Below are 136,685 nucleotides of genomic sequence, written 5' to 3'. Positions count from 1 at the left end.
GGTCAGAGAAAACAGAAAAGTTTAACTAACAAACAATATCTATGTTTCATTTAAATATTTTGGGGGAAATATTTAAAATTTCGAGTATTTTTTATCAATTTGATTTAAAATAGCTTACAGGACTCAAATCAAAGTATCACAAAAAATTTTATAACCCCAGCATTGTTAGTAACAATGATCCCTTCAACAACTCGGGAGCATAGAGGTTAACTTGCAAAGGTTGTAAGATGTTTTATATAGGATGGACTGGTCAGCGTTTTCAAGAACGCTTTAAACTAATATACACAAATATTGTGCTTTTTCAAACATATTTATAGCAATAAGCACAACTTTCATGGCATGGAAAAAGGTATGGAATTATTTACAGATGGTATTGTTTAGAATTAAACATTAATGAGAACATCGAAGTATACTTAGGACCCAGATAAAATGAAAAATGAAACGACGTAATGTTTCAAACTTGAGGCGAGGGAACGTCACATCTTACTCACTGGCTAGTGCAGTAACAGCCCAGATGGCATATTCCTGTCCTCAGAAGGATGCAAGCTCTAAACAAGTTGTGGAGATGCTGAAGATTTCAACAAAATTACATAAATAGTTATCAACAGTAATAATGACGATGGAGTTCTACAGGCAATTGAGCAAGTTAGAAACAAGTAGACTAAACTTTATTGAGAACTTACAGCAAAAATGTCAAAAAGTAGAACATCTCAATATTCCACTCCCGGTGTTGGCGGTAAGTGTGAGGTGGTTGGAAAATTTACAAACAGGAAGGATTTACTTCTGACTGGATTACAAATGACAAGGTTCTTGATCAACTTAAAACCAGTTAAGGACGCGCGTGTTAGTGGAGCTAGGACATTTACATTTCAGGATGCAAAATCTTTAAGAAATTTTATGTATGAGAAATATACAGGTTTATTATTTGAAACCAAGGCAATTGACGAGAACTGCTGTTTATGACCAATCCGTGAACTTCTTTGTGGATAATAAACAGTGGCGTATGCTGGGATTGAAACGCGGGCTTAGTGAACGTCAACCCCTATGCGTTTCGAGCTGCAGCCAATAGCCAACCGAGAAGCCTGCCGTGGCCTCCGCCACAGCCAATACTCAACACCTGATCAGTCGAGGTGGTAGCCTAAGGTTTAGCAAATTGAAGTTGGCTTTGTGGCTAAATGGATAGAATGCTTGCCTTTAGTCCGATGGCCCCGGTTCAATTTTCAGAATCAACACCCTCACATTGTTAATTCCCCTGAATTGGGGACTGGGTATTTGTGATGTCTTCGCCATTCATTTTATCCTAATTAGATCACCACAAAGCCTATACAGATACTATGTATTATTATTATTATTATTATTATTATTATTATTATTATTATTATTATTATTATTATTATTAAATAAAAATGTTGAATTTTACAGTGGTCGTACCCATCGTTCACTGGTTAATTAGCTTCCTCGGAAGATCAGTGGTGGTGCCCGACCCATGATCACGAGTTCGATATCAACCAACAAAAGAGAACACTAAACCAGAAAGATTGCATTTCACTTAAGCAGATCTTCCTACAAGGATGTAGAAGTAAACGGGAGTAAAATACCAGCACTCTGTTATCTATATAATTAAGTCAGAAGTATGAGGTAAGGAAGGATATACGATGGGTAACGCATGGTGGATAGTGGTGGTCGTCTGACGGACCGAAGCCTAGCACACCTATCCCCGCGGTCTCCGCGCCTATCAGTCATACAGCAGCTAGCCGCGCGAGGTGGGTGGAGGAGAGAGGGAAGAGATTCTTGGCTGCAATATCAATCTCCGAAGCCTTGCTCCTAGAAATACGTGCGACGGTTTTCTCATTGCTTTCGAGGTTTGTAATAGAACAATGTGTCAGATCATTACATTATAATGTGCTTTGGATTTCCGTCGTTCGCATTTGAGGTTTGGGCTTCACTGATAGCCTTGGTAGCCCTCAGTATACGCCACTGACATTACAGGCGCATTCTTCCACAGTTCTTTGGTTACGATTGAGGGTGTCAAGTGTTTATCTCCGTGTTTGCAGGATCCTAGAAATGTTTCTTTCTCCCCACAGCAGCGCCGGCCGACTGCAATGAGTCTCTGGAATTGTCAGAGACACTACAAGGAAATAGAGTCCAAGCTCGATATCTCGAATTTTCAATATATCGAAGCAATTTAAATTTCCCTGCCGTTTCTCCTCTTTTTCGTGTGTATTTATTTCTCTGTTGCTCAAAATTCGGTTACACGAATTTCTGGAAGCAAACATTTCCTCCCTTGAAGCAAAAATACTCTGTAACTCGAATTTTGTGCAATACAGCATTTGTGTTTTGTGAGGAACAGCGATGCTGGGAGCTAATATGACGGGAACCTCGCTCTTTCTTTGGGTGTGAATTAATTACCGGTCACGTACAAAAGCAACCCCCGACGTCGCGGATGTCAAGCTCGGCTGCGTGATATTGACGAGAAGTTCCAACGTAAAGGGGGGAAAATTAGTCGTAACAAAGAGAAGAGACTAAGGGAGATATGTGTCGTTGTTTATTGTTTCCCGCTGAAATCTGACTGATCGCCATATTGGATGGTCATCTGTTTTCTTCGCTTTCGTAATACGTCATCGGCTCAGCTGCTTGTCACGCTCAATCTCGCCGCCTATACCTCTAATAACTAAAGATGAGTTCTGAAAGATAGGGCCAGAGGGAGGAGCATTGCACCATGTTGCCACATTCCTTTCTCTTACCCCTCGCTGTTCCCTCGCTCATTCTGACCGCTGGGATCTGCTGTAGACTACCTACCCAGACGGTGTCGTCCCATTTGCAATCAGTCTTATCAGTGACTTACGAATAGTCAGGTTGCTGTGAAGGAATTCCTTACTGAAAGACATCCCTCAAGTAACTGGCGAAACAACATACCGGTACTAGAATCTTACGAATCGTATGTTGAAACTCATTAAATTGCGTGTATTTACCATTTGAGATTGATGCGTTAATACCGGGACTGACAGGGAATAAACAGGATCCGAATAAACAAGAAGGTTGTGGGTGTAAAGGCGGTTAAATGAGTTTTAAGAAGGAGGACAAAAGATGGGGAATTTTACACTTTCCGACTTCAAAACAAAGTATTTTGCTGTAACACCTTGCTTCTTCGACAGTGCTACCCTTTTTGAAGCAATTGTAGCTCATCTCAAACTTAACAGTTAACTTACACTTTCTTATACAATAGGACAAAATATTAAATTAATGCTTATATAATGCTCAAGGTACAATTAGCCTACCTTCTTCTGTCTGTATGTACGTCTACCTTTCAGTCTCGTTTCTTGATAGCGGGTCGGGATGAGATGAGATGTTACTACGGCCGGATGCCCTTCCTGGCACCTTGAGGAGCTAATGGAGATGAAAGCTCTAGAACTGTCCCGGCACTTGCCTGCAGGTGAAAATATTAAACCACAGAAACTATTCTGACAACAGCCGACAGTGAGTTTCGAACCCACGCGTTTTCCGAATGCAGAGCTTGGCTCCATAGCCGTAGCGCGGCCACTCAGCCTACTTTCACCTATATAAATAAAATTTTAAGTTTTGTCTGTACGCTCGGATTAGACGTACAAGATTCCAGAACTTAAGAAAATGTTTAGATTAAAATAAGTTGAAAAAATGAAAATTCTGTAATGATAGCGCGAAAAGATGATATTGCATTCGGAAAATAATGGGTTCGAATCCTATTGTCGGTAGCCCTGAAGATGGTTTTCCATGGTTTCCTATTTTCACAACAATTAAGGTCACGGCCGCGTCCTTCTCACTCCAAGCCCTTTCCTGTCCCATTGTCGCCATGAGACCTATCTGTGTCGGTGCGACGTAAATCCAGCGGTAAAAAAACCATGTCACCAAACATTCCTGACTTTTCCGTAAATTCCTGTAAGAGTATCCATTATATAAAGCATAAGGCTTGTCTTTCTTCGCCTCAATGACCTGCATGTCGTAAGTAAGCACGCAGATAGCATAACAACAAAAGCTACATCAACGATGGATGTCTAGAGCTGAAATAATTACAGTATGTTGAAAAATATAGACCTAATATTACCTGAAAAAACGTTCAAGAGAGAGGGGACGGGTTGGGAGAATACTTATCACACAGTTGTGTAGAGTACGCCCTAATTATAGCAGTCCCCTTGCTGCATTGACGTTGGAAAACTGACAGGCTCCTGATAATGTTACAGTGATCGCAAATGGTACACGAACTGGTCTTCCTTCACATTCTTGTTTTCCACTGTAATGCGAGTGATCGCAAACTTACTAACGGCCACTCACACTGAACTGCTTGCGACAAGATCTAACTTAGATGTGAGAGGCTGATCTCCATGGCAACAGCAGTCGCCCCAGCCTCATTTCCACTGCAACCATACCCCCACCGCCCCGGACCTCCCTCTAAGAAATGTCAGGATTCAACTTTAGATATTAGGGCTATATATATATATCCTCGCCGCCCTGCTTATTTTAGCGGGTGGAATCGAGACTGGAATGAGCACAGGACCTCCTCACGACACAAGAATTTTCACTGCCCCATCACTTTGCTGCTGTACCTTGAGATGAGAGACATGGAGACCATTCTATCTAAATTTTAATTCAACTATTCTTTTCTACGGGCACCTAGGCTTGATTTGGGGGGTCTGCGCGTTGTGGACAGTCAGAAACCTTCGCTGAAAATTAGCATTATCTATGTCAAATTACAATAATGGAAATGAATGACCGTCCACCATCACCTCTCTGTCTGTATGTCTGACTTAAATCTCGCGTCATGTACTCCTGGATCCTATTTCTCCCAAGCTTTGTATTTCAGTGTAAATTTTCTCTCTTCATGTTTCACATTTCTACACACACTCGTGTTATTAAGGAACTTGTTACGATCACTATTGGATCTAAGTATGTATTCTCATCCCTTGGAATAAGTTTACTGTCAATTTAAGATTATCAAAATTTCATTAGTCAACCTATTTAATACAAATGATATTTGCAAAGTTAGGACTTACATCCTATTAAACTAAGGTCTAAAGGGACATGTTTCGCCCTTTAAAAGGGCATCATCAGCCTTTTCACACTCATGCTAAAGGTAGAAATCCTGATTGTCGATATAAGAAAAAGTATATAAAATGAGAATAAAAATTAGAATGAATATTATACAATATGTGCAATCATGAGTTCTTAAATGACAACTGACAATTATAAATCATTTAAAATGTTTGCGAAGAAATAAGAGTTGGTATGGTAATTACATCAGCAATCTTAAAATGATCTTATAAAACTGTACAAACTAGGCCTTGACCAAATAAATAATAAGAAAGTCTATGGCTAAAGTTGCCGTATCAAGGTTCGTGAAATTCGGCTGGAAGCAACCTGATTTTAAATGGAGAGCAAATTAGAATCCAATGGCCACTCAAGACAAGATAAAACCTCTCTCGTTGAAAAGTCGTAATGAAACTGTAGTATGGCGCATGCAGATTATAAAGTTGTGTCCAATCAATCCATTAATTTCATATTTTACGAAGTGGGATCGTGGTATCAGTATTTTTGTTGAAGGAGTTGTGAGAAGTTAACTAATAAGTGCCGCTGTACAGATTTTGTCAGCTCGTATACCGATGGTTAAATGGGAACATTCTTACGTGTTGGCTGTAGTTTTGAATGTGGATTGACTATTGAAGAAATATGGTGCAGAATCTATCATGAAAAGGAGAATAAAAAGGTAAGAAGTTTAGAGGAAAAACGGTTAAATTAGGAGAATTGATATAAATTCAATTACTTACGTTCTCGGTTTTTGCGGTATGTACTTGTTGCTTGTATGGTCTCGGAACGAGTGAGGTTTGAATGGCGTGTGTAGTATCTGTGTAGAACTGACTTCCGACTTCAATCATACAAACGTAATAAAAAGTTTAAAAACGAAGATCAACGACAACAATATCATAGTAACTAAAGCGGACAAAGGAGGGACTACCGTATTATTAGAAAAGAATGAATACATTACAAAAACAGAAAATTTTTTGCAGATGGGACTTTTTAAATACTTAATAAAGATCCTACCACCAGAATCCAGCAAAATTTAAAAACATTGATAAAGAATTCAACTTTTTTACTTAATGAACAAGAACAACAAAAACTATTCACCATGAATCCTAATATTCCCACGGCCAGAGCATTACCCAAACTACACAAAAAAAAATACACCTATACGTCCCATAATTAATTGCAGAAAAAGCCCAACTTACAAGACCTCAAAATACATCCACCATTTCCTTAAAAGACACTACACTTTCAACAACAAATCCCCTCTGAAAAACTCGGTTGATTTTTGCGATCTTTTAAAGAAATTCAACGTACTCCCTAACCACACCATATGCTCCTACGATATCACGAACATGTATTCTAACGTGCCAACAAAACAAACTGTAAACATTATCAAGGACAACCTATCCAAACACAGCAATCTCAGCATCCCCGAAATAGACGAATTTATCAATACTTTAAACTTCGTACTAAAAAACAACTATTTCACTTTCAATGGCAAAATCTACCACCAAGACGGCCTGGCAATGGGAGATCCCTTATCAGGCATCTTGGCAGACATATACATGGACTCGTTGGAACATCATAAAATAACTTCAAAAATAAAAGGACTCAGCCTGTGGCTCAGATACGTTGACGACACATTTGCAATAATTGACAGTAATCTCAACAACAGCAACGATATTTTGGATTTTTTTAAACACCCTTGATCAAAATATCAAGTTCACTAAGGAGGACGAGGTCAACAGATCCATTAACTTTTTAGACTTAACTATAACACGCGAAAAAAACACATTTGACTTCGAAATTTACAGAAAACCCACCCACACTCCAATAACAATCAAAAATTCATCTATACACCCCAACTCCCACAAACAAGCTACTTTCTATACTTTAATTTACAGAACTTTAAAAATCCCATTATCACCCAAGAATCTAAAAACAGAAATTCATTATATTAAAAACTTAGCAAAATTCAATGGCTTCAAAATAGAAATAATCAACCGAATAATTAATAAAATTAAATATAAACTAGCAACAAACCTCGTTCCTGAAAAAACCTAAAAAATCTAAATTCGCCACCTTCACATACAATAATCCAGGCATTTACCAAGCAATAAACCCTCTGAAAAAACAAAACATTAACATTGCCTTCAAGACGACAAACACCAATCACAGCCTATTTTTCAACCACAATACACTCAACATGAACAATAGTATTTACTAAAACTCAGGCATATACAGGCTCAAATGCACGCAGTGTGATGAATCGTACATAGGGCAAACAGGCCGGAGCTTCCTTACTAGATACCAGGAACACTATAATGCCAATAGACATAATAAATTTTCAGCCATGAGTTCACATATGAAAGATACAGGTCATCATTTCACAACTATCGAACAGGACCTAACAATCATTAAAATAGTAGATAAAGGAAAATTAATGAACGAATTAGAAAACATTTACATATATCTGGATCAACATTACAACAAAGACCTAAATCTCAATGATCCCGTTAGTGTTTGTTCCACCACTTTTCTCTTAATATTCAGACAACACACTGAGCCTCCGTGTCTCAGACGGCAGCGCGTCGGCCACTCACCGCTGGATACCGTGGTTCAAATCCCGGTCACTTCATGAGGGACTTGTGCTGGACAAAGCGGAGACGGGACAGGTTTTTCTCTGTCATCTTTCATTCCAGCAACACTCTCCATTCTCATTTCATAGCATCTGTCAGTCATTAATAAATCACTTTGGGAGTGGCGACCCCATCGTACTAATAGCTTATATATGCTTCATTCATTGCACCCTTGACCCAGTCAATGACTGGAAAACAGGTTGTAGGTTTTTATTCAGACAACACTCTGCACTTCCAACCACCGCAGAAACATCCAATAGTGATTACTAGACTTCGGATCTTTAGGTGTTAAAAGGTTATTTTAGCTGCCTAAAAGACTCTCAAGTAGGTTCTAAAATACTTTTAGGCAACTTCAATTGTACATATTTTAATAGGCTTCAATTAAAAAACCATACTTATTTCGCTAAACTGATAATAACTCGTTACGGGAAAGTAAACAACTTTACTCACCTCTTTGCTGCAAACTTCAGAGGAACAACTCCTGTAACCACTTTTTAATTAAAGACGAGTTGGAACCTGACACTTCCGGCATAATTCACACACTGAATGAACGGGAACACCGAAATATTCTCACAGAATGATTTTTTTCCCAACAGGTCAATGGATACTGTATCATCTCCTGCCTCGTGACAAACTATGGGAGTGAGGTTTACAGCTTCCCGATACTGAACACGAGTCAGCAAATGTTTTATTTCCTCGGAATATACTGAAAGGCATTTTTAACTGATTTAGGGATTAAAAAACGAATTATATAGGTTTTAACGTCAATTCAGACATTTTAAGCACAATAGGACCACAGTTTCTAACTGTATAAATACATGAAACGTGTAAATACAACTTCATTTTAAGTCATTTCTTCAAGAACAAAATAGGTCTTTCCCTAAAATCCGAGGGCTGGTGATTACATCCCTCCATATAGGGTTGGCATCAAGAAGGGCACCTGGCTATAAATTAGGGCCAAATCCACGTGCGAGACAGGTCACACCCCCGACTCCACATGTATGTGAAAAGCAGTAGGAGGAGGATAAGAAGAAGAAGAAGAATATTTTTTGTTTTATGTATTTTATTTTAAATTTATCATCAAATAATATATTAACACAAAATTCTTAATATTCACAAACAGGACAATAATAATAACTAATCAGTAGCCAACAAACAATTTTACCACCTAAAACAAAAAATCAAGGACAACTTACATAAAGGCAATACTACTGTACAGTAATTGTAGATAAAACTGAAGACAGAGCATTTTTCAGAGATAATAAATTCAATATTGTCAAGAAAGACCCCACTAATACCATCCAAAAGAAGCTCAAATAAATACTCAAAAATTCTCAGTTTTTGTTAAATGAACAGCAGACATTGAAAATGATTAACATGTACCCCAAACTACCAACTGCAAGAGCACTCCCTAAAATACACAAAATAAACATATCGGTACCTATCAGGCCCATTATCAATTTTAGGAACAGCCCCACTTACAGAATTTATATTTATTCAAAAATTTCTAAACATCATTTTGCAGTTACAATGTTACAACCTCATTTTTCCATTTATTACCACAATATCACCAAAATGCATTTCAACATACGGACAGCTGAAACTTTCCAACCCATTGAAAGAAATCCCAGTAATTATAGCAAATTGAGTAAAATCGAAATAATTATTTGATGACTCTCCTTAAATTTGCTATTGACAAGAAGTACTTTTCATCTAAGAATACCATTTATAAACAGGACGGTCTTCGCATGAGATCCCGTGTTTTCCAGCATTTTAGCCGATATTTATCTTGATAAAAAAATTTCTTGCAGGTTGCTTTACGCTGCACCGACACAGATAGGTCTAATTTAAAGATAAAAATTTCAATGTTCCGTATTGAAAAATATCACAGTTAAATTGAAATAATAAATATGGTAGTTCAACCTATTCAATACAAGTAAATAAGAGATGTAGAGATTACATTCTTAGTTAATTAAAAATGGAAATGGTACCGGTTTCGACCCTAGGCTGGGTCATCATCAGCCGATTATAACTCGAAAAACAATGCATAAGTAAGAAAGAAGTTAAAGGTCAAGTCCACACAATATCCGTTGAAGAGGCGATATAAAAATGACGGGGGTAGGCACTGTAAAATTCAGACGAAGTGGAATGTAAGTCACTTAAAAGAAGTAATGCGTAATCTTCCGAGCATCAGCACGGCACACGCAATGTTTGGCACTGTCGCACAATGTTCACGAAAAGCAGAGAACAATTAAATGAGCCAGACTGCATACACCGTCAGGCACAAAGTCACAACACAATCCAAATATGAAGATCTAAAGTCATGAAGAAGCCGAAGACAAGCAGCTCAACCGAAGTAACTTGCAAGCTCCTGAAGATCGGCGCGGTGTTTACAACGTCAAGTGCTGTAGTTTCATACGCTGACGGAGATTGAAGGATAGATTAATGATCAAGTATTTGCTTAGTTCACGAATATGTACCTATATATATATATATATATATACACTTATAATACGATTCAATATAACTGAATACGTAATTATGATCTTGAAGATTTTTAGAACAGTTGACGTGAAAAAACAATAGTGAATAGAAAATGGTAAAAAGCGCAATACCGGAAACAAATGAAAACGTGTATGCACAGTGCGCTATTTCTTGAATATGCAACATAGTTTCTGTTAGGCACGTAAATGAGCGAATGATGTGGGTAGATTTGTCAGTTGGAGGAATTAGGACGAGAATTGGCTCAGTGTATTCACCATGTGAGAGTGCAGATGAGGATGAAATTGACAAGCTTTAAGAAGCATTGAGTGACATCGTAGTCAGGGTGAACAGCAAGGATACAATAGTGATAATGGGCAATTTCAAGGTGAGAGTTGGAAACAGAACTGAAGGATACAAAAGGGTGACTGATAAATGTGGGGAAGATATGGAAGCTAATGGGAACGGGAAGCGTTTGCTGGAATTCTGTGCTAGTATGGGTTTAGCAGTTATGAATACATTCTTCAAGCATAAGGCTATTCTCCGCTACACATGGGAGGCTAGGGGTACCAGATCCATAACAGACTATTTTGGGGATTTTACGATGATCCACAGACCACTATCTGAACTGTAGTGAACTAAGTATCTCTAGGCCTAGGGTAGAGAAAGTGAAATCTGTCTGCAAACGAATAAGGGTAGAAAATCTCCCGGACGAGGAAATTAGAAGTACATGGATATGATTAGTGAGAAGATTTGAACAGTAGACAGCAAGCAGGTTCGGGATATAGAAAGAGAATGGGTGGCATACAGGGATGCTGTAGTAGAAACAGCAAGGGATTGCCTAGGTACGACTGTGTGTAAAGATGGGAAAAGGCGAACATCTTGGTGGAATGATGAAGTGAGAGCAGCTTGTAAGCGTAAAAAGAAGGCTTAACAGAAAGGGCTCCAAACAAGGGCCGATGCAGATAGGGAATTGTACGTAGATGAAAGAATCAGAGCGAAACAAATAGTTGTTGAATCCAAAAAGAAGTCATGGGAAGATTTTGGTAATAACCTGGAAAGGCTAAGTCAAGCAGCAGGGAAACCTTTCTGAACAGTAATAAAGAATCTTAGGAAGGGAGGGAAAAAGGAAATGAACAGCAATTTGATTAATTCAGGTGAACTCATAACAGATCGCAGGGAATCAATGGACAGGTGGAGGGAATATTTTGAAAATCATCTCAACGTAAAAGGAAGTCTTCATGGTGATGTCGCGAACAACCAAGCTCATGAGGAGGAAGAAAATGATGTTGGTGAAATTACGCTTGAGGAAATGAAAAGGATGGTAAATAAACTCCATTGTGATAAAGCAGCAGGAATAGATGAACTTAGACCTGAAATGGTGAAGTATAGCGGGAAGGCAGGGTTGAAATGGCTTCACAGAGTAGTAAGATTAGCATGGAGTGTTGGTAAGGTACCTTCAGGTTGGACAAAAGCAGTAATTTCACCTATAGATAAACAAGGGAACAGGAAGGATTGCAACAATTATCGAAGTATCTCATTGATTAGTATTCCAGGCAAAGTATGGACTGGCATCTTGGAAGGGAGATTACTATTGGCTTTACGTCGCACCGACACAGATAGGTTTTATGGCGATGATGGAATAGGAAAGGCCTAGAAGTTGGAAGGAAGTGGCCGTGGCCCTTATTAAGGTACACCCCCAGCATTTGCCTGGTCTGAAAATGGGAAACCATGGAAAATCATCTTCAGGGCTCTGACAGTGGGATTCGAACCCACTGTCTCCCGGATGCAAGCTCACAGCCACGTGCCTCTAACCGCACGGCCAACTCGCCCAGTTTTAAAAGGGAGGGTGCGATCAGTAGTTAGTTGAGAGGAAGTTGGATGAAAACCAGTGTGGTTTCAGACCACAGAGGAGATGTCAGGATCAGGTTTTCAGTATGCGCAGGTAATTTCAAAAAGTTAGGAGAGGAATAGACAGTTGTGTTTATGTTTCGTAGATCTAAGAGAAAGCATATGACACTTGTGTGTAGGGAATGTCGAGGTGCAGCCATAATCGGCCATGCTTGGGACTGCTCGAGGAATCTTGGCGTTTAGTACCTCCTACGTAGTGATTTCGTGCTACGTGTGGAGCAAGAAGAAGAAGCAGCTTTGTTTTGTTTTGTGAAAGATAACATTAGAAGCAACGAGCTAGAATAACATAGAGAGGCGGAAGCGCTGCCTGGGTAAACCTAATAGAACGAACGTCCGCCATGTTTCCTGTTGTCACACAAGCAAGGGGGCATGGCCTTTAAATGACGAAAAGTGTAGAAAATGCGCATTTTAGAATCGCTGGGGGAGAATTAAAGTTCGTTGCCGAAAGCTTGAAGCATGAAAGCGAATACCGCCACTTCATCATATTGCGGCACGAGGCCAACATCACAATCAGTTGATTGTAGGGTAGTTCGAAATCATCGCACAGTGACATACGAATAGGCCTCGAAATCGGAACAAGAGCGTTACCCTGCTTGACTGTTGTGGTTAAGCGTAAATTAGAATAAAAACGATGGACATAAATATTTATGACAGGAAACCTTAAAATCATAGGGACCTATAATAGGTTACAACCTCATTCTGTTAATATTTTTAAAATTATTGCATCCTCATGAGTACTGTGTTGCTTTCTTAATCTGTTTACCCTCCCGGGTTGGTTTTTCCCACGGACTCAGGGACGGATCCCACCTCTACCACCTCAAGGACAGTGTTCTGGAGCGTGAGACATTGGGTCGGGGGATACAACTGTGAGGGAGGGCTGCACCTGCTATTCTGAACAGGGGTTTTGTGGGGGGTAGAAGGAAGCGGCCGTGGCCTTAAGTTAGGTACCATCCCGGCATTTGCCTGGAGGAGAAGTGGGAAACCACGGAAAATCACTTCGAGGATGGCTGAGGTGGGAGTCGAACCCACTTCTACTCAGTTGACCTCCCCAGGCTGATAGAATCCCGTTACAGCCCTCGTGCCCCTTTTCAAATTTCGTGGCGGAGCTGGGAATCGAATCCGGGCTTGCAGGGGTGGCAGCTGCTCACGCACCCATTACCATATCATACTGGGATTACTAGCTTGAAAGTTGTCCATTATGAAGTGTGGCATAGTTTTAAAAACCAAGGCAACAGACATCTACAATAAAGGCTGTATGCATTTCAAAAATAGCAGTAAAATGCTGTATTTATCATACTTGGTGTACGTTTGAACGAAATAAGTGATTTTTTGTGGTTACGTTTTCTTGGTGATGGGCGTTCCATTTCCTTTATTTGTAAATGTGAATGAAAATTAAATAGGGCTGGAAATGTACAGAGCATAAGCAACTGAATTGAGTGGGATGCCATTTATCTCTTTTCGCCCTCACAACGCATTGTTCAGTTAATTCCTTGTTCTTTAAACGAAATCTGAAACAAAATTCGACAAATAATTACCGTAGCTATCCGTACTTTCGCTAAGTAAACAATAAAATGGATTTAATTACAAACAGAAATTACAAAAAGGAATCTCGGCTATAATTCAGTAATACTTACCTAAAGTACGATATATCCTTGGTTTTATTACTCCGATTAGTACAACCATACGCTGAGCTTACGGCTGGCATTCTTGAAAGCGAGAATCTATCTTTTCACTTCTTAAAACTTAGGGAATTAAATTGGCAAGCACGATCTCCCTGTCACCTCAACATATGCTCTCGCGCCAATTCGCTTTGTTTTGACAACCGTTAACATGGCTGCCCCTTATCAACTTGCTTCAAGCAGGGAGCGCTGATGTCAGGTATACAGCCCCTCTATGTTATTCTAGCTCGTTGATTAGAAGCCTATCTCAGTATTCCTTGTTTTGTGATAGTTAACTTTACAAGACTTTACATCGAGTGTGCCGTATAATATCACAGGTAATGAGTCCTTTTTTAAATCGTGGTTAGTTTGCCATTTAATTTCATGGGTAATGAGATTTATTTTAAATTGTGGTGCTGTGAAGTACAGACAGTATTTATAGACTTGTAGAGTGTTTTGGGAGTCTACTTAATGAAATAGTGAATTAGTTATGTGCATTAAGTGCTTTATTGCGCATTGAAATGAACTTTTTGTGCTTGCACGAAGGACAATTTTGTATGTAGTGAGTGTAATAAATTCTTCAACTACAGGAAAAATTTAAATCATCACGTAAAAACATAGCACAATAACAAAAATCCTAAATTTTCGTGCGACTTGTGTACTTTTACCTCTCACACAAAATACAGTTTAGAACGGCATAAAAATTCACAACATAAGACTACGAAGTGTGAACAACATCAAGTGAAATGTCCGCTTTGTGTAGAAGAATGTCCTACAAAATCTGATATGGTGGCACATTTGATCAATTCTCATGAGATTTGCATCACGAACGAAAGTTTAAAATCTGCAAATGGAGAGGATTTCATAAAGTGGAAAAAGAAAATGAGCAAGTGTGTGAATTTGTTGTATTCGCTCCAAGTATAAATGTAAAGATTGTTCATCTAACATGAAATACAGATGTCACAGGGATGGAACCTTTAAGTCAAGGGGTAAGCAGGAGCGTCACCAGGAAGTACTTGGAAGCAACAAGATAAGTGGTCATTGTCCAGCGAAAATGGATGTTACTTTTCAGTCTGGATAAATGTATGTTTCATTTTGTGCAACACACATGAGAGTTAGGTCGCATGAGATGTCGGAAAGAAATGACTTAGTGAGGAAGATTGCGATGAAAATTCCTTTCGATACAATCCTTGATGAGGTTAGAAATTCTACTGGTGAAACTGACATTGAGCGCATTCATCTTCTGACAAGAAAGGATCTATTTAACATTGAGCAAGAGTACAATTTAAAATCGAAAGTTGTGCAGCATGAGAATGATGTACGAGTGTAGAATCATGGATTCATTAAATGGACGAACATGGAGGAATAGTACGCTTTTACAAGGGCCAAAACATGTCTTCTATGATGTACCCTCAATTAAAACCAAAGGACTTCGTTCTAATTATAATGAATGAGGCGCAGCAAGAAACGTTACGACGATATGGCGACAAGTTCATTTGCATTGACAGCACACATAGTTTAATATGTGCAAACATACACACCTAGTGACTAAATATATTGGTGGTGCTAACGACTTTAGTATTAAAAACTTCATTTTTTGCCCGTACTGACTCAAGATTTTACAATGCTTGGTAAAGCTAAAGTTCCACCTATTCAATACATTATCATAATGGTCTGTTTAGAACATCACATATTTATTTAACTTATTGTAAAATACATCTTTGGGACCAGTTTCGGCAATCCACTATGCTATCGTCAGCCATTGAAAGTTTGATAGCAAGGAACATTCAAAAATGTAAAAATATGCTATAGAATCAGTATAGAATGTATGCTTGGTATACTTTTAACAGCAAGTCCCATTCTACATGAAAAAGATTAAAAATAGCTAGATAATATTGACCCATTGTACTATACAAATAACATGTCTTTTTTGAAAAATACAGTATTATTTGGTGCGTCTAAAATTATTTTGTATATAACTGAAAAAGTCTATGATTTGGTGTAGCTTATGTACAAGAAATTCATATGAAATTGATAAGTGATTCTACAAAGAATTTACCATTTTAAACCACAGTTTTTCAACAGCAAGTCCTATTTTACATGAAAAACATTAAAAATGGCTAGATAACATTGACCCATTGTATTATACAAGTAACATGTGTTTTTAAAAAATACAGTATTATTTCGTGCATCTAAAATTGTTTTTAGGTGATTGAAAAAGTCATAATTTGGTGTAGTTGATGTACAGGAAATTCATATAAAATTGATAAATGATTCTACAAAACATCTGCCATTATTAAAGCACAGTTTTTTGGTTCCTCATGATATGCGACTTATACTGTTTGATAATATATACAGGTTATTCTTTCTTAAAAATTATTGACAAGACAGTCTATGTTTGACTAATATAAGGAGTAGCAGATTTCTGATGTGTTTAATCTTATTTTAGTATTTGAAACTTGCTTCGTAGTGTTTTTTCAAGATAAATAACTGTATGGCTGAGGCCGAAACTATGGTTGAGATCTTAAATATTATTTTATATGCCAGCTGGAAGTGGGCAGTAATTAGTATTAATCTCGAACCAGCACTGACCTAAAAAGGAAATTGTAAATTGAGTATGAGTTATTGAGAATGAAACGCGGTACTATAGGAAAGATTTGAAGATATGAAACTCACCTCAGGTTGAATGTAACAGCGTGTAGAGAGAGTGAGGTTACAAATGCTGAATGTCAATCGACAGCCGGCTGGCTCAGCTGTGAGGGGATAGGGAAGTAGGAGAGGTTGTGGTCGCGTGTATCTGTGTGTCAGGGGGGTATGGGCTTTGTCGGGGATAGTAACCTAGCGCGCTACGTAATATTTTATGTACTGGTTGATTTTTAGGAATTTTTAAACTATTAATCAATGAAATAAGCATGTCAAATAAAATTGTAGGTTTTTCCGAAATATCATTTAGATTGTAATTGGTGTTGTAATGTTGATCTAGAGTAATATAACATTGCTCTGTTAGATCTAAGAGTGGACCTTTATTTATTGTTTCGATGATGTCCAAATCCTTGTTGACACCGTAAAAATTTTGTTTGTATTCCTGTATGTGCTGGCCTATTGCCGAAAATTTTCTATATTTTATGGCATTGACATGTTCATTGTATCTGATATTAAATGATCTCCCAGTCTGTCCAAGGTAAACACTTGTACAGTCATTGCAATGAAACCTATATACACCTGATCTATCAAATGGGTTTTGTACATTAACCGATTTGGAATTGTAGAAAATATCTAGATTTCTATTGTTAGTTTTGAAGGCAATATTGACATTTCTTTTTTGAAAATATTGGTTAATCGGAAGATATCAGAGTTAAAGGTGAACGTAGCATATGTTTTTGTTTTGGGTGTTTCTTTTTGTAATTTAGTCTTGGGTTGGTGTTTAAATTTATAAATTATGCGTTCTATAAAACATTTGTTGCAGCCATTATAAGATGTGATATTGCGTATACTGTTGAGTTCTTTTTGACGTTCTGTATTGGACATGGGTACATTAAATGCTCTCTGTATTAAATTATTATATGTAGCTCTTTTATGACTAGGAGGATGTTCAGAGTCGTGTTTGATGGTCGTGGCTGTGTGTGTCAGTTTTCTGTAGAATTTTAGACGCACGAAATAATACTGTATTTTTAAAAAACACATGTTACTTGTATAATACAATGGGTCAATGTTATCTAGCCATTTTTAATGTTTTTCATGTAAAATAAGACTGCTGTTAAAAAACTGTGGTTTAAAATGACAAATGCTTTGTAGAATCACTTATCAATTTCATATGAATTTCTTGTACATAAGCTACACCAAATCATAGACTTTTTCAATCATATACAAAATAATTTTAGACGCACCAAATAATACTGTATTTTTTTCAAAAAAGACATGTTATTTGTATAGTACAATGGGTCAATATTATCTAGCTATTTTTAATCTTTTTCATGTAGAATGGGACTTGCTGTTAAAAGTATACCAAGCATACATTCTATGCATATTTTTACTTTTTTGAATGTTCCTTGCTATTAAACTTTCAATGGCTGATGATGGCATAGTGGATTGCTGAAACTGGTCCCAAAGATGTATTTTACAATAAGTTAAATAAATATGTGATGTTCTAAACAGACCATTATGATAATGTATTGAATAGGTGGAACCTTTAGCTTTACAAAGCATTATTAAAAAAAGGTGCTAACGAACACAATTTAGAATCAGGCACAAATTTAGTCATTCAGGAAGCATCTTCAAACGAAGGACATTATTCTGAAGGAACTGCGTAATCCCCTCAAAAGAAGGCTAAGTGAGGACATAAAAGAGCACAAAGCCAAGCTCCGAGAAAAATTTGAAAGCATTCTCGCAACTGTAGAATCACCACAACATGTAGATATAACTGAGAAACACCTCCAACCAATAATCCCAACTATACAAGCCCACAGCACTAAAGCAATGATCAGCACAGCACCTTCAACTTCAAAGGGGATAAAGTTTGAAATACAGCGACAATTATTTTCCACAAAAAAGCCCCGTAAGGAAACTTCTTCCTCCTTGTCAAGGCCTACCGAGCGAAAGACAGGCAATTAGTAAGATTCTATTAGAATAAATTTATTGTAAGCACCTACTCAATTGCGAATTGATTACAGGCTATAAGCCACGCTGTCGGTATCGCCAGTGTTCGTGGATTCTACCTCTCCACGCACACTGCCTGCTATGTGATATTGCGGCGTTCCAATAGGTGGCTACAATAAATTTTATTCTAATAGAATCTTACTTGTTGTTATCTTCAATACGGAACAAACATGAGATTAGTTACTTGTTACTTGCAACAGGCAATTGCTGCAAATTTGTTACTCCTCTAAGAAAAATGTGCTATAGGCCCTACTTCAGTACAATAAACTGTTTTATAGAAGCAATCCTAAAGACAACAGTTACGGTAGCAACTACTGTATGGGTGAATTGTGTAAATATTTTCTGAACTGTGCAAATATTTTGTGAACGGTATAAATATTTTGTGAGGTGTGGTGGCAAAAGTACAGTATTCGTGAAAAGAACTTCGAAACTGATGAGCTAACGATGATAAACAGCAAGCATGGTTCAGCTGAAGGGGCCCACTCTTCTATTTGGTCTACAGTATATTATGTGCATATATAATATGATTTCCTAATTAAGTTAATAACAACAGCGCTTTTCAAATATCCAAGAGACCCCATGACGTAGATTGTCAAGTGAAATAGTATGTACTATCTCACTTGTGTCTAGGGAATGACGAGACCATCATAGGAATAACTGAGATATACTTATATAAATGACATTATCAAAAGAGAATACGTGACTATTAAAATGATTACCTAATTTTAAAAGGTAACAACAGTTTGCGTCCGCCTCTGTGGTGTAGTGGTTAGTGTGATTAGCTGCCACCCCCAGAGGCCCGGGTTCGATTCCCGGCTCTGCCATGAAATTTGAAAAGTGGTACAAAGGCTGGAACAGGGTCCACTCAGCCTCGGGAGGTCAACTGAGTAGAAGGGGGTTCGATTCCCTCCTCAGCCATCCTCGAAGTGGTTTTCCGTGGTTTCCCACTTCTCCTCAAGGCAAATGCTGGGATGGTACCTAACTTAAGGCCACAGCCGCTTCCTTCCCTCTTCCTTGTCTATCCCTTCCAAACTTCCCATCCCCCACAAGGCCCCTGTTCAGCATAGCAGGTGAGGCCGCCTGGGCGAGGTACTGGTCATCCTCCCCAGTTTTATCCCCAGACCCAGAGTCTGAAGCTCCAGGACACTGCTCTTGAGGTGGTAGAGGTGGGATTCCTCGCTTAGTCCGACGGAAAAACCGACCCTGGCGGGTATACAGATTACGAACGAACAACAGTTTGCACTCGTGCTACTGGCCATTGAATAAGTGCTGCTGGCTTCACGTGTCTTGGGAGCACAGTGTGGAGCTGCCTGGAACATCTACCATGACAACTGACGTGCGCAGTGTATAATTCGTGGAAGCGAAGAGAGCGAAGACGTTCTGAGTGGTTCCACACGCTGCGCTCCCGAAACACAAGTGAACTGATATGCTTTAGAAGAACAATAACACATTGCAAGAGCAACAGTTTTATCGCTGTCAGTGAATCGCCTTCCTGTGCTCTTATGAACAAAGTTCTTCACTTGACCCTTAAAAAAATCCTTTGAGTATGAGCTGGAATGACCAAAGTACTTTATTAAGTCAGACTTTGTTTCCACTTTACTTTTCTCTAACCTGCACACCTCACCCTTCAATTTGGTGATAAGTGCATTCTTTCTGCAGACAGTTTTTGGAGCCTTACACAACCTTTTCCTAATTATATTAAATTTAACTTCCTTATTAACACTTTTACGACACCTTGCATTAGGAAGTCTGTCTGTTGGCTGCACCTGAGCAGTTGAGCAGTACTGGTGGAGATGTTCCATTATGTTCCACTTCTTCTCTCTCCCTCCCTCTTGAGTGGACTCCCTCTTTTTCTTGATCCCAAAACACCCTTCACGCTGCTGCTGGGAAGATTTTGTGTTGACACAGAATTGGGTTTCAGCCTAAAAACAGAGTTCATTGAAACAAAGTTAATATTCATATTAATTACACACATTGCTTTTTGAATAAGCCCATGCTATAGTACTATGAAATGCAAAACTGATAGGCTATAATAATACAGCATATAAATTACAAGAATATGATGAACTGTTGTGAAATACCATTCAATTTTATAGTAGTTGTGTAATAGCCCAACATGTATTATTACATTATTAATTTTTGTGGTTCATGGTGTGGGTTACTGGAGTCACCTCCTAGTTCAAGAACCACGGGCAACGACTGAGTGGCCTATAACATGGTCCTGAGGCTCGAGATACCCTAACATTTTCAGAGTCACATGGCCTGCTTTGTGCTCAGGTGGCTGGGACCCGTCAGGGGAGAGGTCCTCACTAGGACTATAAGTAAGGTAGCATCCTGCTTCACAGAATCGACCGAGCAAGCCTCGGACCTATGGAAGTAACGGAGTCCAGGATACAGGCGTACGATACAGAAAGAGAATGGGTGACATACAGTGACGCGGCAGTAAAAGCAGGATTGGAATGCCTAGGAACAACCCTCTGTAAAGGTAGTAAAAAGCAAAATCTTGTCAGAATGACAAAGTGAGACCAGTTTTCAGCATTCAGTCACCACAGGCCAAGTCCTCAGTGTATCTGCGCTCCATGCGGTAGGTATCACACTCTTATCTGTCCTCGGAGAAAAGAATCGCTGACATGTTTCTGCTGCAACTAATATTTAGTCGCCATTGTGAGTAGTGAAATGTTGTTTGGTGGATTTATTATATATAATAATAATGAATTGAAAGATACTATGCTGTAATATGCAAAATATTCATGTTCAAATTATGCTCATGTTATTCTAGTGTAACTTAAAGGATTTATGAAATGTAATTTAATCTTATGACCATTTACTGCAATAAAATACTAAGTAATTTATATCATTATTATTATTATTATTTAACTCACAGAGGCATGCAGACTGAATGCTGAAGGGCATAACCGTCTGTAGCTATGTATGTATGCATGTAATATTCATTTTCTCTATTTCAAGCAGTAAAGTTAAAAGTTTTATACACAAGAACTATTTAACTTCACAAAGCATAAAGCTGAAAATTACGGGCCAGTCAGTTTGACATGCATTGCATGTAAGCTTTGGGAAAGCATTCTTTCTGGTTATATTAGACATGTTTGCAAAATTAAGAACTAGTTTGATAGAAGGCAGTTTGGGTTTAGGAAAGGTTATTCCACTGAAGCTCAACTTGTAGAATTCCAACAAGATATAGCAGATATCCTGGATTCTGGACGTCATATGGACTGTATCACAATTGACCTATGTAAGGCATTTGATAGGGTAGATCATGGGGACTACTGGAAAAAATAAGTGCAATTGGACTAGAAAAAAGAGTGACTGAATGGGTGGTTAAATTTCTAGAAAATAGGACTCAGAGAATTAGAGTAGGCAAAGCTTTATCTGACCCTGTAATAATTAAGAGGGGAATACCTTAAGGCAGTATTACTGGACCTATATATTTTCTATTTAGAGTAGGCGAAGCTTTATCTGACCCTGTAGTAATTAAGAGGCAGTATTACTGGACCTTTATATTTTCTTATATATATCAATGATATGGGTAAAGAAGTGGAATCAGAGATAAGGCTTTTTGCAGATGATGTTATTCTGTACAGAGTAACAAATAACTTACAAGATTGTGAGCAACTGCAACGTGACCTTGATCGTGTTGTGAGATGGACAGCAGGCAATGGTATGATAATAAACAGGGTTAGAAGTCAGGTTGTGAGTTTCATAATTAGGAAAAGTCCTCTCACTTTTAATTACTGCATTGATGGGGTGAAAGTTCCTTTGGGGGATCATTGTAAGTACCTAGGTGTTAATATAAGGAAAGAACTTCATTGGGGTAATACATAAATATGATTGTAAATAAAGGGTACAGATCTCTGCACATAGATATGAGGGTATTTAGGGGTTGAAGTAAGGACGTAAAGGAGAGAGCATATATGTCTCTGGTAAGACCCAAACTAGAGTATGGATCCAGTGTATGGGACCCTCACCAGGATTACTTGATTCAAGAACTGGAAAAAATCCAAAGAAAAGCAGCTCGATTTGTTCTGGGTGATTTCCGACAAGAGTAGTGTTACAAAAATGTTGCAATGTTTTGGCTGGGAAGACTTGGGAGACTAAGTAGTATGTTACAAGTGATTAAAATCATGTTGGGACCATACTGAATCTCAGTTATGTTCTGAACTGTCAGTGGAGAGATGGTGTGGAATGACATTAGTACACAAATAAGTTTGAGTGGTGTCTTTAAAAGTAGGAAAGATCACAATATGAAGATAAAGCTGAAATTCAAGAGGACAAATTGGGGCAAATATTCATTCAGAGGAAGGGGATTTAGGGATTGGAATAACTTACCAAGGGAGATGTTCAATAAATTCCCAATTTCTTTGCAATTTAATTTAAGAAATTGCCAGGAAAATAACGAATAGGGAATCTTGCACTTGGGCAACTAACTGCCCTAACTGCAGATCGGTAGGGACTGACTGACTGATTCATAACTTACCCCTGACTAAAGAGCTGAGGATTCCTAAAATCTGTGGACTGGAAGTGATCTCAACATATCTTGTATGAGCTATTTAAGTAGGTAGGTCCTTCTTTCTTGTGAATGTCATCCAAATCACTTCTCCTACATTTGATAACCCACTGATCACACCTACAACAAAAGAAAACAACAAATTAAAATATAACCTATGAGTGCCATCGTCTACTTCCGATTTATGTAATTAATTCAAGATAAAAGTACTTGTTGATACGTAAATGTTAAACCTAATGTGATGTGTACACTAATATTTTACCATATTGGAATTTACTTACACTGTTTCACAGCATTTTGCTGCTCCAGGGCATTGTAGTTGTTGGTTTACTGCAAGTTGTTGTTGATCTGTAGTGGATGCCTCGTGGATTATTAAATTACTGTCTGCACTGGAAGACTCTCTATTATCTGCGCACTTTTTAGTGATAGATTTACACCCTAGTGGTGAAGTGGTCGACTTCGGTTATCTTCGAGATTCGTATTGGCAACCTTTGAAACACAAACTAAGAATTGCTTATCATCGCTGTGCGACATCTGGCGTACACTTTAAGTACTCGTACTGTTGTTGTTTACACAGCAAAGCCAAACTATAGAATTCATGCTAGGAACACGTTTCGCAACGGGAAATGTTATATAGTATTATATATTGTGTGTGTGACACAGTTGTTTGCTGAAAATTATAAAGGTTTATAAAATTCATATCGATCGATCATATTATCGATTCCATTCAGATTTCATTTCCATTCAGTTGGCAGTATTAACGGAACCCTTCTTACTTCTCCAACGAGTACAAAAATCTATCACTAAAAAGTGCGCAGATAATACTTGCTATGTTGCATATCAAATGGATGTGTTTACACGAGCTTGATTGCTGAATATCGACTGCTGGACAGCTGCAAGTGAATGTGTGGAGCCCAGTTCGTGAATTATACGGCAAACTCGGCGTAAAGACTTGTTAAGTTAACTATCACAAAACAAGCAATACTGAGATAGATTTGTAAAGTTATCTTTCACAAAACAAAACAAAACAAAGCTGCTTCTTCTTCTTCTTCTTGCTACACACGTGGCGCGAAATCGGTAGGCAGGCGGTACTAAACGCCGAGATTGTTCGAGTAGTCCCGAGCATAGCCGATTATTGGCTGTGCCTCGACATTTCCTAGACACAAGTTCAATTATTTGCTATACAAACGGTATCCTCTATATCTTAAAATTTCGATAACTCGATATAAAATTCACTCCCGAGGTGATTTGAGATATCGAGGTTACAATATGGAACAGTTCAATCACATCTTTCAGAATACGGCACAGTTAAGGGAAAGGCTCATTAATGACAACGTGGGATCACAGAGAAGGAAAACAGAACGTGAGAAGGCAAACAACTAGATAGACAGAGAGATGGGGAGGAACAGCAAAGATAAGGCAAGAGTGGAAAGACTTAGGAATAATTGTGTGCAGCTCTGTGATAAGCTAGGTCCGTTCAGACACAAATAGAAATTGTGCAACAGTGCGCTTCCACGAGGAGGGAAGTCACCTTTCTGATCACTCCGGGATAAAACAGTAAAAGTGCCAAGAATACAAAAACAGGTTTTTATGAAGCGGTGAGCATAAAATATCATCCTCGCATACACTGCGGAAAGAAGTCGCGCAGATGTAAAGTATTTTGAAGTACGTTCTCAGGACAGGGGCGAAGTATACCAGTTATTTATTAGATACAGGCTATGGAGGCCATTTTACTACTACTACTACTACTACTACTACTACTAGTAATAATAATAATAATAATAATGATAATGTTTATATAATTATAAAGATTACAAAGGTATAAACAACAATATTAAGTATCAACAATAACAATGATACAACAATGGCAACGATAACTGGCAAGGAAAAAGAAAGGTCGGGGCTTGGATGGACGCAAGAAAATGGAAACCTGAAGAGCACTTGAAAGGAATCTTTTAATTTTTTGTTTGAAGGATGCGAAAGGTGTGAATATGTCGATATCGGGTAGTGAGTTTCCAAGAGACGGTGGTTGTGGCGCGGACGGGACTCATGACGAGTATGTGCAGGGCGGGGAGGAAGTACGCCGGAAGAGTGTAGCCATTGATTATTTTGTGAAGGTAACACAGATCGGCTTTTCAGGTCAAGTGTACCCGGATAGTTCAAAAATGTCACATTTAGTTTTGATCTTAAAAATAGGATTGCGTGTCTTAACAATGAAAGTGAAAAAGTCAAAAATAAATATTTAGTTCAGATATGTTCGTGTTAGCAGATGAGGACCAAATAGGGGAACAAAGGTCAATAACGGGGAGAACATACGAGACAAAGTATAATTTTAAGGCGTTAATATAATTAATTTCAGTGAACCTGTAAAAAATGCCTAGGGTACGCATAGCACGGGATTTTATAGACTGAATATGAGCAGAGAAGTTTAGTTCGCAGTCTATTATAACACGTAGGTCTCTTACCTGAGAACCCGATTGCAATGTATTTCCCTGGATGGTGTACGCAGATTGGAAGAAAGACAGTGGCGGCCCGTGGCGGGGCACAAGTCAAGTAGAAACTTAAGGTATCGGTTGCAAAATATAACACTAATGCGCATGTGAATAAATACGCTAACAACTGACTTGTAGATCAGCTTATCCCGTTTACAGTTGGTGCCAGTTAGATATCAACACCAAGGAAAAAGACAGTGAAAGGTCGGGTCAAAGGAACCGGGACACAAACCCGTGACCTGTCCATTTGCTGTCAAGTGTTATTTCACTGAGCTAAATGGCCAGGGATAAGCTGATCCATATTTTGAAGTCCATTCTTCGATCCTTGGCCTGAGCAAATACTTCGATAACTCGCTGGTTGAAGTCGGGAATCGAACGTACCATTTTACTTTCAATTGAAAGCATCGCCATCGTATTCCTCAAGAAGGTCTTTATTCGATTTAGAGTAGAGAAACACCTTTCACTTTCCACTGTCGACATAGGGATTGTAACAATGATGCTCAGTAACCTAACGCATTCATTGAACGTGTCTTGCATATTGTTGCGCAGGAAAAGTTGCAAAAGCGCTGCAGCACCATCTGCCGCACGCACGTCTACCCTGGAATATAACACTTCAAGTTCGGTCCTGAGCCTGGCTTTGTTCACTTTCGGGTACGTGTTTACGGTTGACGCGAAATCATTTTCCGTAAAGCGAGTACAAAATTATCCAAAAATTGATACCCGAAAAAGGTTGGCAGCTGCTAAATGGCCTGTGAAACGAAATCTTTCTTCTGCAAGTAGTAAAATAGTATCACATGTTTCCAAAGCAGCGATTCGTTTTCGTTGCTGGAAAGTTCGCTGCTGCTTAGAAGGAACTGGAGCTTCGTAGTAATCAGTTTCCTCTAAATCAGAGCGAATGCTTCTGATGTTACGAACAAAGTTCGCTAGGAATTCAGATACCAAGACAGGGTCAACATTACGCATCTGAATTTGGGAGAACAGTATATCAACATGAGGCATCACTCTATGGAAGAAATTCAGCCAATATATGAAGTCAGCGTCGTTCAGTAATCTGATAAATCCAGAAGCTTGTCCTACAGTGTTTTGATCTGTCTCTATTTCGCATATTGTTTGAAAGCGTTCAATCGGGACATCTCTGTTTTCAAACACTGTATTGACAATGCGGGTCTGAAAGTTCCAACGCGTTGGAGCTGCTTTCGGCAAACGGCGCATTACAACTGTATCTAGTAGTTCGCTGCGTTTACTAGAGCGACTGAAAAAGGAGGAAATTCCCTGAATATCACTGAAAAATATCTTCACTTCTATTATATCGGACGTGGCTTTCTGCATAATCAAATTTCCTACATGAGCATAACAATGAACAAAATTAGCTTCATTATATACTTCCTTTATGCGTGCTTGTACACCAGTCTGCGAACCGCTCATTACACTGACCCCGTCAAATGTTTGACAAATTAGTTTTTCAGGGCTTTTGTCAATACCCAACTTACTTAGTTCACTAAAAATCACAGAGATTATACCTTCAGCTGTATGAGTGGATGCCAAAAAGAAACCCCAAAATCGCTCATGTATTTCGCCACTTACAGGATAGCGAAATATAAGCACCACCTGCCTTTTCGTTGCATTGTCGCTTGTTTCATCTGCTTGAACGGCTAAGTAATTAGCAGAACTAATTTCTTTCATAATAAAAGTATGACATACTTCGAGCATAGCATCTAGTATATCGTTCTGTATCGTCTTCGACGTACCCTTAAAAACGGTTGCAGATTCTAAATATTCTTTCATTGCGATATCCAAGAAGACAACCAAACCGCGAAATATTCCAGGATTGTGTGAATCGGTTGATTCATCATGGCCGCGGAGCGCAATTTCAAACACACCGCAGAATTTCACACAATCAATCAGACGAGATAAAATATATCTATTTTTGTCGACTTGTTCATGCTGTTTACGAAGTGAAAGTCTGTACCCACTATCAAGTTGCATCCTTATGTCCAGCTCACCTAAAAGTGCGAGATCCATTTCGTTGTTTAAATGCTTTTTCGATTCGCTGTGTTTTTTTCAGTTTTTCGTTCAAATACTTTAAAACTTTGACACCTGTTGTGCTCCACGCATCGTCACCACACACATACCGAGCTCGATAGCTGTAGTCGCTTAAGTGCGGCCAGTATCCAGAATTCGGGAGACAGTAGGTTCGAACCCCACTGTAGACAGCCCTGAAGATGGTTTTCCGTGGTTTCCCATTTTCAACCAGGCAAATGCTGGGGCTGTACCTTAATTAAGGCCACGGCCGTTTCCTTCCCACTCCTAGCCCATTCCTGTCCCATCGTCACCATAAGACCTATCTGTGTCGGTGCGACGTAAAGTAACTAGCAAAAAAAGGAGCATCGTCACCACCGAATAGAATGCAAGGAAAACAAAAAAATGAATTTCTCTCTTCGCATCCACATGACCATTTCGCTTTAGCATACATACCACTATTGAATTTTCTGTTGAAATTCCTGTTTTTCCTTCCGTCTGCTGCGCAATAATCATATCAGGTCGTACTGGTCCTAAACTCTTGGCACGAACTCTGGTCTCAAAATGTAATTGCTTTTCAATTAACTCACTCACTTTATTCACTTTGCAATAAACAAGCACACAAATACACAAAATATAACACTGAAAAGAATTCACGTCACACCCAGTGTTATTGTAACTGACTTATCAGTAGCACCTCGAGCAAGAGAGAACGCGTGTAAGTGCCGGAACAAAATGTTACTGTTGCTAATTATTGGCCACTTTTTATGATAACTTATTTTAATAATTCAAACATCTGAAAACAACTAAATCCCTGCAGGAGTGATATGAATGCATTTTTTAAATAAACAAGACTAAAATATTATTAGATTTACTTTAGTTACAGAATTGGTGAATTGGCTACACTGATGTTTGTAAAGCGTGGATATTTCTCGTGATCTGTTATTTGCTCTATGCGCATGCGCTGCAGAAGTCCTCAAGGATCTGTGTGCCCAACCTGAAGCACCCCCCGTCGCCCGCTCACGCTCACAAGACCACAGCTGTCATGGACGTTCACCATCTTCAAATACTGTGTTCTAATGCGCAGGCGCATCGTTTGGGCACGAGACGGTCTAGTGCCCAGAGCTGCACAGTCCGCCTGGCACTCGCCTCGCAAGGCTCCTGCAGTCATTGTCGCGCTGACAGCAACAGCCTGTCTCTTTAAATACAAAAGGTATCCTCTCTTCGTGCTTAAAGACATGGTGGGTTTAAATACCTACCAGAATCCGTGATCCAGTTAAGAATATAACATTTTGTCGTGATAATATTTGTAGAAATAATTCTGTTGTTCGGCTGTATCCCAACTACATTATAAATTCTTTTCTGAAATTCTGAGTGCAAAAACTTGACAGGGCACGTGCCCCTGTGCCCCTAAGGGCCCACCGCCACTGGAGAAAGATGCCATTTCTTAAACCAGTCACCACACGAAATGAGAATATTCTGTACTTCATCACAATCATCAGTCGTAGGATTTGGGTGCAGAGAATTATGTCATCGATATAGAGAACAAATAGTAGGGGTCCCAGGATACTGCCCTGAGATACAACTGATAGCACAGATAACCATGATGAGGCAGATTCAGGGAGTGCCACTGTTTGTTTTCGGCCGTAGAGGAAACTTGTTATCAATGACAAGTGCGTGGCCATGGATATTAAATCTGGTAGCGAGCTTATGAAGAAGAAGTGCTTTGGCCAGATATATATAGATTATATTTAACTGAGATTCATTTTCTATTGCTGAAATGATGTGATGATTTGGAACTGTGAGGTTAATGAGGCATGATTTTCCGGGAGTGAATCCGTGTTTTCTTCAGAGAGGTACGGCTCTGTAAAAAAGAGGAGTCGGCGGTGGATTATTATTTCAAGGACAGAGGAGAGATATTGGGCGGTACGATGAGATATCATGTGTGTTACCAGAATTGAAAATAGGTGTGATATCAGCCATGCCGTCGGGGAATGTGCAAGTAACCATACACAGGTTTATAATTGTGGATAACGGTGCACAGAGAGATGCAGAGTTATTTTGAGGAATATAGGGTGGAGCGGTTGGGAGACTATTGAGAATATTTTGAACTTCGTTAGGGGTCGTTCATATTTGTGACAGTGAGCAATTGCAGACACTCTTGATGTGCGGTAGTTCTGTGATAGGTGCAGAGGGGGGGGGGGGGTAAAGGTGGAGTGAAAGTACTCATTGAATTTTTGAGATCTAAATTCAATTGGGACATCATCACCATGTATTTTAAGATCCAGTGGTGTCAGGGGTGACGTGATGAAAAGAGGGTCCAAAATTTTTCAGGGTTATTTTTAAGGTTTTCAGTTATAGAAGTGATGTGCCGGTTGTAGTCATTCTTAAGATGCGATTCTGAAATTTTCCTGAGGTGTTTAAAACTATTATACGTGTGTGAATTGGGGATAGACTTCCCGAGTGACCACGCACGGGTTTTGGTCATTAGTAGCAATTTAGTTTCGGCACTCAGCCAGGGGGGATATTTGTCTGTTCTGGGTTTGGAGAAAGGTACGTGCTGTTTAATAGTGGAAAATATTAAATCCTCAAACAGGGAAACCGCACTGTTGACGTCACACTCAGCTGATTACCAACACCAAGGGAGGGACGACAAGTCCTGATTGACAACCAGCCAGTCTACTTCATAGAGCAGCGGGTGGGAAATCTTCATGTCGACAAGCAGGTAGGCTGAGGATAGTTTCGATTGAGTCATGGTCAACGCTAAGAATGTTTCTGCCAACAGATGCACTAACACTGCTTACTGTGGAGAAGAGGAGGTCCAATGTTGCCAGATTTCTGGTGGGTTTTAAGCAGAACTGATGTAGATGAAAACAACATACAGTAGTAGGCCTCCACGAAGAGGACACCGTGATGGTTATCTTCTGATCACTCGGGAAAGTAGCACTGTGTCATACATTAAGACGTTTGCATGAAGTAGTGATCTTATAACTCATCACGGGATACATAGTGAAACGAAGACTTGCACATGTATAGTATGTCATAGATAATTTCCATTGGAGGATAGGCTAAAGAACTTAAAAGAAAGGTCTACGGCATTCGGAGGAGAACGTAGGGAGAACGAAGCGTGCAAGGGAACGCTTTCATCAAGAAGGAATCTCAACCTTCCATGGGGAAGAAGTGTCAAGTGTCAATAATGTAACAGTGGTTTTCATGAATTGTTGGTCTCGAAAGACACAATTGTATTGTATCCACTCAGAGATGAGACTATATGCAGCGATCCGTTCTCACAAAACAAACTAACAAATATAGTAATGCCCTTCAGGATCTGCTCGCCTGACGAATTAAACTGAGCACTGTCCCTGCATTGCAGGATGCCATAGCCCTTAAGGGATTCAGGAGGCTATTTATTTAAATTACTAGCAAATGTACCCGTACTTCACTACGGTATTCTACATTGTATACGGATATCGAAGTAAATTACTGTACATGAAGAGAATAAGAATTTTTAAATTGCATGTCTCTTGGCGTTAATACGAAATAAAGCATAGGGAGGCCCGCAGACGTTGTTTCCAATGTAAAGTGCGAGTTGCGGAGTTGTGATGATAACGACAGGTCCACTTGTCTATCGCAATTCACTATGCGTAACGTCAGTCACATTTTGATGGGTAAATTTATTTATAATCGGGGGCACCCTTGCAAGGGGGCACCTATACCTAATGATAAAGAGAATCAGGTATAAGAGTTTTGAAAAAATGCACGCTCCCTTGCCTTCCGCTAGTCAAATCGAGAAGGGAATTATTCATTACAATGGCATACAGGCGTTGGTGGAGGACCCCACTCGTACTGCCAGTTAATGTTGGTGTGGGGAGTACTGATTACAACAGCAGACAGTCACTATTGATTTGTAAAGTATTAATTACAATGTCAGACACACCCCTTCTAGATCACTATAAATCGACTTAAATGAATAAATGTAGATCGACATACGGAAGTATATGCATGTTCAGGTTCATAACTGCTGCTAAACGGTGCATCATATCAAAAAAGCGGATTGTACGAAAAGATGCCTCTGGCCTATGATATTTCCTCGTATCTCATCTATTTAAAGGTAAAATTATTTTAGAAACGTTGAATAGGGTGACATTTGTGTAAGGTTTTCACAGAGTGAATTACCTTTCAGATACTTACGCGACAGCTTCAAACATAGAATTTGGCTCACATATGGCTATTCGGTGGGCCAATATTCGTGTAGAATTTGATGACACCATATTTCCTATAAGTGAATCAAACCATCAATTATACGTGTACAAAGTGCAACATTTACCTAATTCCAGAAATAGAGTCAAATTTAATGTATGAGGGATAGAGATAGACAAAAAGTCATAGGACCAAAGTTGTGATACGACTTACCGTTTAGCCACCAAATACCTCGAAAGGAAGGTCTGTACCGTCATTAAAATTCCCTCCATATTTCGATATTTTCGGGGGTAAACATAAAAAATTTTAACATCTCGTAAATTTTCCGTCGGTTACAGGCAAAAAGTTATAATTTTTCCAAATTTCTATTTTCTAACTCGTCTGGGAGTTTGTGCTGCCTTCTTGATATGGGGGAGGGGGTTAATAATTAGGACTTTCAGGGAACTTTGAAACCCATAAAACCTATAGGTTATCGTTTTGAATAAATATCACCGACCGTGTTCTTATGCAGATTTGAAACTCCCAGCGCGTCCCCCTCTGTGAATTTCCAGAATTTTAGATTTTTCTAGGGATCCTGAAGTCATCAGCTTGTCTGGTACCAAGTTTTAAGATTCTAAGATGCCTAGAATGGTCTCATGAACTCACGTCTCTTTTCATTTTTATGCCTTAATTTATACATATATATAGTACGGTATATGTACACTGACTGAGCAAATGTCATGTGATAGCGGAGCACTGATGCGCACCACACGCCCCCTGTGCCAGCGGCAGTTGTATAGGAGACCTTGTGAGCAGTGGCTGTGCATGTGACAGGTGTAACATGGAACGTCGTCGTGAGCTGACACCGTTCGAATGGGGTATGGTGGTCGGTGCCCGACGGATGGGAAGTGCGATTTCGGAAGTGGTGCGGGAATTCGGCTTCACATGATCAACCGTGTCCAGGGTGTATCGTGAATGGTTGAATGCGTGTGTCACCGTCCACAACAGACGAACGGCCAGTCGTCTAGCCACCCTCGATGACCGTGACCGGCTACATCTGAGACTGATTGTCAATAGTGACAAGCGGGCAACCGTGCAACAAATCACGGCTCAATACAACCACAGGCCGTACAAGACACGTCTCCCAGTGGACAATCCGTAGGAACATGGGTTCTATGGGGGTATGGGAGCCGGCGCCGCACACGGGTGCCACTGTTAACCCAACGTCATAGGGCACAACGACGCGCATTTGTCGCCAGTCACCAGGGATGGACAATGGAACAATGGCGTAACGTGATATGGTCGGACGAATCACAATTTCAACTGCACCATGCCGATGGGAGGCACCGTGTATGGCGCAGACCACATGAAGCGATGGATCCCGCCTGCCTCGAAAGTGTGGTCCAGGGCGCTGGTGTCTCTGTTATGGTCTGGGGTGCATTTTCCTGGTATGGAATGGGCCCCCTAGTTGTTCTAGAGGAGACTTTGAATGGTACGCGGTATGCTGAGCTATTCGGAGACCATCTCCACCCATTTTTGGTCTTCCAGCGCCCAGACGGTTCTGCAGTGTTTCAAGATGATAACGCGCCGTCGCATCGCTCCCACGTCACACGGGAATGGTTCCAGGAACATGCAGCGGAGGTCCAACGACTGCCATGGCCACCCAGGAGCCCCGATATGAACCCTATCGAGCCTATCTGGGTTGTCCTGGAACGCAGGCTCCGTGCCATTGATCCTGCACCCACGAACAGACCAGCATTGGCGGCCGCTCTGCAAACGATTTGGTGTCAGCTGCGTCCAGAGGACTACCAAGGACTTGTCGACTCACTTCCACGGCGTCTCACTGCAGTTCGCAGTGCCAGCGGAGCCCCCACACACTATTAGGTGACTATCGCATGACATTTGCTAAGTCAGTGTAGACCGCACCAAACTGACTACAATTTATTAATATGGATCATATTTCACTCAAGGCCCCACACCGCTGGCTGCGCAGAAGCGTGTGACTGGGGAAGATATGTCCATGCGCATACCGCCATCTTGCGGGCATTCCACAGCTCGCCGAGGAGATCGTAGTATGGAATTCATGCATTAATTTACATTTCGCACATATGAACACACCTGCCCTGGTAAATTAATGCCAGCCTACACAGACTACCATGTACACAGGCAGTAAATATACATAATATCAAGATCTTGGTAAAATTAAAAATACTTGTGTATAAAAACTGAACACATTTTGCATTGTACTGAACAATCTACACAACTCCTTTGGATAGCGTATAGGTGGGGCATATAAAATAAAATTTAAAAATAAGAAAACCTTTAGCAGACTGAATAAGAAGACTGAAAAATACACTACTAACAAAAATATACATACGTCCTATTTGAAATTCAGTCCCCGAAAACGGAAAAAACAGTATATAGGCCTAGCGGTACTTAAGCGTAATCATGTCGCTCATTTTAATATAAGGGTCATGTTTGTAACTGATATGTTTGAACATTCGGAACAGATACATGTAATTGAAACCTAGGCTATACACTTTAGCTTTATTGAAAATACGAATAAATGTTCAAATGACAGCGATCTACAACTTAAGTACCTACGATTACATATCGCGAGAGAAAAATTGCCCGTCTCTCAGCAGACTGGAGAACACATTAGTTAAATATTTACAAACTCCTGTACCGATAACAATAATCTTCAGTATCAACAAAAAGGAAACCTGTGAAATAAAATATTTCTGTGAACGGTACATAGCCTATCATTCCTCTCTTATAAGCCATTACGGCAAATTTTACTCAAGTCTCTGAACAGTTTGTTTAAAAAGCACATAACTGCGAAAATCTTTCTACAATATGAGATACATTTATCATTTTCTGAATATGAAATACCGGCTCCGCGGTGTAGGGTTAGCGTGCCTACCACTTACCCGAAGGCCCCGGGTTCAGTCCCCGCCCAGGGAATTTTACCTGGATCTTAGGGCTAGTTCGAGGTCCACTCAGCCTACGTGATTACAATTGTGGAGCTATCTTCGGGTGAGATAGCGGCCCCGGTCTAGAAAGCCAAGAATAACGGCCGAGAGGATTCGTCGTGCTGACCACATGACACCTCGTAATCTGCAGGCCTTCAGGCTGAGTAGCTCTCGCTTGGTAGGCCATGGCCTTTCGGTTTGGTTTATATATGACATAACGTAATGGTATGAGTAGAACTTAAATGATCATTTCTGTGTGATTTGGATTTCGGAGAACTTAGAGGTAAGTTACGATACCAATAAATCATTTTTCAGATACCGGTAACTGATAATAATTTGAAGCAATACCTTACCCTAATATTAAAAGGGTTTCATCAAGCTGTATCAGTCATATCTTACGGATTCTAGGCCCAAGTTTATCAAATTTGTAATACCGGTACACAGTCTGTACGAAAAATATGTATGCTTTTTCAGAACAGCTGTTTAGTTCTAAAAACTTATCCCCGATTAATTGGAAAGAGGCAAAGAGGGAAAAGAAGAAGCCTAAAAATTCTAAATTTAATGCCCATACATTGTCTGAATCAACCACTTGTAATCGTTTTCGATCATGGTCATTGAAAGTCATTTTTTAACAGTTCAATTTTACTCACATGTGAAAAGAAATACCAGATCCCATCTGATAGCGATCTGTGCAAATGAAGGTTGCACATGAATTCACCCTGGTGAATGCGGTACCTTTCCATTCCACACGTAAGGCCTAACTCACTTCCCTTTAATATTGCCGAAAAATTTAACTAGCGTATCGTACAAGCTCTCACATTCCTGAAGATAGTTTCACTCCGTCACATATAATACCACAACGGATCCACTAACAGACAACATGCAAGGGACTGTAAACGTTACCACGTGCTAACCATGCATTCAAAGCTGAAGCGCCCGCACAATGGCGATGCGCGAAAGTGTTCAATATTCCGCATAGCATCAGCGCGCTCTGTGAGTCTAGATAAGTAATATTAAAGTCTTTGATTTCACCCGCTTTCCTAGTGGTTCTAGGGGCGTCTCACTCCCACAGTATGCTTTCCAGGTTGTAAGTCATACTTGAAAGTCATACTGGAACTTACACACGTCCATTACCTCGGTCTTTTTTGACAATTTATTTTTCACCCTTTCTCACACCCTATGTCAAAGGGGGTTGAAGTTGGACTTTACAAATCCGGAATGTTACTATTCATCTCAGCGACCCGGAAAACGACGGATTCGGCAGTATATTCGGTTATTAGTATATCTCACTGCCCTCTCCCCCTCACTAAAGGTGGCTAAACTTTGAGTTTAAAAAATCGTGATTATTACTATTCATCTCAGCGACCCCGAAAACTATGGATTCGACACTATTTTCGAGTATTTTTATATCTCAATCCCCCTCGCCCCCCCCCCAAAAGGGGGATGAACTTGGACTTATAAAATATCCGGAGTCTCACTATTCATCTCAGCGACCCCGACAACTATGGATCCAACACTCTTTTCGATTATTTTTGTATCACTCTCTCATTGCCCCCCACCACGAAGGGGGCTGAACTTTAAAAATATCCGGAGTGTCACTATTCATCTCAGCGACCCCGAAAAGAATGGATTCGACACTACTTTCGGTGATTTCTATATCTCAGCCCCTCGCCCCTAAGGATTCCTGGGGTGTCCTACCCCCACGTGGTATTTTCGTTTAATTTTATATATCAATTTCCCCCACCCCACCCCAAATGGGCCTGAACTTGGACTTTTAAAAAATCCGGAGTGTCACTACTCATCTCAGCGACTGGGAAATATATGGATTCGACACTATTTTCGTTAATTTGTATATCTGACCCCCTCGTCCCCACCCCTAAGGGTTCCTATGCTGTCTTACCCCCACGTGGCTTGCCTCCTGATACTGAAAATCCGGAGTGTACAATTCACTTCGGCGACTCCGAAAACTATGTATTCGACACTATTTTCCTTTAGTTTTATATATCACTCTCCCCTCACCCCCCACCCAAATGACAGCAGAAATTTGACTTTTAAAAATCGGGAGTGTCACTATTCATCTCAGCGACCCCAAAAACTATGGATTTTACCTGACCCCCCTAACCCCCCACACCTAAGGGGGCTAGAGGTGGCTTACCCCCAATGTGCTCGTCTCCAGATAGCAAATAATAAGTATTCAAAATTTGATTGAAATTGCTCCAGTGGTTTAGGAGGAGATGTGTCATTTACAAACATACAAACATTCATTTATATATATATATAGAGTATAGATATATATTTATTTAATGATCACGTTAGGGAACAAATTGTAAAACCTTGCCCCTGATTAACACCTCGACGCTGACTTCCATACGTCGTACAGACCTCCTCTTCACACGCTGCCAACCTCCGTGCGTGGTATAGACCCCATGTAGGCCTAACTTCATTTTGTTTTAGCTTTTGAAGTTTTAAGGTCGTCGGGACGGAAATCGTACATCTTTTTTTTCTTTTCAAAATGGCGCCCGGTAATGACGACGTAGTGTTTTATTCTCCGAGTAAATTAACCGTAAAATGTGACGAAAAGTGCGGAAAATGTCGAAAATTAGTGAAAAATGGAATGTTGTGTGATTCATGTGATCGATGGTGGCATTATAAGTGCGGAAATTGCCCTAGAGACGTAAAAACTAATGAAAATGTTGACTGGATTTGTGAGCAGTGTGTTCGGAATGTTGTTGTTGGGGACGGCGTTGACGAAGCACCGAAAACAGTCGATGAGGAATATAAAAGTGCATTAAAAATTATAAACATTCTAAAAAAGGACAATGAGACTCTTAAAGTTGAAAATCAAGAATTAAAAGAAAGACTGCGATCGCTAGAATTTGGGACTGACCATTCTTCGAGTGATATACCGGTACAAGTAACAAACTCGAGCACGTGGTGTCAAGTAGTTCGTGGATGGCCGGCTAAGAAGAAATCTACAACTGAATTTCCGGAAATACACATTAGAAATAGGTTTTCTGCCCTAAATAATCTAATCCTGGAAGAAAGTGATCGCGCGCGTGAAACCAAATCATCGCGATCCGTTGCCGTGCAGAGTTTAAAATTTAGGCCTAGAATTCAGATTCAAGACCCGGTTAGGCCTAAATCAGCGAAGGAAGCTGTGTTTGGTGATAGCCAAGGAAGGGGAATTGCGGGAGTTATTAACGACGAGAATATAGCAGCAACCGGAGAAATATATCCAGGAGCTTCTATCAGTAGTGTTGTGGAAAACGTAGAAGCAGCAACTAGGAACTTCGGGAGCGGCGATGCAGTGCTTACCATCGGTGGGACGAACGACGTAGCTCGCGACGACGCCAAGAATGTAAGATCACAACTTAAACATACACTAGGGAAGCTGACCCACACTAACGTTTTTGTAGTGAACGTGCCCCACAGGCATGATTTGAGTAGAGACTCGTGTGTGAACATTGAAGTGGACAAGGTCAATACAGATATTGTTAAAATTTGTAAACATTTTCGGAATACTCAGGTTATTGAATGCAACAGTTTTGAGAGATACTGTTATACAAAACATGGCCTCCATCTAAACAATTCAGGTAAACGAAAGATAGCAAATATTGTTCTAGATTTTATAAATCTTAAGATATGTACTGTAAAACAGTCAACTCCCTTGAGTTATAATACTGACCAGGAAAACTAGTAGAAAGAGCCAGCTGTACTTCAAGCTGGCTCAGTCAACTAGAAAAAGAAACTCAGGATAGTAAGGAATTTCAAGTTACCCAATTGCAACAGTCAAGTTTTAGGGAGGAAGGGGGTCTGAGATTGCTCTTGGTAAACTGTCAAAGTGTAGTAAATAAACAATTAAAATTCGGTACATTGATGGAATCTTATGAGACTGATGTGGTGATAGGAGTGGAATCGTGGTTGAAAGAAGGGGTGGGTAATAGAAAAGTATTTCCAGAAGGGTACACAGTCTATCGTAGAAACCGAGGAGATAAAAAGGGAGGGGGGGTGTTTATTCTGGTGAAGGAAACTTACTGTTCACATGAATGGTTTACCGATGAAAGGGATGAAATATTAGGGATAAAATTAGTTTGTGATAATATGAAGGAGGTGGGAATTATAGGAACATACAGGCCTGGAAGAGAGGAAAGAGACATGGAAATCTTTGAAAAAATAATAGATTATACTCATAAAAACAATAATAATGATATGGTAATAATTGGGGGAGATCTAAATTTGCCTGAAGTTGAATGGAAAGGAGCTGCAAGTGAAGCCCATGAACAGAAACTGGCAAATAAGTTAATTTGGGAGGGAGGATTTACACAAGTAGTACAAGAACCGACTCGTCTCAATAACTTACTAGATGTATTCTTGGTTAAACCATGGGAAATTGTTGATAAAACTGAGGTAATTGAAGGAATAGGAGACCATAAGGCTGTAATAATGGATGTAGGACTCGTACCAAAAAGGCTTAATAAGAGGGTTACACAAGACAAGAAATTGTACAGAAATACTAAAGTTGATGAATTTGGGACTTACCTTAAATCACAATTCAGTTGTTGGATAAGTGAAGGGAGTAACGTGGATACACTTTGGGCTAAATTTAAAGGAATTATTTGGGAAGGAGAGAAGAGATTTGTACCTGTTAAGAAGGGTAAAATGACCTCAGACCCTGTTTATTATACAAGGGAAATAAGAAAATTAAAAAGAAAATGTAGAATAGTAAACAGGAAAATCAAAGAGGGTAGGGAAAGTAGAGAAACTAGAAAACAGCTAATGAGGGAACTGAATAGAGTGAAAAAGGAAGCAAAAGAGAATTATATGAATGGCATGCTTCAAGAGGGTAATGACCACAAAGGGAAATGGAAAAAGCTGTATTCATATATCAGGAATCAAAAAGGAAAAGGAGTCCAAATTCCTACAATGGTGGGAGAAGGGGGTGAACACTATTTAACAGATACTGAGAAAGCAAACCTATTTAGTAGGGAATTTAGAGATTCAGTAGATGATTGTCAAGAGTTGGAAACCGAAACAGAAGATAGAGAGGGAGAGAGACAGAGGGAAACAAGAAGCTTCTCATTCACAAACGAAGATATTTTCAGAGAAATCCAACTGCTTCAGCAAGGAAAAGCTGCAGGAAGTGATCAAATTACTGGGGAGGTATTAAAGACAATGGGGTGGTACAAAGTGCCTTATTTAAAATTTCTCTTTGACTATGTCATAAATAATAGTGTAATACCAAAGGAATGGAAGGAATCTATAATAATACCAATTTATAAAGGAAAGGGTGATAAAAGGAAACCAGAGAACTACAGACCAATCAGCCTGACCAGTATAGTTTGTAAAATTCTGGAGAGTTTAATATCGAAGTACATCAGAGGGATATGTGATGATAAAAATTGGTTCATGAGGAGCCAGTATGGATTTAGAAAGAAATTTTCTTGTGAGGCACAACTGGTGGGATTTCAGCAGGACATATCAGATCAGTTGGATTCAGGAGGTCAGTTAGATTGCATAGCCATGGATCTTTCCAAAGCCTTTGATAGAGTGGAACATGGAATATTATTAAAGAAATTGGAGGGAATAGGATTGGACGTAAGGGTTACACGTTGGATAAAAGCATTTCTAAATTCAAGGGTTCAGAAAGTCAAAGTAGGAAATAATGTATCGCAGGAAGAGAAAGTTTGGAAGGGAATTGCACAGGGTAGTATAATCGGTCCGTTACTTTTCTTAATATACGCAAATGATTTAGGGAACAATATAACATCAAAAATAAGATTGTATGCAGATGACATAATTGTTTATAGAGAAATAAACAACATTGAGGATTGTTCAGAATTACAAAGGGACCTTGAAAGTATCCAACAATGGGTTGAAGAAAATAATATGAAGGTTAATGGAGGCAAATCAACTGTGACAACTTTTACAAACAGGAGCTTTAAAACTGAATTTGAATATACTTTGGATGAGGTAGTTATCCCAAAAGATGGCAAGTGCAAATACTTAGGTGTGAAATTTGAAAGTAATTTGCACTGGAAGGGTCATATTGATGACATTGTTGGGAAAGCATACAGATCATTACATGTCATAATGAGGCTACTTAAAGGATGCAACAAAGAATTAAAAGAAAAAAGTTACTTGAGTATGGTTCGTCCATTATTGGAATATGCAAACAGTGTTTGGGATCCTCACCAAGAATACCTAATAAAAGAAATAGATAGTGTGCAGAGGAAAGCAGCAAGATTTGTAACAGGGGATTTCAGGAGAAAGAGTAGTGTATCAGAAATGTTAAAGGAACTTGGGTGGGAAACTTTAAGTAAGAGAAGGGAGAAAACTAGACTTACAGGATTATATAGAGCCTATACAGGAGAAGAAGCATGGGGAGATATCCGTGAGAGGCTTCAGTTGGAAAATAATTATATCGGCAGGACTGACCACAAATATAAAATTAGAAGGAATTTTAGCAGAAGCGATTGGGGTAAATTTTCATTCATTGGGAAGGGTGTGAAGGAGTGGAACAGCTTACCAGGGGTAGTGTTTGATCCTTTTCCAAAATCTGTACAGATATTCAAGAAGAGAATAAACAGCAACAGAGAAAATAAATGAAGTGTTATAGGGCATTCGACCGGTGCAGGTTATTGTAAATAAAAAAAATGTGTGTGAATAAATTAATTCCATCCCGTGGTCTAAGGAGTTTGGACAGCCAAAGTAGGGGACTGCCTGTAGGGGTGAAGTACAGTGGGGACTTCGAGGGCCCTGGGACCGCTACGGTAGCTGTGAAGGCCCTTCAGGAACTCTGAAAAGTGGTGGCAAAAGGGGCTCTGGTTAAGACGCAGCAGGTCGTTATGCTACTTAGGATCCAGAACGGGTAAAAAAATAGTAAATAAATAAATGCAATGTAAATATTAATGTTATACCAGTTTTATAGTATCATTTGAAGCAATTCCACATACTGTATATCAGTTGACTATATTTGTAAGTAGTACAGGAGATATTATAATTAGGATGAGCTGTGTGTTTAATACAAAACATTGTTAGCGTAAATTGTATAATGTTGTATTATAGGAAAAATTTTCTTCTCTTGTTAATTTAATATTTAGTGCTTGACAATAATGTATTTTAGTGTACCATTTGCCACCGAGGTAGACACCTCATTTGCAAATAAAAAGATTTTGATTTGATTTTGAAGATCTCTGCCTTCCTTTTATGCTGAATCAGCCCAAATCAGAGTTTCTTTTTCATTTTATAAAGTGTCTGAAATAGAGTGAGCGCTTTTCGGTTACGGGCATGTAGGTTTAAATTTCTGCTGCATTCCAACGAATACTTTTCAATACAGGATGTTTCGTTTTTAGACTGACAGTATAAATTGCCATCTCTTCACTGGTGTGAATATTCACGTCATCCGGTGAGATTTCCTATAATTCTTTCAACGACTTTGCAACCTCTTACGCATCGTATTTATGTAACTCGCTGCCACTTTGAAATGCGATATTGGATGACGCAGAGGGATGGTATGGTGCAGTTTGAATGAAAGAGAAGTAATGAAATTGAATAAATCACGCGATAACAGTACTCGAACTGCGCAAAGCGAGAGTGAATGCAGAGTTCGCATGGCCAAACACGCCCTCTTCCTCATGAACTAATAGTCCCATTAACCAGAGATTTGCGCTAAATGAATCTCTGAACTATTGTTCCCAATTCTTCCGTTTAATGTTCCCGAGACAATGATTATCCTAGTTTTCATTGCGTTGTGAAACAACGCAGGCAAATACAAGAACGTACAGGATCCAGGTCGTCTCTTCTCCACCACTACAGTATAAAGTAAGTATAGCATTAATTAATGTAAACGTCAATCTTTTGAGTTCCTACTGTAAATATTTGAAAATAATCTGAGCTAAACTGTTGTAGATTACTGCATTCTCTTAGTGTTCACATCTGAAACACCTCCGTCCGCTAAAGAATATTTCTTGGATACACTGTTGATGCCAGTTTAAAGATTATACCTAATTTTAATGAACTCAGTTTTTCGTACATATCTGGTAATGGTTGTGTAACAGTCACTGGGATATTTATTTATTTATTTATTTATTTATTTATTTATTTATTTATTTATTTATTTATTTATTTATTTATTTATTTATTAATTCATTAATTAATTATAGAATGTCCCAGTGAGCTAGTGGCTCAAGGAGCGACTGCCTTTTACAATCACAGCTCGGCACCTTTTAGTTTCAGTTAACAGTTAACAGATATGGCTACATACACGACAAGGAATGTTTTACCAATACTGATTTACATCATAATACCATTATTTTACATAAAAAAAAGAAGATATTCAAAATAAACTAAACGTAGGTGGAAATATAGGTACACAGTGGATATCAATTTATTACAAACCATTATTTACTCCTGGTGTAAAGTTTGTGATTAGCAATTTATTCTCCAACATGCTGTTCACGGAAGTACCTGCGTACTTCTTTCTTTAACCTCTACAACTTATTTATTTGTTTCAATTTTGGAGGTAGATTGTTAAAGGCTGAATAAGAAATGCTTTTTACACCATATTTCAGAGTGTTAGTAGAATCTTTGTAAAACTGGTTTGCTGATCTTGTGTTATGGGTGTGAATATATTTGCTGTATCGTAGTTCTGTATTAACATAAATCATACCGGTATTACTTTTATAACTGAACATAAATAAAGCCTGAGAGTATTTAATTTGGCATTGTACTGGTAATATGTTTGTTTCCTGAAAAACTTCCACAGATAGTTTTAGTAAATCATATCCATACCGAATTTTTAAAGCTCTCTTTTGGAGTACTTCTAGTCCCTTTACAGCTACCTGTGTACAATTCCCCATATTATATTCATGTACATAGGGTGTGAATATATGAGGGAGGTATATACGTATCTTAAGTGTTGGTGGTTTATTCCGTAGTCCTTCAATCTTGTTAGTACTCCATTTACACTAATATTTTTTTCTTTACATTTGAGATATGCTCATCCCAACTTAAGTTATTGTCTAAAGCCCGGCCTAAATATGAAAACACCGAGCTCGATAGCTGCAGTCGCTTAAGTGCGGCTAGTATCCAGTAATCGGGAGATAGTTGGTTCGAGCCCCACTGTCGGCAGCCCTGAAGATGGTTTTCCGTGGTTTCCCATTTTCACACCAGGCAAATGCTGGGGCTGTACCTTAATTAAGGCCACGGCCGCTTCCTTCCCGTTCCTAGGCCTTTCCGATCCCATCGTCGCCATAAGACATATCTGTGTCGGTGCGACGTAAAGCAAATAGAAAAAAAATGAAAACTGCTTTACTCTTTCGATGTGCGCACTGCCAATTTTTACTACATTACAGGTATTGATAATTTGTGTTGGTTTATGGAATATCATATATTTTGTTTTTGACGTGCTTATTACTAGATTATTTTTGTTCAGACATGATATTAGTATGTCCAGATCTTTTGCATATATTCCATAATCGCTTGTTCGCAACTGTTGTCATAAAATATAAATATACCATCTGCAAACAGGAATATCTTACCAGTAAACTCACGATAACCTATATCATTAATAAATATTAGAAACAGTGATGGTCCCAGCACTGACCCTTGTGGGACACCAATTTCAACATTGTAGATGGGCCCTTTAGTTTCATTTATATTAACATATTGCTTCCTATCAGTTAAGTATTTTTTTTAAACCACTCAAAGGCTATTCCTCTAATTCCTGCATTTGCTAGTTTATTATATATGGTTAACTGCGTCAAATGCCATTGCAAGATCGATGAAAAGTCCAGCTGCTATTTTATTACTATCTAATGCATTCTGTATAAGGAACACTATGTCAAAAGTAACTGAAAGTGTACTATGTTTGGGTAGAAAGCCATACTGAAATTTGAAGAAGAAATGTGTTTTTATTAGGAAATTCAAAACTTGTTTTATATACTACTTCAATTACTTTTGCTACTGAAGATACTAGTGGCCTGTAATTACTGGGGTCAGACTGCGTTCCTTTCTTAAGAACTGGTACCACTCTTGCAATTTTACATTTATCTGGTATTACTCCCGTTTGCAAAGGTGAGCAAAGGGGCCAAATGATTAACACACCTCTTGAGGAGTATGTTATTTATTCCGTCATCTGTGTCGTTATTCTTGTTGGCTAGTGCTTCTATGGTTTGTGCAACTTCCTTCAACATCTGTTGGCCTAAGGTACACAGAGTTGCAGATCGTATAATTAGATAGCAATGATGGGTTACATGGACCAAGATCTTTAAGTTTTCAACAATATTAACGAAAAATGTATTAAAAGCTTTGCAAATATCTTGACTAGAAGTGTGTTGAACATTTTCATACACAAGTTCTATAACTTTTGGTTTACTGTTAGTTCTACCAAGTATCTGGTTTACTGCCTTCCACATTTCTTTATTAGTATCCCCTTTTCTAATTATATGATTATAATTTTTTAGCAATCTCTTCATTTTAATTACGTCCTTGCAACATCTTGTGTACTCTTCGATTGTTTCAATTCAAGGGTTTTTAGCTTTAGTTTTTTAATATAGGATTTCTTTCTTTTTACCACTACTAGAAATATTTGTGTTACCCATGGCTTATGTGTATCTTTTCGTGGTGGTTTTTGGCCAATGCTTTAACTCCCTCAGTGATAAAAGTACACAGCTGGTCATATGCTTTGTTCACGTCAGTAGATAGATTTGTACATGTATTTCTAGTGATCATTTATTTAGCTTATGTTAATTTATTTTCATGTTTGTTTGTACATTTATGTCATTACTGAATGAGTACCGGTTGTTACTTCTAGAATTAGAATATTATGATCACTAAGGTCACTTATTACATTATATAAATAGTAATCAGCAGGGGCAAAGTTTGAGGGTATATGATCAATTAAAGTTGAGGATGTGGGTGTTATTCATGTTGGTACGGTAGCCTTGTATGCAGGGGTAAAAATTGTAACAATTCAATAAAGATGTATAGTTCCTATAAAAATTGCTATCTTTTAAAATTCTACATTATCATCTCCTATAAGCAATGAGTTTGATTTTCGTGTACCGGTATTGCACAAAACAAGTTGTTTCAAGGTCAATCATAAACTTAGTAGTATTACTCTCCTTTGGGTTATATAACCGGTTTTTGCTAAATACTTCTATGTTGAGAATACTGTGATAACTGTTAATGATCTTAATGTCTTTAGTTGTCCATTTTCTTGATACCGTACATACACTGACAGTCCCCTCTCTAGCTAGATGGTAAGTTTCAAAGCTAGGTATATTCTAATAGGATGTTTCTTCATCTGACGGCCAATTTTCTGTTAAAACTATAATGTCAAGTTCTGTAACCTGATCAATCATAAGCATAATATCCTCAAACTTATTCCTAACACGTCGCGCATTGCTACACATACATTTAAATTTAGAATTAGAGCTTGATTCTCATTTTATTTACAATATGTGCAAAATTTGATATGCAGACTATCCTAGGTTACCAAAGCCATGTTTGATACCTGACAGTGCGATCATATTCCTTGTCACATGAAACGTTTCAGACCATTGTAATGTGCTATTGAGAGTGAAGCGCCTTTTCCCTCTTTTGAAAATGGGAGCGATATAAGATGGGATCTAGGCTTCTGAATATGGTACCTCAGAGATGGCATCTAATAGATTTGTCATTAAGTAATGGGCAGTACACAGGGCTCTCATTTTGTCTTAGATTTATCAGTAATATGCTCCTTTCACAAAGTGAATTATGTTGCTAGTGAAGGAATCGTTGAACTGAAATACTACATCAAAGAGCAAAAAATGTTTAATATTGAACTATACTTACCGTACTGATTTTCTATAGCAGACAAAATACTTCCACTCCTTCTGGAAACTTGGCCCTAACACATCAGCATCTCTTCTCTTTTTCGTCCATGTAAGAGTCCATACACAGCTAAGACACAAGCAACTGAATATCTCACAAATCATTCACTATTAGACCTAATGCAGTCTGGCTTTGGGAAGGGCACAGTTCGACAACAGCACTTCTTCGGGTAACAGATCATATCAGGCTTGCTATGGATAAAATGCAGGTGACAGTACTCATGATGCTTGATTTTAGCAGTGCATTTGAAACAGTCAACATAAAACTCCTCCTTTAAAAATTGTTCTTCCTTGGCACCAACAGCAGAGCGCTCAATTTCTTTATATCCTACCTCACAAATTGTCGTGAATGTGTCTCATTAAACAATGTTACGTCCATATGGGCAATCATATTATCTGGTGTCCCTCAAGGATCTGTACTGGGACCTTTGTTATTCAGCCTGCATATCAGTGATATTTCATCCCCACCGCTCCACTATATCCTGAAGACTTACAGGTATAAATCGTATATGCAAAGTGATCCTACATATGAATATAGCCCTGCAATAATTTTCTTTATGCCAGAAACAACTCCTTACTCATTAACCCACAAAAGACACAAAGCATAATAATTGGACACAAAAGATTACTGTGTAGTCTACATAACAATCAAAATCCTTCTCCAATTACCACTGATGATACTGAAGTGCCATACTGCAAGATAGTGACAAACCTGGGGATCAACTTAACTGAGACTCACCCGAAACAAACACATAACTATTGTGTGCAGAAAGGACCTTAAATTAAAACTCATACAGACACTTATATTTCCAATCTTTGACTACTGTGACAGTATACTGATTGACCTAAGCTGTGAACAAGCAGCAAAACTACAACATGTACAGAACTCTCGCATTTGATATGCCTTTCAACTCCAATATAATGCTCATATGACACCTTACTACTAATAGTTGTGATGGTTACATTGAAACAACCGTAGAAAACCCACCAAATAACCCTTATCTACCAGTTGCTTTCTACTACAAACAGCCTCGCTAATCTATCATCCAATTTTACACTTAATTCTTCACTCCACTAAATTAATACTCACTCCAGATTACTACATGAAGAAATGCCTACAGCCATTCATTCCTGGTCACTGCTTCAAGGTTATGGAAAATGATCCTAGCAGACGTTAAAAAGTCTTGCTCGTGTAGGACGTTTAAAACAGCCTACCATAAATTCCTCCAGATTACATGCAGTTGAGTCAAATCAATGTAAGAGGGAATGATGTGTGAATGAAACCAAAAATTGTGTATTAGGTTTAAGTATCTTAGGCTATCACATTTACATGTTTACTCTTATTATTTAAGACTATGCACTGTTCCTAGAAATAGATAACATTGCAATATGGTTTTTAGTATACTAAGATTTTAACACAGTAATGTTCAGTTAATTTATTTTTGCCTTGTAATATAATAGGTTTTCCTTTGAACTACTTAGTAGATATATTCTTCTGTAATTCATTTGATATCTTTCTATTATTGTCCACTCTCTATTCATCCCACAGTTTTTTTTTGTCAATAGTAAACTTAAATGTATTATTGTTACTCCCTATCTAATACATCTTATTTCATAAACTGTGATTGAATACCATGATATTTATTAATGCTGTAGAAGTCTAAAAATTGTATGTGTTTGACAGAGGGCCAAGAACTCTTAAATTTACTACTCTATAAGGACAAAATGCAGATGACTAAAATATTCAAACAAATCGATTCTTTATCAGACGTAAACTCCTTACAGAGTGGGCTTAATTCACTCTCTGAATGGTGCTCCACATGGCGTCTTAAGCCTAATCCTGCCAAATGTTTCTCTATTTCGATCATGTTTCGTAAATCCCCTATTCTCAGTAAATACTCCCTCCTCGGTAACCCGTTCCCAACTCAAACAGAACAAAATGACTTAGGAGTGATGTTTGACAGTAAATTGTTATTTGTCCCCCATATACAAAAGATAACCGCATGAGCAATGTCACTTCTCGGTTTGTTGTATAGATTTTCTGACATCACCGATATCCACGCCCTCCGAGCCTACTATGTATCTTGCATCCTACCAATTATTGAATTCGCGTCTCCCATTTGGTCTACCTCTTCACCCACTAATCTGAATCATATTGACCGCATGCAGTCATTCTTCTGTGCCACTGTTAGAGCCAGAGTATCTGATTGTCGAAACTTGAGCAGTAATCAGATACTAGACAAGTTAAACCTTCACCTGTTATCTAGTCGCAGGAAAGTAGCCGACATTAGATTCCTATATAACGCTGTTAACGGTTTATTTCGTTCTCCTGAACCTGCATCCTTCTTTTCCTTACATGTTCCAACTCGCAAAACCAGGATTAATCCGCCCTTTTATATTCCGTATTCCCGCCTCTCTCTCGTTCAAAGAAGTTTATTTATCTGCATACCAACCCTCCTTAACTCTTTATCTTCTGACAGGAACTTGGACGTTTTTTCTTCGTATGCCTCCTTTAATCGATTCCTCCTTAACCTAACCTAGTTCATTTTCTTCATATTCCTTTTTTCTCTTCTTATTGCTGTCCTCACTTTTGTACATAATATAATACTTATTTATTTATTTTTACTGTACTATACCGTTACTTAAGTGTTATATCTGTATTTATCTTACTGTGCCTAGCTATAAGTTCTTCTCTTCGTTTTACGTTAAATCTTCAATTTTTCTCATTTCTTTAGCCTTTATGTTTTGTTAACTGTTTTGTCTCTACAGTTATTTTGTTAGTTTTTAATTTTTCCTCTATTTTTATCATTAGATGTTTCTCCGTCATTGTTCTTCTACTTATTTTTTATGTTTGCCTTGTGCTACTCTATTGTAAATATGTTTTTCATTGCGGAACTCTGTAATTCGGCTTCTCGCTGTTTTGGTTTCCCAAATAAATAAATAAAAAAATAAATATTCTTGCAGGTCTACTCCTTCTCTTGTCACACCATCTAGTAAATATATTCTTTAGAGGCTGAGAATAGAACATACCCAGGTCATCTTATTTTCCACCGTGCCTAATTTTGGCTGGATAAACTATTCTTGCAATGTTATCTTTGTCCCCATTCTTTAGCCATTTCACTTACAACTCCACATATCTTCCTTATGATCTTCCTGTCTCAAAAGTCAACCTTCATCTCATGCACTCCTGACTCAGCACCCTAAAACATACATTTTAGGTGCCAGTGTTCCCTTAAATTGATGCTTACCAGCATATACAGTAGCTATTGTACTACAATACACTGAAGTGAATTCTCAAATTCAATGTAAATTTATTTAATTTATTGATTTAGTGCATGCAAACATTTTGTAAACCATTCAATTTCAGTGAAGACCAATCGTACAAAAGTGCAGACAAAAAAATCTCCGTTTAGAACTGTGACATTACATGTAGCACTTTACTGAACACCATTGTATTTTCACTGTTGTTATTTCCAGGTGCATGATGTCAAGAAGGCCAATCAATAGGATCCTTCAGCTTAATATTCCCTAATAACGCAGCACAGTTAAAAATTACAAGCAATGGATACATCAAAGGTAGGAAACAAGGTAGAAAAAAAAGAGAAAGACTTCTTATAAACTTATATTAATGGATGTTGGAACCAAATATTCCAATCATGTCCAATTTGTTGCAGTATTAAGCATAAGCTCACTGATTTATACTATAGCAGACCTACCACATTAAATAGCCTTGTCCATTGTTTTATATTGTGTAATGGAGAGTCAACAGGAAGTATTTATGACATAACAGCAAATCCATATACAATGCTCAAAGAAAAGTATCACAACTTTAGTATAAACACATATGCTGTTTCACACCAATGGTGCTCTTCAGGGTTATTTTGTTTTTCCTTTGGTGAAATTAATAAGGTGGAATATTGAAGTCAAGTACATAGCCCTCCAATCATAACAGTTATCTTTGTGACCGCAACCCAATCAGGAGTGGTTCATGACGTGCGGCATGGTCTGTCAGTGCTGTGTGAGCTATCATATTGGTAAGCAGCACAGGCAGGCTAGAGCACAAGACAAGGGAAGTCATTTACCACCAGAACAAGTCATGCGTGCAGTAACCCTCTTGCAGGAAGGACGCACTCAGTGTTACATGGCTTAGTGGCTCGGAGTGTCTCAACCAGTTATATGCAGGCTATGGCAGCGATATCAAGAAACGCCAACCTGGTTCAAAGAGGAAACGGAAAACAATGCCAGCTGAGGACTGATTTCTTGATGTACAAGCCCTCCGAAATTGCCGCAGTACAGCCAGGACCCTACGAGGTGAGCTAACTAATGCACATGGGACTGTCATCAATACACGGACAGTCCGCAATAGACTAGGGGAATGTCAGCTCAATTACCATACATCGATTACAGTGGCCCAGTTGACCCCTCATCACCGAAGATGCCGTCTGCAATTTGCACAAGAGCAGCCCCGATAATGCACTCCAGTATTCTTTGCTGATGAACCCAGATTCCTGCTTTCTTGGTCAGATAGTTGTATTTAATTCTGGCAATGTCAAGGAGAATGAAATTTGCACTGCAACGTGCAGGAAACAGTTGCTTACAGTGGCAGTTCAGTGAATGTTTGGAGAGGAATTCTTTGAACCATAAAAGTAACCTCGTATAATTCAGGGGGCATTGACAGCTGTGCAACACATTGAGGAGGCTGCCCATTACAGAGATTCACTGGGCAGTATTTCACATCAGTGCATAATGGAGCCTCTGCAAATTCTGCTAGGGCCACCAAGGACTTCCTTGCAGCTGTTGAAATTCAAGTAATGGACTGGCCCGCATGTAGCCCCGACCTCAATTGTATCGAGCATCTGTCGGAGCAACTTGGTAGACGTATCCAGAATTGCCCACAGCAATCCCGCACACTCCAGGAGCTGACAGCAGCATTACTGGAAGGTGGGGAGCCATGCAATCCGGAGGCTTATCAGAAGACCACCACGCCGGTGTGCTGCTGTGCTACGAGCCAGAGGTGGGAACACAGAGTACGGAAAAGTGTTAAGTCTAAGTTTCAGTTGCATTCAAGTGCCATGACTTTCTGTTTGGGCCCCCTGTGTCTGTTTGGGTCAATCAAGCATAAACATGAGTGTATTTTTGTTCATTTTTGGCTTCTGTACAAATAAAGTAACATGTTTAGGTCCAGTATAACCTATGCCTGCAAAACAAATTATTACAGCTGACTAAAAGTTTGATAGTTTTTTTGTGATCAGCACTGTATATATCACTCTGAACAAGCACATGGTTAAAAAGGTCTTTCATGGGTTAAGAATCTTTCTACACATTCATAACAAGCATGTTATCTCACATGAATGGGTATAAAAATAAGTTGCATGTAGCTTGGAAAGCTGTAAACTAAGTCACATTTATTATCTACCTGTACTGCACTTTGCCAAGTGTCGAACTAGAGTTTTCCGACTAAACAATATATGACTACACCGATTACAAGTATACCGCCTTGTTCCTGAGTGGGCATAATTTCTGTGTTCATACAAAGACCACCTACTCTTAAAAGACCTAGGACAACTGCTGCAAGTAAATGACAAAACCTTGATGTGTGTTTGACAATGTTCTGCAATACCAGAACGAGTTTTAAATGCCTTGCCACATTCATCGCAAGTAAATGGTTTCTTACGTGAATGTGTAATCATATGCTGTCTAAGGCTATTTCTCGTACGAAAATATTTCCAACAAACACTACATATATGTGGGTTAACATTATCATGAACTACCAAGTGGCTAAGGAGATTCTTACGCCTCCTAAATCCTAGACTACATTCATCACAGTAGTATAGTCTTTCATCTGAATGGATAACCATATGAACTTTCAGCCTCTTTTTCAACTGAAAATATTTTCCACATACACAACAACAAAAAGGTAACAAGCTATTCAGTGAATTTCCTTGGTGATTATTGTTGCTACTTTTGAAAGAACAAGGAATTCCAAGTTCATCACAGCAGCATGGCTTTGAACCAATTTTACAAAATGCTTTGTGTATCTGAAAGCCTTTGTAAGAAGTGAAGGATCTATCACATGCATTGCACTCAAAAACGTCAATATTCTTGCACTTCTTCACTGCTAGGGCCACCATTGATTTACTATCATTCAAGCCGTCTCCACACGGAAATCTTTCATGATTTTTTAAATCTTTAGGCGAGGTGAAAGTCCTTCCACAATTGTTACATACATGGCTGTTCTTAACAGAGGACAGCAAGAGACTTTCGACATTTTCCAATACTCTGGCACTGGACAATTCTAGGTTTTTGTGGGGAACACTGCGTATTGGGGGACAATGTAGTCGTCCTTCCTCACTCTTCTGGATGTAAAGGGCCGGTTCGTCAGTCATTACACAACTTGTATACCTGGCACTGAAAAATAAACAACATAATAATAATCAAGCGACTTGAAGTGCTTACAAAGATGCACTGGCAATAAAAACAAAAATCAAGAGGACCTTGGCTCACCCAGTGTTAATTTTTTGCTTATTTCACTGTCAGTTAACTCAGGCTACATGGACCTGGAACAAGCCCTCAGATACAGGAAAAACATCTCTGGCCTGACTTGGAACTGAACCGATGGCCATCAGATTCGCAACATGTTGAACAAAAAATGCAAAATCGTGCTCGGTATTACTACTATTTATGATGAGTGTGATCCATGTTTTTGTAATGAGCACTTAATCCCCATAGGGTGTAATCACCATTGCCAGCTATGTTTGTCATCTAAGTGATTGTGTTAAGCATTACCAAGGAGGTACACTGCTCAAAGGAATAGATATATGAAGGCAACCAAAGATCTGCAACCTCCAATTGAACATGTGTTCAAGCTCAGGAGTAAGATTACTACTTCTAGGATATCAGTAGCCTGTATCTTCCAGTGCATGCACCAGAATAGAAATGGCTTATGCAAAGTTAACATACAAACTTCCAAAAGTTTCGTAGTCAACCACAGTCTTGTTACTGAAGTAGTAGACTTCCCAGTGAATCGGTGTTACCATCAAATGTCTTGAAAGAGCAATTCTAGAAATGCAGCTCAATCTGTTGGTGGTCAGTTCTGTGGTTTTATTATTCATTTTATTGAACTCGTTGCCTTCATACTATAATTCATCTGCATATTCAAATTTCACATTCCATACCTGATGTTCCTTTCCCCTTTAGTCTAGGAAGTAAAATATTCTATCATACATGCTGCTACTATTTCTGCACAGCCTACCATTAAGAGCAAACTGTTCACTAATTTCACACACAACTAAACCCCTCCCTGTCATTATAGACCTATCTATCCTCTGTATGTTGCCTAGATGCCATGCTACTTGCTGTGGCTCATCCCAGTCTTCAGCCCCTGTAACAAGCATTTCTGATCTCATGGCAATGTGCCCAAAGTAGCCGAGTTATCTTCTCGCTTTGATGCCTAGTAAGGATCAATTCATTAGTTCAATATGCTATTCAGAGCAAAGCTCCAGCGATCAGCCATTTCTATCATCAGAGTTTCTCTGAATAGGTTGAGGATGAGGCTTATCCTGGTATTTCCTCTGTTGAAATCCTCATTATTGGTACGCTTCCATGGATCTCAGGCTCACTGTCTCTAGTACTAGTAAGAGAAGACACCAGGTTCTCAAATCAAATGATGACTTTGTAATCAGCAATTCCTGTCACCATTATTATTGGTCGTTGTGATGAATTCAAGACTGGGTGTTCTATTCTAGTTTATGATGGTTTCCAGATTCTATTACTGCTCCATTAAGTAGCTTTATATCTTAGGTGTATATTTCACTTGAAACCATGAATATTGCATCTAATCTGAGGGAGGAACAAATTAAGAACTCTGTCCTGCCAAGGCAACTGCTGGTCATCCAGCTGACCTGTGGGCAGCATGATGACATCCTCAGCAAAACCACATCTGCCAACATTCCAAAACTCAAAATAAACAGACTGCGGAAATTTCCTAGCACGCGGCACCGACAAATCCTTCGTCGATTCAGTAACACACTGAAATGGTTTCAGAAAAAGAGAATGATAATTCTCAGTGTAACGAAACATCAACCTGTGAGTGAACACATGTCTCACTTAGTATCACTGGCCAACCTCAACATGATCACAACCAGATTTGAGCCTTACAATATTCACTTATCAATTTTAAACTGCCCATGACAACAGGAATTTTAGCGATTAGAACTTCAGTACATGTCACGCAAGATTAGTACCGCGGTAGTACCATGGTTATTGCTTTCATCGGCAATATATACGCGCGGTATGACTGTCCTATGTTTATTTTTCTCGCAGACGACTTGCACGACTCGCCGATGCTGCCAACCACTGTACTTAGGAACTAAATGGTACTGAGCCCTGGACCACAATTACATTTGTTGAGCCCTGGACCACAATTACATTTGTTTTCACATAGGTTAGGTTAGGTTAGGACTATGTTTAATTTTATCGCAGTTTAGGTTAGGTTAGGTTATTTATTTTTCTCGCAGACGACTCGCGGTTAGGTTAGGTTAGATTAGCCCTGGACTATGTTTATTTTTCTCGCAGACGACTCGCACGACTTAGCCCTGGACCACAATGACGTTTCTCTTCACATTAATACACCACGGCATTCTATGTCGCTTACTGGTCACGAAATGATAGGATTGATAGAAGCAAAGCCTACTACTTCTTTCTTCGTACATAGCGCATCCAGTGCATCTGGCCATTGTTGATACAGAAAACATATCTAATTATATTGACATGGCATCGTGCGATGGATGTGTTATTAATGTAACAAGTTTTTCAGCGAATTACAAGAACAATTTCAATGATTTACTTCAATTCTATGTACGTCACAATTTGATTTCAAATAGCAGAGTATGTGAATGGTGTGGCCGTCACGTCAAATTATTAGTGAATGAGAAGTTCAATCGTGTTGTTTTTTCGTGTCATCGCCTAACCTCCACTACATTATGGTTGGTTCCATTTACATACATTCTTCTTCTCTATTATACATTGTTTATCATTCAGGTTACATTTCCTTGTGATTTTTTCTTCCGGTGTGGGGAACGCTACGTACTACTAATAATTAGGCCTCTATTTCTTTTTTATATTCAATCACAAGTTGCGCGGATTTAAGCCTCTATTTCGTATTCATATTTAAGCATAACTAGCGCTATCTATGGTTTCATATGTTTAGAATCGTAATTACTGCATCGAAACGTCTCAACTATTTCATCACTTTGTTATATAATCGTGGCTGGCGTTGGCACCAATAGACTCTCCATGGCCTGAAGATTTGCCCTATGAAATGTCACTACCATAGTTCAACATACCAAGATATAGTTACTCTTATTTGTTTCATATGCTCATTCTTTGACATTGCCTCACTCTTAGGTCTTTTCATCGCGTAAGTTGGTCATAACTTCTCTCTCTATTGAATTATGGGAACGACATTTTATTGGACTAGCCTTCAACCAATGAGAGTGTCCATTCGCCCACCGTCAGCCATAATTAATGTAATACAAACTTGCGTGACAACATCTGAACCTTTTAGCGATATGAAATCCAATTACAACACCACCTTCTGCCAATGAATCAACACCCAGAAATGACAGGAGCTTCAAAACATAATTTAAGTTCTGTAGTAAGTGGCTTAAATTCAGGAGAAACAATTAAATGATCGACAGGTCAGAAAGTAATCATAAAAAAATACAAGGTAGGTTGTATTGGAGAGAGAGCATGTCTCCCAAATGTGCCCTGAAAATATTGTCTCTAAATATGTAACCATCTCTGAATTTGTCTATCATGTAATATTCACTAGCTTAGAATACATTGGTATATTTGTCCACATCCATGCACATCCTAGAAGTATTCACTGTGCCATGCCGAGATTTCTTCCCTCTCTCAGTATTGGTGAAATTATACTTGTTCTATTTGCCATTGCTTGTGCCCCACTTCAATACCATTTGCACTGCATGTGCCTCAACAGCTTGAATTAATTCACAAAATTTCCCCAATTAAAGTAACTTGCTGATGGTTCAAATGAGGTTCTAGTCTGCTTTGTTACAAATTGTTTAACATCAAGGTGAACCTCCCATCACTTGGTGTTTTTGAGTTACACTGCCAAAGGCTGGAATCTTATTTTCTATGGTACACTGAATTATTCTATGCAAAATAATTACTTACTCATTCTTATGAGATCCAGGGATGTGAACTTCTTTCAACTCATCCTTTGTTCTTTTATTGGCATTCTGAGGAGAAAAAAAGGTATCCATCATTGCAAGTTTAGAAGAAAACCATTTAGAATTCTTTACAAATTTTCATGGTCTGGTCACAGGAAGAGAAATATTACTTATCTCCTCCATGTTAGTCCTCATATACCATTAGAACTTCTCGTCTCCTAAGGAGCATAGCAGTAAACAATATACAGGGAGATCTGAACATGAACAGGAGCACACAGTAGGGTAAACACAAAGGCAGGAGGATGTGGCGAGAGGACACATAAACATTAATGGACAAGGACAATCTTCACGGAGTCATTCCATCTGAGCCCGTGGGATATCCTTTCAGTTTCCAAGCTTCATCACGCAAGGATGTGCATAAACATACCTAATGGGGATCATCTGGACAGATCTGATGTGTGGAGTTTGGGAAAAGAATAAAGCTGGAGAAAAATTGGAAAAGGGAAGAAACAATAAGATAAAGGTGGTGGCAAAGGATTATGAACAAAGAAGATCCTGATGAAGCTGGCGGCTGAGTAGAAACTGGAATCTATCTGGGTAGCATATGAAGAATGTCCTCGTCTCCTCTATCCACACTGTTTATCCTGTTACATGTTCCCATTCCCATTCCTATCTTTCCTTCTACAATTCAAGTTATCAAGATCATCAATACTGCTTTAGTCTCGTGCAGAAAACACACCTGACAATATCTCACATGGGCAAGGTTATGAACAGCCAATGGCATCGAATGAGTTCTCAGCCCCTTTTATCATCCACCATGCACAGTATTGGCTGCTGATGGCAAGAACGGTGCGGGACTGTAGTTATCAAAAGGTGACTGAGATGCATAAACCATAAACAAAGCAACAGTTGCAGATGTTTATATTCTGCCAGAAAAGAAAGCAAGATATTTTGCAGAGTGAGAAAGAAGTTGCAGATATCTTAGAGATTTTACTAGATGAGACAGTGGAAAATATATCTATTGTAAGGGGAAGCATGAGATGGAGCGCGAAAACCCTGGCGCAATTTTTAATATCCAAAATGAAATCAGGCAACGACTCATCATTACGCTACGCTCCGAAGTAAATTTTTTGCACAAACGAATTTAACGGCCTAGCTGGAATAAAATGCGTCAGTAAGTGCGCGTGGAATTGCTAAATAGTTTCCTGTTCCTTATTAGCCTTAATAATCCTATGCGACAACTCACCACTTGCCAAACGATAAATAATCTGCAATATATGACTATGTGAAATTCCAAAAACCAGGGCATGGTCCAAGAATTCGACCAGGAAACGAAGGAAGGCTACCATGTCACTAACCGAACTGACAGAGTAGTATGGGCCATCTTTCAATATTAGTGTTAATAGATGAGGAATATTGCAGAATATAGAAACAAGTGACGGTAGAATACATTGCAAAGTTTGCTGTTCTCCAACCTCCCTATTCCTCCCTATCCGCATCCTCTCCACCTACCACTAGGACGAAAGGGGGAGGTTTCGCTTTGACTGCCAACTTCGTCAGCCACGAGTCAGTTTTCTCCAACAAGCCAAGCGCTCTATCTCCAAGTGCTTGTCTTGGGTCCTCAACACATCCCTTACCTCCAATGACAAAAGATCCTCAATACGCTGAACATAATATGTGAGGCGACATTGAACTCTCCTCAACTGTTGACTAGCTACCACGTCGCTTTCGAAAAAGTCCATAATTGAAGCAATATCGGTTAAATTCATGTCAATCAAGGACGCGGCACTGCTCGCCTCGCCATCGGTATAATGAGGTACAATGACCGACTTATCTAAGGTGGTTCGTATTAATGCCTCATCGCTCTTGATCGTACCCCGAGATTCAAGGTTCTGAATGGTCAACTCATAGAGTAACTCTTCCTTGCGGAGAGACCCCGGATAAGCTACATCACGAGCAGACATTTTAATGGTTTAACAAACAAAAACAAACAAAATAAGGCATGCCATGGCAGAAGGACACCGAGAGACACCCCTCCTAACCGAGCAAGTAAGTTCACTAATATGACACCAGCCCCATACAACCCCGCTCTGCTACCAGCTGAGCAGTTGGGAGTAGGACGGACGGAAAAGCGACGGCCCAGTGGGCTGGGTGATCAGTCGTATTAAAAGAAAATGCCCAACTTTATTTAACAATAACAACTCGCCAAACTTCGTTTTATAGAATACTGAAAGGTTTAACAACCTTAAAGCTATCAAATCCTAAAAACTCACAAGGAGATCACACCTGTACATACTTTCAGAACAGCGGGATAAGAATGAGGGGACCAGCCCTCACTATCAGGTACATATTCATACAAACTTGGGAAAGCATTAGATGCTCAACTGTTACACCTTTTATAAACGTATTAGATCTATATTTATTACAACTATCGTGACCCTATCAGGTACATGTTCATAACCTCTGTGGCTAAGTACCCCGAACGTAAGCTGGGTATCAAACAGCAATAAGTATAAAGGACAATTCCATAAACACTTTCTGAATATAAGAGAACCACAAGTTCACAAACCTTGCAGCAATATTAAGAGTAGGTAAAACTAGGCCTCTCGCTGCCTTAAAGGCAGGCAATGCTTCAAGGCATATAGAAAATGCCCACCAAATTACAGTGCCTTGAAAAGCAACACTAATCGAATCCCACTGTCGGGGACTTGCCCGTCTTAACAATCTCCAATATCGAGGACGAATGAGGTACATTAACACCAGCGAAGAGCCTTTCCCAGTTTGGGAAAATATCTTATCCAAGAAAATACATTCTTTGGCAACTTGATCGAACACAACACCTTGAAACTTTAAGTAGACATAATTTCGAAATCACAAGGCTCCTGCCATTACACATCCATGATAATTTTTTTATAATTACCTCAGGCCCCTTTCCAACTAACATCTAAAGTGGATCAAGGTCCCTTACCTCCACGCTAGCGTGCCCGGACAAAGGTTGACAAGGCGAGTCCAGAAAGGTAGCGCACTGCACCAGTGCCAACAGGAGAAGGACCACGCGGCCAGACAAGGCCACAAGGAGCAGCACACTGGTCATGTGAACAAGAACTCCCCCTCTGGAGGAGAGGGGAGGAGCAGAGGGGGACGAAGCAAGAGAGAGAGACCTCGCAAAGCAGGCAAGGAACACTTCAGAGCGAGATAAAATCTACGTTTCTCTGAAGATATACGGGAAGGGAGGCAAAAAAATTATTGATAACAGGGGTAAAGCATAGCAAGGCAAAATACATATAAATACATCAAAGAAATACACATTAAATAACACAGCTTGGAAGCACATACTATAACATGACGATGAAGAAAAGATAGGCCAGGGAGAATAACAGTTTTTACATGGCACGTGTAGTAACATCATAGACTAGTGTTCTGCATATTGCAAAGAAAATAACATTCCTGCAGTATTAAAGAGTAAGTTTACTCCTATGATTATGACAGAATACAACACAGGTTTAAGGCTAACACAATCTGATACTTGTCCAAAATGTGACACACATCACATAACCATATCCAATACATATAAAAAAAGACTGACAAGAAAAAATTCTTTGATAGAAGTAGCTAAAGAAAATCCACCAGAATATTATGTGATAGCTATGGATATGCAGTAGAGATTTCCAACTCCAAATATTAATGAAGGGCCTGCATTACAAAAAGGAGAAATATGAATTAACAACTACAGCGTCAATAATTGTGGACCTCGTAAACGATTTATGTTCATGTCGAATGAAGATCTGATCAGGTCATAAGTTGCTAACCCTCAGACATATTTTCAACAACAATTGTAAAGTAGGGACAAAGAAACAGAAAGATAACTTTTAGATTACCTTACGAACATGCATCGAGCAGCATAACAGACCTAGACGTACCGCAAGAAAGGGTAGATAATGTAACATCAACAATTCATAAGGACAGTCTCGAGAGGGCATGCTGTAGTACCAATTCGTTAAATACACCCACCACAACACATGTATGCTATTAAGGATGAAAAGGGCAACTCACTTGCTGATTGGAAGAAAGCATGAGAACTCTGGCGAATTTACATCAAGAAGATGTCAACAGAAGAATTCCACGCATCTTTCCATCACAATCGGCACTGCCAAGGCTACGGGCCCAGTAGAGTTGTGGGATGCAGCATATTGGTTCACAAAACAAGATGGACAAATGGCAAGTGACCAGCTCGCTGATCTTAATAATGCCTTGGACTCAGCCCTTGAAATGCCCATGTCTCTTTGCATCATTGTAGTACAAAACTGATAGTTTTTTTATATATTTTACAATCTGTTTTAAGTCACACTGACACAGATAGGTCTTATGCTGACGATGGGATAGCAAAGGTCTAGGAGTGGGAAAGAAGCAGCTGTGGCCTTAATTAAGGCATTTGCCTGGTGTGGAAAGGGGAAACCATGAAAAACCATCTTCAGGGCTGCTGATAGTGAAGTTTGACCCCTATCCATACGGCAAACTCACTTGGTCAAACGTTTTAAAATCAGCATTCTTGGTCCTTGGTAATGTTAGATATCCAATTATTCCATTCCTGTTCAACATGGCTAATATATTTCCTTGTAATCAGTTCTTGTAATGATTTCCTAAAATCTTCCTAAACCTCCTTTTCCTTCAGTCTCCAGACCAAAATCTTTCTTTCTCTTTTTTTCTTGTAGTTTTGTGACCTTCCTTACTTTCATCTTTGCAATCACTGCTCTGTGATCTCCCCCAAAGGCTTTCTCAGGCATAGCTGTAACTTCCATAACATCTTTCCGATGCCCTTTTTCCAATAATATGTAAATCAACATTCTTGCTCTTCTATTTCCCCAGGCATATCTGGTAATCTTCTGGCTATTTCTTTCTGAACTTTGAGTTTCCTATTATTAGTGCCTCTGGAAGAAGTCCATTAACAAATTGGCGACAGGCCCCGAGAATTCTCGTAGTTTCTCAACTGACCATATGTGACGGGCTATGAGAATTCCCGTTTTAATGGATCTCGTGTTTCTTTGATCGCTGCTACAATCTGGTGGTGAAATTATAAGTTTTAAATAGTGTAGTCAAGGAATAAATAGTATAAGACAGCTATTGCTCTATTATCCTCTTTTCTTTAAACCTTCATCTAGTTAATAAAATAATATCAGAAATGTTGAGCTATTCCTTAGAGTTTCAGGGCAGCTGTCAACATGGCGTGGCGCATGCGGTTGTTAACAGATATGGATATCTGTGATGAATTATGTGCAGACTGGTTGTCAGATGTACCTAGATACAGTCCATTAGATATTTCTACTACGCGAGTGATTCCCACAAAAATTTTGGTCCTTCGATGTGAAATCGTGGACAATAATCTCATGCTTTGGTATACCGCAGTGACTCAGATATATACACATATTGAGTACAGATACAGTCGGCAGCTTCACAAAAATAATCCAGCTCGTAATACAGAAGTCTGAGGTCGATACCAAGAATACTTTTCGTGTTGCATGAGTTTGAGGGCCGATGACCTGGATGTTAGGCCCCTTTAAACAACAAGCATCATCATCATCACATGAGTTTAAGTGCAGCAATGAATTTTTTTCTTGCATGCTTGAACTATCCGGTCAACAATGGGTAGCAGCCTCCGGTCACCAATATGTTAACACATCCCCTTCTTGATTCTTATTGCCATACTCAAATGCTGCTGGACACGATGAGATACCTCTGTCTTTCTACAAATATATCACTGGCGCTATTCTGCTGATCGTAACACACATTATTAACTACCATTTAACCCAAGGAAATTTTCCTACAGCGTGGAAGAATGCCCTCGTCATCCCAATCCCAAAAAGGATGGACCCAGTATTCCTTCAGATTACCAACCAGTTTTTTCCTACCACTCCTATTGAAACTGCAGGAATGCCTGGTACACGAGCAAATCCTTACGTACTTGCATAAATATGCTTTAATCGACTCTTATCAATCAGGCTTTAAGAAAAATAAGTACCATGACAGCTCTCTAAAAGTGACAGATGACATTATATATGCAATGGACAACAAACAAGTGACAATTCATATTCCTTTAGATTTCAGTAGCGCATTTGATACTGTTGATCCTAGGTTACTCCTTCCCAAATTACAGTCCTTAAATTTTAGCCAGAAGGTGCAGGAATTTTTCTATTCTTACCTCACAAACAGCTGGCAGCATGTGGTTGCAAATAATAATAAATCAACGTGGCAAAGAAAAAACATTGGTGTCCCACAATGGTCAGTCTTGGGCGTTCTCCTGTTCACTTTATATATAAATGATGTCACTAGGTCAATTAAGCACCGCAAGTACCATCCTTATGCTGATGATCTGCATATTTATTACCACACTAGAACTAATAATGTATGTACTGGAAGGTACACCCGCCCCGTTCATTGAACACATTGGAGACGGCCATATTTGAACGTGCTATCCTCCAGAAAGCGCATGATTATTAATATTTTTAAAAGTTTTGTTCATGGTTAGGTAAAGCGATGGTTGTAAGACTGTTGGAATTATTAGAAAGAACCGAATTTCCTCTTCACAAAACTATGTTTTAATTATTATAATAGTACATCAGTTTATGTTTTATATATTTATGAACATGGTACGTTTTACATGTACAAAAATGTTTCCTGATGTAAATATGGATACCAGTCAGGTTTATATTTTAAAGTTTTGCAAATATTGAGAACAAATCAACTAAAATATGCCAATGATATATACATACGAGGATTGGGGCAAAAGTCAAGGCAACTATTTTTTTCTTGTAGATATGTGAACGGATCACAAACGTATATGTGTCGTGTGGAAGTTCTGCAGGCATAGTGTGTATGCAGAACAACAGATGGCTCTGTGATAGCTGGTAGTATCGCAGCGAGGGCTGTGAAATCAGTCAGTTGGTGAGTAACCCGAGTTGAGCAGCGCGCTTACATCAAAATAGCCATTCTCCGAGGGAGAAATGCGATGGAATGTCACGGTGAATTAGTGGAAGCCCTTGGGAATAATGCCCTACTATACCGTACAGTAGCACGGTGGGTAGGAAAGTTTCAGCAAGAACGTGTGTCAACCAGTGATGAGCAACGTTCGGGACGAACTGTCAGTGTACGGACCGACGTGGCACGTGCCGTTATCAAGCAGCTCCTGATTAAGACAGACGATGGACACTACTGCGGTTAGAGAGAGCAAGTGGCATCGAGAAATGCACCGTCCACAGGATATTGCATAATGAGCTGCAACTGTGCAAAATCGCATCGCGGTGGGTACCGCATGCACTGACGGAAGTTAAAAGGTGGGTGCACTATGCAATATGCTCCGACCACCTTGCACGCTGGCAACAGGACGGTGATCAATTCTTGTCACGAATAATTGCCAGCGATGAATTTTGGGTCAAGGCACACGAACCAAAACTGAAACGTCAGTCCGCGGAGTGGCGACATGCTGGATCACCAAGGAGGCAGAAGGTCTGTCAGAATCCTTCCCAAGTCAAATTGATGGTGATTGTCGTGTATGACATCAGGGGTGTCATTGCTTGCCACTTTGTTCCACATGGCAGAACAGTGATCGTACAGTACTACACGGACTTCCTGGTCCACATGGCAGAACAGTGATCGTACAGTACTACAGGGACTTCCTGGTGCGACAGGTACGACTGGCATTCAGGAGAAACGCCCAGATCATGTGAACAGTGCAATAATCCTGGACAACAATGTAAAACTACATAAAGCAGTGTGTAGGGCAGCTACTGAGACGTTGATGGGAAAATTGGAACACCCACCGCACTCTCCCGAAATTTCACCCCGTCACTTTGATCTCACTCGAAAAATTAAGAAACCACTGCGTGGTAGGCATTTTGCAACACGAGAGGACATTGCTAATGCTGTGCGCCAACAGGTGACCCGATTCACACATGGTGTGGCAAATGCTGAGGGAGATGGTATTCAGCGCCTCCCACATCGTTGGCAGCATGTGGTGTCAGTAGCAGGGGACTACTTCGAGGGTCGTTAGGCCCAGATTAGTCATGTCAAATTTATGTGTACTCTGTTGTCATTCTTTTGCACCAGGAAGGCCATATTGCCCTGTATACTAACGTAATAAATTAGAGTGTTATGATATTTCAGTGCTATTCATTGTCCACACATGTAGTTAACACCTTGTCCTTTCGTCTGTATATGTCACATTTTCCAACCAGACCGGTATCTTCAAGAAAAAAATAGTTGCCATGATTTTTGCTCCAACCCTCGTAGTCTAGCCTACGAGGTGAATTGGCATCGGTATCATTATTTACAAGCAGTAATTAGCTTTAGTGTGATAGACCTTGAAACAATCTGACATACACAAACCAATATCACAAATGCTGCAGAACCATTGTGTTTCCCTCCTAATTCTCTTTCAATTTTTCTTTTGACCTCTGTCGGAACATACTTTACAGCACCTAGATGCATACTGCTGCCCTGTGGTGGGCAAAATTCTTTCAGCCTCCCAGTGAGACGTGCAGCTGGATACTGGATTGTCAGTGCCTCCCATTTCCACAAACTTATTTGCTAATTCAATCATAAAGCCCTCTAAATATTGGTTTCTTTGGATTTGGCCGGGTTTTCTTGTAAATTATGAAGGAATTTACAATAGCTATGCAAAAGATATGGACAAATACTTTTTTCCACCATTTCACTTGGTTACGTTGGAATGGATAATAACTAAGGAACTGATCCCCATGATCCACTTCAGTTTTATTTTTATTGTAATCTAAAACTAGATTGGGCTTTTCTTTGTGTGTCCTCCCTTACATTTTACCTGAACACTTGTCATTTTAGCCCTGTGTCTTGATATGTCTTTCCACTTGAGTGCAAGTAAATGTTGTTTACATCTGAATCTTTCTCAATTTAGTTGTTCTGAAAATTGTCAGTAGGTTCTTCCTAATTTTTTGAACAGTGCCAACTGCCATTGTTTTTCTGCTCCACAAATGATGAAACTGGGACACTGGTAAAGAATCTATCCATATAAATTGTGTGACCCTTGTTGAAATAAGGACCACATAACCGATTTATTAGTTCCTGAACCGTGTTATTTGTTCCCCCAGCTGACCCTGTTTAAATTTCACAGTTGCAAATGTAACCAGATTCTGCATCACTGGCAATGTAAAACTTTATTCTGCTCAAGATGGCCGCTAGCTGCTAGTCGCACACAAACTTTCTCTCGCAAAAATTGTAAATCGCAGGTGATATAGTGCTTGAAGTGAGAAATACATTAGTGCTTGAAGTGAGAAATACATTATTAGATTCGTGCTGAAATTCAACGTGTGCAGTTAACTTAACTATCAGTGTTCTACTACTAAGTTGTCACAATGGCTCCTAAGAAGCTTCCCCAAGCCAGCCCGCCGCATGGCGCCAGCATACAAGAACTCGTTAAGCAGGCCGTAAAAGTAGAAAAATAAAACTTTGATTTCCACCTATTCAATACTTTAAAAGCAATTATAAAATTAGGATCTCATCCTTATTTTATTGCTAAATTGTTAAAAACATAGGACATGTTTCAATCAATTATTGAACATCCTCAGCTGTACACATTTTTAACAAGGTAAAATCGGTAATACTATTCTAATAATTTGCAACTTATTGTTTAACTGCTAACAGACTTAATCATAACAAATATTAAAATTCTTTTGAATATAAAACGTTATCTATTACGTCATCTTATTAAAATAATATCACTATTTGTAGTGTTCGAAAGTTTAAAAACTTTGTTCTAAATTTGAAATACAATGTCACAAGTCAGTCAGATATAAATACATTTATAATCTGTTGAAGTTGTTGAATATTCTAAAATTATTTGTTGGATACACATTAACATCTTTTTGCTACCATTGGTGTGAACTTTACCACACTTTGTACCTTATGGATATAAAATCTTAGTGCAATCTCAAAACAGTTGAGTTTGGGTGTGACTAACATTCTTTTCATCCGTAAATTAACCAAATGAAGCACACTGTTGATTATTCATAAATGTGTTGTACTTTAAATCTTTAACGTCCAATTGTTCAAATTCACGACTTGCTTATGGACTTTAGCAGTGTGGAGAAATTCTTCAAAAGTTTAGCATGAACTCTGTCAAATGGTGAGAGTTAAGTTATGATGATAAGCAAGTGGTAACTTACTAGAAATTTACGAAATTAAGTTTGTTGACATCTCTGTAACAGGAAAATAATTTTGTTAAAATTTGTTAGATGGTATTAAAAGTTGAAGAAGCTAATGTTGAAGGATCAGCACTTACCCTTTTTACTTCTGCCTGTATTTACATTTGTGCACTCGACTGTTTCACGACTACTTGTGCTCCTCGTGTTGTATGTGTGTCTCCGTATCTGCGGGGCATTGGGAGGGGAGGCAAACAAGGACGGCGCTCTAGCGAATGACGTGATTCTTGGAGGGGAATGTTCAGAATTTGTGTGGAGGGGTGTTTGTATATTCATAGATTGACTGTTATTGTTATTCATGATAAATTGTTTGTCAGTTTTGTATTACTGAGTTTGAATGTTTGTATTAACTTCGGAATTTGTTCTATTAATGGGTTATTGATTTCTATTTCGTCGTTCAGGTTTTTATCTTTATTGAAGTATTTGTCTAGGTAAATATGTATGTTCTCTAGCTCATTCATTAATTTCCCTTTATCGACCCTTCTGATTATTTTTAAATACCTTTCTATTGTGGTAAAATGGTGTCCTTTTTCTTGCATATGATTACTCATCGCAGAAAATTTGTTATGTTTAGCTGCGTTTACATGTTCCGTATATCTAGTTATAAAACTTCTGCCAGTTTGGCCAAAATAAGAAAAATCACAATCTGAGCAAAATAGCTTACAGATTCCTGAACTTTGGTATTTGTTGTTGCGTGAATTTACACTATTGTGGTTGAAAAATATATTTCTATTTGTATTTTGTGTTCTAAATGCAATATTAATTTGCCGTTTTTTGATCGGATTCGTGATTTGGTATACCGCTGGGTTGGTGAATGTAAATGTTGCGAATTTTGGTTTTTCAGTTTTGATCGGAATAAGGTTAGTGGCTAATTTCGATTTCACTCTATTAATGATTTTGTTGACGACATCTATTTTATAACCGTTGACTGAAGCTAAGTCTTTTATAAATTGAATTTCTTTCTTTAAACTATTATCAGAAAGTGGCATTTTGAAGGCTCTGTATATCAGACTAAAAAAGCGGCTTGTTTCTGTGATTTTGGGTGTAGGGAATCTTTTTTAATAGCTAGTGGGACGTAAGATGGCTTTCTATAAATCTGAAAGTTAAATTTATTTTCTGTTCGTGTTACTGTAATATCTAAAAAGTTTAACGAACGATTATTTTCTTCCTCCTTAGTGAATTTTACTCTTTGGTCTAGATTATTTAAAAAGTTTAATATATTATCACACTCATTAAGTTTGCTATCTATTATAACAAAGGTGTCGTCTACGTATCTCAACCATAAACATAGTCCTTTTATGTTTGATTTTATTTTGCTGTGCTCTAGATGATCCATGTAAATATTTGCTAAAATTCCTGATGTGGGGTCACCCATCCCCAAACACATTTGTTTGTAAACTCTTCTATTTCGTACGTACTTAACTTGCCCTGTTTAGTTAGATTAGATTTGATGATTTCAACGGTTTCTTTAATAGGTATGCTTGGATACATATTGGTTATATCATAGGAACATATCCTGTGATGTGGTTGTAAGCTAAAACTATTTAATTTTTCGCAAAATTCAATTGAATTGTTTATCATTGAATCGCTGTTAAATTTGTAATGTTTCTTTAAAAATTGGTGTAACAATTTTGAGATTTTATAAGTAGGACTCCCTCTACTATTGATTATAGGTCTAACAGGCATATTTGCTTTGTGGATTTTAGGTAAAGCTTTAGCTGCTGGTAATTTGGGATTCATATTAATCATTTTTTATACTCTTGTTCGTTTATTAACAAAGTAGAATTTTTAAGTACGTTTTTTAGATTCTTCTGTATTTTATTTATAGGGTCTTTGTTAGTTATTACATATTATTATTTTCCGAAAAAACTCTTCTGTTTGGCTAATGTAATCGTGTTTATTTAAAAGAACTGTAGTTTCACCTTTGTCTGCTTTAGTTACTATAACATTGTTATTTGCCTGTTGCCATTTCTTGATGGATACAGTACTTTTGTATCCATCTCTTGGCACAGGCCAGAGTAAAGTGTAGCTTTCACCGAAGTCCCAGTCTCATCCATGGCTGTGACAATATGGAAGCTGCTGGGGTATGGGTGGTGCTAAATAATGACATTCAGAGCACGGCTAGTGCATCTGAGTGTTATGAAAGGCGTTGCTCATAGGGTCAGTCGTGCTGCAATAGCACTTTCTGACCCAGTGGGGAAAGCAATGGCAAACTACCTCACTCCTCGTCTTGCCTAGTACGACTCATTTTGGCGCTGCCATTGGTTTTTGCGATTTCCTTATAACCGCATAACCTTTGGTGGTGCTATTTGAGGATCCAACCAGCCTCTGGGCTGATGACCTAACAGACAGACAACATTGTTATTTTTAATTTTGGTTCTTAAACTATTTATTTGTTCAGATTGAGTAGAATATTGAGTTGTTAATTAATTCTTCAACTAAGGTAGGAAATTTCTTTTTGATATCATATCTGGTATCATTTTGTGAATCTACTGGTACTTGTCTTACATTCGACTCTGCTTCTGCTATTGTAGTTATTAAGTCATCTATTATGTTTGGGTTAGGCCAGTTGAATTTTGATCCTTTATTGAGTAAACCTATTTCGTTCTCAGTGAAAGTAGTACTAGACAAATTTATCGTAGTGGGTACATCTTTTATAGCTGGAGTGGATTTATTTATTCTTATCGGCTGATCCCTCACATTTAATTTACTCTCTTCCAAATGGACAAGTTTGTTTTCTAAAGTCTTTCGTTTCTTTTCTAGTATATCAACAAGCTTTACATTAGCATACAGTTGGATTGAACCCCATTCTAAAGGGGATAACTGCTGAGAAATTTCTAAATGTGTGCGGTATAGTTGTAGGTTCAAAAACGACTTATTTCTATAATGCATTTTGATTTCGTTCTTCAGCCATATTTCATTCACCTTGTTTTGTGAGTGTACTAAGTTTTGTGTTGACAAATTACGTCTTTGGTTAGGCTTTAGAAATTTTGGTATAAGTTTGTCTTTTAAACATTTCTTCAAAAACCATATATCTTTCGAGATCTTACCTATTTTAACCTTGAGATTTATAAATCTGTTCTTAATGTTTACCTTAGCCTGGTTGGCCATTACATTGCAGGATACTATCCTCATTTTTCTGTATTGAAAGTCAGTTAAAGTAGAACAATAAAACTTTGATTTCCACCTATTCAATACTTTAAAAGCAATTATAAAATTAGGATCTCATTCTTATTGCTAAATTATTAAAAACATAGGACATGTTTCGTTCAATTATTGAACATCTTCAGCTATACACTTTACTATAAACTTTCGAACACTACAAATAGTAATATTATTTTAATAAGACGACGTAATAGATAATGTTTTACATTCAAAAGAATTTTAATATTTATTATGATTAAGTCTGTTAGCAGTTAAACAATAAGTTGCAAATTATTAGAATAATGTTACCGATTTTAACCTTGTTAAAAATGAGTACAGCTGAAGATGTTCAATAAATGAACGAAACATGTCCTATGTTTTTAATAATTTAGCAATAAAATAAGGATGAGATCCTAATTTTTTGCTATGGGCTTTACGTCGCAGCGACAGAGATAGGTCTTATGGCGACGATGGGATAGGAAAGGCCTAGGAGTTGGAAGGAAGCGGCCGTGGCCTTAATTAAGGTACAGCCCCAGCATTTGCCTGGTGTGAAAATAGGAAACCACGGAAAACCATTTTCAGGGCTGCCGATAGTGGGATTCGAACCTACTATCTCCCGGATGCAAGCTCACAGCCGCGCGCCTCTACGCGCACGGCCAACTCGCCCGGTGATCCTAATTTTATAATTGCTTTTAAAGTATTTAGGTGGAAATCAAACTTTTATTGTTCTACTTTAACTGACTTTCAATACGGAAAAATGAGGACAGTATCCTGCAAAGCAGGCCGTAGCCAAACAGTTACAGCCCCTAATGTTGCAGCTCCAGGAACTAAAAGCGGAATACAAGGAAACTGTCAAACTATTACAAGATCAGCTTCAGGCTAAGGACAGGGAACTTGTGAAGATCAAATGTGACTTTAAAAACAAGCAAGATGAACTGGAGCAATACCAGCGGCGGCAAAGTATCCGTATTTTCGGCATTCTGGAAAAGGAAGGAGAAGATCCCGATGTCATCGCAATAAGCATCGCAAGAGATCTTGGTGTCGACCTTGACCTTCGGGACATTGACAGGAGCCATCGCATTGGAAGACGACTGGGTGCGAAGCCACGGCCTCTGATAGTGAAATTTATTTCCTACCGTAAGCGAAGTGAAATCTTCCACAAGAAAAGAGGACTTAAGGGAACGGCAGTCACAATAAGAGAGGATCTGACTGCAACAAGGCTCGCAGTCCTTAAGGAGGCAATTTTGAGGTTTGGTGTATGCCAGATATGGAGCATTGATGGACTAATTAATATAAAAATAGGATCAAATAAGTGTAAAGTATGCACTATGGAACAGTTAAATGAACTAAAGTGATATGCGGAAGAAATGGTCACAACATTTTGTAACTTTCTATTGTAGTTTAATTTTACTGTTATCCTTGTACTATATCGTAATGTTTAACTTTAACTCTCTATTAGAACGTAATTAGAAATATAGTTTACTTTTGCTTGCTGTAGTGGTAGATTGGTGTTAGTAGCAGCAGACTTGGTTCAGTGCCTTATTTTTGTCGTGTTTATTTCACTTACATTATTGACACAATGCCATTATCGTATTGATCGCTGTAAATTGTTATTTCCATTCCCATTATTGTCATAATCATCTCCAACATAACGGAGAACAACGTAATTTACATTCCCCCTGATAACGAACTTGAGACAAACGAACAGGCTCCCCTCTTCCTTGCAAACATTCCTCAAAACCTTTCACTTACTCCACCCTCCCCCAATGTCGCTGGAACCAGCTGCGCAGGCAACACACACCTATTGTCATCTGAGCTTTCTTGCCATTCTCAGTCGACAAGGGACATCATTAGCCACCGGCTTTCTCCGTACAGTAATGCTTTAAAGATTTGCCATATAAATGCTCTAAGCCTCCTTGCAGAGGCACGGATGGACGAAATAAAAGCCCTATTTATGCCTCCCAGTTTCCACGCAATATTAATCTCTGAATCTTGGTTAAAACCACACCACACATTAGAAAGACTGCAGCTGGCGGGTTATACATTTCTTAGATCCGAGAGATTAAATAAGCCCTCCAGGGCCACTGCCGCATATGTTATGACCAGCTTACACCCTAAAATAATCTGTAGTTCTCCAGGTCCATATGAGCGAAAACCTGAGTTCATGTTCCTGGAAATAACTGTGAGTGAAGTAAAATGTCTTCTGGGTGTAGTATATAAGCCACCGAAAGCGGGTTTTTATGCGATCTAGAGACTCAAATACAAGATTTAGTCACTGATTACTCAAATATAATTATAATGGGCGACTTCAACATAAAACTTCTTGAACCTAACTCTCCTCAGACAACCCAACTTTTAACTTCTTTTAAAGCTTGCAATTTAAATTTTTCTCCCTCTCAGCGCTACACATCACACACTTTAATTGATCTCATTGCCACTAACCAACGTGCATTAGTTCATCACGGTCAAATTAGTGTCCCAGGCATATCGCGACATGATGCTATATTTATGGCCTATTCTATTAAAAGTCCCAAGATCAAACCGAAAATAATTTCATATAGAGATCTACGAAAAATTGATAAGAATAAACTTTTACAAGACACAGTTGCAGTGCCATGGCATGACATATTTAAACTTAAAGACATAAATGACAAAGTGACTCTCTTCAATCAACATATGACTGAACTGTACGATAGACATGCCCCTGAAAAAAAGGCTCGAGTTACGCGGAAGCCAGCTCCCTGGCTCTCAGATGAGATTAGAGCACTAATGGCTGAACGCGATGCTGCTTATAAACGAGTTAAGAAACATTGCACTCCTGACAATCTACTGAACTATAAGAGACTGAGAAACGCTATGACCCAACAGACTAGAAACGCGAAACTACGACACGCTCACAGTTTAATTCAACCAAATGTTTCAACAGCTGTGTTGTGGAAATCCATAAAGTGCTTTGGAATTACCAAAGGACGAGACGACGACGAAATAAATATACCCTTGGAAAAACTGAACGATTATTTTTCATCTAACTGCGCGTTAAACGCAGCCCTGAAACAGGAAGTTCTAGATGGGAATTATGCAATGATGCGAACAGATAGAGAAAACTTCTACTTCCGTCCAACAACCCACTAACAAGTCAGGTTTGCGATAAATCAGATAACATCAACGGCAAAAGGAAATGACAGTACAGGAATAGAGATGATAAAAATTATTCTGGATCTGCACTAGTTAACATATTTAACTCTTCCCTTGTAGACAGCACATTTCCAGAAACACGGAAAGTGGGCATTACACATCCTATAAAAAAGTTGCTTCGCCTTCTGAGCCATCTGACTACAGACATCTGCATACTTTCTGCTTTATCCAAAGGGCTAGAGTTCATCGCTCATAGACAAATAACAGATTACATGACGACTTACAACTTACTTGACCCACTACAATCTGGTTTTCGTCAAGCACACAGTACTACAACGGCACTACTGAAGATCTCAGGAGACATCCGAGAAGCTATGGACAACAAGGAAGTGACAGTTTTAATACTCCTAGACTTGAGCAAAGCTTTTGACTCTGTTAACATGGGAATTATGCAATGACGCGTACAGATAGAGAAAACTTCTACTTCCGTCCAACAACCCACTAACAAGTCAGGTTTGCGATAAATTGCTCTCGAAATTGTATTACCTCCATTTCTCGGACAGAGCCCTCCTTTGGTTTCATTCCTACCTGTATGGCCGTCGGCAGTGTGTTACAGACAGAATAAACGAATGAACTTGGCAGTCTGTGCAGTGTGGTATGCCCCAAGGGTCGGTGTTAGGACCCCTTCTTTTTTCCATTTACATTAATGATGTCTCCCAAACCCTAACGCACTGCAAATACCATATTTATGCTGATGATGTACAAATGTACCTCCATACATCTCCAAACCTACTATTTTCGGCCACAGACAAAATCAATCAGGTTCTAACATCGTTTTCTTCTTGGTCTTTGAGATGTGGTCTTAGGTTAAACCCAGCAAAAATGCAACCCATCATCCTTGGATACTCGAAACTACTCGCAAAGGTCAATCGACCAGAGATTCCATCTATAAGGTTGTGTAATACTAGCATACCATTCTTGTCATCAGTAAAAGTCCTAGGTGTTACATTCGATGATGACATGTCATGGAAAACGCATATTACGAACATCACCCAGAAAACATTCTCTGCATTGCACATGCTGCGCGGGTATAAATACGTATTTCCTGATAACTCAAAAAAATGCTGGTAGAAGCTCTGGTTTTCCCTCATTTCGATTATTGTGACGCGATTTATAGAGACGCTCGGGGTAAGTTATTGAGCAGATTACAACGTGGTCAAAATGCATGTGTGAGATAGTCTGTAACCTACGGTACTATGACCACGTAACTCCTTCATATAACCACCTATCTTGGCCCCAACTAGAAATCCGTCGCACTGTGCATACCCTATGCCATCTCCATAAAATCCTTCATTCTTCACAGCCATTTTACCTTACTTCATATTTCAAATACCTATCCTCTTATCAGTCTTAACACCAGATCTGCTAATAATTCCATCCTTGCTTTACCTACCCATAGAACTGCCATCTATGATAAATCATTCACAGTAATTGCCTGCTGTGAGTGGAATCTCCCCGAAAGTATCAGGGGGTTAAGCTGTATTCGCACTTTCAAGAAAGCACTTTGGAGACATTTTATGCACCAGTAAGGATCATCTGTAAACTTGATGCTGCTACTTACAACCATTCTATTGTTATGGATGTCCTGGTAGAGAGTCCAAAATTCTTATCCGATTTGTTTTTAAAATCAAATTTTATGTACTGCCTCTTTTTACATGTAGGTTATTAGTTTTTTGAATTTATCCTTTTATTATATCTGATTTATTTCATCTTAATGTAATCTCACCATCCTTGTATTATTATTAATTTACTTTGTATTAGATCTAGTTATTGTAAGTAATACAGTGTAATATATGCATATTTCAGTTCCTGGTTAGATGGAAGAGAAGGCCTGAAGGCCTTATTCTTGCTAGGTAAAATCAAACATTACTACTACTACTACTACTACTACTACTACTACTACTACTACTACTACTACTACTACTACTACTACTACTATTCGTTTGGCTTATTCTTTATGTAAACACAGAATCCTACGCGGCCTCGGAAGGGACATATGCCCTCATTAATTGTCAAATTTTGAGTGGGATAGAAATTTTCTTTACATTTTCTAATCAAATGGTCATAAATTGGTCTAATCTTATGCAGGGGATCATGGTTGGGTTTACCTTTTGGAACAAATCTTCGATTGTCATTCAGTGTAAAAATGACAAAATCGCTCTAAATCTGTCCCTAGATAGGAGGGACCTCGGGAAAGGAGCTTGAAGAATTGGCGGTTTTGCTCAATAATCTGTCAACATTGGCTTCACAACCAAACACATATGAATGATTATTGCAAAGAAGTGATAAATCTCCCTCAATGTAACTGTAGTCCAGGAGACAAAGAGAGATCTTTGCTTTATCTGTTTACTGCGATTTCTTTTCTTTTTACTGCATCACTTGCATAACGATTTGTTTCTGATTTTATGTCCCTAAAAATATCTACATGCAGATAATTACTAAAACATTTCCATGCATCACTGTCATTATCCACTGGAATTTTAACTACACTTTTTTCTTGAAATAACGGTAATCGAGGAAGATTATCAATAGATGACCATCCGTCATCAATAGCGGGTCTCTGAACTGCACACTTTCTACCTTTGTTTTGACGTTTTTCCCACAGTTTGTAACTTGACAATGGGCTTGCATCGGACTGCTGCAGGTTGTTATCTGTACACAGGAAACAACCCAAATTATTAGGGACGTGGAATAAAACTATATTACAGAACCCACTTTGTATCTATTTGCAATTAGCTAAATAATAAGTGTACTTGCCTAAAGCATCAGAATCATCATGGTCACTTTGTATGAAATCATGACCACTGTCCTCCATTTCAGAACAGAGTCTTCTGTAAGAACATCCAATACGGATTCAATGTCTAAATTTTGTGCGCTTGAATTAGATATAATAGCCACAAGAATGACACAAACAAGCCAAACTCCTGAAACACACTCTCTTCCTGTCCATACACACCTACTTACCCACTCATTTCACAGTTGAGAGTGAGTGATGACCCAGCCACAGGCAATGTTGGAATGCAGCTGTGTTATCAATGCTTTGAAAGAAGAGCTCTTAACTAGTAAACTGTGTGCTCATCAGACAGTGTCATGGTGAAGTAAGAGCTCTCTTCCTAGCCACAGTGAAAACATACGCTCGTAGATTCTGTGAGCGCCGTCGGTAGCAATGAAATCATGCACCCATAGAAACTAGGGCGGCATCTCCAATGTGTTAAATGAAGGGCCCTTGTCTGGTATTTATTTAATTAACCAATAAAAATTGGGAGTGGGTTGGGGCTTAGACCAAGTGTTCTGGAACCTTCCTCTTGGGTATAAAAGCTGGCACATTTTCTGACCAGGTTGTCTTATTGATCATTCCAGTCTACAGAAGGTGTGTTTATAAAGGAGGCGGGGAAGCCTCACCCATCGTCGAGAAGTCCATCAGCTCAAGGTAATGGCAGTCCTGGTTTAATCAAGTGATAGTCTTTGAGAGATAGCTTGAGCAGAATATTTCCAATCTTTAATAATGTAACTTTAATTTTGTAAAAGGTAAATTCCGAAATTCTAATGTAAATTTCAAACAAGCCAAAGGAACTTAACCAAAATCAAGGAATAGAGAGTGAGATACCCTCTTGTGTTCCCTATCAACTTGATTTAGAGGCGACTATGATTTTGTAACCTTTTTCAGATTGTAATCTTTGTGACTTGAATATTCTCTCCTTCTAGTCACCTCCGTAGTACAGGCTTAGCCTCTGTAACTATGGGCCATAAGCCCAAAACAGGTTTTAGCTTTTCATTTCAATTTTAAAGGGGCGCAAGTGTCTGCCTCTACACCATTTTGACTTTAGGGCCATTAACTTTAACCTGTTGTTTTTCAAAAAAGCCTGGTAGGGTGGGTAGGCCCTGTTAAACTTTTTTCATTTTTTTCATGTAAAGATGTTAGACTGTTGAGCATCTAAGACAGTGAATACCGTGCCTTTGATAGGCCTGGATGTTCCTAGAAATGGGTTCCGAAGTGTAAATACATGCTCTTTCTATTAAGGTAAAGGTTGACTGGTGCCTCTGGAACGTGTAATGTTTGGAGAGTCGTCTCCTGGAGCAAAGGTGCTCTTGTCATTTATATATCTCATTGCTGTACCTGAAATCTTATTTTTGTTTAGCGAATTGTTTGTTAAAATTTAACATCTGAAAAGAAAAAAATAGCAGAGAAAGAAATATAGCTCTAATGTTAAAATGATCTTCAGATATCGACCCGCACCTTCTTTCACCTCAGTGACCACTGTATTCCCATAGCAATACACAACAGGCAATATGCAACGTAAATGCTGACCTTGAGCTAATTAATGGCTATGCAATTAAAAACAACCTTAAATTAAACCCCCATTAAACACAAGCCATTATCATCGGTACACCACAGAATCTTCACATTTTAAAACAAAATTGCATTTATCTGATAACTTTAAATATACCTTATTGTGAATCAGTTTCTAACCTTGGAGTTATTTTAACGAAAACTCTAAACTGTTCGGTGCAAGTTGAGAATATTTGTAAAAGGTGTATTGTGACTTGCACCCCGTAAAATGGTTCAGAAATATATTCCCTCGATCACCAAAAATTCAACTTGTTCAGTCATTATTATTTCCCATTTTTGGCTACTGTAATGTAATTCTTACAGATATAACAAATGAATTAATCCTGAAACTACAACGCACTCAAAATGCTTGCCTTAGATATGCTAGGGATTTATGGTATGACGCTCGAGTTTCTGGCAACCAGGAATGAGTTAGCTGGAAAATTTATAATGTCCAATAATGGACCATTTATATCGGTATTATAAATTTACTCATTCGGAACAAATATTTCAGATTCCCTATAGGAATCTACATCTATATCATCAGATAGCGAAGCAGGCATCAATTTTTGGTAAAGAGACAAATTCTCTCATAGTGCATTAGCACTGCCGGTGGCTCCAAGTAGCCTACGCAGTGGCCTCCACGGTATGCACTAGCCAGCGTCTTTGTAGGTGTGCTAGGTACCAACTGATGAGCCCAACCTAGCACACGAGGGCGAAACGCTGGCAACCAGGAATGAGTTAGCTGGAAAATTTATAATGTCGAATAACGGACCATTTATATTGGTATTTTCTCCCTACTATAAACAATTAACTTGGTTACGACTAGACAACAGGTGTAAACTATATTCAAATACTCTTGTGTACCAGACATCCCTGCTTGTCTCTCCAGCAATTTTCGTCACCTTGGTTCTTTACATCTCCATGATACCCGATCAGTGTGCATCCTAGAAATACCTGTCCATCAAACAACCACATACCATCGATCATTTACTATCACCACTTCGGGATGGTGGAATGCTCTTCCCAAAGACATCAAGGATGCTGCATCAAAAAGTATATTTAAAATCTCTTACCAGCAGTTCCTCGTTAAGCGCTTCCAGACTAGGTACCTGTATGAGTGGAACAAGTGATTGTGTGTGAAAATGATATGAGATTATTGTACAATAAAATAAAATATTGGGTTAATATGATAGTTTAATTAAATTAAAAACATTTGTACTGTATTTACCAATTAGAAGAAATCATAGCTAGTAGTAAGTGCAGTATTTAACTTAGATTTAGTATTGCAAGGACACAATTAGTTAAATTTCATGTAATATTTTTATTAAGTTTACTAGTATTTCTTTTGTTGTGTATTGAAGTGAGTATTTTTTCAAATCTCTATTATACAGGCAGTTCCTTTTTTTCTTTCTTTCTTCTTAGTGTGTGTATATTCATATTTTTGTTTTAAACATTACTGTTATTTGTAGTTCTTAGTATTTTAAGTTTATCAGTGTCATTGTATTAATATGTAATAATATGTGTACAGAGTTCGATAGCTGCAGTTGCTTAAGTGCGGTCAGTATCCCGTATTCGGGAGAAGTCCTGAAGATGGTTTTCCGTGGTTTCCCATTTTCACACCAGGCAAATGCTGGGACTGTACCTTAATTAAGGCCACGGCTGCTTCCTTCCCAGTCATAGCCCTTTCCTGTCCTATTGCTGCCATATGACATATATGTGTCAGTGCGATGTAAAGCCAATAACAAAAAAAAAGTGTGTGATTAAGTGCAAGAAAGTGCCAAGAGCCCTAACTTCGCCACAGAAAATAAAATCTTCTATCGACCTGTCTATGACCCCAGAATCTCTTCCCTTCCTGCTTGTACATTCAGATCTCCCAATGTCTTCAATTTATTTCCAGGTTGCAGAGCATGTACTGTCTCAAACTGTATCCTTACTATAATCATTCTGTCACTGATCTTCTTCACCTCCTCCGCATACTCCAGGATATCCTTGCTATTCCTACTCCATTTACTGCACCCACCCCTCAGTTCTCTTTCCCCTCTTCCTCTCCATTTCATTTCACTATGACCAATGATAACTAAGTCCTTCTTTTACATGAACTTTATCTTGTCTGTCAGGGCTAGGATATTTACTTCACTGATTTGGATCTACTGTGGTACTGGTCGCTCAATTCTCACAGCTCACCCAGAACCTGAAGAAAATTGTGTCGCCTGCAGGGTATGCCCTAGTATTTTCCAAGGCCACACCATATTTGCTCACATTTTAGGTTCGCCACTCACAAAGGCTGGCAGGTGATGAGGCCACTAACAGAGCATACAGGCACCTTCTGCAGCTGCCCCTAACCTGGGACAGACGTTGCTTGATGGGTTCCAGCATCATTTCCTACATGATGATAATGAGGATGCTTGTTGTTTAAAGGGCCCTAACACTAGGTCATCGGGCCTTAATGGTACGAAATGAGATGAAATTGAATGACAAATTAAAAGTCCAATATCCTCCACTGACCAAAATTCAAAATGTGAGAACAAAAAGAGAATGGATGGATATGAATTTAAGACAATCAGTGGATTTGACCCGCAATGCCTTACATTACATGTTACAAATTTCATATTTGGTCCGTATTGAAATGTACGTCAATTTAAGATATTACTAAAATTTATTAGGATCAACCTATTCAATACAATAGAATTTACAAAATTAGGACTTACATCCTATTAAATTAAAATTTGAAGGGACATGTTTTGCCCTTTAAAAGGTTATCATCAGCCTTTTTACACTCATACTTAAAGATAAAAATCAGGATCCTGATTGTCATGGTAAAAAATATAAAATGAGAATATGGATTAGATAATGGATTAGTTGGATCCAACTTTATAATCTACATAGCACCATACTACAGTTAAACATCACGACTTTTCAACAAGAAAATTTCAATGTCATCTCAAGCAGCTACTAAGTTCCATTAACCTTCTCTTCAGCATGTAAATCAAGTTGCTTCCAGCCGAATTTCACTCGAACTTTGATACGGCAACTTTAGCCATAGACCTTCTTGTTATTATGTGGTTAAGGCCTAGTTTGTCTAATTTATAAAATCATTTTTTAAATCACTAGTGTAATATCATACCAACTTCAAATATTTTTTCTTCACAAATATTTTAAATGAAGTTTTAATTGTAAATTATTATTTAAGAACTCATAACAATTTCTCACATTGTATAATTTCACTCTAATCTTATATTCTCATTTTATATTTTTTACCATGACAATCAGGATCCTGATTTTTATCTTAAAGTATGAGTGTAAAAAGGCTGATGATGCCCTTTTAAAGGGCGAAACATGTCCCTTCAAATTTTAATTTAATAGGATGTAAGTCCTAATTTTGTAAATTCTATTGTATTGAATAGGTTGATCCTAACAAATGTTAGTAATATCTTAAATTGATGCCTTACATTCAAAGAAACTGACATGATACAACAGTATAACTGACCAAGGGACTGCTTCTATAGCATAACACTGAATCGAGGATGCTTCTTGTCTCAAGGTGTCCAAAATCCAAGTCATCGGACCCTCATAATGGTACTTATCACCACGAAAGTAGAACCATGGTATTTGTGATGTTGCGGTACTAATCAAAAGTAGCATAGACTCGCAGTATTCCACACATTATGGTACTAAACACAGGTAATGAAATTCACACATGTCATACAGACCTATGGTGTTTTGAACATTGAGGCACCATTTACAGGCAACGCAAATCTATGGTGTCATCACATACGTGTACTAACCACAGGGACTTGCACTATCCCGTGGTGTTCCTCATATAGTGGGTACTAATCCTAGGCAAGCCAGAACCATGGTGTCGCTCACCCATGGTGTTGCTCCTGAAACGGTACTAATTACAAGTAGTTTCATGGTTCTAATACAATCATCCCTTAGTCACCTCTTACGGCAGGCAGGGGATACCGTGGGTGTGTTTTTCTTCTGCGTCCCCCACCCACGGGGGGTTGTGTGTTTGGTCTGTGAGAGGTATTTTATTTCCCTCAAGTCTGCTGGCAAGCCCGCCTGGGACGCACCACGTGGGAGTATCACTTCTCCTCCCACTACGCCAGCGTAGTAGGTTCGCGGCAGTATGGTCTACTCTATTACTGTAGCAGACTGGACTGGCCAGGCAGTAATACAGAAAAAGACAGCTGTGAACTTTAAAACAACTTATAATTTCCTTCAATGAGATAATTCTCATTCTTATTTTTACATTATGGTTCAATAAAGAGAAGTATAAAAACATAACTAAAATGTTATATCCCAATATATTCACGACATTACTCTAAAAATGCATAAAAATATTCCAGGTCACATCCACCCACATCAACCAATTTTCTATATTATTGTGTCTGTTCCTTTCATGTGCTTGTGCATGACTTATGTCTTCATTTAAAGAGGCATGTTGTATTTGTAGAGAAATTGTTGACTGCTCCTAGTTTCATCCAAATTCTGCAGTGAAGGATTATAACTTACTTTCTCATCCTGCAGACCACGTGTTCTGCCCATCACAACTTATTCCTAAAGAGGGTAGTCACTGTTATTGGTGACACTAAGAACTAGTTATTTTGTAGGTGGTGTGTGGTTTTTCCATTGCTGTCCAAATTGAAAATAAATAATGCTAAAAATTAATGCAATATCACATTCAAAAATAGCTCAGTATGTTTAACCCTTTCGCACTCAGCGCGCCGATCTATCGGCGCGAGAGGTTATGGCGAGAAAGCTCACGGCGCCGATACATCGGCTTTGTCCTATTAACGGATGTTGGTCATTTGCGTGGCTGTTAAATCGTAACAGTTGATCGTGACGGTACCTTAAAGTGTTGAATTTGTGTTTTACTCAACGGATATATCCACCAGCCCTACAACATATTTTTATTTTTGACAAATGAAATCTGTTGACCGTGAATGTTTATGTTCTGGTTATTTGAAGTTGTTATTGCGTGGATCTGGTTTGGTTGGCTTATGAATACAACAATTTGATCTTGCTATGAGTTCAGTTTAGAGTTTATTTCGTTTCATTGGTATATCGTGTGTTCGATGTACTTCTTAAACTACAATTTTACTCATTTTCATAACTCCGTTCTTGCACGTGCTTGCGTCATCTTTTTTATCGTAATGGCTAGGCCATATTCAAGGCCGAATGAGGCTGATACCCTTCAATTTTCAAATGATTTAGACAGTAATAATGACCTTCTTTTGCCGAAAGTAGTTCCCGTTATGTGGGAAATGACACAGTCACAGCTGCTCACCGTACATCGGACCGCGAGGACCTGACATCGATGAAGTAACATTTACAGTGAATAACTTTGTGCCATGCTTCATGCGTTAATTGCAGCACACACATCATATTGATATCAAATTATTCAGAATTAAATGTTCTTTCTTTCACGTCTAAGAGTAAAGAAGGAAGACTCAATAATGTCTGATTTTTCTGTCATTGAAAACCATAATTTATTTTTTTAATTTATTTTCAAAATTTAATAATTTTTTTGAGCTTTACCAATAACAATACGTCCTAGGTATATTCATTTCTGAAATGCTCATAGTTTCCTCTATTAGTGTGATTCATTTAATTTTAATGTCTGTTAAACTATTTACGTGTTGAATTTTTGTAATTTGCTTTGGAAAATCACAATAATTAGTTTGAGTGTCTTCGAGCAAACCCCTGCATATAGGCTGAGTGCCAAAGGGTTAATTGCCCTGGTACATGACTTTCAAAGAAATTTGTACATACCAGAACATCTGCAGAGTTCAGGAGGAAGGCTCCTTTCATTACGAACTATATGGGCTAACTGCTATTTTGAAATGTACGAGTTGAGATATGTTCCTTCAGACCACTTTGAAATCTGCTACTTCTGGCAACTTTCAAAATATTAATTAAAAACTTCAGTATTCTATTAACATACTGTAGTATAAAGAAAAGGATTGAAATCATCTATAGTAGTATAATTTCATATCAAGAATTCTTCAATACTGAGGGTATTAAAGTACTGAAAGTATCGATAGTTCATCTCTAGTTAAATTAAACTCCTGCAGATGAACTAAACACTAGGTATGTCTTATTATGTTTACTAATTACACAAACATTCATAATTGCAAATCCTGCAAATTTCACTGAACACTGTGCAATATTCTACTTGAAATGAATGTTGCAACTTCATCTCAGAAAAAAGTTGCATTGAGTAATGATCACAAGTATGAACAGGTCTGAATGCATGGACTATTTCCTCATAAGGTAACAGTATTTATGATGTTCTTCCTGGCAGTCTCCGCATATCATGTTCCTGTATCACCATCACTGAAAGATGGTGGTGGTTATACCAAGGCAGAGAAAGTATACAGTTCCTCCACAATAATTTGAACAATACTGGATCAGCTAGAGGGGATAGTTTGTTCAACTATAATTCTCAAGATCATCTTCCCTTGAGTCCAGAACTGCTTGTAACCAAATCTGACAAAGTATTTTACACATAAAATCAAAAATAACTGGGAGATACCTAACAGTTAATGATACAACAGATCAGGGTTTCACAAAGTGGAAGATAGCCTGGGTAATAATAGGGCCTACATTTAAACATTCAGTTCCTATAATTGAATCTCTGAAAGTCTGTTAAACTGGTATGGACCATGCTACGTACATTACAGTCAAGTTCGTTTGCTTCATGTGAGGTCATCAGTCTCACCAGTCAGAAAATTCTAAAGTACTTGAAATGCAATAATCCAGGAAAGGAAGGAAGAGTATTCACTCTTTCATCAGAAATGGTAACATGTTCGCAATCCTTCAAGTATTGCTGGAAATGTTACTGTTCTTGTGCTAAACAAGCATGAGTGAGAAACAAAGCTTACATCTGGAGGTGCAACACACTTTAAATATGATGACAATGGATTCATTACTATGGCAGTGGAAAGAAAAACTTACCGTTCCAAAATCTTCATGCGATTCAGAGCATGATAGTTCTCTTTCAGCTTTTGGTACAATCGTGTCTATAATGTCTTGTTCTATTTTGACATCCTCAGGATCACCTTTTGTAGAAATTTCCTGGAAAAATTAAGTAAAACTAAATAGATGGGAGACTGTTGACTAGATCAAAGCTTTTTAAATTTACAGAAAGATGTTTAGGTGGACACTTCAATAACGATCTCAATGCTACTGACTACGGATATGCTTATCTATCACAGACTATACCATAAGATGCCACTATCGAGTCGCAACATTACTTACTGCAATTTGAAAAACAAAAGAACTTGTAGACAACATATATTTTAGGCTCAGAAACCAAATATGAGAAAACCTGGGTTCAATTCCAAAGCTCTCTGGAGAGCTCACAGGAGTAGGCTACATGTTAACGATCTTCGTCTCTGAGGCCTCCTTGATGTGATAATAAATGAAGATCGGAACTGTCCATTATCACGGACAAAGGATCGTATCCAAGTGTCAGCAAAAAAACACACACTCATTTACTGACAAACAATCCTAACTCCTATGCAGTCTGTGGCAACATCATGTGAACAAAACCTTAATACTACTCTCCTTTAAACGAAACTGCTATAACAACTAATCATGAAGCCTCCTCAACACCACAACAATAACTTTTCATTTCAAAGCAGCCAACACCTGCAGCAACTGAAGCATGAGTTTCAAATCACTGTTTGCTTCGTTTGGAATACCGTATTTGCTCGCACCCAATTTTTAACATTTGAAATTGCATGAAAAAATCCCCACACATAACTCGCATTAATTTCTGATGTTGTCATAAAGACATACACAAAATAAAGTTTGGGTATTTCGTGGACATTACATATTGGAACTTTACCAATTGCTGTTACGTCACACTACCCCCACCCCAAGGCACATTCCTAGCTAGTCAGTCACACTCAGCCATCCCCTCACTCTTCCATCTTTGTTAATATGCTTATCACTACCGATCACGTGAACTCGGACCGTTCCCCTGTCCAGGTAGTCAAGTGATAATGATATTAGGTATCGCCCGTCTGTTGTATTGTCAACAAGTACCAGTATTCTGTCTTCACTTCAATTTTCTTGTGTACGTCGAACTTTTACGTTATGGAGATACGGGGGAGTTACGTGGCTGGATTTAAACTGAAAGTGATAAAATATGCTGAAGAAAATGGTAACAGAGCTGCTGGTCGAGAATTCAGTGTGACTGAGTTTCATGTACACTGCTGGTGTAAACAGAAAGCTGCGCTAGAAAACACCAACCGAACACGTAAGGTATTCAGAGGGCCGAAAACTGGTTAAGTTTCCTGAACTGGAAGACTAGTTGCTTCATTACATTACAGAGTGGCTTTAGTATCTTGCATGAGATGTTACATTTTAAAGTGCATGGACTAGCTATTAAAGGAGGAATCAGCTATTCGGATCTGAAAGTGAACTGGAGTTCGATCCATAGATTCATGACACGAAAGGGATTGTGTCTGTGAAGACGAACCACTCTCTGTCAGAAAATGCCAAATGATTTCAGGGACAAAATCATAGATTTTCATCACCATGTGATAGCAATGCAGAAGAAAAACAACTACCACTTATCTCAAATTGGCAATACAGATCAAAACCCAATAAACTTTGACATGCCATGCAATACCACCATCAACAAGAAGGAAGAATCTAGCAGGCTTGTACATGCAACTGAGTGTGAAAAGAAGCGTTGCACTGTCATGCTAGCAATAAACGCAGACAGTAGAAAACTTCCACCGTACGTTATTTTCAAAAGAAAAAGAGTGCATAAAGCGAAGTTTTCCAAAGTCATTCATGAATGGGTTCAAGAGAAAGGATGGACAGATACAGCTCTTGCCCAGGGCTGGGTCCACACGGCCAGAGGCACTGCTTCAACGCCCAGAAATGCTAGTGTGGGACAGTTCCACGGACATTTGGAGGAAGATACAAGAAAACGTCTTCAGGAAATGAAACAGACGTCATTGTAATTCCTGGTGGACTCAAACATTGTCTACAGCCCTTAGATGTTTCTGTCAACAAGCCCTTCAAGAACAACATATGTAAACACTATGACAAAAGGATGGCAGGAGGGGAGCATGAGCTGACGCCAGCCGGCAAAATAAAGAGAACTTGTGTGTGATGGGGGTTATGTGGGCCTGGGTTATGGTGTGGACAGACATTATTGTGAACAGTTTCTTGAAGACGGGCATCACAAATACATTGGACGGAAGTCAGGATGATGCAGTAATGGATGGTGATTAAAATTATGCATACGAGAATAGCTTGGAAATTGAAGGCAATGACAATAAATAGGGTAAGTATGCCAGACACTACTCGAGGGGTTTCAGTGTCATCTCTCCATCTATGAAAACTCATCCACCCAATGCCATTGGTAAAGGTGTACAAATTGTACTTCAGACTTGCCTGCCCCAAGCTGCTCTGCAACTGGCAAAGCAGCTTAGCTTGAGCGTCAGTGAAGGAAGAGTGCACGCATACTGAGCGCGCTAGTCTTAGCAAACCAAAACCTGGTTTCCCTAAGCCTGACAGGTTGCCTGGGACCCGTTCGGACTGCTGGACTTGACAAGAGTGAACGTGAAGTTCGGTATCAATGTGACGTGAATGTGCCATTATATGTTAGTGTAGCTACGTATTGTGTCGAGTGCAGTTCTGTTGTAGTTAGAGGTGCAACCAGCAGGAAAATGAACAAGCCAACCGTAAAGGAAATCGAAGAAAAATTAAAAAGAGATGAATTTATTCTAGCAATAAAACAGGGCTCAAGTCTAGCAAGGGAAAAAGTTTCATGTGTTTATGAACAGGTATCAAACAAGCCAGTAGGTTACTCGCAATGCAACTTTTGCAAAAAGCTACTCAGCACCCATTCAGGGACCTCAAGTATGTTGCGACATGTCTGCAAATTTGACCCAAATTTTCCACAGTTTAAAAATATTTTGAAAGAGGACAAGGACTTGGTGACTGACAAGTGCATGGAAATGTGCGCCAAGGACTTGAGACCGTTACAAATATCGAGGGTGAAGGATTTTTAAATTTAGGGCAAACGCTGACAGAAATGGGCAAAAAGTATGGCTCGGTGGATATTAAAAATGTTATACCCTCTCGAGTCACAGTTGCTAGGAAGGTACAAACTTTCGCGGACAAAGTGCGCAGTGAAATGCTTCCCAATATAGTACATGGTATTAAATCTGGTATCTGTGTGAGTACCACTGACCTGTGGACAGATAAGTACAAGGGTGTGCACTATATGTCTGTCACAATGCACTATATAAATGCAGATTGGTCTCTCAATAAATACGTATTAATATGTTCGGCCTTTCCTGACTGTCCAAAAACTGGTGAAAATATTCGCAGTGAATTGGAAGATCGCTTGAAAAGATATGGCATTTCTCATGAAGATATTTGCAAAATTACATTTGTAACAGACCAGGGAAGCAATATTGTTAAGGCGCTCAGCATATACAAGCGTCTTCCATGCATGACTCATATTATTAATACGGTCTTGAGGCATGTTTAGAAGGAAAGTGTTCCTAATGTGTTAGCTGTTATCCATTCAGTGAAATCTCTGGTTTCGTACTTTAAGAGAAGAGGCCTATGTGTGGTTACAATCATCTTTGAAACCGTATGTTTCCACTCGGTGGAACAGCTGCAATCAGTTCACTCCCAGATAGATGCTGTGAGAACTATTTTAGAGAAGGAGGGTTTTGCTCGGTTATGATCAGGACATTACTGGCCTGCTAGGTTGGTGATGAGGAGCTGACCTTACATCTGGTCCTTCGGTGGTTTTATGCCTTAAAAGCCCATTGTACTCCACAGGATGACCATGAACAGGTAATATTTCATTTCTTTTAAATGTATTTAAACGTAAAAATGTTTTCATACTAAATGAATTTTCAGTACTTGAAGCTTTTGAAACTAACCAGAGGTGTCTTCCTGGAGCAGAGAATGGAAGTTTTTTGGTGCCTAAATATCGTACATTAAAGAAACTAAATGCAGGAGAACAAATGTCTGTTCTTGAGGCAGCTCGACAAATGTGTGCTTATTCTGTGGTTATTTCTTCATTATTATTATTATTATTATTATTATTATTATTATTATTATTATTATTATTATTATTATTATTATACCTATGCAAATTATAAATTTTTATTATTCCAACATTAGCATAAAATATTTATAACCTGGAGGTAAAACTTCCCCTCAATCGGATCTCCGGGAGGGGAATACATCGAGGTTTTCTAATAGAGATGAAGGAAGGATGAGTAAACACCCTAGAAAAAATAAACACATTTTGAGGATAGGTACATGGAATGTACGAACTTTATTACAGCAAGGAAAATTGGAAAATGCTAAACAAGAAATGGCCAAAAACAAACTTGACATACTAGGCATGAGTGAAGTGAGATGGGGAGGTAGTAGAGAACTGGATAGTGGAGGATATACACTATATTACTCAGGTGCTGAGCGTAGTGGAAAGCATGGAGTAGGAATACTAATTAAGAAAGATATAAAGCCAAAAGTGTTGAAGATAGAATATGTAAATGAGAGAATAATTATGCTAAGATTGAAAGACAATCAGAAAGATTTAGTAATAATAATAATAATAATCGTATGGCCTCAGCTACCGTTTGCAGACATTTCGATTTGACGCCATCTGGCTGTCTGCTCGTCAATTTCGACGTTCCGGTTTACTCTGTCTGCCATCTAGCGGACCTAGAGTAAACCGGATCTCTCTTGGGCGTCTATGGCTGAGATTTAATTAATTTTGTCGGGTAAATACCAAATGTATCACCAGAGTTCTTTTACATGCCGACATCGTACGACATGGAGTGTCGAATGGACTTTTTTCCGCCCTTCAAAAATCCGACTACCTCTGCCGGGTTTGAACCCGCTATCTTGGGATCCGGAGGCCGACACTCTACCACGGATCCACAGAGGCAGCTGATTTAGTAATAATTCAAGTTTATATGCCAACCAGTCAACACCCAGAAGAGGAGGTAGAGGAATGTTACGACCAAATAGAAGAGATTAGTGCAAGAGAAATTAAGAATGCATGTGTGGTGATAATGGGAGATTGGAATGCCGTTGTTGGAGAAGGACGTGAAGACAAAATAGTTGAGAAAATATGGGTTCGGAGTAAGAAATGACAGAGGTCAGATGTTAGTTGACTTCTTGAAAAGAAACAAAATTGTTATTGGCAATACATTGTTTGAAAACAGTAAAAGGCGGAGGTATACATGGACATCGAGTATTAATAATGAAAGGTACCAAATAGACTATATTATGATACAGCAAAGATATAGGAATGGCTTAAAAAATGCAAAACATTATCCAGGAGCAGACATATGTTCTGATCACAACCTACCTGTTGCAGAACTGTGCATTAAATTAAAAAGAGTCAGGATAAGTAAGAGCAATGAAGTGATATGCCTTGAAAATTTGAAAGAAAACAAAAATGTTGTAGAGTTAGAAGAGAGGCTTGTTGAAAGATTACAAACTGAGAATGAGGCTAACTGTGTTAATGAAAAATGGGAGAGATTTAGAAACAATCTTAAAGAGACAGCAAAAGAAGTTCTGGGAACAAAGCAGAGGAGAAAAATAAGAAAGGAATGGGTAACTGAAGAAATGTTGGACAAAATGGAAGAAAGGAGAAAATGGAAAATGTAAACACTCAAGAAGGAAGAAAGATGTATAGAAAATTAAATAATGAATTAAGAAGGGAGACTGAACATGCTAAAGAAAAGTGGATCATAGAAACCTGCAGCAAAATAGAAAGGTTGGAAAGCGAAGGTAAATATGACATGATGTACAAAGAAGCTATGGAATTAACATTCAAGGATAAAAGGAATGGAAGTGGAATGACTGAGATTAAAACATTGGATGGACAGTTAGTAAGTGAGCCTGAAAAAGTCAAGGAATGACGGAAAGAGTACATAGAATGGTTATATGATTGGAACAGCAGACCAGACGAGAGTAGTATAAATTTGGAGAAGGAAAATGAAATAAATGAAGATCAGATTGGGTTCAGTATATTAGAAGAGGAAATAGAGGCAACTATTAGGGAAATGAAGAATGGTAAAGCAGTTGGTGTAGATGAAATACCAGTTGAACTACTCAAAGTACTACAGGGGAAAAGAAAAGATATATTTGTAAAACTTTGTCAAGAAATATACTTAAAAGGGAAATGGCCAAAAGATTTTCTGGAAAATATAATAATACCAATAGAAAAAAGGAAAAATAGTAAGAAATGTGAAGAACAATATGGGTTTAGTCATGGAGTAGGCACAAGGGATGCCATTGGTTTACTGAAAGTCATCGGAGAAAGGTACATAGAGAAGAATAGAAAAGTATACACAGTCTTTGTAGACTTAGAGAAGGCATTTGACAACGTGAGGTGGGATAAACTCTTGGAGATACTCAAAAAACATGGAGTGGAATGGAGAGAGAGAAGATTGATCAAGGAATTATATTACAACCAAACAGCAAGAGTGAGAATACGAGGTAAATTAACAGAAGAAATCAGACTGGGAAAAGGTGTTAGACAGGGTTGCTGCTTATCACCAACTTTGTTTAATATTTACTTGGAGGAAATTATTTGTGAATGCTTGGATGGTAAAAGAGGTGTCAACGTTGGAGGCAAGAGAATTGAATGTATAAGATTTGCTGATGATATGACAGTAATAGCTGAAAATGTGAAGGACCTCCACAAAATGCTGAGAGAATTAAACAAATAGTGTGAAGAGTATGGAATGAGCATAAACAAAAAGAAAACCAAATTCATGATACTTGGAGGTAAAGGTGAAAAAGCAACAATCAAGATAGGGGAGAAATTATTGAACAGGTGAATAAGTTTAAGTATCTTGGAAGTATTGTGACTGAAGACCTTCACTCTATAACAGACATAAAAGCTCGAATTGCCTTAGCCAAGGAAAGCTTTAACAAGAAGAAAAAACTGCTTTGTGGCCCGTAGAGAAAGATCTGAGGAAGAGACTTGTAAGGTGTTACATATGGAGTATAGGTCTATATGGCGCTGAAACATGGACATTAAGGAAGGAAGAACAGAGAAGAATAGAGGCATTTGAGATGTGGATTTGGTGAAGAATTGAAGGAGTAAAGTGGGAAGATAAAATATCAAATGAGGAAGTTCTGAAGAGAGTGGGAGAAGAGAGGAGCATGATGTCCGTAATCCAAAATAGGAAGAAAAATTGGATGGGCCATAATCTAAGACAGAACACTTTACTACGAATAGCAATTGAAGGGATGATAAAAGGAAAACAAGGAAGGGGAAGGAGATGATACCAGTTATTAGACAGCATTAGAAAAAGAAAGGAAGATTATGCAGCAGTGAAGAAAAGGGCACAAGATCGAGTGATATGGAGGTCAGAGCCATGACTGGACCTGCCAGATGGCAGAACAACCTATGAATGAAATGGGCATATATATTTTCAGTGCAACATAAGAAAGCGAAATTTGACAATTGGGCAGAAAATTCGCCAATTATACATGATGAGGTCAGTAGGTACTTGCAAGAAGAGTTTATTAGTGACAAAAATATACTGCGGTGGTGGAAAAATAATTCGCATAGGCTGTCCCGACTTGCCTGTGTAGCGAAAAAAGTGCTTAACATACCCGCTACGAGTGCCTCCAGCGAGAGGGTCTTCAGCTGCTCCGGACATTTAATGAGCGAAAAATGTTCCCATCTTGATGTGCAAAAACTTAATGACCTCATAGTAATACACACAAACGATAATGTGTCCATGTATTAAATAGTGGTATGCAGTATGAGGCGACCACAAACTAAGAGAGCAAGTGGTAAAATTACACTTCTAAACTGATTAGTTATATAATTATTTCTTTTGGTTTTGTGGGGAAGGGATTCTTAAATTATTAAATGTATTTCAAAAAGTTACCTATAAAATTAATATTTTTAAAGATATTTATGACCTGTACATACATTATGTATATCTTTGCTTCTAATTTTCTCAAATAATAAATAATACATTATATTTATGGTCATATTTCCATCAACTGTCATTATGTTTATTTAAATATTCAAATATTTTGTTCAGATAACCTACTTTTTATTAAGTAACTATTTTTGACAGAGAGAAATATTATTTGTTAATCAGTTACATAAGACGTCTGAATTATGAAATTAATTTAAACATAACTTTGTAATGATTAACATAAACTAAATAACCATATAAAATAATATTTGCATTGAATCCTATATAAATTCTGGCATGTAACAACCCCTTTCCTGTCTGCATTCGCGCGAGTCTCATATCAGCACAATCAACGAGCAAACATCGATTAACGCAGCAGGATGAAGAAAGCAAGCTAACCTGTAGCATGCCCAAGTTGGGCTGAGCTTGACCTGGTCAGGAGTGCAGCAGCCTGCCTGTACTGTTGTTTACGTGCTCTCCAGGCGAGCATGGGCAAGCTAAATGCAGAGTTTGTACACCTCTAGCCGTTGGTCACCTTAGGGGATAGGGTTATTTACTACAGTCCGACACTCAATGCTGAGAACCTGGCTGTATGGTCTACTTATTACCAGCCACTCTTACATAGAAGTACGGTATGTACAATTTAAAACAGTCAACCTTAAGTCTGTTCAATATTTCCCATTTAACTCAACAGATAGCATCTCATTTAAAACGCATTCATTCATAAAGACACAATCTGGATGTCACTATAACAATGTCCTACTGACATAGTACATGGCTTTACAATACCTCAGTAAGCGGTTCTTCCTTGATCAGCCTTGAAATATCAGGAGATATGCGGTCAGAATCAATCATCGTATCAAGCATATTATGTGGCTCCTGAAACAGTAGATAAGAACAGATTTAATAAGACAAGATGTTGTTATGAATACTAACTTCCTAACAAGTAGAGAATCATATATGTTGTCATCACACTGGATGGAAACTTCACACAAAGGGTGTCGCATTTCACGTACCTACATGTGACACTGGCAAACTTAGGAATAGAATCAGGATTCAGAAATCAAAACCAGAATAGCACTTCCAATTCTGGTCAGAGAACACCAGCAAAAGAGAAGTGATGCTATTCACATAAAACTAAAACTGATTAAACCTTTGAAAAAAGTTATTACTACTTCAGGAATGGTTTGTATATTACTAGTACGAGGAAAGCTGAATAAGTGACTGCTGTAGCTGAAGCAGCACAAGATAGCCACCCAGTTGAGTCAGTTACTGCACAATGCAGATGTTCTGAGGTGCCATTTAACTCATCCTGAGATCTGTCAGAAAATACCAGAAAAATTAAAATCCTTCTGTAGATGCAGCAATGCAAGTCAATCTCCTTGAAAAGACAGCCAACATGACAGGCTTGAGAATCTCTGCTGAGAAAACAAAATTTTTGACGAATATAAAAAGTGCCCCAAAGATTTAGCAACGGATATTGGTCAAATAGAAGAGGTAAAGAAATTCAAATATCTGGGTGAGACAATTCAAGAAAATGGTTTAGAAAAATCTGCTATAGAGGAGAGGATACAAAAGATGGAAAGAGCGTACGGTATAACTAAGAATAGTTACAACAAAAAGTGCTTATCAAGAAAACTTAAAATAAAGCACTATAACACAGTAATGAAACCAGAATGCCTTTATGCCAGCGAATGTCTAGCACTGAACTACAAGCTTGATGAATTCGAAATATTAGAAAGAAGAATTATAAGGAAAACATTAGGTCCTCTAAGAACTGCAGAGTTTTGGAAAATAAGAAGTAACAATGACATTTACCAGAACGTAGAAAACATATCAGAAACAATAAGAAAAAGGAGATTGCTATTTCTTGGACACATTTACAGAATGGATGACAATAGACTAACTAAACGAATCTTCAAGTACCTTTGGGAAAAGAAATCAACTACCACCTGGATTCAAGAAGTCAAGAAAGACCTGGAAAGGAACAACATACGAGAAGAAGAATTATTGGAAAGAAAGATTTTTAGGAAGAAAGTCTTACAAATGGAAGGATTCCAAGGGAGGAAGGAAAAGAAAACAGGCACAAAGTGGACTGAAGACAGGAAAAAGAAACATAGTGAAACAATGAAAGAATACTGGAAGAAAAGGAAAGAACAACTAAGGAGGAACAATTGAAATTGTAACGTGGTCCTTAGAAGGCCGGAACGCAAGAAGAAGAAAATCCTTCTGTGATTGCTAATGATTTAGTCACATTAACGCACCAAATATTATGGCTAGGAATATGAAACCTTGGCTGTGACAACCTCCACATTTACCTGATGTAAAAATGGAAAGCCATTGAAAATTATCTTCAGGGCTCTCAAGGGTGGGATTCATACCCACTGTTACCAGATCAGAGCTGCATGGCCAGCTCACCTGGTGAAATTAAAATGTGACTGCAAATTAATAAAGAAAGGTTTTGTAACTGTAAATTGATGAATATTGATATACTTTAGAAAAAGTCCCCAAATTTGACCAATAATGGGTAAATGCATACAGGAAGAAAGTATACTCAAAAAGACATCAAATAAGACCAAAAGTATATTTGCACTGTGCAGAAATTGCACACTTGAACCTGCTGTGCTTGCCTCTTACAAAAACAACAATGCAACAATCTTCTAGCAATGATGGGATAGAAAATGGCTGGGAGTGGGAAGAAATAGCAAACCATGGAAAACCATCCTCAAGTCTGCACTGAAGATGACAATCTGTACCGGGGTTACACCTTCTCTGCCCCGTTGAACTGCACACCTTCTAGAAGGCCATCTGTGCTGGGAATCCTAAACTATGTATCACTAGATACTTTGACCTTTATCCTTTAGATGTTCCTACTATCGATCTATGCAATCTATGCAATTCTGGCAGGATTACATACAATTACCCTTTAAGGGAATTTTCTATGTTTGTAAACTTTAACTTTTGTAGATTTTCTTCATATGTTATATTTGTCAGCACCCCTACAGCTTCCTTCCTCAATAAGTTATTAACCAATCAAGAATTTTTGTGTATATTTCTCTAACCAATTAAAATTGTGGGTGTGTACAGGCAAGAGAGTTCTGGAACTTTCCCCTCTGAGGTAAGATAAAAGCTGTATTGTCCAAGGCAACGCGGATTAAACATTAGCCAGATAAGGTAAGTCAAGGCCACGCAATCTCGAATACAAATATCTTCCCGCTATCTATTTAGAATTCGGAGCTTTTTACTTTTATCATATGTCATATTTTAATATATTACGATCTCCTGCTGGTTACAGATCGCGAGGCAAGTTGCCCGAATCAGATCGCCATTTTATATAACAGAAGCCACCACAGGGTTTTAGCAAGTTAAACGACTAACACAATTTCTTTTATCACATTCCGAAGAGCAATTCTCGGAAGTTAAACAGTCGACACAGCCTTTTAACCACAAGAATATCACTCAAGGAAGTTATTAAATATAAACAATAAATACCTGAAGACTGGTGCATATGACATAAACTTTATTTCAAGCACAAGTGTTTTCGAATAAGTACCTTACCATAGACACTTTAGAATATTTTAAAGTATGTTTATTAAAAACAAAGTGTTTAACATCACCACAGACGCGAATTTTAATTAAGTTATTATTTTTGTCACAAATGCCTGAAGATTATTACAAACAAGAACTTTTTATTCATGCCACCTAATGTTATCAAAAAGAATTTTACCATAGACGCTTTTAAATATTTTAAATATGTTTTTCATCATTTAAGTTTTTAAACACAATTGTAAACGATACTGTAATTTAAGTACCATTCACATAAATCTCCTTACCCCCAACCCCCCCCCCCCCATCTTCCATTTCATTTAAAGCATCTAGAACAATAGATTTTGGATTCCCATGGGATATAGTTTTAAGATCCAATGTGCTTGCTTTTAAATGTCATCATCTAAGATTTTTTTATATACAGCTGAAGAAGACCACTAAGTGGTCGAAACATGTACTGTGTTTGTTAATGAATTTTTAAGTTTGCCAAAGGCAAAAGAAATAAAGTATTGATTAGGTGGCTTTTTAGATTAATTTGTTGTGTAACAGAGTGTCGAGCAGAAATGACAGTAAACACAGTTTTTTAAGTTGATCTAGTGTAAGAAGCTTGTGCCCCTGAGAGGTTGGACTGTAATAAATCTCCTAGAATGTGAGTGAGTGGAGCTACTAGTGTATACTCATTCCTTGTAAACTGTTGTGTCGATAACCTTCCATACTGTACCTGATTTTTGTGGGAGCTGTCAAGCTCTTTAACTGTTACTCATTGTTGCTTATTCAGATTACCTATCAAATTTTAAACTCGAAAAAAAGGACAGAAATTAAATTTCAAAACTAAGTCCTTTAACTTAGTCACTTCTCTGTCCACCCAGTCACCCCAGCAGCTTCTTACACCTCTGTAAACCATGGAAATACCATAACAAGTGGTAGCAGAAAGTGGTTCAATGGCTCTGGACAAAGCCCCTTTTGACGGCTTTTCTTAAAAGTTGAAATTGGACACCAGAAATTTTTCTGTTTAGTGATTTTTTCCAAATTTTTTCAAAACTTTCATTCATTATGTCTGGTGCTAGAGGGGTTCTTGCTTCTTGGTATTTGCGCAAGGAAGAATTGATTTATGAACTATCAATTAGAAAGGTCCAGTCTGGTGGCACGGTTGCAACAGACGCATCTAGACGTTCTTTGGAGTTGCCCATTAGTATTCCAGTGTATGGAGAGAAAAAAATTGGTGACGCTTTATCCATGGTCAATGTTAACATTACTGAACTTGCTTCGGTTCTGAGTTTTTTAAGGAGGTGAACCCTCCGGTAACCAACTTAAATGGGTCCAAGGTAGGTCATTTCACTTTTACAACTGAGTGGTGGACCTATTGTCTCTGAAACTCAATGACGAACATTCTAGTATGGCTAACTCCCTGGCTCAACATATTTCTGAGTTGATGAATAAAGTGAGTCAATTATTGTTGAGGTCTGCAAGTGGAAAGAATGACTACGCTGTCCCATTAGATGTCCATACAGAACACGACATTAATAAGTCTTCTGAGAGTGGGGAATTGATTGAACCATAACAAGCTTCTGCCCCATCCAAACAAGTCGTAAACCCTATGGCGTATGCATATATGTCGCGCATTTCGAGAATGCATGGACTTAAAAAATATTTAAAGGTCATTCGAAGCCCGATGGAATTGTACACGATTCATAAGAAGCGGGTTCTTACCAGTAGAAAAGTTGGCTATCAGACTGAGTGTTTCATCTGAACTGCATCCTACTGCCATCTGTGAGCACAGCGTGAAGTTCAGCGCTGCTCTGCCGATTATCGATCGAGTTCGACAATATGTGCGTAGTTTTTTTTTTTTTTTCCCTAGTTGTTGTTGGAGATTCTGAAGCCAAACTGTTGGAACTTGGTCGCACATACTTGTTTTTTAAAAGAAACCCGATCAAAAGATGAAGACGGGCGAGATGTGGCTGATTTTCGACCCTGGTTAAATTTGTGGCCAACCGGCCACAAATTCTAGTTGGATTTGTGGTTTGTTTATCAACTTATATTTGTTTCCGAGAAATTGTAAGTACCCTGCATGATGAAATCTGCATGAATACCCTTTCCCACCGAGGTATCTCCACAATCCTCAAGATTTTTGGTTTGGACCGAACAAGTAAAAAAAACTGAATTGCGAGTATGTTTTAAACTACAGTTATCAAGAGGAATTTCCTTATCACGCGTTAGCCTTTACTCCGGCATTAATAAGATGTAAATTGTTAAAATCGGGACTCAGATTTCTTATGTGTTGGTAAATTTTCATTTCGAATCTTCTTGTAACAGATAGTTAAGCATTATTTCGGTGGATCACAGATGAAAATCGGTAAGTTGGAGTTGTTTGGTCGATGTCTATCTGATAATGTTTGGTAGCCATGTTTTAATCGCGACATGTGATTCGTTTATATGGGAACTGTTGTAAACAAATATGGATTCCCTGTGTTGAAAAAACAGCTGATAGCTGTCGATTGTATTTTGATTCGGTGTATGGACTCATATTGTACTCCAGTTTACTAATTCTATGTTGAAATATGTCTTCCTTTCCTATAACGATTGGGTTCTATTTCGCCTAAAACTTGGTAACATTTATTTGCCACTTCGATTATTTCATGGAATTATACTAGACGTGTCGAGAAACAAGCCCCAACTTACCTTCAATTATTCCACTACTGGTCTACTATTAAATTGATTAATTAATTTGGTTTTCAAGAATTGTAATCGCAGGATTTATTTCTTATATTTTCAAGGGTCGACCCAAGTTATATTATCTTTTCTTTTAGTCTGATGATAATTTTCTTCTTTTCTTTTAATCATTGAATTGTTTCGAAGGTTGTTAATGTCATTCGAGAATTGAAGCATAAATCCATTAAAGTTGGTTTAAGTTTTTAATCTGTCTTTCCTTTATAGTTAGTACATTCTCTTGGGTTTGATTCGCATAGCCTCTGGCACCGGTGTCCGTTTCTCATGCCTTTACTTCTTTGGACATCGTGGTATTTCATTTCGGTTGTTTTCTTGCAAGGTCCTGTGTTGCCAAACTACTACCATTGGGAAGTTTCTGAGACACCAAGGTAGAGTTGGTTGTTATACTGTTGTGTTGTGAAAACCCCTTTAGTACTCTACGTCTTCCTCCTTATTTTATCGGAAACGCCTCAACCTCCAGCGCTCTCTCCAGTCATATCACCAGGCGCTAGTAGTTTACCTCACCCTTTAGTCTCGGTTAATTCTACTAATGATGTGACAGCCCTCTCGCAATCACAAATGTTACAGATTATTTACCCCTACTCTGTTGGTGTCCTCTCAGATAAAACAGTCAAAGCCATTGAGGAAAGGAGTTCAATCGAAACTTTCCAGGCTCATCTGATAGCGAATTTTATCCCTGCAAGAGCTTTGTCATCTTTAGTTCAAAAATATTACTTCCAAGTCCATAGGCTAGATTTCATACAAGACATTCAGTTTTAAACCAGAGTGTTTGCCTCGCACTATTCTGAAGGTCAAATAGTACAGACAATTATTGAAGGGATTTCTGTATCTTACGGATCATAGTTATGTTTCGCTTCCCATCCGCAAACGTTTTCTGTACTTGAGGCTATGTCAGTGTCCGTGGAAGGAGTAAGATATGCAGACACTATGCGAGTCACTAGCTAAACACCACCGTCTTCTAATAGTTCACAACCACAACCTCGCCAAACGTTATCTCCCCGCAAATGTTATGCGCATGGATCGGCGGACCACCTTCGGAATCAGTATCCTCTTATATAAACTAATGTACCTACAAATGGAGCATCGTCTTCTCAAGGATGTTTCAAATGCGGGTTGTTCTCACACCTTGATAAAAACTGTAAAACATCACATAGTACACCTTCTTGCTCTACTTCTGGTTCTAACCCTGCTAACCAGAACAACAGAAAATTACTAGTGTGTCCACCTGAGTCACCACTGTCAGCTTCTCAAGGCTGAGCAAAATTTAATTCTGGCATCGAATTTTCTGAGAAGGGAAGACCCTCTAAAACATCCTAAAAAATGTCTCAAAATTTTCTGAGAAGGGAAGACCCTCTAAAACATCTTTTGAAGGTCCTAAAAAATGTCTCAAAATTGCCCCTGAGACTCCAGGATTCATGCCCTTCCTTAAAATTGAAATAGATAACTAACTGGTCATGGCCCTTTTAGATTCAGTAAGAATGGTATTCCAAATTAAAATGTTGTTGTAAATTTCCTGAATATATTTCTTCTTCTGTGAAATATTTAAGTTGTTTGTTGCTAAAAACTTGTCATGCCCTGTGATATTAGGGAGCAGATTTCGTGTCATATTCTGGTCTTATCTTCAAAGTAAATCCTGCACATTCAAATTTAACAATAATTTCCATATACCTCATTTAAAATGTAGTTCTGAATCGCCTTCTATGATATCGCCTACCTAGAGTGAGATAGTCATTAGAAATTAGCCATCTACCTGAGGATCAGGCTGATTGCATTCAGAAATTATGTCAGTAATTTTCTGATGTGTTTTCAGAAAATCTTGATGTGGCCGATTTAATTGAATAAAACACTGAGGTTACAGATTTAGTTCCTGTAAGATTTCCTCCATATAGTCTTTCTCCACTGAAAATGAAGCGCCCCCCCCCAAGGAAATTATATACCAAATGTTAAAGGACCTTCAACCTTCAAAGTCAGCGTATTCTTCAACCATTTTTCTAGTGCTGAAACCTCAAGGCGGCATCAGGCCAGTATCTAATTACAGAGCATTAACTTGCAAAATTGTATTACAATCAGTACCCCTTCCTGACTTAACCAAACCTATCATCAGATACTCTGGCAGAAGAATCTAAATATCTGACTACCAAGCTCGATAGCTGCAGTTGCTTAAATGCGGCCAGTATCCAGTAATCAGGAGATAGTGGGTTCGAGCCCCACTGTCGGCAGTCGTGAAGATGGTTTTCTGTGGTTTCCCATTTTCACACCAGGCAAATGCCGGGGCTGTACCTTAATTAAGGCCACGGGCGCTTCCTTCCCATTCCTAGGCCTATCCTATCCCATTGTCGCCATATGACGTATCGCTGTCGGTGCGACGTAAAGCAAATAGCAAGTAACAAATATCTGACTGCTTTTGCTACCGACTGGAATTTGTATGAATACAACCGTGTGCCTTTTGTGATCTCCACTGGCCCACCTGTTCTTTCTAGGCTGCCGGATAGTCTTCTCTGACATTAAATTTGAATATCTATACCATTATCTAGATGATGTTACTTTCTGTGAGACCTGTGAAGAACACTTAGCTCATCTAAAGGAAGCTCTAAATCGCCCACCTAAAGCGGGATTGACAGTCAGGTTGTCCAAGGTACCTTTTGCTAAACCATCTATGTCCTTCTTGGGTCATATTGTGTCACTTGATGGAGTTTCAGTCAATCATTTAAGAACCTAAGCAATTCATGATCTCAAGCCTCCCAAAAAAGTTAAAGGGGTCGCTAGATTAATCGGCATGGTGAATTTCTTTAGGAAATTCATCCCCAACTTTGCTAATAAGGCGGCACCCCTAAATCTTCTCCGTAGGAAAGGTGTAAAGTTTGAATGGTGGCAGTCTCAGCAAGCTGCAAACGAGAATTTGAAATTAGCTATCTGTAAAGCCCCAGTCTTGGCAATGCCAGATTTCTCCTAGAAGTTTATGGTACAGGTAGAAGCCTCCTTATCCACAGTCGCTGCTGTTCTTGATCAGGAATCTGAACTTGGAAGGTGGCCAATTGCCTATGCGTCTAGGACACGTCTTCCATGGCACGCTGCACCATATCCTGACATGTTTTAATGTTTTAACATGTAATAAATATGATATAGATGTTGCCATTGATGCTTTCACAGCCCATGCTATAGGCTTTTGGGCTTATACCGTGTCAAGAAAATAAGGTGAAATTCTTTACGTTTTGCAGAGAACTGTGCTCTGCATCATCAGAAGAAAATCTCGACTGTCTACGAGAAAGGCATCTTAAAAATGAGCTTATGAATTTAGATGTTATAATAGAATTGGAAATGGTAGGCTGCGTTTATTCATCACCAGATGGCTTCCCGGACGCGGTACAGTGCTAGCGTTCGATATGAACATTAAAACAAGAATAATAGGTTGGTTTTTTTTGCTAGGGGCTTTACGTCGCACCGACACAGATAGGTCTTATGGCGACGATGGGATAGGAAAGGCCTAGGAGTTGGAAGGAAGCGGCCGTGGCCTTAATTAAGGTACAGCCCCAGCATTTGTCTGGTGTGAAAATGGGAAACCACGGAAAACCATCTTCAGGGCTGCCGATAGTGGTATTCGAACCTACTATCTCCCGGATGCAAGCTCACAGCCGTGCGCCTCTACGCGCACGGCCAACTCGCCCGGTAGAATAATAGTTAACACCACCTTTCCAATACTTATCTTTCCTTATATTTAGGAAATAAACATTACAACAGGCATTGTAAGATGGAACATGTTTTGCTTAACAGTCGTAAGCATCATCAGCCAAAAATAAATCTTAGCCTAAAGTTAGGTCAGGGCCCTGAACCTAGTGTCCTTAACATATATGGCACCCTAAGAATCAACATTTATATTTAGAAAATGAAAATAGGCTTAAAACTAGTGTGAAAAAACATAGAATGCTACAACATGGCTACGAGAAAAACACACTCGAGCGGAAGCTGACAGAACCACAGAATCAGTCCAAGAGGGTCACGTAACATGTGACATTGACACAAGCCTGGAATGAAACATCTGGCGCCAAGGAACGTACGGATTTGGAAAACACCAAGACAAAATAACAATAGTGAAAGGACAGGGAAGGGAACTACCTACGTAAATTCTTAATGGCTGGCAACCAGGTATTAGTTAATTGATAGTCAGTGTCCCTGTTGAAATTGTTAGGATTTCTACGTATTTGTACAGCTTCCTGTATAATCCTGGACCTGTAGTGTCTAGTGTGGGTAAGAGCTTGAGCATCTTGGAACATGACATTATGACCCGACGATAGAGCATGCTCAGCTATGGCCGATTTGTCTGGTTGGTTGAGATGAATTTTACGTTCGTGTTCTTTGATACGGGTACCAATGGACCGGCATGTTTGCCCGATGTATACCTTACCACAAGTACAGGGAATTTCATATACCCCAGGATGTAAAAGTGGGGACAATTTGTCCTTGGATTTACCCAGTAGCAGTGCCATGTGTTGTGTTTGCGGAGGACCTTGGCAGTTCGATCTGTGGTGTTGTCAATGTAAGGCAAGTAGGCAGTTCCCTTCACTTCTTCCTTCTGTAAGCTTTGCTTGGTCATTTCTCTGGGATGCAGTGCTCTCTGAATCTGCAAATCGCTCTAACGATTGCCCTTGAACGTGACTCTGAGCGTGTCCATCTCCACATGGATATTTGATGGCTCACAAATTCATCTCACCCTCTTGGTGAGTGTCGTGAGAATGCCTTGTTTTTGTGCTGGATGGTGGTGAGAATCTGCATGAAGATAGCGATTGTGTGGGTAGGCTTATGATAGATGGTATGTCCTCAGGAGCCATCCAGTTTCTTTCTTACCATAACATCCAAGAAAGGAAGGCATCCATCCGACTCCATCTCCATAGTGAATTTAATTGAAGGATGTTGCTGATATAGGTGGTATAGAAATAGATGAAGTTTCTCAGGACCTTCTATCCAGACCACAAATGTATCCTCAATATACCTCCACCATATCATAGGTTTGACGGGCGCCGAAGCAATAGCCTCCTCCTCAAAATGCTCCATGAAGAAATTAGCCACTACGGGCGAAAGTGGACTTCCCATAGCCACTCCGTCCGTCCGTTTGTAAAAATTCCCAACCCACAAGAAATAGCTGGAAGTCATACAGTGGTAAAATAGCTTAGTAATGTCCTCAGGGAACAGGTGTTCAATGAGAGGCATGACCGAATCAATCGGCACTTTAGTGAACAAGGACTCCACATTGAAACTCACCAAAAGTGCATTAGGTTGAAGGGTTATACTTGACAGCTTGTTGACGAAATACTGAGAGTCCCTGACGTATGATTCAGTACGTCCTATGTGTGGCTGAAGCAATTTGCTTAGGTATTTAGCCAGAGCATATGTAGGAGTACCTATCGCACTAACAATAGGTCTGAGGGGAACATCTTTTTTATGGATCTTAGGCAGTCCATATAATCTAGGTGGCACTGCATGCCGCGGGGACAGATGTTTAGCCTCCTCTTTTGGAATTGAAAATTGCCTTTAAGAGCTTCACGGTGGCGTTGGACACACGAGTGATGGGGTCATGTGAGCTCAATCTGTAAACCGACCCTGATAATATAGCCGAGATCTTATTCTTATACTCTTCAGTGTCCATAACCACTGTCGCATTACCCTTATCAGCTGAGAGAATGGTCAGTTCAGAATCATCTCTAAGTTCCTTCAGAGCTCTCCTCTCGTCTCGTGTTAAATTGGGCGCGGGAACAACAGCAGACCTTATGAGTCTTGCACATTTCTATCAAAACTCCTCAGCCTCGTCCGTAGGTAGTTTGTGGATGGCTGCCTCAATGAAAGTAATGAACACCTCAGTGGGAATTTTAGAAGGAGCAACAGCGAAATTAAGACCCCTAGCTAGAACTGCCATTTGGTTCTCGTCGAAGGATTTCTTGGAAAAATTGACGACAGTTTTACTAGCATCCAACCTGGTTGAATTTTCGTTCAGCATGTATAGCAGTAATACGATCGAAAGTCAACCACAATTCTTGCGAGAGAGTGTTGCTTAACAGCAGGTGTAAACGAGACAACTCTCGGGAGATTGAATCCAGTTCCCTACGAGTGTTATGCACTCTCTCAATCACAAGAGCCTTGCTAGTGCCTTGATATATTCTACTGGCCTTCGGAATATTTAATGCGTGCTTCAGCTTCACTCACTTGGGAATAATGTTATGGTCCCTGCACCTCAGAAGAAAGCATAAAGAAGAAAGGAGAACAGACTTCTTTCTCCTTAATTTGCTGAATTTAGAAGCCTTCTTAAAAGTATCCTCCCTATCGTGGTTTTTAATGTTGCCATTGATGCTTTCACGGCCCGTGCTTATAGACATTATATAGGCTTTTGGGCTTATGCCGTGTCAAGAAAAAAAGTGAAATTTTTTATGTTTCGCAGAAAACTGTGCTCTGCGTCATCAGAAGAACATCTTGACCGTCCACGAGAAAGGCTTCTTAAACAATGAGCTTTTGAATTTAGACGTTATAATAGAAGTGGATATGGTAGGCTACGTTCATTCGTCACCAGATGGCTTTCCAGACTCGGTACAGCGTTAGCGTTCGAAGCGGAAGCTGACGGAACCATCACAATCAGTCTAAGAGGGTCACATAACATGTGTACATATGATATTGACACAAGCCTGGAATGAAACATCTGGCGATGAGGAACGTACGAATTTGGAAAACACTGAGATGAAATAACAACAGTGAAGGGACAGGGAAGGGAACTACCTACGTAAATCCCTAATGGCTGGCAACCAGGTATTACTTAATTGATAGCCAGTGTCCCTGTTAAAGTTGTTAGATGTTGATTCCCTTAGGGAACCTGAAACATTTGTCCTGAATGAGTAAATTTATAATACCAATATAGTTGGTCCGTTATATGCCATTATACATTTTCTAGCTAACTCATTCCTGGTTGCCAGCGTTTTGCCCCAATGTGCTAAGTTGGGCTCATCATTTGGTAAAAATAGCACACATACCAAGATGCATGGCTAGTGCATACTATGGAGGCCACTGCGTAAGCTATTTGGAGCCACCGGCAGTGCCAATGCACCATGAGACACATTGTCTCATTATCAAAAGGTGATGCCAGAACTCCTGCGGGACAACATTCTGGCTCCTTGGCGTCTCCGAAACTTTAAAAAAAGTAGTTAGTGGGATGTGAAGCAAATACCATTATTATTATTATTATTAATTACACTCAAGTGTAAGGCCTGGAAGAGAGGAAAGAGACATGGAAATATTTGAGAAAATAATAGGTTATACTTGTAAAAACAATAATAATGATATGGTATAATGGGAGGAAATCTAAACTTGCCTGAAGTTCAATGGAATGGAGCTGCAAGTGAAGCCTATGAACAGAAACTGGCATATAAGTTAATTTTGGAGGGAGGATTTACACAAGTAGTACAAGAACCGACTCGTCTCAATAACTTATTAGATGTATTCTTGGTTAAACCATGAAAAATTGCTGATAAAAATGAGATAATTTAAGGAATAGGTGACCATGTGACTGTAATAATGGATGTAGGACTGGTACCAAAAAGGCTTAATAAGAGGGTCACACAAGACAAGAAATTGTACAGAAAAACTAAAGTTGATGCATTTGGGACTGACCTTAAATCACAATTCAGTTGTTGGATAAGTGAAGGGAGTAATGTGGATACACTTTGGGCTAAATTTAAAGGAATCATTTGGGGAGGAGAGAAGAGATTTGTACCTGTGTAACAAGGGTAAAATTATCTCAGACCCTGTTTATTATACAAGGGAAATAAGAAAATAAAAAGTAAAATGTAGAATAGTAAACAGGAAAATCAAAGAGGGTAGGGAGAGTAGAGAAACTAGAAAACAGCTAATGAGGGAAATGAATAGAGTGAAAAAGGAAGCAAAAGAGAATTATATGAATGGCATACTTCAAGAGGGTAATGACCACAAAAGGAAATGGAAAAAGCTGTATTCATATATTAGGAATCAAAAAAGAAAAAGAATCTATATTCCTACAATGTTGGGAGAAGGGGGTGAACACTATTTAACACATACTGAGAAAGCAAATCTATTTAGTAGAGAATTCAGAGATTCAGTAGAAGATTGTCACAAGTTGGAAACTGAAACAGAAGATAGAGAGGGAGAGACACATAGGGAAGCAAGAAGCTTCTCATTCAAAAATGAAGATATTTTCAGAGATATCCAACTGCTTCAGCAAGGGAAAGCAGCAGGAAGTGATCAAATTACTGGGGAGGTATTAAAGACAAAACAATTTCTCTTTGACTGTGTCATAAATAATAGTGTAATGCCAAAGGAATGGAAGGAATCTATAATAATACCAATTTATAAAGAAAAGGGTGATAAAAGGAAACCTGAGAACTACAGACCAATCAGCCTGACCAGTGTAGTTTTTAAAATACTGGAGAGTTTAACAGCAAAATACATCAGAGGGATATGTGATGTTATCCCAAAAGATGGCAAGGGCAAATACTTAGGTGCGAGATTTGAAAATCATTTGCACTGGAAGGGTCATGTTGAAGACATTGTTGGGAAAGCATACAGATCGTTATATGTCATAATGAGGCTACTTAAAGGATGCAACAAGGAATTAAAAGAGAAATGTTACTTAAGTGTGGTTCGTCCATTATTGGAATATGCAAACAGTGTTTGGGATCCTCACCAAGAATATCTATTAAAAGAAATAGATAGTGTGCAGAGGAAAGCAGCAAGATTTGTAACAGGGGATTTCAGGGGGAAAAGTAGTGTATCAGAAATGTTAGAGGAACTTGGGTGGGAAACTTTAAGAGAAGGGAGAAAACTAGACTTATAGGAGAAGCATCGGGAGAAATCTGTGGGAGGCTTCAGTTGAAAAATAATTATATCAGCAGGACTGACCACAAGTACAAAATTAGAAGGAATTTTAGCACAAGTGGTTGGGGTAAATTTTCATTCATTGGGAAGGGTGTGAAGGAGTGGAACAGTTTACCAGGGGTAGTGTTTGATTCTTTTCCAAAATCTGTACATATATTCAAGAAGAGAGTAAACAGCAACAGAGAAAATAAATGGCATGTTAGAGGGCATTCGATCAGTGCAGGTTATTGTAAATAAAAAATGTGTGTGAATAAATTAATTCCATCCCCTGGTCTATGGAGATTGGACAGCCAAAGTACAGTGGGGACCTCGAGGGCGCTGGGACCGCTACGGTAGCTGTGAAGGCCCTTCAGGGACTCTGAAAAGCGATGGCAAAAGGGGCTCTGGTTAATTTTTTTTTCTGCTAGGGGCTTTACGTCGCACCGACACAGATAGGTCTTCTGGCGACGATGGGATACGAAAGACCTAGGAGTTGGAAGGAAGCGGCCGTGGCCTTAATTAAGGTACAGCCCCAGCATTTGCCTGGTGTGAAAATGGGAAACCACGGAAAACCATTTTCAGGGCTGCCGATAGTGGGATTCGAACCTACTATCTCCCGGACGCAAGCTCACAGCCGCGCGCCTCTACGCGCGCGGGGCTCTGGTTAAGACGCAGCGGTCGTTATGCTACTTAGATTCCAAAATGGGTAAAAAATAAATATAAAATAAATAAATACGGTAAATAAATAAATAAATAAATGCAATGTAAATTTTAATCTTACATCAGTTGTGTAGTATTATTTGAAGTAATTCCACATACTGTATATGAGTTGACTATGTTTGTAAGTACAGGAAATATTTTAAGTAGAATTTTGTAAACAATATAAATTTATTAAGAATGAGCTGTGTGTTTAATAGAAAAAATATTAGTGTAAATTGTATAATATTGCGTTCTAGGAAAATGTCTTCTTCTCTTGTTAATTTAAAATTTAGTGCTTGACAATAATGTATTTTAGTGTACCATTTGCCACCTCATTTGCAAATAAAGAGATTTTGATTTGAATTGTGTTTGGTGGCACGTTATAAGACAAGATTACTAATAAGAATGGCGTATACAAGTGAAATTTACCTGGGCTCGAGTTTGCTTCATGTCGTAGTTCTGCCCAAGAAGCAAACTCCTTTCATTTCTCATTCATGATCCCTGCGCTTTACAGGGCTCTCCCAGAACTGAGCTTGGGCAGATAACAGAACACCCATTTCGACGTAGAACTCCAGGATTAGTGAGACCAGGGGTAGGAGAGTACGATTTTATTTTCTTAATTATATGTAAACACCCCGAATACATCTGTGTGTCACCGCACAAACTACGACAAGGGTCTTACTTCTACGATCCTTGTCTTCCGCAATATGAAAATGGCGACAGTTATATCAAAATTAAAATGGAGGAAGTCATTAGATATGTACTATACTGCCGCCTACCAGAGATTATTGCGTCGTCTAAATAACTTTATTTCGACGTGAAACCATCGCTTATTAGATTACTTTCCTCCATGAAAGCCAAAGGTAATGTTGAAGACTTGTAGAAAGTAGGGTAATTAAAGTAATGCACAATAAGCGAGAAGTTTCTTTATGTCAGCGTTTTGTTATTCATATTTTTAACGATGCTAAGGGAATGAAGTAACCTACTTAACTATAAGCATGAAATTCAGCCTAAAAATAAATACATTTAAATCTTCAGCCACGAGAAATTAGGGGGCGGATACCTTTATAAATTTGTTTAATGTTATATAAAAATATAATAAGGTAACTTCAGTTATTAACCCTCGAAGTGGCGGTCATTTATCCTGTAATGGCAGCGATATTTTACCGGTGTTGCAGACTCTTAGTATAAATTGTGTTAAAAATCATTGACTTGTTATACATACATAAACAGCACACCCTTTTATCCTCAAAAGTACAAGGAATACGATGATGATGATACTAAAGCTGTTATTTATCATCCACAAAGTGTAAGACCAAAAATATGTTGAATTTGTTTATATTATTTATTTTTTGCAAAAGTTTTGCTATATATAAAAGGTTTATATTTAGGTAAATTTAAAAAAATGACATACTGTATACAAAAGAAGCACCAGTTCATAGTAAATAGGTGCGTACCAGTATATAGTTTATAATACTGTTCGTAGCTGGAAGAACTATACAACAATGTATACAACAATTGTATGCTACCACTTGTACATTTCACTCAGAGTCACTTGGGTGGGTCTTTCTTTTTACTCCATGATTGTGAGGCCTCCAGAAGTGCACTACTTTATAACACCCCTGGTGAATACCACCATTACATCCTCTACACTAGAATGTAGACTTCTTCTCCTTCTTCTCCTTTACTTTCAAGCACTCAACACATAGGCGATTGTTATTCTGTGGCAATATTTCGAGAGCATGAGAGGGGCCTCCTGCATGACCTGTTGGCCTCACAACTGGAATTGGGAACTGTTCATGTAGCAATCCCCTAAATATAGTGATCATGAAGTCTCATCTTGCTAAAGGCTTATCAGTGTTCTTTATGTATAGGACGTATGTGTCAAATAATGTCATATCTAACTGCTTCCAGTACCTTCTAGTGGGTCTGGAACAAGTGGCATGGAAAATGCACTTACCTACCTCCCATTAAGTTATTGTACTTATGAATTAGTAGAGGTTTCAACCCCTCATTTCCCTCACTGTAACATCCCGCTGTGAGACAATAAACTGGTTTCCTTGTTTTCGTCTCTTTATAAGCAACCAGTAGAACGTCATCTTGCCTAAAGTAAACGATTTGTCTAGGTTCAAGTTTTGTACCTAAAACCATCTGAGACAGTCCCTTTGAAGATTTATTCACTGTTCCTGTGAGGAAATGATTCAGTATTGCTGAGATGAGTGCATATCATTGATATCAGAAGGAAAACTGGCGACTAAGCCCGCTGTCACACAGGGCATCGAACGATCAAGAGCGACCAACTGGCATCGAGTACTAACGACTAAATTCATTTACCTTGTCACACTGCTCATCGATCGACAAGGTAGTTTGAGTAAGAGGTAGGGATCACGCGCAGGTCTCCCCACCACGCTTGGCCGTCGATGACGTCACGTGAACCCTCGGCGCCTTGTGTTCTGCATGAGGTACGCTAATACACAGCTGTAAGCTATTCTGTTTTAGCCACAAGTTAGAGATAACAGAACTTCATTGATATTTTAACATCACCTCACAAAAGGCATTGCACTTCACTATTACAGTAGAGTAATAATAGGAGATCAAATACAGTGTGAATCCAGCTGCGTTTCTGAAGTATTTCGATCTGTATAAAAGGTTGTAACAATGCTAAGACTGTGATCGCAGTGGAATGACCATTCCATATGTTCATGTTCTCAACACCTACATGATAACAATAACAAGGGGCTCTAATTGTTACAGTTACAGACGCAAATATTAAAGCTTGATGACTGCAAGAAATATGTCCGTTGTTACAAGCAATATTGGGAAACTATATACACTGTCAACAACACAAACAGCAAATGTTAGGAAACTGTCCACAACACAAACAGTACAGTAAATGTTCTTCTCCAAGTGCCAGGCACTGACAAACTCCACGTTAACATTAGATAGGCCATATAAATTAATGAGCCTGCATATTAACATTCTTAGCAATGGTTTCATATAAAACATAATAAAATGCCATTCATAAAAATATAACAGGTACTTTATACACAAAGTGTAATGCTGATATTTAAAAAAAGAATATCAAACACACTTATCCCTAGCATCAATGGAATTTCTTTGCTTTTCTTCTTTCTATATCTGTATTTTATTAACTGAAAGCCGGTCTCTTGAATGCCTTACTTTTTTTTAAAGCGCCCATTCGAATAAAAGAACGGCTTCTCACGAAGCAACTTGCAAACTCATAAATTTCGGGGAATTCTTTCTTCAGGATATCCGTAAGGTTTGTGATGATGTTAGAACCCTCTTTCAGTTCTTTCCCGTGGTAAAATTGAAACTACCGAGCTTGATAACTGCAGTCGCTTAAGTGCGGCCAGTATACAGTATTCTGGAGATAGTGGGTTCGAACCCCACTGTCTGCAGCCCTGAAGATGGTTTTCCGTGGTTTCCCATTTTCACAGCAAGGAAATGCTGGGGCTATACCTTAATTAAGGCCACGGACGCTTCCTTCCCACTCCCAGCCCTTTCCTGTCCAATCGTCGCCATAAGACCTATCTTTGTCGGTGCGACGTAAAGCATCTTGCAAAAAAAAATGGACCTCTTGTTTAAATCTAATTTCCACCCCTTGTAGTTTGATCTGTTTTCTCTCCGTAATTGTTTTCTATATCGAGGTTCTTCTTCTTTACCCTAAAAGCTACAATATAGCCTGTGAAGTTTTCAAGCAGCTCGTCACGATCCTTGGTTTCGCGACTGTCCTCGAGCTGTTTTACTAGTTCTTCAAGGGCTTTAACGAACCCTTGCTCATCCTCCGGTAAATAATAGGATGTTGTGGGCTCAACGCTGGCCTTAGACTGGCACACGATATCCGAGTTTTGATCGAGTTCATCAGTAGCATGTAACATATTTGGGCGTAATGTTTCATAATCTTTCGAAGATGGAATTTCTTATCGCCTCGGAAGCATTGAGGCAAAGAAACAATGATCTCACCTTTCGCGTCACAGCTGTCGGAAGAGGGTGGTCATAAAGCCTTCCAAACCCTCGAAGCTGAGAAAGATAGGTTTCGCTAATGTCTTGATTACTTCTGTCACCATTCATTTAGGTCAGTGGCTTTAGGGAATACATGAAAGTGTATGTTTCGTTCCTTCGCGTGCCTGCTATGATTTGTGCAGCCTGCAATGGCATGACAAAGCATACTGAAAAGTGTACCCTGTTACTGCTTTTTACGTTTTATCACATAAAATAAACACACACGGTTTCTTATACATCACAGATATGTTACTATCGTGTATAATTAGCACCTAGCTTCTGCGTGTAGAGCGATTCTTATTCGAACTACCTCTACCTCATTCAGAGCAGATTCAACGCGAGGGTCCTGCGTGACGTCACAGCTCTGCTTGCTACTGCGCACCTCTCTCGTGATCCCTACCTTGTATTCTACGTACCTTGATCGATCGAGAGGGATCGACTGCACGGAAACAGCTGATACTCCCGCCCAGTACCGTACAGGCTACAGATGTATTCATATTCACGAGAGAAAAAGAATGTGTTGTGAAAGCGATAATTCGGGTGGAAATATGATTCTAACCTATGAATATATTAGGAGAAAGGAAAGAACCAGACGATCGCAGTGGACAAGGTAAAGAGCCATAGAGAATTCCACCAAAGTGTGCCTTCGTTGCGGAATGACGAAGAAAAATTCATGAACTAGTACCGAATGTTCATCAATAATTACGGTATAAGGAATTAGAGGAAAAAATGAAGTCAATAATAAACATCAGGCAAACAAATTACAGGAAAAGTATTAGTTCTGAGGAAAGGCTGACACTATCGTTAAATTCAATATTCACAACGATTTTTTTAGGTTTAAAGTCAAAAGTGATGTTCACCTTCGAAACAACTACTGTATGTCCGTGGCAAAATATATCAAATAAAAGATTAGTGGCATTCTGCAGGATTCTAATAAAGTATTGATAAAAAGGACTGAAAACTTATGTACATCAATTTGAATTCATAATTTGAAGGTGCTACCATCAACAGTGGAAATATATTTATTTAGGCCTAGGCCTACAGGTTTCTGGACATTGGTGACTCATACAGATTTAGGATTGCTCACAATACATCAGTGGATTTGTTCCTGTTATATATGATGCCATTCATAGAGCACTACAGCCAGAATTCTTGACAGGGTGAAAATTCCAACAAAAGCCTCACAAAAGTGGCTCATTGTATTTCAAATATAAGACTAATACCATTTATGCTTATTTGTTTTAATGATGCTGGATCTTGGGGCATAATTACTGTCTTTTCAAGTGATATTTTGAGGTGTTTATTAGATGGAGGTTAACAGCTTTTTTTTTTTTTTTTTTTTTTTTCATACCACTTGGTGAGATCCCACCTACCAAAATAATAGACATATCAAGAAATGCTTGCAGTCAAAATTTACATTACCTAATGTAGAAATAGTGTGTCAAGTTTCATTACAATCCTGTAAATAATTTTGAAAGAAAGAAAAATGCACATATGCTCTGAATATTGTGAAAATGATAAAAGCAATGGAGTTCCTTACACTGTTTCTCTCCCTCGTGATCCTCTGCAAATCTCTTGTCGCCTCTCCTCTTCTTTGTTATTGTGCCATGTTCAGAATAGTATCATATTGCTTTCATGACAAGCATGTTGCTGAATTTCTGTAGGCCTACTGTGTTTTGTGCAAAGAATCCAGGTCCATATCCAAACTTTGCAAGAATGACAATCCTGTCTTAATTTATATCATTGAAGACTACAGCAGCTTCGAAAGCAGCTAATTTTACCAAATGGCTGTGAAGAAAGGTTGTCTATGGACATCTCTTCCAAAGTAAATTCTCTTTAGGATTCTGTGTATTCACATATGTGTACATTTCTTGAGGAGTTCTGGTGAGGCTAGTGCTCTGTACACTAGCTTAATAACTATAGGAAAAGCTTCTGGAATATTGTTCTAATAAGTAAGTTGGCAGTGTAATAGACTGATACTTGTCACAACTACATGTAAATTACACACAAGGTCTTGTTTATTACCCTCATCACTAAGCATAAAGTACTGTCTCCCCAAACTTTGCACTGGCAAGCTGATCTAATTGCTCACTTGGCAATAATAAAACCAATTAATATAAATCCTGCACTTCCATCCAAATTGCTGGTAAACTCCTTGGTACAGAGTAACACCTTTTTCCGCAAAGGTCTGGTAGGACTCTCCTTCTTACCACAATGTTGATTTTGCCTTTCTGTATATTGTTCATATGTAACTTGTTTACTGATATGAACAGTGCCAAGCCTATCTATCCATCCTGAAATACTTTCCTTATGAATCAGTTCAAGGAAAATGAAAACTTTGCCTTCAATTTCACCAAAAATGAGAACCAACCACTGCAAAAAATAATAGATGCTAATAACAAGCACCTTGCCTTCTATTTTTAGAAGTGAAGAGTATGCCTTTCTAACAACTAAATAGACTACTATTGCCGTCTACAGTAAAATGTTATTTAGGCCTCAGGTGGTAAATGATTTAATTTTGCTATATCTTACATTGCCTGTCAAAACTGTTTGTAAATACCAATTATATAAATGAATGTTTGACAGAGTAGGGTGTATGGGCCTTGTAAGATCTTGGATTGACTTACAGGGTAATTAATCTACTCAACCTTTTATTACAAGCATGTAACTCTCATATGAATATATTTTTTATAAATAATGTACATATTCTGCCATCATATCCCCTTAATATCACATCACACAAAATACAGTTTTTTATGTTGTAGATTAAAATCTACAAAACTTTGGTGGAAACATCTGTCAAAATAGTTAAAATTAATTTTTCATCTTTGTTTTTCATTGTTTATATGGATCTACAGCACAAGAAATAAAATAATCAATCTACCTTGATGCCCTCTGTAGGCCTATATGTTATTAATAAATTATAAGTACAGTAACAGACATGAAAGTAGTGATCGCTGGTGCAGACAGGTACAATGGCAGGAGAGTACTTGGAATGAGGAGATAAAGGCTACCTAAGTTACAAAGTTATAAGGTGGCAGGGAGGGATTCTGTCAGGTATAACTGTAGTAAGAATTTTGTCCTATGCAAACAACTTGGTCTATTGAAACTGTGCAGTCTAATATTGATGGATCTACAGTACAAGAAATAAAATAATCAGTCTACCTTGATGCCCTCTGTAGGCCTATATGTTATTAATAAATTATAAGTATGGTAACAGACATGAAAGTAGTGATTGCTGGTGCAGACAGGTACAATGGCAGGAGAGTACTTGGAATGAGGAGATAAAGGCTACCTAAGTTACAAAGTTATAAGGTGGCAGGGAGGGATTCTGTCAGGTATAACTGTAGTAAGAATTTTGTCCTATGCAAACAACTTGGTCTATTGAAACTGTGCAATCTAATATTAATGGATCTACAGCACAAGAAATAAAATAATCAGTCTACCTTGATGCCCTCTGTAGGCCTATATGTTATTAATAAATTATAAGTACAGTAACAGACATGAAAGTAGTGATTGCTGGTGCAGACAGGTACAATGGCAGGAGAGTACTTGGAATGAGGAGATAAAATAGAACTGAATGTCAGGTTGAGAATACAAAACTGGAACAGGTAGATAATTTCAAATAGGTATTTAGGATGTGTATTTTCGCAGGATGGCAGTATAGCAAGCAACATTGAACACAGATGCAGTAAACCCAATGCAATGAGCTTGCAGTTGTGATCAACAGTATTCTGTAAGAAGGCAGTCAGCTCCTGGACAAAACTACTAATGTCTTTACACTGGTCTGGTTTCAGACCACCTGTGCTGTACAAACCTAGTGCAATGAGTTTGCAGTTGCGATCAACAGTATACCGTAAGAAGGAAGTCAGCTCTTGGACAGAACTATCAATACGCTGGTCTGGTTTCAGACCACCTGTGCTGTACAAACCTAGTGCAATGAGTTTGCAGTTGTGATCAACAGTATACCGTAAGAAGGAAGTCAGCTCTTGGACAGAACTATCAATACGCTGGTCTGGTTTCAGACCACCTGTGCTGTACAACTGCTTACTACATACACACAGAAAGGACCTACTACATGTATTTCAAAATACTCCTTTCCTTGTAAACCATACATGTTCTACCACATAAAATATACAAATTAAGATGTTGTAATAATGCTAATAATTAATAAAAATTGGAGTTAAGGTTCTTTCCCATCAGGTGCTAATACACATAACTCACTGAGGATTCCAATAAATATTGATAGATAAGTATAACAAAAAATGATTTAATTTAAAAAGTAGAACATTTCTCAAGAACATAAATTTTATTAGATTCTTTCTTGGTCTAACACAGTATACAACAGTTTCTGAATTTTAACTTTGAAAACCCTTCGACCTAGTACACTCACTCTTTCCATGTCATCATGAAGACACTAAAAATAACATTGATTATATTTTCTTTTCAGTTTTCAGTATCTTTTCTAGATATTCACTTAACACATCACTGTCACTTTCACATTTCTGTTTCTTTTATTTTTAACTGCTGGCAAAGCTGTTTGTAGAAGCAGAAGCCACTGGACTGGAAGTTGAAGTCCCTTCAGTAATTTCTGAACTGTAGGAGTTAAACCCCTCCAACCCAAATTATTTCTGCTTCCTCCTCCTATATTTCAGCTTGGTGAAAAGGCTCTCATACACCAGGTGCCACTTCCATAGATGTGTTTGTTATAGAACTGAAAAAAATGAACAACATATTAATGCAATTCTTCTAAATTGGAGCTACATTTTAGTCTGGACACAAGCCTTCTGTTTAAGAAATTGTTACTTTCAATAATTATTTTAGTAAGATGATTGTTAGGTTAGATTATATTATATTACTTTCAGTTATATCTGATAAATTAATGAACAGATGGGTGGAACTTATGGCCTACAGACTGAATCTTCCCCTCACTCTTTCACAACTAGAACACTGGTCTGTAATGTAGGCCTACTTTTAAAAATAAATATTACAGAATTGTACCTTCTTCCAGCAATGAAGAGTTCCAGAAAGTTGAGGGCATTGAAGTAGACCCATTTTATGTTTTCTGTACAGCAGAACCTGGGAGGAGAGGGAGGATGTTATCTCTCCAAGTTCGATATCCAGCCCTCAGAATTTGCCATGTTTTGGCACAACTTTTTCCTGAAACAATGAATCAGAATATTGTGACAAAGAAAATATACATGTAGTAGGCCTACTTATGGCATAGGCCTACACTTATTTGTCATTAAAGCAAACAATGGTATTCATTTCATTAGGTACGAGATGGAGGTTAGGAAAGCACTGCTTATGTTTTCCAAACATTTCTTCAATTAAGTTACAAGAATGATAATTACTACTTCTCCTAGTGTAACTCTTTTTACCAATCTATTCCGTATAATATATTTTATCAATAAATAATCTAAGATAACACTATTCATAAGATAATCGTAATAAATCTAATAATTACTTACCAGTTTTTGTCCCAATTCTCCACACTATAGAATGCCATACAAAATTCACGGTCTCCCTATTACTATATCCAGGAAGTCTAGGATTATACACCACTTTGTTTTCATACACTAAGCAAATTAATGTTTCGATTTCATCAACAGATGACTATGTTGCGTCCGCCATTATCGAACGACTGCGACTGAAAAACGGACACGTCTGTTTTTACAAACCAGTCGATCTTCATCGCTCGTAGTTGATCGCTGACGATCGATGCTGTGTGACTGGTGCCACTGCCCTCTGTAGGTTTGTTTTCTTAGTCGGTCGATCGCAGTCATTCGATCGAGCCTGTGTGACAGCCCCCTAAATATAGCTGGCTCAGCTGAGACAAACGTGTGGCCGGCCGCTGAGTATGTAGCAGCTAGCACAAGGCAGCGGAATTATGACGCTACTTTGGCAAAGATTTACACTAGATTAGTGTAAGATGTTATTATACAAACTATTTCATGATTATGGCCGAACATTTCTCCTTCAATTGATTCGTAATTAGCACATTTCGATGAATAATAATAAGATTATCGAAATAAAATAAAGAGCGTGTCAAAACGCCTGATATCAGGCGTTGCCACTGGGCAAACGTATAAAACGCCTGATATCAGGCGCTTGCCACTTGGAGGGTTAAAATATAAAAAAGTAGGCCTAAGGAAGAGTTGGAAAAGTATTTGAGTAAAAGAAATCAAATTACTTGTAACAATTACTTTATTAGTTACTTTTCATAACATGTGTTTTTACTTGTATTTTTACGAGAGTTTGGCAACTTCGGAACCCCAGCGCACTCTAGGGTATTAGTGGTATGAGGCCAAGGTTACGACAGTACACCTATGATCAATTTGGACATTTTAGAAACAACATTGTTCAAACATACACCTCAAATACCTCAGCTCATTCAACCCTAGAGAGCTAACACTTCGTCAAAATAACAACGGTCATGATAAAATTTCTCTCCCCCACGCCTTCTCGCAACTTGAGCCGCTTGGCTTCTTCAGTACCTTCATTTGTCTTTGAGCTGTGGATGATGTTACATCGGTCGCGTCGGAGACCTGTCTCATTAGTGTGTTATGTGCTGTGCATAGTCTTTCTGATGAGGCCTTAGCTTCGCCATAAGTATAATTCGCTATTCGACTGAAGTTGCTGAATTATGTTTGCTGTTTTATTTGAACCTGGTTAACAAGAATCCTTCCTGCTCTCTGTCTAGGTATTGAATCACACACCTTTTGGATATTTTCATCTGAATTTCCAGTAATCAAATGAATTGTAGTAGACAGACAAGAAGATGGCCACTTTGTGTCTTCTTTGGTACCGGTATGCTGAATATTATTCTAGTGAACTCTTATGTGATTTATGTTCACAATAAGTTTAACAGTAAAGAAAAGCCTTTGACATGGAGGCAATTTGCAAAAGAGTTGCAGTATGAACTTATGAAGCCATGGGTGACACATCACCTTGGAATGCGCAACTTGCCACGCATGCTGCGCTCATTTATGGCAGAAATACTTCACATAAATATGCCTATAGATGAAGCAGAATGTCCTGAATCAAGAAAACGCAAGATATGTGCCTTTTGCCCAAGCAAGAAACAGAGGATGAGTTGTCATTGCTCCAGAGCTGTATGCGGGGAACATCAATCAAGATGCTGTTTGGAATGCAACAGTGGACGATGAATGTAATCGGAATGTTTGTGTATGCTGACAAGACTTTATCAAAGAAATGTATAATGTAAAATATACAAATATGTACCAGTAAGTCATTTTTACATAGCAATAAGTTTGTTCGTCAAAATGACTACGCGTTAGCTTTAACATTCCTTGCTGTGTTAGCTTTCTAGGGTTAAAGCAATAACAATAATTGAAAAATAATATTTTGGAAATAAGAAAACAGTGTAATCCTCATCTACCCCTGCTGGTGCAAGGAATTTTCTATTTACATATTCTTTTTACTCCTTAGAAGGCTTTTTGTCAGGTTTAAAAAACAGATAAGTCAAGTAAGGTACAGCTATCCCGACAATCCGTTCGCTCTATCGCAGTCCAGCTCTCCCCAGCGAGGTGGGTTTCTTTGCCGGTGCGAAAGACCGTTATCCCACCAAAATTCAGGTAGCTGAGTTGACACATGTACTAAATACGCTTGAAGCCTGTTTATCCTGAGGCAGTGAGGGGTGGGCTTTACGCCCCCCTTGAGATTCACAGCGTCTTACGGCAGCAGACCAGTAGCTTCAGCTTGTAATAGTGTTCAGCGCCACATAGCAGATTTTATATGAAAAAATATGTTAACAGTATAGCCACTTGTTAATAAAAGTTGGAGTCATTTTATGAAATCAGTAAATTGTAATAAATGTATTTTATTTTAATTTTGGATTTCACCATGTATAAAGATTTTGGGAGCAATTCATTGTTGGCACGTGTAGAGTATAGTTTTTGATGGATGCAGAAAAACGTTTAGATTGCCTGTCATGAACACTGAGCCAAGCGCCAAGTTTTGTATTTGGTTGCTGTGCAGGAGTGGGTTTGCCTGTGAATTGTGAACTTTTGTAGAGTTTCTGTTGGATTATTGGTTAAGTTCTTGTTAGTTCCTTGGCATTCTTATTGAATATAACTGTGTTACACGTCGTGAGGAATATTTTTTTTCCCATTTGTTGTTGCTGTACCTGCACTCACTAAACACATTACAGATCTTGACTGGATTTGAACCCGCTTCCCAACTGTAGAGTACCGGCTACTCTCACCTCCATAAATCATTAAAGTGAGTTATAATTGTATAGGTTCTTTAATACCGGTACCTAAATTGTTTTATTTATCTGATCTGTTTGCTTGTTATATTTCCTCTTAGTTTACAAGTGAGTTTATAAAATGGTAATGTTGGCTTTAGATAGAGAGTGATGAAGCTGCGATTGCTTTTAAAAAAATGTGCAGCTGGGGTAACAAATATGTTCACCGCAAGTCACTGAGAAAAAAGTTAACATAATTAACAAATAAAGGATTATCACAGTGTCATTACTTTTTAATACATGTAAACATCCATTGGGAGTAGGAGCAGCATTTTACGTCTCACCCCACCACACCCAATTGAAATTAGAAAAGAAATATGTATTATAAAATCTGGATCATCATATAAGGACATAATACGCAAAAGCCGCCTAGTCCATTCTCTGAAATTTTGAAGTTGTATACACCTTTATGTGCACAATGGAGAACTCTTTGGTTATATTTTATTACTTGTAAGCAAAACCTACCATTTTATGATATAAATGCATGTAGGAATTTGCAGTTTCAAGCAATAACCGCCAAGTCCTTAGGGTCATGGCAAGCAAGAACTGCCATGTCCACAGGATCCAATGCTCATCCGTCTCACATGACATAGTTTATAGGTTCCATTTCACAGATGTTTATCAGGTCGTAAGATCACATACATTTGTTTAAATTTTCAAGAAATATATTAATAAGATGGAAGATTATTCTGTTGAAATAATTCCATGTGAAATCAAGTGAATAATACTGAGAAAAACAAGCAGTGGAGTTACAGCTCAGGATGAAGCACATTACCACACTTATCTATGTATGCCTACAAGTATTTTCAAGAAGAGAAAGAGATTAGGAAATACTACTCTTAATATTCATCCAAATGGTGTTTAAGTGAAAAAATAAAAGCTCACAGACATAGAGAACCTACTGAAAAAGCAATGGAATGGAATAGAAAAAATGGAGAGCCTCAAATTCTACAAGGACCTCATCAACGCTTCCAATGAAAATCTACCTGAATTAGTGGAAGATGAGCCTGTCTGTGAAGGGAAGGGGAGTGAATGTGTCCCTGATCTGAGAGTTTAAAACAACATGAATGTTTTCTGATTGTCAAGATCTATTTGGTGAACCATAACTAATTCTGTCAATCATTATTCTTGAATTTACCTCTGTAAAAAGCTTTTTATTATTGAAATATTTCATTGTTAATGCAAAATACTGGATTGCAAAGACTTAGCTTCTCATTCATCTACATGACAGAATTTTGAATTGATGATTACTATCATGTTCCAACCAAAACCCTCCAAGTCCAAAATAAAATCCACATTTACACCAAAAATAATAGCTACATGTTTATTTTTCTTTGCTCATATTATTCCCAAACCCCTTACATATCGCTTGTAGAATGCACACCCAATAAGAACAAATTTTAAAGCAGAGGCATGTTTTTCTCTATTCTGAAAATTTTGTCAATGTGGACTTGGCGGCTTTTGCGTCTTATGTCCTCATAAGGGGCATAACTATTTTCAGTTCAAGTGCTGGGCTTATTAGCTCAGGCAGTAGACCGCTGCCCGCCTGAGCTCAGGTTAGCAAGTTCGATCCCCCTTCAGTTCAGTGGTACTTGAACATACTCAAATACATCAGCCTTGTGTCGGTACATTTACTGGCAGGTAAAGGAACCCTGCAGGATCAAATTCCGACACCTCGGCATCTCCGAAAACTAACAGTAGTTGGGGGACATAAAACCAATACTGGTATTATTATTAAATACAAGTTCTTTTCTGTATAAAATAATCAGTAATGAAAACGAACTGATTCTTTTAGTACTAACTTTACCGAGCTCGATAGCTGCAGTCGTTTAAGTGCGGCCAGTATCTAGTATTCGGGAGATAGTCGGTTCGAACCCCACTGTTGGCAGTCCTGAAGGTGGTTTTCCATGGTTTCCCATTTTCATACCAGGAAAATGCTGGGCCTTTACCTTAATTAAGACCATGGCTGCTTCCTTCCAACTCCAAAGCCCATTGCCGCCATAATACCTATCCGTGTCGGTGTGAGATAAAGCAGATTGTTGCCCTGCATGTGCTCACTTTCTTCCAGCGACATTCCTTGTCCATAGGAGTTGTCACAACTGAGGAAATGTGTACAGTTGTTGCAAGGTGAAGGTAATTTTCCAGGCTTGGTTTATTCAGTGTTGAATTCTGGAAGTGATGTTGTATTGTTCAAAGTTCAGCCAGTGGCAATGACTGTAGTGGCCAATGCTATGGAAATTACTACACAGTTTATGATATTAGGCCATAAAAATCAATATATTTCTGGGGATGTGTAGGAGGTCCCTGCCTTGGTGATAAACGATTCTCCCTTCTAGAAGTCATACAAGGGAAGTATGGTTCATCTTCCAAAATAATGTGACTTATGGTGGGGTGTATTTTGTTCAGTTTTACCAACATTGTTAAGTATTTGTGAAACTTTCAAACTCAAAATTAGAGAACAGCATTTTGAAAATTTCGACAACCGAAGAATTCATTGTGAATACTCAGAATGAACTACCAGAATACTTGGAGAAGGAAAGCAAGTATAGTGCCTCTCTTGGTGTGTCTTCAGGAGCTTCTGCTGTGTCAAGAATGTTCACAAGGAGGAATTTTCCAATAATGAAGATTTGGATTTAAGAATACTTTACCGTTGATCTGTAGTAAGTGGTACTCTCATTCGTCTTCATATGGCTCACTGTTTACAAGTGCTAGCTGACGACATCATCTGAGTTCCAGTTAAGATTCTTCCCGTCTCTGCATTTCAAAGTAACAGCAAGGTCTTCAGACAAATCAGGATGAAATGCAGAAAAAGACGCTCAGAGTAGAATAAGAGAACAGAGCTTAAATGGTGTCATCAACTGCCACTTGGAAGACTTACATATAGCGATCTCTCTGCTAACGAATGTGAGTACCATTTAATATAGACCAACAGTCTGCTAACAAATGTGAGTACCAGTTAATATAGACCAACAGTCTGCTAACAAATGTAAGTACCACTTAATATAGACCAACAGTCTGCTGATGAATGAGAGTACCACTTAGTATAGACCAACAGTCTGCTAACAAATTTATCACTTAATATAGACCAACAGTCTGCTGATGAATGAGAGTACCACTTAGTATCGACCAACAGTCTGCTGATGAATGAGAGTACCACTTAGTATAGACGAACAGTCTGCTGATGAATGTGAGTACCACTGAATATAGACGAACAGTCTGCTGATGAATGTGAGTACCACTGAATATAGACCAACAGTCTGCTGATGAATGTGAGTACCACTTAATAAAAAACAACAATCTGCTGATGAATGAGAGTGCCACTGAATATAGACCAACAGTCTGCTGATGAATGAGAGTACCACTGAATATGGACCAACAGTCTGCTGATGAATGAGAGTACCATTTAATATAGACCAACAGTCTGCTAACAAATGTGAGTGCCACTTTATATAGACCAACAGTCTGCTGACGAATGTGAGTACCACTTAATATAGACCAACAATCTGCTGATGAATGAGAGTACCACGTAATATAGACCAACAGTCTGCTGATGAATGAGAGTACCACTTAATATTATACCAGAAATGATGGTCCGAGATAGAGTCCCCGATGTATAAAGTTATATTTTATGCCAAGCGATAACATCCGGCAGCCTGCAAGCCAGCCAGCTGAGAGTGAAGGAGAGTTGTGACGTCACAACCTGAGGAACGCGGTCAAGGCGAAATTACGTCAGCCTATAGAAAATTCTATACATTATATCGTCAATATCTTTTGATTGGATTACTGTACGGGAAAGTGAACTACATCATCGTGTAGCACAATTTTTTGTGATCATTATCCCCGAATTTGAAAGAAATATGTCAAATATTAAGGGAAAAATTGAATAAGACAAAATAGCTTCAATTCTCCAAGATCCTGTATAAAAAGGCAGGCATTTCACTTGTTAAACCAATCTACTTTGTGCCATAGTCGAGGCCGGTCATTCTTCGCCACCGTAATGTGAGTCTCCACTTTGACCCCGACGAAAGTTTAAATCCGCGTTATGGAACTCTAACTCGCAACGCTTTGATCAAACTTAGAATATTTTAGCATCGTGTTGCATGTGACAAGAGAAGTTCCACTACTAGACATGTACATTTCAAGTGATTATTCACGGGAACAGTGTGGTTCAAACTTATATTTTTCTCATGAATACAATTCTACTTTACCTTAAATATAATTTGATGTTTGAATTTCATGAGGTGATAAAATTTGTATGACAGTGAAACGTTAAATTGTACGTTTTCTTAACAAAGTGATTTAACATAACCTCGTATTTGAATTCTAAAAGTGATAAAACTTTTCTGACAGTGAAATATCGACTTGTACATAATTCAGTATTTACATTTAATAAGTGTTAGAACTTTTCTGACAGTGGAATGTCAAACTGTACATAATTTAATATTTAAATTTGCCAAGGTGTTAGAATATTCCTTCGAACTGGACAAGTCTAACAGTGTCAACAAACTTAGATTTTTTCAAGTGATCAGAGTCTTGGTAGAACTTAGTTTCAAATCTGTGATTAAATGAACTGGTGTAATTAACGTGCATAAGACATTTATCAATTGTTAGTATAGGACTGGTGTCAAACTCAGGACAGTTCTAGAACAAATAGTGTTTTCATTTCAACATCATTTAATTGTGAACGGAACTAAATTCACAGAATAAGATTCTTTAGTTACAGTTTATTTCAAGAATCAGTTCGTAATAGAACTGTGTGAACTTACAAGTGAAATGCTTTCTTTTCTGCATTATTCATATTTGACTGTGATATAGTTGCCTGTTTCTTTTCTTTCTTAAGTGGTTGATACATCACAGACTCAATCTCAATTAACATAACAAATTCAATTAGATTTTTTATTTTATTAACTGTGTTAACTTCGACGTCGGCGACATAGTCATCAAGTTTGATCAGGCTTTGGGGACAGTCTATCGTTATCTGTGATCTGTTCGAAATCATGAATAATAATAATAATAATAATAATAATAATAATAATAATAATAATAATAATAATAATAACTTTGTGCAGAGATTGAATACCTTACAAGACACTAGTGCAGAGTGGTTCCCTTTTCTACAAGTGCTCCTAAATCATCGAGATCTTCCAGAAATTCAAGATATTCCAGACCTTCTCGGAAGATGGTGCAGCTGTAATTGTACATTGCAAACCCGCAGTATACCAGTTCCAGCCCAACTCAAGCAGAGACACTTACTGTAACTACTGTAATGAGGTGATGTTGAATTTTGACCTTTACTTTATGATTAAATTCTTCAACAAACTTAGAAAAACTCCATTATACTTATTTCTTGCTACCCTCTCTTCTGTAACGATTCAGATAGAGACCGGACACACCCTGTGTCAGGTCTCATGCGTTGCTAGCCGATATAACCTACATTTACTGTTAAAATGTAGACCAACAGTCTGCTGATGATGAATGGGAGTACCACTTAGTATTCCGTGGGGGGTTTTCTTGCCTGTTCTCCTACTGGGCGCATCCAAGGTGGCGGATAGGGGGGGGGGGCCCTCCGGACTTGTCTGGAAGGTCTGAGGGATATAAAATACCCTCTCGCGGACCAAAAACAGGTATTATCAGAAAACGTCTTGAGGTAGTGTTTTACTAGCCTAAGCCAACGCTTGGAAGTGGAAATCTCACCCATCCATGCTAGAGAGGCATCCCCGCATGAGTGATATGGTGGTTCGGGTGAAGTGGGTGCTGGTGATTGAGGTGAAAGCTCACTGAGGTGTACTGAAACCAACACATCACTTTGCCCTACGTAGCCTGAACGAGCCGTGGGTTGGGAATGGGGCGAACCCAACCTAGGGGGCTGTGAACTCAGTCATCTTTATGCCAAGTGGGAACCACGTGAGTAGGTCTACTGAAGGTGGAACAAACCTGGTTGAGTTCGGGTCAGTGGCAGACGGCTGTGAGGCATGGTGCCTCAGTAGTATAATAGACGGGTTCGGCGGCCTCCTCCTCCTCCGGCTCTCGGAAGAGGCCTCCTCCTCAGCCAGTGGCCTCTCACCTCCTCCGCAGCCAGTGGCCTCCCAGTGGCCACCTCCTCCTCCTCCTCAGCCAGTGGCCTCCCAGTGGCCTCCTCCACCTCAGCCAGAGGCCTCTTCCAGTGCTGCCAACTTAACCTAACTAGCGCGAGATAAACAAAGCCACGTGCTTTTTGACAGACAACAACGCACCGCTAACCTCAGTACTGCCATCTTGACGGGCCTAAACCTCAGTAGTGCCAACTTAACCTCACAAGCGCGAGGTAAACAAAGCCACGTGCTTTTTGACAGCCACGTGCTTTTTGACAGATTTGTAAACAAAGCCACGTGCTTTTTGACAGCTGTCATCGACAACAACGCATCGCAAACCTCAGTACTACCATCTTGACGGGCCTAAACCCCAGTAGTGCTAACTTAACCTAACTAGCATGAGGTAAACAAAGCCACGTGTTTTTTGACAGCCACGTGCTTTTTGACCGATTTGTAAACAAAGCCACGTGCTTTTTGACAGACAACAACGCATCGCTAACCTCAGTACTGCCATCTTGACGGGAATAAACCTCGATGGTACCAACTTAACCTAACTAGCTCGAGATAAACAAAGCCACGTGCTTTTTGACAGCCACGTGCTTTTTGACAGCTGTCATCCGCCATCTTTAAACTACAGAGCGCTGTGCTGCCCTCTTTCGTCACCTGTCATCGGCAGTGCTGCCATCTTGGCGGGCCTAAACCTTAGTGCTACCAACTTAACCTCACTAGCTCGAGATAAACAAATCCACGTGCTTTTTGACAGCCACGTGCTTTTTTGACAGCTGTCATCCGCCATCTTTAATCCATAGAGCACAGTGCTGCCCTCTTTAGCTACTTACCTTTGAAATGTGGTGGCGGATAATTTGAAAAATGCTTTTTGACAGCAGCCATCTTGCATCGCAAACCTCAGTGCTGCCCTCTTTAGCTAGATACCTGTGGTAGCAGACAATTCCACGTGACAGCAGCCATCTTTGAGCACCGCGCTGCCCTCTATGTGGTGGCGGCAAATTGAAAAATTCCACGTGCTCTTGTTTGGAAACAAACTCACGTGCTTTTTTGACAGCTACCATCCACCATCTTTAATCAACAGAGCACAGTGCTGTACTCTTTAGCTAGATACCTTTGAAATGTGGTGGCGGCAATTTGAAAAATTCTATGTGCTCTTGTTGGGAAACAAAGCCACGTGCTTTTTTGACAGCTGTCATCCGCCATCTTTAATCAATAGAGCACCGTGCTGCTATCATGCGGGCAATTTCATCACCTATCACCCGCCATCTTTAATCTACAGAACACCGTGCTGCCCTCTTTATGGCTACTACCTTAAGCATGTAGTAGCGGGCAATTTGAAAAGTTCTGTTAGCTATCATCCGCCATCTTTAATCAAGAGAGCACCGTGCTGCCATCTTTAGCTAGATACCTTTGAAATGTGGTGGCGGCAAATTGAAAAATTCCACATGCTCTTGTTTGGAAACAAACTCACGTGCTTTTTGACAGCTACCATCCGCCATCTTTAATCAACAGAGCATAGTGCTGCCCTCTTTAGTTTGAAATGTGGTGGTGGCAAATTCCACATGCTCTTGTTTGGTAAACATAGCCACGTGCTTTTTTGACAGCTATCATCCGCCATCTTTGAGCACCGTGCTGCCCTCTTTATCGCAGTAGATGTAAATTCGTCACCTGTCATACGCAGTGCTGCTATCTTTAGCTAGATACCTTTGAAATGTGGTGGTGGATAATTTAAAAAGAAAAATTCTACAGCAGTCCTCTCTCGACGCTAATTGCATAAGATGGCGGCTATACATGACTCCTTAAGGGTGCTTACGCAAGATGGGTGCTATACACAGGTTCTTATGAGACGCCCTTGGGATGCTTGCGCAAGATGGTGGTTATACAAGGCTCCTTATGAGACACCCTAGTGATGCTTGCGCAAGATGGCGGTTGCTCTTATGAGGCGGCTTAAGGGTCCTTGCACAAGATGGCTAGAGACGCCCTAAGGATGCTTGCGCAAGATAGCGGACACAAGATGGCGGCTATACACGTCTCCTTATGAGACGCCTTAAGGGTGCTTGCGCAAGATGGCTGCTGCTCTTAGCTTAGAGGCTAACGTGTCGTGCTAGTTCGATTCATTAAATTTAGGGCTTAAATGCAAAATGTTAAATATCTCGAAAGCAGTGCACCGTAGAGCAAAACGGACAAAATTTTTCTGCCTAATACCTAGGTTCGCAGTATGAGGAACAAGAAAATCATAGTCTAATGATGGGATCAACGGTTCGGTTCCTACTTAGGCCCTTTGGCATTTGCTCTGTTTTAGCTTGTATTGAAGCGAGTCTTCGTAACATGATCAGGTTTAGCTATGGTAGAGAGTATAACGTGCCGTGCAGGTTCGATTCATTAAATTTGGAGGCTTAAATGCAAAATGTTAAATATCTCGAAAACGATGCATCGTAGAGCAAAACGGACAAAATTTTTCCGCCTAATACGTAGGTTCGTAGTATCAGGAACAAGAAAAAACATAGTCTAATGATGAGATCAACGGTTCGATTCCTACTTAAGCCCTTTGCCATTCGCAGCTATCTATTTCTACAAGATGGTGGCTGCTCTTATGAGAAACAAGATGCCTTGAGACGTCCTAGGGATGCTTACGCAAGATGGCAGACACAAAATGGTGACTATACATAGCTCCTTATGAGACGGCCTAGGGGTGCTCGCACAAGATGGCGGCTACTCTTATGAAGAAAGCTAGCTTAGAGGCTACTGCGCAAGATAACAGCTGCTGTTATGCATGTGGTGGAGGGCAATTTGAAATTCTATGTGCTTAATCAACAGAGCACCCTGCTGCCCTCTTTAGCTGAAATGTGGTGGTGGATAATTTGAAAAATTCTTTTGACAGCTATCATCTTTAAAAACAATGGCGACTATACATAGGCTGTTAAGGCCTTATCATTCTCCTCCTCCTCCTCCTCCTCCTCCTCCCCCTCCTCCTCCTCCTTCTCTACCTCCTCCTCCGCCTCTTATGTCAAGGCATAGCTTTATATCGAACAAGTTTAAACCTGCATCGCGAAGGCAAGCGTGTGCAGCGATAACATTATTGTGCATGTTTAGACTTTCGAAACATAAGAAGAGTAGAATCAAACGCTGTACTCGATACGACATGTGATCAGAACATTGATTGATGCGTTCAGAAAAACAAAATAAGTGATCAAGACTAGAATCGAACAATGTACTCAATACATCATGTGTTTAGAATATGTCAGGGGATACGCTTGTTCTAAGAAGATCAGATTGAAACATAACAAGACTAGAATAGAACACTGTAATCGATGTTGTTAACTTCAACATGTGATCAGAACATTGATTGATGTGTTCAGAACACAAAATAAGTGATCATGACTAGAATCGAACACTGTACTCGATACAACATGTGATCAGAACATTGATCGATGTGTTCAGAACACGAAAGAAGTGATCAAGACTAGAATCGAACACTGTACTCAATACAACATGTGTTTAGAACATGTTAGGGGGTACCCTCGTTCTAAGAAGATCAGAATGAAACATAACAAGACTAGAATCGAACACTGTAATCGATGTTGTTAACCTCAACATATGATCAGAACATTGTTTGATGTGTTCAGAGCAAAAGTACAATTTTGATGATTTGCGCAGCTAACTCGCTCGGTAAACGATATAGCCAAAGTATAACTTCAAATTATTTACCTTCCATCATTCGTCTTGTGTGTAAAAATCAGTCGAACAAGTTATCGCATAAACATGGCTGAAAAAAAATCGTGATAGGGTATGGAACCCAGGGGTTACATCTTATCAGAAGGGCAAAAAGGATGAAAGGACTCTTCCTCCTCCTTACCGCACATTCCTTGGCTAAAGGGCTAATGGGCTAAAGGGCTAATGGGCTAAAGGGCTAAAGGGCTAAAGGGCTAAAGGGCTAAAGGGCTAAAGGGCTAAAGGTGCAAAAACCTCATCGATCGCTATCAGCAAGAACGCTTGTACTTTGTTAAGTGTAGAAAATTAATCTTTATTTGTAAATGGTTTCATGTTCAGAACAAGGAATGGAAAATCCCCGAGGTGTGATGAGTTACGTTTTTCGAACTAGTGTTTGGAACACTGAACTTTTCAAGATGATAGCAGAGAGTTTAGCAATGTTCTGTTGTTGGATTTTAAATTCCGCGCTACAACATGCATAAGGTGGTAGCCTTGAGGTTTACCGCCGTAAAGATGGCAAGAGTGAGGTTAACAATGTTCTGTTGTTGGATTTTAAATTCCGCGCTACATCATGCATAAGGTGGCAGCCTTGAGGTTTACCGCCGTAAAGATGGCAAGAGTGAGGTTAACAATGTTGTGCTGTTGGATTTTAAATTCCGCGCTATAACATGCATAAGGTGGCAGCCTTGAGGTTTACCGCCGTAAAGATGGCAGCAGTGAGGTTAGCGACGCTCTATTGTCCTTCAAAGTGAGGTTAGGGTTCGTCAAGAAGACAGCTGTCAAAAAAGCACGTGGCTATGTTTACCAAACAAGAGCACGTGGTCGTGACGTCACAGTCACGTAGTATGTTGCCTCAGCATGTAAAGTTCAATGTCTACACCTACGTAGTTAACACTCTGCTATGTTCACAAGATTTTTTTCACATAACTATTCTTTATGCTTTAAGTTCATGCACATAGGCTATGCTAAGATAGCAGTACAAACACATGCGAACTTTGTACATCTAATGGAATAAGTTTAGTACTATGTGCATCATGGATACATGATGTGTGTACGCATTTAAACTTGACTATACGTAATGCTGCTGCTTTGTTTACAAGATTTTTATACATTGCTATTCTTTATGCTTTAAGTTCGTGCACGCACAAGCGATACTCGTACGCTCTAGCAGGAGAAGTTTAGTACGATATTCGATACATACATTATCGATAGGTGATGTGTACACGCTTTAGAACATAGCTCATCTTTATGCTTTAAGATCGTGCACAGGGGTTTGGGATACACAAAAGCGATTGCTACATGCTCTAGCGGAAGAAGTCTAGTACGATAGTCGATGCATGTAAAATCGATAGGTTATGCTAAGACAGCAGCACACTTACATGATTTTAGCACAATCTAGTGGAAAAAGTTTAGTATGATAGTCGTTTCGTGCAAAATCATTAGGTAATGTGTAAACGCTTTGAAACAAGGCTATTCTTTGTACTTTAAGTTCATGCGTACAGGTTATGCTAAGATAGCAGCACAATCTAGCGCAAGAAGTTTAGTACGAGATATGCAAAATCGATAGGTGACGTGTACACGCTTTGAAACAAGGCTATTCTTTGTACTTTAAGTTCATGGGTATAAGTTATGCTAAGATACCAGCACAATCTAGCGGAAGAAGTTTTGTACGAGAGTCGATACATGCAAAATCGATAGGTAATGTGTACACGCTTTGAAACATAGCTATTCTTTGTACCTTAAAGTCATGCGTTAGGTTATGCTAAGATAGCAGCACAATCTGGTGGAAGAAGTTCAGGGTGATCTGTACACGCTTTGAAACAAGGCTATTCTTTGTACTTTAAGTTCATGCGTCTTAGTTATGCTTGCGATAGTCGATGCATGTAAATCGATAGGTTATGCTAAGATAGCAGCACACTTACACGATTTTAGCACAATCTAGTGGAAGAAGTTTAGTACGAGAGTCGATGCTTGCAAAATCATTAGGTAATGTGTACACGCTTTGAAACAAGGCTATTCTTTGTACTTTAAGTTCATGCGTCTTAGTTATGCTAAGATAGCAGCACAATCTACCTGAAGAAGTTTTGCACGAGAGTCGATACATGCAAAATCGATAGTTGATGCGTACACGCTTTAAAACATGACTATTCATTGTACTTTAAGTTCATGGGTATAGGTTATGCTAAGATAGCAGCACAATCTAGCGGAAGAAATTTAGTACGAGATTCGATGAATGCAAAATCAATAAGTAATGTGTACACGCTTTGAAACATGGCTATTCTTCGTACTTTAAGTTCATGTGTATAAGTTATGCTAAGATAGCAGCACAACCTAGCGGAAGAAGTTTAGTACGATATTTGTTGCATGCAAAGTCGATAGGTAATGTGTACACGCTTTGAAACATGCCTATTCTTTGTACCTTAAGGTCATGCGTATAGGTTACGCTAAGATAGCAGCACAATCTAGCGGAAGAAGTTTAGTACGAGAGTCGATGCTTGCAAAATCGATAGGTAATGTGTACACGTTTTGAGACATAGCTCTTCTTTGTTCTTTAAGTTCATGCGTCTTAGTTATGCTGAGATAGCAGCACAATCTACCTGCAGAAGTTTAGTACGAGAGTCGATACATGCAAATTCGATAGTTGATGTGTACACGCTTTGAAACATGACTATTCATTATACTTTAAGTTCATGGGTATAGGTTATGCTAAGATAGCAGCACAATCTAGCGGAGGAAATTTAGTACGATATTTGATGCATGCAAAATCAATAAGTAATGTGTACACGCTTTGAAACATGGCTATTCTTTGTACTTTAAGTTCATGTGTATAAGTTATGCTAAGATAGCACAACCTAGCGGAAGAAGTTTAGTACGATGTTTGTTGCATGCAAAGTCGATAGGTAATGTGTACACGCTTTGAAACATGGCTATTCTTTGTACCTTAAGGTCACGCGTATAGGTTATGCTAAGATAGCAGCACAATCTAGCGGAAGAAGTTTAGTACGAGAGTCGATGTGTGCAAAATCGATAGGTGATGTGTACACGCTTTGAAACATGGCTATTCATTGTACTTTAATTTTATGGGTATAGGTTATGCTAAGATAGCTGCACGATCTAGCGGATGAAGTTTAGTTCGATGGTCGATGCATGTAAAATCGATAGGTCATGTGTACACGCTTTGAAACATAGCAATTCATACTGCTGCTCTGTTCCCAAGACTTTTAAGCATAGCTAACCCTAATACTGCTCTTAACGACGTCGAGCTAAGGATTGATTACGTGACCGTGACGTCACGACCACGTGCTCTTGTTTGGTAAACATAGCCACGTGCTTTTTTGACAGCTGTCTTTTTGACGAACCCTAACCTCACTTTGAAGGACAATAGAGCGTCGCTAACCTCACTGCTGCCATCTTTACGGCGGTAAACCTCAAGGCTGCCACCTTATGCATGTTATAGCGCGGAATTTAAAATCCAACAGCACAACATTGTTAACCTCACTCTTGCCATCTTTACGGCGGTAAACCTCAAGGCTGCCACCTTATGCATGATGTAGCGCGGAATTTAAAATCCAACAACAGAACATTGTTAACCTCACTCTTGCCATCTTTACGGCGGTAAACCTCAAGGCTACCACCTTATGCATGTTGTAGCGCGGAATTTAAAATCCAACAACAGAACACTGCTAAACTCTCTGCTATCATCTTGAAAAGTTCAGTGTTCCAAACACTAGTTCGAAAAACGTAACTCATCACACCTCGGGGATTTTCCATTCCTTGTTCTGAACATGAAACCATTTACAAATAAAGATTAATTTTCTACACTTAACAAAGTACAAGCGTTCTTGCTGATAGCGATCGATGAGGTTTTTGCACCTTTAGCCCTTTAGCCCTTTAGCCCTTTAGCCCTTTAGCCCTTTAGCCCTTTAGCCCTTTAGCCCATTAGCCCTTTAGCCCATTAGCCCTTTAGCCAAGGAATGTGCGGTAAGGAGGAGGAAGAGTCCTTTCATCCTTTCTGCCCTTCTGATAAGATGTAACCCCTGGGTTCCATACCCTATCACGATTTTTTTTCAGCCATGTTTATGCGATAACTTGTTCGACTGATTTTTACACACAAGACGAATGATGGAAGGTAAATAATTTGAAGTTATACTTTGGCTATATCGTTTACCGAGCGAGTTAGCTGCGCAAATCATCAAAATTGTACTTTTGCTCTGAACACATCAAACAATGTTCTGATCATATGTTGAGGTTAACAACATCGATTACAGTGTTCGATTCTAGTCTTGTTATGTTTCATTCTGATCTTCTTAGAACGAGGGTACCCCCTAACATGTTCTAAACACATGTTGTATTGAGTACAGTGTTCGATTCTAGTCTTGATCACTTCTTTCGTGTTCTGAACACATCGATCAATGTTCTGATCACATGTTGTATCGAGTACAGTGTTCGATTCTAGTCATGATCACTTATTTTGTGTTCTGAACACATCAATCAATGTTCTGATCACATGTTGAAGTTAACAACATCGATTACAGTGTTCTATTCTAGTCTTGTTATGTTTCAATCTGATCTTCTTAGAACAAGCGTATCCCCTGACATATTCTAAACACATGATGTATTGAGTACATTGTTCGATTCTAGTCTTGATCACTTATTTTGTTTTTCTGAACGCATCAATCAATGTTCTGATCACATGTCGTATCGAGTACAGCGTTTGATTCTACTCTTCTTATGTTTCGAAAGTCTAAACATGCACAATAATGTTATCGCTGCACACGCTTGCCTTCGCGATGCAGGTTTAAACTTGTTCGATATAAAGCTATGCCTTGACATAAGAGGCGGAGGAGGAGGTAGAGAAGGAGGAGGAGGAGGGGGAGGAGGAGGAGGAGGAGGAGGAGGAGAATGATAAGGCCTTAACAGCCTATGTATAGTCGCCATTGTTTTTAAAGATGATAGCTGTCAAAAGAATTTTTCAAATTATCCACCACCACATTTCAGCTAAAGAGGGCAGCAGGGTGCTCTGTTGATTAAGCACATAGAATTTCAAATTGCCCTCCACCACATGCATAACAGCAGCTGTTATCTTGCGCAGTAGCCTCTAAGCTAGCTTTCTTCATAAGAGTAGCCGCCATCTTGTGCGAGCACCCCTAGGCCGTCTCATAAGGAGCTATGTATAGTCACCATTTTGTGTCTGCCATCTTGCGTAAGCATCCCTAGGACGTCTCAAGGCATCTTGTTTCTCATAAGAGCAGCCACCATCTTGTAGAAATAGATAGCTGCGAATGGCAAAGGGCTTAAGTAGGAATCGAACCGTTGATCTCATCATTAGACTATGTTTTTTCTTGTTCCTGATACTACGAACCTACGTATTAGGCGGAAAAATTTTGTCCGTTTTGCTCTACGATGCATCGTTTTCGAGATATTTAACATTTTGCATTTAAGCCTCCAAATTTAATGAATCGAACCTGCACGGCACGTTATACTCTCTACCATAGCTAAACCTGATCATGTTACGAAGACTCGCTTCAATACAAGCTAAAACAGAGCAAATGCCAAAGGGCCTAAGTAGGAACCGAACCGTTGATCCCATCATTAGACTATGATTTTCTTGTTCCTCATACTGCGAACCTAGGTATTAGGCAGAAAAATTTTGTCCGTTTTGCTCTACGGTGCACTGCTTTCGAGATATTTAACATTTTGCATTTAAGCCCTAAATTTAATGAATCGAACTAGCACGACACGTTAGCCTCTAAGCTAAGAGCAGCAGCCATCTTGCGCAAGCACCCTTAAGGCGTCTCATAAGGAGACGTGTATAGCCGCCATCTTGTGTCCGCTATCTTGCGCAAGCATCCTTAGGGCGTCTCTAGCCATCTTGTGCAAGGACCCTTAAGCCGCCTCATAAGAGCAACCGCCATCTTGCGCAAGCATCACTAGGGTGTCTCATAAGGAGCCTTGTATAACCACCATCTTGCGCAAGCATCCCAAGGGCGTCTCATAAGAACCTGTGTATAGCACCCATCTTGCGTAAGCACCCTTAAGGAGTCATGTATAGCCGCCATCTTATGCAATTAGCGTCGAGAGAGGACTGCTGTAGAATTTTTCTTTTTAAATTATCCACCACCACATTTCAAAGGTATCTAGCTAAAGATAGCAGCACTGCGTATGACAGGTGACGAATTTACATCTACTGCGATAAAGAGGGCAGCACGGTGCTCAAAGATGGCGGATGATAGCTGTCAAAAAAGCACGTGGCTATGTTTACC

At 38.8% G+C, this 136,685-nt stretch overlaps 1 protein-coding gene across 2 annotated transcripts; it reads right to left on the bottom strand.

Moving 5' to 3' along the window:
- Positions 1-50,074: 50,074 nt before the first annotated feature.
- LOC136886091 (gastrula zinc finger protein XlCGF46.1-like) lies at positions 50,075-108,879 on the bottom strand. 2 transcript variants are annotated; one of them, XM_068230482.1, is made up of 5 exons: positions 108,769-108,879; positions 93,292-93,381; positions 84,509-84,628; positions 56,655-56,719; positions 50,075-52,865 (listed from the first exon to the last, which is right to left on the bottom strand). In XM_068230482.1, the coding sequence occupies exons 1-5, from the start codon at positions 108,829-108,831 to the stop codon at positions 51,866-51,868; spliced, it is 1,338 nt and encodes a 445-aa protein (XP_068086583.1). In that variant the 5' UTR covers positions 108,832-108,879; the 3' UTR covers positions 50,075-51,865. The 2 variants fall into 2 exon arrangements, with proteins under 2 accessions (XP_068086583.1, XP_068086584.1); XM_068230483.1 differs by lacking the exon at positions 84,509-84,628.
- Positions 108,880-136,685: the final 27,806 nt, after the last annotated feature.

Source organism: Anabrus simplex, chromosome X (genome assembly GCF_040414725.1).
Source record: "Anabrus simplex isolate iqAnaSimp1 chromosome X, ASM4041472v1, whole genome shotgun sequence".
Taxonomy (NCBI): domain Eukaryota; kingdom Metazoa; phylum Arthropoda; class Insecta; order Orthoptera; family Tettigoniidae; genus Anabrus; species Anabrus simplex.
This window is presented reverse-complemented; position numbering and strand designations above follow the sequence as displayed.

Excerpts from the sequence above, each read along its gene's own strand:
- LOC136886091 (XM_068230482.1), bottom strand. The coding sequence starts at position 108,831 with ATGAGAAATGAAAGGAGTTTGCTTCTTGGGCAGAACTACGACATGAAG. Across the intron at positions 56,720-84,508 it reads CGCATGAAGATTTTGGAACG|AATGCCAATAAAAGAACAAA; the intron begins GTAAGTTTTTCT and ends TTTTCTCCTCAG. Across the intron at positions 52,866-56,654 it reads CCTGGATCTCATAAGAATGA|TGCCAGGTATACAAGTTGTG; the intron begins GTAAGTAATTAT and ends TTTATTTTTCAG.